This window comes from Lutra lutra, chromosome 15 (assembly GCF_902655055.1).
Source record: "Lutra lutra chromosome 15, mLutLut1.2, whole genome shotgun sequence".
In the NCBI taxonomy this organism is placed as follows: Eukaryota; Metazoa; Chordata; class Mammalia; order Carnivora; family Mustelidae; genus Lutra; species Lutra lutra.
The window spans coordinates 66,268,960-66,397,393 of record NC_062292.1 but is presented as its reverse complement, the minus strand read 5'-3'; the positions used below and the strand labels follow the sequence as shown (position 1 = coordinate 66,397,393).

Here is a 128,434-nt window from a genome sequence, read left to right as displayed (position 1 = left end):
TTATGGAGACAGGTTTCCTCCATATAGATATGTGTATATGGAAATCCAATTTTCCTAGCATGAGTTTTTGAAAAGTCTGTTGTTTTCTAAGCCATATTTATCATAAAGCCAACGCCTGCGTGTGTATGGGTCTTTGGGGGCTCTCTTCTCATCCTCTGTTGGCCTGTTTGTCACTTGGGCCAATTCCACATGGTAGCTGCATTAGTCTTGATATTTGGTAAAAAAAATAAATAAATAAAAATAAAATATATATATGTATATATGTATGTATTATACTATATATAATAAATATAAATTTATATAAGTAATATATAAATATACATTAAAAATAGAACCTTTATGAATATATAAATTTATTTAATATATTAAGTGTGTTTATGTATTTTATCAAATATATTTATATTTGTAAATAAATATGAATATATAAATAAAATATAAATACAAATCATATAAATATATGATAAATATAAATAAAAACATATTATAAAATATATATATATGACATATATATGTTATTCTTTAAGAATGTCTTGGCTATTTGTAAATCAATTTTAGCCCCCCTGTATAGCTTTCATACCCAGAAAAGGACACTCTGAGGATTTTCCCTGGGATTTCTTTGAAGCATAGGTTAGCATGGGGAGACGGACATCTGTACCACACCGAGTCTTCTAATCCGTGACATAGTATATCTCACCATTTACATATAGGTCTTTTAGTTTCCTGTGCAGAGGCCTTGCATGTCTTTTGTTAAATTTATTCCAAGGGCTTTGATATTTTCAAAGCTTCAAAATGTGATATATTTTTTAAAACCAGATTCTAAGTTTTGCTAATGATAGGGATGTAGCTGGTGCATTTATGTACTGAGTCCTCAGCCCTGTAATGATTGATCTGCAGATTATTTCCGGATTTTTCTAACATACGAAATTTTGTAATTCATGAGAAATGACCATTTTTCTTCCTTTATAATCCGTCTGCCTTTTGCTTCTTTCTCACTGCGCTGTCTGGAATGAGATCGCAGAGATGGGAGAAGCTGTTTTTGCTCATTCCTGGTTCAGCGTGTTTACCTGTGTCACCGCCCAGTGAGAAGCTGATTGCCGAGTCCCCATGCTGGACCCCTGAAACCAGTGTAACGTGTTGCGACTACACTCAGATACAAACGAAATTCGACAGCCTCATGAGTTTAAGGAACCTTCTTTTAATTCCTATTATGCTAACAGGTTTTATTCTTTCCCTGAGAGGATATTAAATTTTGCAAAAATTTTTTCTTCATCAGTTAATTAGATAATAATTACATAATTATATAATACATAATTAGTTAATTAATATCATTTATGTTGATAACATGCTAAATTATATTGATTGATTTCAAATGTGCCAATCTGTGTCTATGCTCCTGAGTGAGATTTCAAGATCTAGTTTCTACATCCTACTGGCCCAAAAGATGAGTTGGGGATTTTACTCTTTTCTCTCCCATGGGAGGTTTGGGGCAAGTTTGGCAAAACTTCCACTTTAAAATTTTGGCAGAATCTACTAGTAAATCTAACAAAGCAACCCAGAAGTTGGTTGGTTGGTTGGTTGGTTGGTCAGTCGGTTTTTTAATGTGGAATATATGAATTAAAATTCTATTTCTTGAGAATCAAATAGCTGTTCTCCCTATATCAGCTTTAATATGTGTTCTACAGGAACTTTCCCACTTCACAGAAGTTCTCAAATTTATGTTCATGAGGTCAGTCACAACATTCTCTGATGGTTTCTGTGGTGTGACCTGAGAAATGCTCCACCTCCATTCCCATCAGAGTTCATTCGTACATCCTGTCTTCATTGCTTCATCAGCCTCGCCAGAGAATAATAAGATTTATTGATATTTTCAATATTCCAACTTTTGACTTTTTGAGTCACTGTACTGTATACTTATTTAATTAATTTCTGCTCTCATTTATTCATTTTTTATTTATAATCTTTTGTGTTCATTTATTCTTTTCCCAAATTCTTGAGATGAATGCTCAAGTTACTGCTCTCCAGACTGTGAACTTTTTTAATATGCATTTTAAAGAGCCTCTGTTTCCATCTGAATACCAAAAAGCTATATCCCAAAAGCTTTGACTTGTAGTATTTCCATTTTCTCCAATTCAAATCATTTTTCTAGTATTCATAAATTTTTTAATTTGATTCATGATGCATTTAGAAATGTGTTTCTTGATTTTTAAACACACGGATAGTTTCCAGCTCCCAGTTACTTACTTATTTCTATGTCAACAATGAATATTAAATCGGTGACTAGTAGAGTCTGCCCCAGTTACTGTATCAGGTATATGCAAGCTAATCGGTCCAAATTCAAGTTCAGAAACTTGTGTCTAGGCTTCATCATGTTTTCTACACCCACCTTGAGTGAGTAAATTCTTAGCATCTATTCCCAAGATTTTATGGCTTCCCTCGATTGGATAATCCATTCTCGGGGTGGAACAGGAGTTGAGGAAACACTTGTCATTGAGGCAGTGACCGTGACTGAAGAGGGTACAGGCTCTGCCTGCACACACACCACAAGAATGGTCCCAAGGAAGAAAATAGAGTTGTGGCAAGAGGAAACTATAATCAGTGTGTGCTCGTAATATTTTTCATCTATTATCTCATTTATCTTTATAACATCCCTGTAAATAATGGAGTTCAGACCTTGTCCCTACACTTTTCATGTGTTCGATGTACATCAATCCTTAATACAAAGGTTATGTCCATCATGAGAAGGCACAGATCTGGTTAACCCCAGAACTGAGCAAAGGACTTAGAAAAGTCCCGAGGCTCGTGTGTTCAGATAGTCCATAAGATCCCTTGCTACTCCTGTGTGGTATAACCTCCACCGTGCTTCTAATTCTAAGTCTTCTGGGTGATATCAAGGTGTAATGCTGTGTTCATGTGGTTTCCTTCATTACACATTATATGTCTGCCAAAATAATTCCAGAATGCCTGCCACTGTGGGCCCCTTCAGTACCATGATGTGTGTGTGTGTGTGTGTGTGTGCGTGTGTGTGTATAACATTTGCTTTTGAATGTTGTCATCTTAAAGAAAATGGGGGTTATTTCCAGCCCTCATCCATTTCTCAGGACACGCAGGCTCTGCTGTCCTGTCTGCTTGACAGATCAATGTTCCAAGATATCCTGTATAGTCAGAAGTGAGCGTCTGTCAGTGGAAGGACACGGTCATGAACAGTGTTTTTAAAAACCTTCAGTAATCAAGGGTGCCTGGGTGGCTCAGTCGGTTAGGCATCCAACTCTTGATTCTGTCTCAGGTCATGATCTCAGGGTCATGGGATCGAGCCCTGAGTTGGGCTCTGTGCTCAGTTCGGAGTCCGCTTGGGATGCTCTCTCTTTCTCTCTCTACCACTCCCCTGCTTCATTCTCTCTCTCTCTCTCTCTCTCTCTCTCTCATAAATAAATAAAATGTTAAAAAAAATCCTTCAGTCATCAGTATGGCAGTGGACTTAACAAATAGAGGTATCAATCAGATATGCACAAGGAGACAGCTGATGATTTCTACATAGTGTGTCACCTACTAGAAATGGCTTATCTCCTGGGAGGCACCGTCCAGCGTCTCACAGTGTTTCCAAGAACAATTCCTCATCTGTTGTATCTTCACATATTTTTAAGCATCTCTTAGTGTTGTGGTCAAAAGGGTTGTTCTTCCCTTCTACAATCTTGCTTTTCCCCTTCCATCAGTGGAAGGCTGACTGGCAGTAGTCGAGGGTCTTTAGAAGCAGCCAGTAGAAGTACAAGTAGTTGAACAACTTTCTTAACAAACTAAGTAAATATCTGTGATGCTTAAGTTCCCACACTCAGTCTATGGATTCCTCCATGACAACTGGAAAAAGGCAATGGCACAGGCTTCTCCTGATGTCACAGGATAAATGCCTACTGACGTCAGGGGACAGTCACTCATGTAGCATTAATCCAAGATTATTTTTTCAAGCATCTCCTCTTTCCAAGCACCTTTCTTAAGGCATTCTTCATGTCCTTATTCCTGAGGCTGAAAATTATAGGACTGAGGAAAGGGGTAATGACCGTGAAAGGGACCGCCATGAGCGTGTCATCCCCTCCTGAAGCTTCTGGCTTCAGATAGACAATGGCTGCAAACCCAAAGTGGACAAGGACCACTGCGAGATGTGAGGCACAGGTAGAGAAGGCCTTCTGCTTGCCCTCGGCTGACGGGATCCTGAAGACAGTGGAAAGAATGAACACATAAGTGATGATGATGAGCAGGAATGTGCCCATCAAGCCAGACACGGAGATCGCTGTCACAACAGACCCCGTGAGGTCGCTGTCTAGACAGGACAGCCTCACCACTGCTCGCATGTGGCAGAAGAAGTGTCTGACAAGGTTGGGGCTGCAGAAGGAGCCCCTGAATATCAGCGCAGTCTCTATCAGAGAGATAAGGAAGCCTGCAGTCCAAGCAGAGGCCACAAGTCGTCCACACCCCACGTTGGTCATAAGCAGTGGATATCTGAGAGGGTTGCAGATGGCCAGAAAGCGATCATATCCCATCAAGGTCAGGATGACGCAATTGGTGCCACCGAGTCCCAAGAAGAAACACATCTGCAAGCCACACGCCGTGACTGAGATGCCTCTGTTCCCCGTCAGCAGATCTGCCAGCATCTTGGGGATGATGGTCAGTGTGTAGCAGGTCTCGGAGAAAGAGAGAGCACCAAGGAAGAGGTACATGGGGATGTGGAGAGATCTGTCCACCCAAGTGAGACCCATGATGGCCAGGTTACCTGTGAGGGTGAGAAGGTAGAGGCCAAGAAAGACCAGGAAGAGGAACATCTGCACGTGTGGGTACACGGAGAAGCCAACAAGAATGAATTCTCCCACGACTGTCTGGTTGACCTTCATTGTTTGCGTGTCTGAAATCTGAAAGAAAGAACAAATAAATACTCCGTTCTCCATGATTCTTTGAAAATTATGTTGTGAATAAGACAGATGATCAGTGTTATAATTATTAACTGATTTTGCATTTAGTTTAGCAAAATACTCTGTGTATATAGGTTATGTGTTTTCCTAATTTTTAACCCACTTGTCACATCTTAGTTCAGTGATCAATCCTTGATCACTTACTGGGTGACAGAAACACCTTCTGGCTTATTTTTAAAAAGGACTTTACTGGCTGGTAATATAATGAGGGGAAAAATATTCTGATTGATATCCAGATAAAGGAAATTCAGGTGCATTAGGTGAGCCAGATTTGATCAGATTCTTAATTAAAAAAAATAAAAACCCTACCAAGTAGTTAATTCACAGTCAGAATCTGACAAAGCAACTTCCACATATAACATTGTGAATATCTAATGAATGAAAGTTGATAATTGGTTTGTTAGGAAATTGGGGACCACTTTTGGCTTATAATTGTAAGGAAGCCCAAAGTCATTATCTCTTCTTGGAGAAGACATTTAGGTCCTGAAAGTGAAGAACACTTTCCCTCCCCTTGCTCTGAGGAGAGGGAAGATAGTGATACTGCAGGACCCTTCAGATTAAAAGTGACTAATAGAATACATGGATGGTATTGATAAACAGACCCTTTACACAAGCTCAGTGCAGGTAGCAGCTGAAAATTTGCCCACTTCTTCAATGCCAATCCTAGCATCTGAAAAAGATAAATTCTAGAGATTCTGTGAATTCATCAATAATTCTGCATCTGATTTAATCTCATCCTCCAACTTCTGCAACATGATGTCTTTCCTTATATTTAATGCTATACTGAGCTATTGTTTTTCCTTTCCTACACGTCAACATATTTAATAACTAGCATCGGTAGGGTCTGCATTTTGCCAAATTCCTTGTAATGTTTATTGGTTTATTCTTGACAATGAAAATCTGAAGCACATAGCACAGCTGTGACATGTGTATGGCAGCTGTGGTTTTTGTGTTTTACAAATAAGATAGTTATGTCTATGAAGTGGCATGTTTGTAGCTGGAATCCACCTGTTTTGAGTTTAATTGTGTATTTTTTCCATTTATCAATGTCTCTTCCTTGAGGAAAGAGGCTATCAGTCACAGATTTCTGTATTTCTCACAGCGCTAATACAAAATGTATTAAGAAAGTAATGATTCCCAATATGTGTTGTATGGACAGGTTAGTTATCAAAAAGAGTGTGGCATCTATTAACAGTTTCCCTTTTACTTTGTTGTTCAGCACTGCGGAGCATGAGGAGCGCACAGCTAGACAGACTTCCCACTCTTAATTAGATTTTGTTCAGGCAAAGGTTAAGTCTTCTGTCAGCAGCATCGATCCTGGTCACTGACAGTCAAAACAGGCAGTAAGGAAAATGGTCTAAGTTATAATTATACAACTTTAACAAGCACAAATAAATATAAATAAAATAAATATGTAATTATAAATTTTATTATTAAAGGCTACAAAAACAACTTGTGGCCCGATGGAGTCTCCTCAGAGATCTCCTTGCTTCTTCTGTCCTTTTAGACCTGATGAGGCTTGACTTCTTTCTTGGCCACATGAGAATCATGAGTCTAATCTTTCCCACCATGATTTCTCCTTTCCTGTTTCCCACTTTCTCTCACTGCATCCACACCTGCTATCTGTGGGTAACTATCTTCCCAAAAGGAGACTAGAGCATTTTTTATTTTTTGTCTTCCTGCCTTGGGCAATTATATTAGAAGGGGACAGTGTCTAAATGATCCGTGGGCTTCCTTCACATGAGGTATGTTAGGCAAGACTTAGGCCTCCTTAGCATCCAAATTTAGGATCTCCACACCCACACCTGAAGCTCGTTGTTCTATTTTCCCCGGCAAATGGCCTTCTCAAGCACTTCGGACTGTCTCAGATGACTTTGTCCTCTCCCAGAAGTACTAGGTCCTCTTCACCCTTCTGCCCATGGCTGAGACCTTGTGAACAATTCCTGCCTCAGGAGAGCATGGACGTCTCCCAGTTCTCTCGACTCTCCAAGGGAATTCTGAAGAACAGCAATCGGATTGTGGAATGAGAAGATGAATAACTAAGTATCCCAAAGTGGCGTGAGGGCAGAAGAGATGAGCAAAACAAGTTGTTTTTCGTCCCTGGCATCCTCAGTGCAGAACTCATGGCTCTTTTTTCCTTTCTTTTCTTTTCTTTTTTTCTTCTCTTTTCTTTCTTTCTTTTTTCTCTCTCTCTCTCTCTCTCTCTCTTTCTTTCCTTCTTTTTTTAAGATTGATTTATTTACTTGAAGAGAGAGAGAACAGGGTTGGGGGGAGCAGTGCAGGGAGAGACAGAGGGAGAGAGTCTTAAGCAGTCTCTGTGAGGAGCATGGAGCCTGATGTGGGGCTTGATCTCACAACCCTGAGATCATGACCCTGAGATCATGACCTGAGCCCAAACCAAGAGTCAGATGCTTAACTGACTATGCCACCCAGGTGTCCTTCAAACTCTTTTCTAACATACCGATTGCAGAACAGCCTGATTCCCATGATATGCAACATTCCCTCCTAAACAGCCTGAAGGGCTTGGGTTCAAATCCATCATTAAATTCAGGAGCATTTTGAAAATGCAAAGAATCAGCAATGCATGTCCCAAGACAGATGGTCCCTTACCTAGTTCTTACCTAATGGTGCGCTCAGTGCCTACTTGGTGAAGCTCCAGTGTTGGAGGGTGACTTTCAGAATCTCCCCTACTCTGACGTATTCTGAATGCCTGTGTGTGTAGGGGTGAGGGAATCATACACCCCACCCTCACCTGATCTGAGGTTATCCCTAAATCGACTGTGTCAAGTTTAGTTGGGAATATGGATCCACTGACAAAAGAAATACACACCCTTTCTGAAGTCCCAGAGACATGTAATTTGAAGAAAATGCAGGGACAATTAATTGTGGAGAAATCAGAGTCAAAGAGTCTCCTACCTTGTGTGCTTTATCAGGGCCCCAAGGCTAGCTCGGTGCTGGGCTTATCCTCTTCCACGATGGTCTTCATGTGGCTGGAAGACTGCTTTGTTCTTCACTCAGAAGAGACAGAGATCTGCTTCCTACAAAGATCATCAGTTGAACAATCTACATTTTTCACCTCGTCACTGTTAGTTTAGTGACCTTGGAAGTCCGTGAACCTTCTGGGTCTAAGTTTCCCTAGCTGGGGAGTGAGGAAAGGGCCCTGATTCTGTGCAAACTTTGGTGTCCTGTGGCCCAGAGCCTCTGACATGAGTTGTGAGGCTGGGCGGCATGACCTCTGCTCTGTGTCTACCACTCGCCAAATCCCAGTGGTTAAGAACCTTCTCTTCCACCAGTTTAGGATGTTGCCTGATCATCACGAGGACCCGAGGCTCCTCCGCTCTGGAGGTTTGGCTCTGGTTAGGAGACCCTCAGGGATTCCTCTCTCCTTTCATCAGAGGGAGCAAGAGAACTTTCTCACTCAACTTTGTAATTTTCTCTCATTAGTTACAGGGCTTTGTGGAACACGTGCTAGTAAAACTCTGCTGGGTGTCTCTGGGGATTTAAAACTTGCAGAGTTCATATTCTGTCCTTGTTAATTTGCAAGTTTTGTTTTGGCAGAGAGGGGAGGGAGGCCCATCCCTGATGTCTCCCCACACCGACGCTCTCACCCTATCATCACCAGCCCCCGTCCTGGGCATTTGGGAAGGGCTCCCAGTGTTTGAAGATGAGTCTGAGAAGGAATGGGCTCTTCTTACAAGGAATTTGTACCTTGATGGAGGCACAAATGGAGGCACACTGGAGTGTGCCGAGGGCTGAAAGTGCTCAGACAAGACAGGACATATTGGAGCACAGTGGTCCCAGGAGGGAAAGACCACAAAATAAGAAGCCTGGTATCATGTGTTGTTGTAGTCCAGCACTTGCAATTATGTAACGACACAAAATTGATTAAATAAATATATTTCAAAAGAATCATTTTGCATACATGTGTATTGTGTATAAATATAATGGCAATGAGATTTTTTAAAAAAAGCTTATTCATTTCAAGGCCCCTGCATGGCTCAGTGGGTTAAAGCCTCTGCCTTCGGCTCAGGTCATGATCCCAGGGTCCTGGGATCGAGCCCTGCATCAGCCTCTCTGGTCAGCAGGGGGCGGGGTCCCCCCACCCCGCCCCTCTGTCTCTCTGACTATTTGTGATCTGTCAAATAAATAAATAAATAAATAAATAACATCTTTTTTTAAAAAAGCTTATTAATTTCAGAGAGAGATATTGAACACAAGTGGGGAGGGGGGACAGAGGAAGAGGGAGAAGCAGACTCCCTGCTGAGCAGAGAGCCCTATGCGGGGCTCAATTCCAGGACTCTGGGATCGTGACCTGAATCGAAGGCAGATGCTTCACCAGCTGAGCCACCCAGGTGCCCGAGCAATGAGATCTTAAAAGCATTTGAAGAATATACACAGATGGGGCACCTGGGTGGCTCAGTGGGTTAAGCCTCTGCCTTCGGCTCAGGTCATGATCTCAGGGTCTCCGGATCGAGCCCCGCATTGGGCTCTCTGCTCAGCGGGGAGCCTGCTTCCTCCTCTCTCTCTGCCTGCCTCTCTGCCTACTTGTGATCTCTGTCTGTCAAATAAATATCTTTATAAAAAAAGGAAGAAGAAGAAGAAGATTAGCCATGTTAGTGTTGGTGAGGATTGGAAGAAGTGTAACACGTATGCTATTGTTGCAAATGTAAAAGCTAGAAAATAGTTCACAATTTTGGAAAGTAGTTTACAGATTCCTTAAAAGTTTGATCTATTCAAGTTCCAGGCAAACGGTCTATATTCACGTTTCTCAGCACTCCCCTCTAAATATACCTACAAAGCCTGGAAATAACAATTCTAAGCATGACTTGGAAAGATGAGGCAGAGACGACGGACTGGCCCAGCAAAGGCAAAATGAAAACATAAATAAATACATAAATAAATAAACAATAAACACAAGCTAAGGCTGTTCTCTCTGGCAAAGAACCAAGAAAGGGGAAGCCCAGCAGGGACTTAGTAGGGAGACCTAAAACCAGTGGCAGTGGGTGCCCTGATCTGCCTGCACCTGCAGTGTCAGCCCCTCTCCCCTCCCCCACACAATCCACCCACAGCAGCATTGCCAGCAGAGCCTGGGGGGTGACCTCCCGTCCACCTCACAACAGGAAAAGCCATATCCTGAGCCACAAGACAAACCACAAGAATTTTTTTAAGCGTTTCATTCCAGTTAGCTAGCATACGATATTCTACTAGTTTCAGGTGTCGACTGTGGTAATTGTACACTTCCAGACACTACCCGATGGTCACCACAAGGGCATGCCTTGATCCCCATCACCCCTTCGACTGACAGAAGTTTCAAGGGATGGGAATCCTACAGAAGAGATATGGTTCTCTCACCACAATGGAATCAAGTTAGAAGTCAAGGACAGAAAGATGGTAGGAAGGTCTATAAACACATGGAAGGTAAACAATATTAACCAATCCATCCGCGATTACAACATGCCCGTGTGTGGGATGTAGCTGAAGCATCTGAGAGGAGGAGAGTCTCCAATAGTGAATTAAATTCCTGTCTCGAGAACCCAGAAAAACATAACAAAATTCATCCCCAAGTTCATTTATAGGCTTGACGCAGTCCTTTCCAAATCCCAGAAAGATTTTATATATATATATATATATATATATATATATATATATATATATACATACATATATTTATGTATATACATATATTTATATACATATATATACATATATTTTATTTTTGAAGGACAGGACAAACATTTTAATTTATACGGAAAGTAACAAGTTCAGGAACACCTGTAACTCTCTTCAAAACGAAGAATCAAGTGGAAATCACTCCATCCAGCTGGTCTACCGTAGACCTGCGTTAATCAAGACGGCGTGATACGGGGCAGAAGCTTTGGAGGAGCCTGTCTCCGCTTTGTGGTTTTCTGCCAGCTGTGAAACCTTTCCACTCCTACCTCTTCCCCTCCTGGCACACAGCTGGGCAAGCTGATGAAGAACCTGCCGCTCTGTCCTGGGGCGCCTGCGGGAGGTGCAAACCAGGCCAGTTCTGTGTGGGGTCCTACACCAAGCATTCTCTCCCTAGCCCTCAGGGAGGTGACAAGCCAGTCTCCTTCCGCCCTTGCAGTCCGCCTGGTCAGTGCCCGTTGGGTTCAGAGCTGCCTCTCTGTTTCTTTATGTGGGGAGACAGACGGACACATATACCCACGTCTGTAAAATCTCCCTCTACATAAAATCCCATATTGCATGTATTGGTGGCCCCTATAGTTCAGGGTTTGAAGAGGTGGGGGGGTGGGAGGTTGGGGGAACCAGGTGGTGGGTATTAGAGAGGGCACGGATTGCATGGAGCACTGGGTGTGGTACAAAAACAATGAATACTGTTATGCTGAAAATAAATTTAAAAAATGATTAAAATAAAAAAAATGTACTCAGTGGAATTTAGATGCAACACTAATTTGCTATCTTAGATCTTCCATTTTAAAATATATTTTGTATTTTTCTCTATGAACTTCTTTGATATATGTGTACCTAAATATTTGTTTTTAAGTTTTTGATGGGTCACACTACCATACTTCTTGGTAACAAAAATGTTTATAGGTTGATTTTTTTTAATGTTTTTATCATCCATTCTGAATGACAGCCTTGCTGGATAAAGTAGGCTTGGCTGCATGTTCTTCTCATTGAATGCCTGAATATGTCTTGCGAGACTGTGGACTCTGGGAAACAAACCGAGGCTTTCAGAGGGGAGGGGCGTGGGGATTGGGTGAGCTCAGTGATGGGGATTCAGGAGGGCATGGACTGCTTGGAGCACTGGGTGTTATGCACAATGAATCACGGAGCCCTACGTCAAAAACTAATGATATGCTGGATGATGACTAATGTAATATAATTTTAAAAATCTTATTAAATGTGAAAATTAGAATTTTAATGTAAAATTATCTCTGAATAACAGTAGTGCTTTAAAAATTACCTTATATATCAATGAATAATATTTCTTTTTGCTAAAATGAGCTCAGGATCACCTTTATTCCAAAAAAAGTTTGCTTTTTTTGTTTGTTTGTTTGTTTTTAAGAAAAGCAGTGCTACTCAAGCTTTTAAAATTCCTTTTAAGTTATAGTTCATTAGTAGCAGAATGGTCTATCATCAAAAGGTATTTTTAATAATATAATGGAGAATGAATTTGTCAGTTCTTTTTTTCTACTTTCTCAAAAACAGTGAAACAGAATCTATTCCATGGAAAGGACTTGAAAAAATATTCTTTGTCTATCATGAGCATGCAATTTTTCAGTTTCTGAAAAGTTTACTGTAATAGGGTTTTCTAGTTGTCACAAAATGATTGTCAACTATGATCATTTATCTATTACTTATGAATACATTGCCTAAGTTTATATATTCAGAAGTATGGGGGAAATAAAAACACTCTGGATTTCAGTCACCTGGTCAGTAGATTTTCATTAAAATCCTCTTAGCCTCTTACATGCTTTGGCTGTCTATCTTTTTATCCCTCTATTTACCTAACTTTGAAAAGGTGGGAGTTACAGATCTCATTCCTTGGATTTACTTATTTTATTTAAATTCAGTTAGTTAACATATCATGCACCGTTAGTTTTAGAGGTAGAGCTCAATGACCCATCAGCTACAAATAACACCCAGTGTCACGACACCACTGCTCTCCTTAATGCCCATCCCCCAGTCACCCCATCCCCCCATCTCCCTTCCAGCCACCCTCAGTTTGTTTCCTACAGTTAGGAGTCTCTCATGGTTTGTCTCCCTCTCTGATTTCGTCATATTTTTTTCATTCATTCGATTTAGGAAACTTTGTGATACAACCTAGCTGACTATAGGACTTTCCAGATGCCAGAGTAGAAAGACCTTCCCGTGCCTCCTGCCTCCTACAACTGAAAACGCTGGGCATTATGCATAAAGCACACAGAATATCTGAACGCTGGGAAGGACAAGAATAACTACGACTTTGGGGCCCAAAGAATAGTATGGTGACCAGTTCTCTGGGTTTTCTTGTTGCCTTGCATTTCCAGTCCTGGAGCTGCTGAAGTGGACAGCCTGGAAACACCAACCAGACACCCCCACCCCAAAAAAGAAACAAACAAGCAACAAACACCCCTACTGCTGATTTTGTTGACCTATTGTTTTTCTAGTCTTTATTTGTTTCTGCTCCCATCTTTGTAATCTCCTTCTCCCTGCGCTCTTTGCGTTTTGCATGTTCTCCATCTTCTAGTTCTGTCGGGTGTGAAGTTAGGTCTTCTGTTCAAGATCTTTCTTTTCCCTTAGTTTGGGTTATTTATCATTATCAACTTTCCTCTTAGAAGTGCTTTTGCTACATCTCCTAAGTTTTGCCATGTCATTTGTGGCAAGATAGGTTTTTGTTTGTTTGTTTGTTTTTGTTTTCAGCATAACAGTATTCATTGTTTTTGCATCACATCCAGTGCTCCATGCAATCCGTGCCCTCTCCAATACCCACCAGCTGGTTCCCCCAACCTCCCACCACCCCCTTCAAAACCCTCAGATTGTTTTTCAGAGTCCATAGTCTCTCATGGTTCACCTCCCCCTCCAATTTCCCTCAACTCCCTTCTCCTCTCCATCTCCCCTTGTCCTCCATGTTATTTGTTATGCTCCACAAATAAGTGAAACCATATGATAATTGACTCTCTCTGCTTGACTTATTTCACTCAGCATAATCTCTTCCAGTCCCGTCCATGTTGATACAAAAGTTGGGTATTCATCCTTTCTGATGGAGGCATCATACTCCATAGTGTATATGGACCACATCTTCCTTATCCATTCGTCCGTTGAAGGGCATCTTGGTTCTTTCCACATTTTGGTGACCGTGGCCATTGCTGCTATAAACATTGGGGTACAGATGGCCCTTCTTTTCACTACATCTGTATCTCTGGGGTAAATACCCAGTAGTGTGCAATGGCAGGGTCATAGGGAAGTTCTATTTTTAATTTCTTGAGGAATCTCCACACTGTCCTCCAAAGTGGCTGCACCAACTTGCATTCCCACCAACAGTGTAAGAGGGTTCCCCTTTCTCCACATCCCCTCCAACACATGTTTTTCCTGTCTTGCTAATTTTGGCCATTCTAACTGGTATAAGGTGATATCTCAATGTGGTTTTAATTTGAATCTCCCTGATGGCTAGTGATGATGAACATTTTTTCATGTGTCTGATAGCCATTTGTATGTCTTCATTGGAGAAGTGTCTGTTCATATCTTCTGCCCATTTTTTGATATGATTATCTGTTTTCTGTGTGTTGAGTTTGAAGAGTTCTTTATAGATCCTGGATATCAACCTTTTGTCTGTACTGTCATTTGCAAATATCTTCTCCCATTCCGTGGGTTGCCTCTTTGTTTTCTTGACGGTTTCCTTTGCTGTGCAGAAGCTTTTGATTTTGATGAAGTCCCAAAAGTTTATTTTCGCTTTTATTTCCTTTGCCTTTGGAGACATATCTTGAAATAAGTTGCTGTGGCTGATATCAAAGAGGTTACAGCCTATGTTCTCCTCTAGGATTCTGATGGATTCTTGTCTCACGTTGAGGTCTTTTATCCATTTTGAGTTTATCTTTGTGTACGGTATAAGAGAATGGTCGAGTTTCATTCTACATATAGCTACCCAGTTTTCCCAGCACTGTTTATTGAAGAGACTTTTTTCCACTGTATATTTTTTCCTGTTTTGTCAAAGATTATTTGACCGTAGAGTTGAGGGTCCATATCTGGGCTCTCTACTCTGTTCCACTGGTCTATGTGTCTGTTTTTATGCCAGTACCTTGCTGTCTTGGTGATCAGAGCTTTGTAGTAAAGCTTGAAATCAGGTAACGTGATGCTGCCAGTTTTATTTTTGTTTTTCAACATTTCCTTAGTGATTCGGGGTCTCTTCTGGTTCCATACAAATTTCTGGATTATTTGCTCCAGCTCTTTGAAAAATACCCCAAAAATTGAAAAATCCAGAACACACCAGCTGTCTCTACACCTTAAAGAACTGGAGAATCAACAACAATTCAAACCAACTCCACACATAAGAAGGGAAATAATCAAGATTAGAGCTGAGATCAATGAGGTAGAAACCAGAGATACAGTAGAACGTATCAATGAAACTAGAAGCTGGTTTTTTGAAAGAATCAATAAGCTCAATAAACCATTGGTCACACTAATCCAAAAGAAAAGAGAGAAAGCCCAAATTAATAAAATTATGAATGAAAAGGGAGAGATCACAACTAACACCAAGGAAGTAGAAACAATCATCAGAAGTTATTATCAACAGCTATATGCCAATAAGCTAAGAAACCTAGATGAAATGGATGCATTCCTGGAAAACTATAAACTCCCAAAATTGAACCAGGAAGAAATCGACAACCTGAATAGATAGATAGATAGAATAGATATCTAGTAACGATAGATAGTGATCAAAAACCTCCCAAAAAACAAGAGCCCAGGACCTGATGGATTCCCTGGGGAATTCTACCAAACTTTCAAAGAAGAAATAACACCTATTCTCCTGAAGCTGTTTCAAAACATTGAAGCAGAAGGAAAACTTCCAGACTCTTTCTATGAAGCCAGCATTACCCTGATCCCCAAACCAGGCAAAGACCCTACCAAAAAGGAGAATTTCAGACCAATATCACTGATGAATATGGATGCTAAGATTCTCAACAAGATCTTAGCAAACAGGATCCAACAGCACATTAAAAAGATTATCCACCATGACCAGGTAGGATTCATTCCCGGGCTACAAGGATGGTTCAACATTCGCAAATCAATCAATGTGATAGAACAAATTAATATGAGAAGAGAGAAGAACCACATGGTCCTCTCAGTTGATGCAGAAAAAGCATTTGACAAAATCCAGCATCCGTTCCTGATTTAAACACTTCAAAGTATAGGGATAGAGGGAACATTCCTGAACTTCATCAAATCTATCTATGAAAGACCCACAGCAAATATCATCCGCAATGGGAAAAAGCTCACAGCCTTCCTGTTGAGATCAGGAACACGACAAGGATGCCCACTCTCACCACTCTTGTTTAACATAGTATTAGAAGTCCTAGCAAGAGCAATCGACAACAAAGAGAAATAAAAGGTATCCAAATTGGCAATAAAGAAGTCAAACTCTCTCTCTTTGCAGATGACATGATTCTTTATATGGAAAACCCAAAAGACTCCACCCCCAAACTACTAGAACTCATACAGCAATTCAGTAACGTGGCAGAATACAAAGTCAATGTACAGAAATCAGTGGCTTTCTTATACACTAACAATGAAAATACAGAAAGGGAAATTAGAGAATCGATTCCATTTACTATAGCACCAAGAACCATAAGATACCTGGGAATAAACCTAACCAAAGAGGTAAAGGATCTATACTCGAGGAACTACAGAACACTCATGAAAGAAATTAAAGAAGACACAAAAAGATGGAAGACCATTCCATGCTCTTGGATAGGAAGAATAAACATTGTTAAAATGTCTATACCGCCTAGAGCAATCTACACTAATGCCATTCCAATCAAAATTCCAACGGTATTCTTCAAAGAGCAAGATAGGTTTTTATTTCTCTTTTGAGTTCTTTTCTGACCACTTGGTTGTTCAGGAGTGTGTTTTAAATTTGTATTTCCATAATTAGTCAAGTCTGAATTCGAAACCTGAAACATTTCTATCATTTCAAGAAGGTCTTTCGTGCCCTTATCCAATCAGGGCCGAGGGGACCACGAGCGAGGTGATTTCCTCAAATGTTATAATACATTCTTGTTCTTTAAATTCATAAATGGGAACAAATTCTAAGAACTGTGTTGCTTGTGGCTTCTTTTACCCAAGGGAATGCTTTTGAGAATTTCCATGGGGTTACATGTTTATTTCTTTTTATTTCTGGATATTGTTTAGTATTCACATGTTCATGGTCATTGGGGCTGTTTCTAAGTTTTTCATAATTACAGGTTAAACAGCTAAAGCATTTATCCAAGTCTCCATGTGGCCATGTGGCTACTCGCTCTCTGTTTAGCTTTGTACAAATTGGCTTTTCTTTCAAAGTTGGTCTGCCTTTTCACTCTGCCATCTGCTCTTTGATAAGCAGATGTTTAATTTTTATGGTTTGATTGATCAATTTTTTATGCCTATGCGTTTTTTTTCTCCTGCCTAAAAAAATTTTTTTGCCTTCCCCAAGGTAATGAAGATATTTTCTGTGTATTCTTTTAGTTGTTTTGTCCTTTCAGACATTTAGGTCTACACCTCATCTGGGATAATTTATGTATATGGAATGAAGTGAGGACGACGTTTTGATTTTTGTTTTGCTCTTTTTTCTTACCCTGAAATTCAGTCATTACCATACCATCGGTTGGAAAGACTTTCCTTTCCTCATTGATTTGCAAGGCGACCTTATGGAAATTGATGGTACTGGATACAGATGTGACTGTTTCTGGAGTTTATATTTTTTATTGACCTATATACCTACCTTTTTGCGGTAGCATTTTTTTTTCATTATTGTTACTTTATAGTAATTTTGAGTTCAGGTGTTTAATTCACCCAAATCTCTCATATGATTGTTTAGATCTTTTCATGTCCTGATGATGTCTAGAATTAGCTTCCCAATTTCTACACACATCCTGTTGGAGTTTTTTTTATAAAGGTACATTGAATCTATAGATAAGTTTGGGAAATCAAATTACAATATTGAATCTTTTTATCCATGAAATTTAATGTATTAAATTTACTTAGATTTATTTTAATCTTATCTCTTAATGTTTAGAATTTTAAAGTATAGGGTACTTCCTCATCTTTTAAAAAATTTAATTTATTTTAAGCATCTGTTGATTTTAAGCATCTGTTTTGATACTATTAAAATAAAATGTAATTTCTTATTTTTTGCAACTAATATAAAGAAAAAGAATTAATTTGAGAACTTGCTAAATGTACTTATTAGGTTTGTAGACCTTCTGTAGATTTAGTAAGATTTTCTCAGTACTCCGTCATGTCATTTGCAAATGAAGAGTTTCATCATCCTTTTCAAATCATTAGATCTTTTATATATTTTTCTCACATTATTACACTGGTTTGGACCTCCAGTACTATGTTGTATAGAGTGGCCAGAGTGCTTATTCTAGGGAAAGAGTTCAATATTTCACAAAGAGGTATGATAGTGGCTTTAATTTTAAATAGAAACAGAGTTTTTAAAGAAAATCAATGGATATTGATTTTTACAAATAATTTTTACACAAATATTGAGATGAGTAGATTACATTTCTTCACTTATTTGACTAATTTGGTGAATTATGTTAATGTTTTCAAATAGTAAATTAGTTCTGCATTCTTGGAATAAATCCCTTTTGTTATGAAATATTATTATTATTTTTTACATATTGCTGGAATATAGATTTTTCATGAAATAGGCTCGAGAACATTTTGGAGATGATAGAAGAAAGGACTGATGACTTGGGAAATAAATCAATAGAAATAAGTTGATCTGAAGAAGAAAAAAAGTTAAAATGAATCAATTCTGTGAGATTTTCAAGACAATATCAAGTAGTCCAATGATTAGAATATCAGAAGGAAATGAAGAGATAAAAAGAAAGATAAAGATAAAGAAGAAAATATTTTAAGAAATAATATCTGGAAATTTCCCAGACATGGTGGAAGACAATAACATACAAAGTCAAGATGTTCAACAAATCACAAGTAAGAAACATACAAAAGCATGTGCAAACACCATTCTCAAACTGATGCAAGCCACAGTAACGAGAAAGCATTGAAACAGGAGGAATCTGACACGTTACGTGGAGTAAAATGGCGACGCCATTAATGGCAGCACGGGCATCAGAAACTAGGGAGGACAGAGACTCAGAAAGTGACATGAGGGAAGATGAAGAGACGTACCCTGTTGCCTAGGAATTTTTTTATTCAGGAAAACTAAATTCCACAAATAAAGGCAAAATTAAGAAATTTTCAGGTAAAGAAACATGAAGATAGTGGCTGGCAAGCATGTGCTTTAAGAAACACTAAGGGAAGGCTGACGGAAAACGAAACCCACGGGAACTTGGATGCACAGGAGGGAATGAAGAACACGGTGAGAACACAGAAGAGAATGAGCTGAACGTGGTGAGTGTGAGGTTAAATAGAAAAGAGTATATATACATACACAAATATTCTCTAAATTTCCCTAAAAAAGGCATATATGCTTGTCTGAAAATTATAACAACGTTGTTAGTGAACTTAAGTAAACGCAGCTCTGTCGTTGCAACTTTCCTACATTTTACTGGAAATAATTCAGTATTAAGTTGAAGTAGAGTGGGTGACGTTAACAAAGCATGCTGTGATCCTAGACCAACAGGTAAAACAGTGTGCAAGGGAAATCGCTAGGAAGCCAGTATCATGCTGCTCTGAGACTAACTTCTACATCTCCGCTCCTCTTCGGACTGACGTGGGTCCCCACGAACGGCATGGTAGTTCAGAGAAGCGGTCCTGAGTCCATGTCTTCTCTCCTTCTCCCTCTCCTGCCTGTGCTTGCTCTCTCTCTCCCCAAAATAAATAATCTTAAAAAAAAAATACAAAGATGCGTCTGAAAGAAGTGGAGTGGACAGACAAGGATGTGGGAAGAGGGTAGGGCTGAGGAAGGAGGGTGCTCTCGGGTTTGAACGTGAGTGCTTGTGTGCCTTTGAAACAGGGCGCACCCTGGAAAGGGTCATCTCTGCTCTTGAGACAAAAGCAGGGAAGGCGAATCCCTGTGTTCTTACTGTACATCTCACCGGGAGACTTTAAAAGCATGAATCTGAGTTCTGTGATTTGGGGTGGGTCACTTAAACTCTATGAGGCCCGGTTTCCTCTTCTATAAAATGCAATTGTTAACCCTTTTTTAACCAGGTTTTTTTTAAGTTTTCAAAGAGATTTAACGTGTGAAAATAGTGAATATAATATTTAGCACATAATGGGATTATTGTTTAAATCATGATCGCAGCATCTCTGTGTTCCCATTTCTTCTTCTGCTTTCCCCAAAGGAGTACTCACAGGTAATGACAGTTGGAAGTGCGTCCTGAAACAGCGCACCGGGGACTGGGGCCCCTCAGAGACAGAAGCTGTTTCACAGAAGCAGATGACTCACCTCCTGGGGCCACAGGTGCAGAGGCTGTCTTGGTATCACCTGGGAGCATCACCGTTTGCTCAGAGAAGCATCTGAGACGGGTCTCAGGGCTCTTCCCCTGCAGGCAGGGCGGCACCGAGGCATCTGGGGCATGGCTGCTGAGAAGCAGGGTTCTCCTCCTCGTGAGCCTTGTTGGGTGAGTGGAGAGCCTCCCCTTGCCCGGTCTCCCAGCCTCAGCACTGCCTCACAGTGGATCTGTGCGCCGAGCGCTCCACCACTTTCCCCAGTCTGATGCTTCCGTCCGCACTTGGCCTGGACTCACACGGAAGAGGCTCTGGGGAGGGCGGCAGAGATAAGGGACTGTGACAGAGCTCCATGTTCATGGGTACAGATGTCCCACGGTGTCAGAGGGTTGTCATTGTTTGGGGGCCCTAATGTTGGATTAGCAGTCAGGCACTTTTTCTCTGGTCCTGTCTCTGTCCCCTGACCTAGAAAATAATATCCGACAAGCTGCCCCGCGTCCTGTTCTAACAGGGTGCGTCTGTGCCCACGTGTGTATTCTCACATGGATGTCTGTAGGATGTCGGTGTGAACGGGAGTCCGGTGCGTCTTCTGCTAGTTGATGTGCTGTCCCGGAAGGCAGGTGTCTGTAACACGCCTGATGGACTTGTGGATGATGGACACGGTCATCGGGGCAAATACGGGTGCACAGAGTTTTGGACATGTGGACTGGGCGTGGTTGGGGATGAGTGCTTTACGTGTGGCATGCGTGTCTCTCTGTATAGTGTGGGGGGGCGTGTGTGTACACACTGTGTGTCCTCACACACGGGCACGTACCTGCATGCGAGTGAGAGCGGGTCCGTACGTCTATGTGTCGGGTGCTGTCGATCCCTTCCTGAGGTCTGGTTGCGGTCCCAATGAGAGGTTTCTTTCTGAGTTACAACAGGCACAAAGAAAGGGGAACCTGCCTCATCCTGCTGTCTAAGGAAGCAAGGCACCTGCCGGCCAGGCGGAAGGCGTTAGCACATCGATCGGGGTCCCTTCAGGATGGGCCAGGCCAATGCAACCGCCGGGAAGGGTTTTGTGTTCCTGGGCTTCTCCAGCTTTGGGGAGCTGCAGCTCCTGCTCTTTGCCCTCTTCCTGCTTCTGTATCTTGCTACCCTGACCGCCAGTGTCTTCATTATCGTGGTCATCAGGATGGACAGCCACCTGCACACCCCCATGTACCTCTTCCTCTCCTTCCTGTCTTTCTCCGAGACCTGCTACACATTGGGCATCATTCCTCGGATGCTGTCCAGCCTGGTCATGGGGGGCCAGGCCATCTCCTATGCGGGCTGTGCTGCCCAGATGTTCTTCTCTGCTTCCTGGGCCTGCACCGACTGCTTCCTTCTGGCTGTCATGGGCTTCGACAGGTATGTGGCCATCTGTGTCCCGCTGCACTATGCCAGCCGTATGAGCCCTGCCTTTTGCTCCCAGCTGGTCGGCACCTCCTTCCTCAGCGGGTACCTCTTCGGGCTGGGAATGACCCTCGTCATTTTCCACCTCCCATTCTGCGGCTCCCATGAGATCCAGCATTTTTTTTGTGACACACCTCCGGTGCTGAGCCTAGCCTGTGGGGACACGGGCCCGAGTGAACTGGGCATCCTTACCCTCAGTCTGCTGGTGCTCCTCATGTCTTTCTCCCTCATCACCGTCTCCTATGCCCACATTCTGATGGCAATCCTGAGGATCCCATCCGCAGAGGGCCAGAAGAAGGCCTTCTCCACCTGTGCCTCGCACCTCATGGTGGTCGTCGTCCACTACGGCTGCGCCTCCTTCATGTACTTGAGGCCCAAAGCCAGTTACTCCCTGGAGCGGGACCAGCTCATCGCGGTCACCTACACCGTGGTGACCCCCCTACTCAACCCCATTGTTTACAGTCTGAGGAATCGGGCCGTGCAGACGGCCCTGAGAAGTGCCTTCCGAGGGAGACTGCTTCGTAGAAGATGAAGGCTCCCCCAGGGGCACTGTCTCTTCTGCGCAGGCTGGACTGAGACCAGGAACCCAGGAAAACGGGCCAGATGCTCAGGGTCTCAGATCAAAGCTGTCCTCCCCCTGCAAACCCCTGGGAGAGCCCTGTCCTGCTGCCTGCACTTGCCCAGGGCTGCTGGGGAATATGGAGCAGGGTTCCCCCCTCAGTTCACTGTGTTTAACTTGCACTGAGCTCGGAATCTGAACTCCCACTTTCTCACCACCACTGCGGAAGTCCAGCTCCTTAAGAATTTCCCAGCTCTGTTGAACAAGCCGAGAGCAGTTTGGCCTGCTCGAGTTCAGAGCCGCTCTGGCTGGAGTCCGATCCGGGGGTACGGTACAGAGTTTTAAATTACTGCATAGTTAGACTACCCCACCTCTGATGCTCTTCCAAGATCTGAAACTCGGTGGGAATCCGTTTGAGTGGTCAGCTTGCATGCTCTGTTAAATGAAAAGGTGGGCTGTTTTCTCTGCTCCCTGAGGTCCTTTCCCCTTTATTATTATGTTTGTATCACTGTCCTCTGACTCATTGTCACTTTGTGCTCTTCCTTGTCATTGGCTTTCCCAGTTGGTAGATTGTATCTCAGAGAAGACATAGATCTCCTGTTTTCTTTGATACTCATCATTGCTCCGTGACGGCCTCATAATCTTGGGTGTTGAGGACCTCTTTGCTTGTCTCCCTCCCTAGCGTGGATACCGTCCTGTGGGATCTGCTGTGGACATGTTCTCCCGTGGAGTTCACTTCCCGCCTGCAGTATATGGTGCTTGGCCCTGGCACGCTTAGGGACCAATAGGGTAAAGAAGCCACACGGCTGTCAGGCCCTGTGACTTACTGTGTGATGCTAGGTCTTCATCTGTAGCCCCCATGTCCTCATCTGTAAAATGGTTGTAACCTTGCAGTTTTGCAATGATTACTGAACAGGACCATGCATGCAAAGAATTTAGCACCAGACCTGGATCATAATGATCTTCTAATAGGTGTGACCTGAGTTTACCATTAAGGTGCTACACAGAGTGATACTGGCTTTTAGTTTAGGGAGAGGTTAATTGCACGGAGAATCAGAGGTTTCGTGTCTAATGTTTCATACTCGAATGTGTTCCTGAAGGGTGGGTAAGTCTTGACTGCAATTAAGTGGGAAGAGAGTATATTCCGAAAGAGGGAACAGAGTAACTGAAGCTTTGTGGCAAGAGGCAGTCTAGGCCTGCTTCAGAGTGTGGGGAGCTGTCCAGAGGGACTGAACTGTGTCCCAAATGATGCTAAGTTATTTGGGTGAAGACTTCTTCGCAGACAGGAGGTTTAATACCTTGTCTCAGACTTGATCCCTTCATCAGGGAGAGTAAGCCTCTGAGCAGAGATTAGAGTGGCATCTGGGAACCGATTTCGGAAGATTAATCCAGCTGCAGAGAGGATGACAGAGCCCGGCAGAGAGGAAACAGAGGCAGGGATCAGTAAGGAATCCACTGCCGTCGTCCTAAGCAAAGACATGGGGATCAGAACATGGAGAGTGGGGCTGGAAGATGAAGAAAATGACAAACAGAAGAGATTTTGAAAATGCAGGATTCACATAATTCAGCAATGAGGGAGCAGTGGAGCATGATTTGAGAGAGAGAACTTACATTAAGGGGATATTTTTCTCAAATAGGAATCCATCTTTTTTCCATGCCCTCAGGGAAGAATCATAGCCTCTAGTTAGAACTTCATGGAAACTAAATTCGGGAGGAAGGAAGCCAGAGCCCAGAGAAGAGAACAGGCTGGAGAGAGGTAGGAGAGTCAGTCAGATGGCAGAAAGGGCCTGGGTCTCAAGCAGTAGGGATCACGAAAAAACTCAGGGATGGAGCTGTAGGGCGGGGGCTTAAACACAGGCTCTAATCTATAGGTTGTAAAGGAAAAGAATTAGTAAGAATAAGTCAGGGGTTTCAGTTTAAAGTAAGTGAACAAAAGGTCAAGGGAAGATGAGTACCAGGAGGAGCTTAATGGCAAATCACAAGGAACATTTGATAAAAGTGCTAATTGTTAGAAGTTGAATATTTATAGACCCAACCAAGTTATGTATGCTGCTTCTGCATTTCCATTTCTGCTTGCGTGCCTAGGTGGTCAGTATGTGACTTCAGAGGGAGCTGTATTTGACGCCAACGGTGTCATCTTCTTATCGCATTTCGTTGGTTCTTCAGACAAATATTATCTTCTCTGGCCTTTATACTATTCAATCTCTTTCATAAGATGTTAACAGCCCTTTGCCATAAAAGTATTTGCCATAAAAAGTATTTCTTCACCTATCACATGCTTAATAATCTGATTTAGGTCTTGCAGATACTTGGCGGGGGTTGGGAGGAGAACACAACCATATTCACCTTGCCTTGGTTATTACAAGCACAAATTTGTTGGAGTCCCCATACTTCTTGGTAAGTGTGATATCAATGACACTGATTTTTGATGTTTTTTTTTCAAATGCAACCATTCTTGGTAATTCATAACCAAGTGTTTAAAAAACACTTTCAATTGTCATGTTCAATAGGATCCAACTGTTCAAGCAAAAATCAGTAAAAGGCACTTATACATTATTAGCAACAGAGACAGCATTTTAGATTTAACCAAAATTCGTTTGAATGGTTTCTGAAAGAATTTGTCCCTGACTGAGGAAGGATTACTTTTTGTGCAAAGGATGAGATTGAGACAAAGTGGTAGTCAGGTGGTAATATTCATGGACTGGTGGTGAAGGCAGTGCAGGATACCAGTAGTCTCACACAAGGCAGAGATGTGATGGAAGGATTCTCACTGGCAAACAACACTGTCGACTTTTACAAATCCAGACAGAATGTCGGCATTGGCCTGAACACTCTTTGGAGACAGCACTCCCTTTTCTTGTTTGTTGTTTTTTTCTTAATTCCTCATTTTGTAAATCTAACTCTTAGTCTAATAGGAGGCAGAAGTCAATCAAAACCTCCTTTTCGTCACATTAAAATGTAAGCATGAATGTGGGGCCAGGGAGGGCAAAGGAAGCTCTGCCCAGCCACAGCCTCATCGTTCTGAGATTAATGGTGTCCTCTCTAATGGAGAAGTATAGAGAAGGGGCAGGTTGAGAAAAGCACAAGCGCTGGTCTTCTTCCTCTTCCATAGATAAAATACTGGGTTTCTCCAGATCGTCAAATATCTTCATTTTCAAATGTAAGAATTTATACGCATTCCAAACCTCAAGAGAAACCATTTGTGAGTTACAGATGTGAGTCCTGGACTTTATCCATTCCGCCATGACCCTTGTTTGTGGTGTGACTAGCTGTCTGCCTCTAGAGAACAATGTAGTTCTCAGAAATACAGACGCTCACGTGTGTCAGTAACATTTGACTTCACAGTGCCCTATTAAAAAGAAATACTTTAAAAAATGAACTTTTTCTTTTTAAAAGGAAATGTTTTATTTTAAAATCAAAACAAAACAAAGGAATACAGATGTGTAGAATCCAACAAAGAAAAAATGGAGAGCTTGTCCCCAGAGTCGTGACAGGTTGCACACAAAACGAGCCTGTGACGCTTCCTCTCCCCCAGCTCTGGGAATGCCTTCTATTCCCCCAAGCCTGAGACTTGTCCAGGTGTTCTAATAAGTGTAATAAACACACCCCCCCACACACAAGACTATCTCCCTCCTCCCCCATACCCGCTGTCTCCTTCCTCCCCCAGTACTTCCCACCACACCAAGATTTGCTATGATTCAGGAAAAGCTGCTTCTCCGTTTCCAAAGAAGGAATTGGTGAAACCCACATAGTCATAGCCGGCAAGATGGCTTTTGCCTCGTGGGTCCACATACTGCTGCATATGTGAGGCACAGAACTGCACTTGTTCTGGGGTTAGGGCCTGAAAAAAAACAAAAAGAGATACATCCATAGGGATTAAAAACAGCTGGCTCCTTGGGGCTGGCAACATGCCCGGAACCTTGGACCCAGGGGGCAGAGAGACGGGGGAGCAGCAGCCCACCCTGTTCCCATCACAGACCTTCTCAGAAGTCTGTAATTTCTAATGCGTACGTCCAGCTCGTCTTCTCAACTTAGCCCTTACCTGAGGAGTCCCATCTCACTTGGACTACACACTTCATCCCATTCCCTAAATTTAGGTTATTCAAGAAGTGGGGAAAGAAATAGCCTTAAAAATTGAGTTTCAGATTTGGAATTGACCCTTACGGTCATTAGAGAATGACTTTAATTTTCAAGCTGGGACAACGCAAAACGAAATGGTGAGTGAAGCAAGTGGTACTTATGTAGGACAATGTATGAGCAACAACAACAAAAAGATGTATGGGGGAGGGTAGTTGCCAACGGTGGGCTGCCAGGCCCAAGACAAGCTCAGTGACAGTGGACGCAACTGGAATCTGACCTGCTTCATGTCCTCTTTGGTAATATAGGCCTTGCCTTCTGCCAGGGCTTGGAAAGCATTCTCGATTTCATCACTGGACTTGATGTTCTCGGACTCCTTGTCGATCAGGAATGAGGTGTAGTCTTCCAGGGAGACATAGCCCTTCCTGTGGGAGAAATGGGCTCCCCACTCTGAGACTGTGGGCTGCGACCTCTACTTTGACCCCACTCCTCATGCCCTTGCAGGAAAGTAAATGCCACTTCCCAAGCCCCAGCCTCCGTGCCCACATGAGCCCTCTGGCTGGACTCTCTACACAGTCTGGGAGTCTTCATCAGTACCCGTTCCCAGGCACTTCAAGTTTTTCAAGATTCTGTCATCTTTGGCGTTAGAAAGAATTCATCCCTAACAGTGGTGGGATCTCTCCATGACTCTACTCTACCCCCACAGTCACACAACCCCACTCCTGTCAGTCGGCCTCCAAATCATGCAGGTCTCCTTACGACCTTACACACATGGAAGGATTCTTCTGTCAAGGTCCATTTTCAGAACAAGGTAAGATTCATAGATCAAGCAGAAAACAGGGACTGAAGAAATGACAGAGGCTGTGCTTGAGTTGGAGTCAGTGCCATGGACTTCTGAGCTAATCCTGCAAGGCACCAAAACCTGCCCAACTCATGTAGGATAGTCTGTGTCTTCCTATTCTCATGATGAGTTGGTACGGTGTTTCACGGATCATTTTACCCTCTGTGCTTGTTCCTCCAAACCCCATCCCCTATGATGGTCTGGCCCTTGGTCTTCTTCTTACCTCCCCGGATCGACGACATCCAAGAACTTCTCAAACTTGGGCTCAGGTTCATCCTCCTCCACCATGGGCAGGTAGTAATTGAGCCCTCTCAAGCAGGACCGGAAATCTTTGTGGCTCAGGCGCCCGGTCAGATTCTCATCAAAATGTCTGAAGAACAAAAACATTTTATCAAGTTCAATAATGAACCAGGTTAGAATAGAAAAAATAGTTCTTATCGGGTCAGCTGAGGCTTTAACTCATCACAGGTCATCGGAGAATGAAGTGGGGAGCTTGCCCCTGTTTCTGAATTATTTTTAACCCAGTGAATGGAGCAAAGACAGTAAAATGTTGAGCATGGGAGAAATGTATTTTCTGAAGTCCAGGAATCTCATTGAAAGCCATGACCTGAAGGTAATTAAGACCTCTAGGTTTTCATTTAAGATCCTACCAAACCAACACTGAGGAGAAAAAATTACTTATTTGGAGATTCATTCTGAATGGGTTGGAAAATAAAGAACTGACTAACTATGAAGTTATACTATGAAGTTATACTCACTTATATGTTGTGCTAAACTCCTTTAGTGTCTCCTCACTCACACCTATGGTGTCTCTGAAAGGAAAAACATGCATTAACCCAAGAAATAAAACAGAAAAGTAGCAAAAGACATGCCATGTGGAACAGAGAGGGATGCTAGTGGGTATTAGGCTACTCGGTCATCTAATTCAGGGGTTAGCAAACTATAGCCTATGGGCCAAATCTAGTCTGCCACTTGCTTTTGTACGGTTTAGTGAGCTATGAATGGGTTTTACCTCTTTACATGGTTGGAAATGATCAAAAGAGGAAGTGTTCCATTAAATATAAAAATTGCATGAAATTCAAATTTCAGTGTCCATAAATAGAATTTTACTGAAACATGGACATGCTCATGAATTTGTGGGCTGTCAATAGTCTGTTCTCTCTATGACAGTGAGTGAGTAGTCACAGCAGAGACCACAGGACTCACCACAGCTGGCACATTTATGATCAGTCAGTCTCTCTATAGGAAAAGCTCGCCAATCCCCAATCTAGACAATAACGCTGCCACTATTACCAAGACCTAAAGCTGCTTTGATGTAATTAATTTATTTAGAAAAAAAAAAAAAAACACGTGAATTCTGCTTTTCTGGCTCTACACCTTGAATATTTCTTGCATTCTAGACAATTGAGAGGGACTTTACAAAAGGGATGGTATCCTGAAGGGACTGCCTAAGATGGAGAAAGGACTCTGAGAACTGGGTGGTGAGTAGCTTCAGGGGGATGGGAACATGGTCTTCTGTTTTATAATAGACTCCCAAATAAAAATAAATAGTCATTCTGTGGGACAAAAAAGAGACAAAGAAAATTTTGATGCTGGAGATAGTACGTGTCCTATCTCTGAAGAAGCTCTTTCAACCAGCACCCTGATCTCTAGATCCTGGGGCTAAGTTCCAACACCTAATCCCACCCACACCCTGCAACCCCGGTCATGGGTCTGCAGTACTTGGCTTGGATCTGCTGTTCCAGGTTGTGCTGCATCCTCATCCCCAGCTGGTGGAGCTGGTCCCACTGCTGGGCCAGCCCGATGGTGCTGTACTTGATGTCCAGGACCAGTGCCTCCTCCAGGCTGTCTCCCAGATCCTCAATCTTGGTCAGCTGGCGCTTCATGGCCTGGATCTCCTTCTGCTTCCGCTAGAAAAGCCAAGAAGGAGAGACCAGTCATGCAGGGTACTGGCTTCAAACCAAGGGATGGTAGAGAAGAAACTAATGAGCTTGAGTTTCCTCTAATTGTTTTCTTTCCTTTCTTTCTTTCTTTCTTTCTTTCTTTCTTTCTTTCTTTCTTTCTTTCTTTCTTTCTTTCTTTCTTTGTAAATTATTCTCAAAACTCTTCCTGTCCTCTGTGAAAAATGAACCATTCAAGAAATCCACTTAAGCAATGGGGGAAGGTTAGGAGATGTGACCTCGGTCATTCTGGTCATGTGTAATATATAAATCTAAGGGTTAGTAGCTACATCTTGCAGCAGAGAGGAGGTGTACTCCCAGGACACCTGCATGGCTGGCTCCCAGCGATCTGCACCTCGAGTTATCTGCACTGGGGACTGGCTGAGCTCCAGCCAGCTCCCCTGCCACCACGTGGACAGACCTCCACAGGATGTACCTGTCCTCCAGGCACATCTGATGCCAACCGCCTGCATCCAGGCCATGCTTTCTCCTGAGCAGGGAAGAAGGGAACGGGTTCTGAGGATGAGGGAGGATGGAGATACTACATGGTGCAAAGGCTTGTGACCTTCCAGGGATCGGTCCTACCTGATGGCATCTTAGTCTTCATTATTCAAGGCCTTTCATATGGGAGTAATTAGGTTTAATTAATTAAATGTTCTCCTTGAGGTGGAGCAGAAATGAAAATAAGGTTAAGAAACACTCTTCTAGCCCGTTGCTTCACTCAGCTGTTGAGAGACCATCTGGATTTAATTATATTATCAAGTGATTGTCAATGATGACGGCTTCTGTACCTGTTTTCTTTCTTAATTATCAGAGTGACTGATGCCCGTATTATGAACTCCATTGTATAGACACAGAAGTAGAGGTTACTGAGGTAAACCGAAGGCCGTGCCCATGGAATGGCCGTGAGAGACACAAGCCGCTGGCAGTGCTGGGACTAGACCCTGAGGCCCTTGACCTTCTGCCTGGGGAGTTTACCTGAAAGTACTACGGGGGTTGTCTTTAAAGCGTTTCCCTTGCACTCCTCATAATTCTGGCCATATCTCAGCTAATAAGCAAATGTTACTTACTTTATTTGCTTCCAGCTGGGATTCCAGAGTTCCTGTTTCTTTGAGCAAAGACCTAGTTATGAACCAGAGGGAAATGTCGTTCATGATATCAGATCAGTATTTCACCCAGACAGACCTATTCCAACACCTATGTTCCTCTACTTCTGTGTCTATTATACGGCTCCTCTGAAATGAATTTTCACACCAGATTTTCAGGAAACTGAACTGTTCTGCCAACTGGTTAGCTGCTAGATGGATGAGAAAAGAAGGAAGATCTGCCCTTGTTCTTCCGTGTCTGCAGGAAGGCTTCCGTCCCTTCCTCCTGGCTCTTACTCGGAACATACCCTGAACCTAATGAGGTTAAGACGCCCCCTAGTGGGATGCAGACAGTCTGATACTCCGGGTTCTCCTCTTTCCGCCCCATCCTTTCAGTCAGGCACCCTCTCGGTCTGATGGTGACGGTGGTGATGATGAAGATGCCTGGGCGCTAAGTCCTCCTTATTATTAGTTTCACAGAATAGAACAAAACAAACATAATAACATAAGATACTGACCCGTCCAGAAAATAAGCCCTGGGCATGGAGGTCCGGACAGGAATCAAATGAGAGAAAAGAGAAATCACACATTAACACAAATTACTTCAATGATCTTCTTTCCCTAGATTAATGAAATGTTCTAAATCTAATAGGAACCTGTTTTGCACTGCTCCCAGAATCTCTCCATCTTGGAGGAACTCAGAGCCTCTGTGCAGCTGCTGTCTTAGGATGAAGAGCTCTGGTTTCAGGTGATGTGCTCAGTGCTGGGCACACGCTGCCAGGGGATGGATGAGGGACCAAACCAGAGGGAGAGGAGGATGAGCTGTGCTTCCTCTGCCTTCTGCCCCATGACTTTTAGCTGTGACACAGGTTTTCCTTTTGCCCACCATCTGGTTTTTCTTTGTTGGGTTCGTAGGAACAGTATATATCACAGGTTGTCTAAACCACCCCTTCAACTCTCAAAAGTCCCCATTTCTGACCCACCTACTGGATAGGGTCCACCAACTTTGACGTTTATTCTAATGTATTACAATCCTCCAAGTCTCTTCTTTTCCAGGTCATTTGCCCCGGAACATGTGACAAATGCTATTTTCGTGTAGAAGACATTCTGCCTCTCATAAAAGCAATTAGCGTACAGTATCTCACTGATTCTCACCAGGGCTTCGTGATCAGGCAGCATGATAGCTTCACAGCGGGTGCTCACAGTAGGCTCTGCCCTTGGTTGTGCCCATAAATACATACGTGACCTTGAGCAAGTCTATTTGTCTAGGGAACTTCTTCCCACACTTGGAGGCAGAGATAATCACATCTGCTCGATACAATTTTCAAGGTCGCAGGGAGAGTTAGGGAGGCCACGGGTATAGAAGCACTTTGTAAAGTGCAAACATAAGGGACTATGTTAATTCAGACTTAATCACAGGCAACAGGAATAAAAAATGAGAGCATCTAGGTGAGAATATGGACGTGTGGACAATGGGCAGTGGCATGACATTCTCGTTTCTTGGTTTTGCAAGGATTGCTTTAGAAAACCATCAGTTCCAGACTTGAGAAGCACTCACAGGATATGGTGAATTTAGGACCACCTAAGTGCTGTAGGACCCCCTCCCGCTCCCTTCAGCATGTATTTCATCCCCGCGGTGAGGCAGGGGTCACTGTGCACCTGGTCTCCAAGATCCACTGAAGGAAGGCGCTGGCATTCTGCTCAAACTCCTGACGCATCTCAAAGTTCTTGACCTGTCTCGCTTCTTCCCTTTGCAGCTCCTGCTCCCGTTCCTAAAACCCCGAATCACAAATAGTGGCCTGAACATTGAAGACCTTTCTTTGTAGTAAAATAGCCGGTTCCTACACGCTCCCCTTCCCCCAGTCTAACACGTCTTCCGGAAGCAGGTGCTACCTACGCGCTTGTATTTACTCCCGCCCACCTCTCCTTGCAAAGGGGCAGGAAGCTCCCCTCACACCCCAAAGTGGTTGCAGGTGTCAGTAAGACCAAGCCCAGTAACAAATAAGCTAGTAATGAAGGCAAATCGTCCTCTTCTCATTTTTTTTTCTAGGTGAAATCTTCATTTAAATGAACGTAAACACAGCCCTAAAGGGAAAAGTAGCAACAAACTGCTGCCCCCCAACCCCCGCTTGTGGTCTCTCTCTGACAAATAAATAAATAAAATATTAAAAAAAATAAAATAAAACTGGTGGTAGTTTGGTGACATTTTTCTTTGTGAAACTTTTTAATATTTTCCATAGTTTCTATGATGAATAATATTATACACATAAAAATTATACACAAACACATAAAAAAGGCACTTTGGAGGTAGGTATAAAATAAGGTTGTGGGGAATCTATAGACTGTGAACTTATACATGAACCTCATGAACTTTCATACCCCATGTTTAGAGCCACCTCCTGGAGCCCGTGTTTGCTTCCTTGAATCACTGCTCAACGCCCAGAGGCTTAAGAGTATCTGAATGCTGGGGCGTAGGGTTGTACCCACCATGAGCATACTTCTGACATTTCCTTAGACAGTTTCTATTCATGACTGCTGACCCAGCATCGTTATTAACTGTGTCCTTTCTTTCTCAAAAGATCCCTCCACAACTTATATAATACATTAGGTTGTCATGCTCACCACCCTGAAAGGCGGTGGTGTGCCTCTGTTGTGTGCCATTACCTTGATGATGTTAGACAGGTTCTTCCAGAACTTCTCTAGCACCTCCATCGTTAACCATGTGTAAGGGCTGGAGGGCACATTTAAGGCCTTAATCTGCTGGTCCAGCTCCAGCAGATTGTTGAAGTCAGATTGGGCCCCGGCCAAGGAGGCCAAGAAGGCCTCATGATCCTTCTGCAGCTGCCGGACTGCGTTCAGGGAGACACAGTGCACAGGCTCCGACAGGTCCTCCTCAGCATTCTCACACCAGTGGTTGAAAGCAGAAGCCTTTTGTGCAAATTCCATGAACAGCTCCTCAGCCTGCAGAGAAAAAAAGTCATCTCCATCTTTCCTGATAGAGGCCCTCAGCAAGAGAGAGGACAGAGGATTAACAAATAAAGACCATATTCAAATATTTTCAGGGTCAGCTCTCCAAGAGGACAGAACTGAAACCACCGAAGACATGAAATCAGTGGGCACATGGGTGCATTTGAGGCACTGCCCAGGTCCTGGTTCCCTGTGAAACTAGTCAAGTCTTCGTCATCTACAAATAGAGAGGCAGAAGGACTTCTAGAGTTGTTTTAGCGCCAAGAGTCCAAACGAAGCAAGGTCCATATCCAGTGATGAGATTTCATGGTTTCTTATTCTGCAGTGTGTGCCCTCGTTCTTCCTGGCACATGGAAAACATGCAAAAGTAGGCATTAAATGAATGAATGGGTGAATCATTCAATCCGAGATCACTGATGGGCTAGGCCAGTCTCTCCCACTCTGCTTCCTCTTTCTCTCTTCTGGAGACAATGCCTCTCTGGTGTCTTTTTGTCTGTACCAAGTCCTTTTCTTGCTTTCTTTCTGAAATTTATTCAGGGCTCAACCCAGTTCCTACCCTCTAAACTGTACCCTTAACCCTATGTTACGTTCTGGAGTTATCCAGATGTTCTGAATGACTGAACTGTCTGAATTTCTGAACAAGAGAAATAGTATGGATTGTTCCAAACAGTAGGTGATCAGAAATGGTTTTAGATTAAAATGTACCATAGACTTCGGGTCCGCAGTTTGTATTTTCCAAGAGATTTATCTAAGGCAAATGTGAAATGAGTTTTCATTCCCAAATATGGAGGTTAAGGAGGAGAAAATTGGTCCAAATGGAAGAGGTATGTCAAAGGTGTTAGACCATTACATCTTACCCTGTACTCACTTCAGCACTCTCTTTGTAAAATGGGCCCATACAGAGATAGTTGATATGGCCCCTACACGGGAAAGACGCAAAAACCTATAAGGTACCTCGTATCACTTCCGTAATATTATGGATCATCTCTGTATTTTACGAAGATTCTATAAGCAGGAAATCAAATGACAAACCTCTTTGCAAAGGTTGAAAGTTAAGCAAAAGAGAATAAAAATGTAAAACATCTTTCTATATAGAATGCATATATGTGTGTAAAGTTGCCCACAAATTGATTTAGTTTTTCACTTAGGACTTATTTCTGTAGGTACCAAGCCCTTCAATAATTAGTTAAGGGTCCAGACTGACTGATCTTTATCTGAGTGTTTGTTTCCTCATTCCCTTCCCCACCTACCCTGACTTACTGCCTGGACAAGACTTCTTACGGTCTAGGAATGCTCGGTAATTTCACTGAGCATCGTGATTTCCTTTTACTATTGATTATTTTTTATGATCGACATCGAACCTTAGCAGCCACCACTAGAGAGAACATTGTCATCACATAAGCCTATAGAGAGCTTAGTGCCTTGCACTGCGTTCTCAGGTCCATGATCTCTCTCAATGGTTGTAACACAGACCAGCAGGAGACAGTGGTAATACAGTTATATTTCATAACTGGAGGAATCAAGGCTCAGAGATGCAAAGTGACATATACAAGGTCTCCCAGCTCAGGGCAACACAAGATGAGAACTCAAGTTTCCCTTGTTGAGTGCTCCTTTCATTTGGTTAGAGGACAATGTAAGGAAAGCCTTGCCTCCTGCCTGCCAGCAGAGTTTTTCTGTATGCTAAGACCATCCACCTTTCTGTTCTTCTGCTACATGTGCCTGGCATCCATCTCAAGGCAGCTGGATAACTGACAAATGGTCTAAAAAAATCCCTGATTACTTCTTGTTCAATAAGAATGCCTTCCTGATCCTTTCCGTGCTCTCATTCAAATGTCTAGAGTTACTCCAAACAGGAGTTCCAGTAGAATCCATTTCTGGAATCCATGACTAATATACAGAATACTGAGGCCTAATTGGGGCTTTTTCTTTTCTTTACCTGCTGTAGGGGCAGCTGCTTCTCTAGCAACTTCTCTTTGTGGGCTGCAGAGGCTTCCAACAGCTGTTCCCAGCGCCTCAGCAGAGCATCATGGCGCTGCTCAATAGCTTTGGTCTGACTGTGCTGAGCAGCCACCAGTTGGTCCTTTAAGTCAGTTATCTCTGACAGTCTGTCTCGCTGGAAACTCTGCAGACTGGCATCCAGAGTGTCCTGGGAAAGACCCAAAGAGGAGCTGTGAACAGAGAAACAATGTAGGTTCCCAGGGACCATTCAAACCTGGGTTCCACCAGATGTTTTTCATGGACCAGAGAAGGTCTAGGAAAGAATTAGAGGGCCAAGAAAAGGAAACATAACTTAGAGACCTACATGAACATTTGTGGCTGGAGTTATGGCTAAGTTCTGGTGGATGCATGTTTTATAATCAGAGTTTAGGTTAGCTATATAATCAATAGTAAAGGAATGTTGGAGCATGATATGATCTTCATTTTTGGAGTCCAAACTAAATGCTCCCCACAGCTCACATCCTTCCTCAGTCTCTTACATCCCCTGTTAGATTTTGTGTTCTGAGTAGTAGCGGTGCACTGCTAGAGATCTTGGAAGTATGCACACTAACAACAGATCCCTTAAAGAGACCAGTTACACATTTAGTATGGTGTTGATATCAAAATCACAAAATTCTGGACACTACACTTCCAGCTTTAACACGGTGGCTTATATTTAAATAATTCTCCCTTTGAGAACAACTTTAATTGTTGGATAAAAGTACAACACATCAGCTGTTTGAATGAGATCGGTACACAACTCAGGTCACTAGACTTCAAGGAATCAAAACTCTAGGAAGGTGAAATAGTAAAATCAGAGTAATATTCTCTGTCACCCTTCCCTGTGACATGTGAGCTGCACAGGTCAAGAGACTGAGGGAAAGCAGCTGCTCAGAGCTCTTGATAATCTCATGGGACTAAAAAGACAGTTTCTGGGGAACCAGGTAGCCAGGATTGGAGCAGTGGTGGAAAAAATTTGGTTCAATATTCTGCCTGTTTCCCCCTCAAGGCATCTATGGGTTCCTAAACTCTATAGGATAGGAGTCCCAGAAGCCAAGCAGAAAACAGTCACAAAGAGTCAAGGATGCTAAGTAGAGTCCTCAATGGCGTCACAGCACTGAGCTGAGGACACAGAGGAGCAGCACCAATAAAAGGGATTTAATTGAACCCATAAAAGGCCCTAGAAGTAAGAGCTACCTGAAAAGGTCAAGTCCTAAGAAAAAGCAAAAAGTCTCTCTCTATAGATAGATAGATAGATAGATAGATAGATATCTTGAATCATTTCAGTCCCTGGCCAAAAAGTTGGGGGGGGGGGAGAGGGGGAGAGTACAAATGCTTTAAATCAAATTCACAAGTTACATGATTTTGAATGTAAATGGACTCACTATTCCAATAAAACGATCAAAGTAGATAAACAACGCTCAAATCTGAAATTTTAGGAAGCACATATAAAATATGAAGACACTCCATGTTTCTGTGTTTACTGCAACACCATTCACATTAGCCACGATATGGAAACAATCTGTGTGTCCATCAACAAATAAACAGAAGAAGATGTGTTGTGTGTGTGTTTGTGTATGTGTGAAATGGAATATTATTCTGCCATGAGATGGGAGGAAATCCTGCCATTTGTGACAATTTGCATGAAACTTGAGAGCATATGTTAAATGAAACAAGTCAGACAGAGAAGCACAACTGCTATTGATATCACTCACCAGTGGAATCTAGAAAGGTCAAATGTAGAGAAACAGTAGGCTGGTGGTTGCCAAGGGTTGGAAAGAGGGAGAAATGAAGAGATATTGGTCAAAGAATACAAACTTTCAACTAAAAGAATCACTAATTCTGGGAATCTAATGTACAACATGATGATTACAGCTCAGAGTCTTGTATTATATACTTGAAACTTGGTAAGAGAGTAGATCTGAAATGTTATAACAACAAAAAAGAAGTGGTAATTACATAGTGGGATAGAGGTGTCAGCTAATGCTACAGTGGCAATCATTTAGCAGTGTATAAATGTATCAAACCAACAACAAAAATATTAGATATAAAGACATAAATGTAAAGAAATAAAAGAAAACAACCGAAGGATGGAAATTGATATATACTTCAGAAACAAAATAAAACAAAACAAACAAACAAACAAATAAACAAAAAACTCCTGGTACTCTAGTATGTGAAGAAGAAGACTTTAAATCAAGAAATGTTATTAGAGGGGCACCTGGGTGGCTCAGTGGGTTAAAGCCTCTGCCTTCAGCTCAGGTCATGATCCCAGGGTCCTGGGATAGAGACTCGCATCAGGCTCTCTGCTTAGCAGGGAGCCTGCTTCCCACCCCTCTCTGCCTGCCTCTCTGCCTACTTGTGATATATGTCTGTCAAATAAATAAATAAAATCTTTTAAAAATATTAAAGAAAAGTTATTAGAAAGAATATTTCATAATTAAAAGTATCAATTCATTAAGATGCTTTATAATTTGAAATGTCAACACAACTTTGAAACTAGCTTCAAAATATATAAAAATAACAAAGTATTTAAACAACATGATTAACAACCAAAATCTGACAGGTAATATAAATCACTGTAAAACACACACATCATTTTCAACTATACAGAGACTATTCACAAACAGGCCATTTGCTGGATGTAACTCAAGCTTCCAGAACAATATAGAATGTGTTTTTAAAATAAAATGGAATTAAGTTAGCCATATATGTCAAAAAAGATGAGAAAATTCCCAAATGTTTGGAATTTCAGTGAAATAAACTGTGGGATAGCCAACGAGTTAAATAATCAATTAGTAACAACAGACATATCTAATCTGAGTGATTATAACAGAAGTAACATATGAAATTGTGAGGTGCAGCCAAAGCCCTGTTAGAGGGAAATTTATAACCTTACATCAAAATGCTAAAAAGGAGAAGGCCTACATATTTGATGTTCTAAATATTTACCTCAAAAAATGTTTTTAAAAAATAAGTTAATCTCAAAGAAAGTAAAATAAAATGATAAAAATGTAAAAATATATTAATGGAAAATAATAAAAAGATATAACAAAGAAAAATTTTTAAAAATTGGTTATTTAATAAAAATCATGTACTCTTAGCAACAGCAAGACTGGTAGAAGGGAGAGGGAGAAAAAAACTGCAAGTTACCAATATTGGGAAAGGAAAAAGTAATAATATCTCAGATCCTACAGACAAGAAAACCACAGACTTTGGGAACAGGATAATCCTAGTGTTTAACTTCCATGTATGTGGGCTATGGACGTGCTTGGCACCTGCCCAGGAGCAGCCCTGTTCTCACCTGCTTTGCCAGGAGAGTGAGGGAGGCAGCGAGGTCTGTCCCATTGCCATTGGTCTTCAGACTTGCTTCCTTCTCAGCTAGAGAGCAAAGATGATTGATTAGAGGGGAAAGGTAGCTGCTCTTGAATCAGCCTTGGTAAGGAGAAAAGAAATATTTACTCTATGTCACAAGAGAGCCCCCTAACTCAGGAACTCAGGAATGGATCATTTATTGGAAGATGGGAGTAGTCGGGGCTGATGGATGGGTTATTTGGACGTGTGCAACATAGAACTAACTGAACAGAGCTAGAGCCAAGGGAACTTCTGAGTATCTTGAAAAAAAAAAAAAAGGGAAAATTGCAGATTAAACATAAGTTGGGAGTAATCAAACACACTGCTTTTTTAAAGAATGTTTTGCCATGGCTCTACCCTTTTGAATATCACAGATGAAATCACCAATTTCCCGAAAATGTGTTTTCTGGAATTCTGGTCTGCAGTCAGATGTCAGCATGTTTCTAAGGTGTGTGTGTGCATACACAAGCACACAAATGTGAGTGTAATTATGTCCAGAAAGTGTAGGAGTCAGTGAGGAGGGAGTATCTCTCTTCCTATGGGAAGTGAAAACATCCCAGAACCTATCAGTGGAACCCACCAGCACTTCTCCTGTCCCTCACACATCATACCTATCCAGGCCTCCACCACGTCAGCCTTCCAGTTAAACTGCTGAAAGGCGTGATCGTCTTCCAGTTGCAACTTCCAAGCTTTTATGGCCATGGACAGAGAAGGGATCTTTTCTTTGAGAGACTCTATCTTGGCAGAAATCTTCTCCTTTTGCTGACTTTTCTCCTGGGACACCAAGGTGGAAGGGAGAAGGAGAGACAGATACATGGGTGGATGTCCAGAGCTAAAAGTAGGAATTCTTTACTATGGTAAAAGACGTGTCATTTCCCCCATTCCAAATATGTAACTACTCTCTCCTGGATCTAATGCATTTATTTTATTTTTCGTCCATGCCTGGGACGGTTATTTCCACTCTAGTATTTGGGAGAGCTTCGCGTGTTTGTCTACCTGAGTGTGGCCTTCTTAGCTGGAATGCCCTCTGTCTAAGGTTCTTTATGTAGCATTTAATTAGTGAGGATTTGTAAAAACAAGCAATTAAACAAAAGAATGATTTTCAAGTCACAAGGAGGTTTCAGTCTGGTCCTCCTCCCTAGTAGCGTACAAAGAAACCTCTTTATATTTTTACGATACTCTAGAACCAAATTGTGCCATGAGATCTTTATAAATGCCATGTTCTGCACACAGTGAGTAGGAGGGTCAACAAAGGACTTAAGGAAATCTGCAGGATATACTGATAAGAACATAAAAAAAGAATTTATTAAAAGCAGCAACCGAAGAGATAGTTATTTGCTCAGAACAAAAACAAGGTATCTAGGCAGAGAGTATTAAAATTTGATGTGTGAGTTTTAGCACTGCTCATGATTCTATATTTGAAGCAATCCCTTTTGGAAAATGAGCTTGGCCTGGAACCCCGAGTTGCTCACCTTATTCAAGATGTCTTCTCCTTGAGCACATATATCTTGCACTCGGGTCTCATGGACAGCAAAGTCATTTTCCAGGGTTTCGTGCTTCTTTAACAAGCTCTACATAAACGAGTCAGTGAGAATCAATACTTCCAAGCCTGGACAATCTAACCTACCCCCATTCTGACTCCCACTGACACTCCCCACAGGGACGACTGAGCTACAAGGGCAGAACAGGGGAGTGTCCACTTCTCCCATCGTGCCACTAAATACTTCTCCTGAAGCTCTTCACTTGCCAAAAGGGGCAATCTTACCAGAAAAGAAAGATATATTCTTTCTAACTTACTGTGTGAACTTCAGCTTTTCTGAACTTTGGGAATGAAAATGTGGGTCAAGGTAAAATGTAAGAATTCCACCATCTTGAAATTTATATAATTCCATGAAAAGTTGTATTAACATATAGATAATAAGTATCATCTTATACCTAGAACGGACCTAGGAGTGCCTGGGTGGCTCAGTGCCTGCATAACCTGCCTTTGGCTCAGGTTATGATCCCAAGGTCCTGGGATGGAGTCCCACACCAGGCTCCCTGTCCAGTGGGGAGTCTGAGTTTCCCTCTTCCCACTGCTCATGCTCTCTCTCCTGCTCACTCACTCTCTCCCTCTCCCTCTCTCTTTCTCTCAAATAAATAAATAAAATTAAAAAGAAAAAAAGAAAAAGAAAAACTGACCTAAAGGTAGCTAAAGAAACTCTGAGCTGTTTTGACCCTCAGCATTAAACTTCTCTATGTCTACCTGCTGCTGGAAGGATGGAGAATGGAGTTAGGACAAAGCTCAGGAACAGTGTGTCTCCTTCTCGGTATTCTTCTGAGTGTTATCCAGTCCAGCCTGCTCTGCCCACTGCTACTCCCATCCTGAAAGGCCTGGGCTGCCTCTGCTCCCTTTGCCTCGTCTTGTCACAAAGACACCTGTCCACATTTCCTTCTACATTGCATACTAACCCGGGCCAAAGGAAGAAACAGATTTCATGTGACTATCATACTTTTAACCACTACATTTTGAAAATAAAAGGATTTCTGTTATATGGTATTTTTAGGCATAAAATAAGATGGTTATTTCTTTAAATACAAGATGGGCTACATGATCTTGTATGATTGTATTATATGTCAACTTGATGCAGAAACCATACATAGAGACTGGACACATGATCCACTGTATAAAATAGACTGATTCAGCTAAGTTTTCACATACACATAATGCATGAAATAAAGTCTCTTCAATACGACCACCTTCTGTTTCCAGTGTCTTTTCTGTGCTTACCCTTGGACACCTCAGAAGCTCAGGTACCCCACATCAAACACAAATTTCCTTTAATTAAAATTGGATAGGTGTCCCTCTTTCAAACATATTCCTAGGTAGCCTCCTTAATATTGTGTTAAAAGTTGATAAAGCCAAAGCTTAAAACATATTTTAAATATATCTATTATGTGTCTCATGATTGCAAGAAGTTGATCAGAAACCTCTTCTCTTCTCCTGACATGTTAAACAAAAGGAGAAGATGAGATCCCTGGAAAGAAATTGAAATTCAACAGCAGGTAAACAACTCTCTTTTCTCTTATTAGCCAGTGCATATGAGCTCAGGAAACCAAACACTCAGAAGTTCAGTTTTTTTCTTTATGAAAGATGACATAGAAGGGCTAGGTAGACAGATATCTTAAGGTAATAGGAGGATTAGCAAAAAAGCTTCATATAATCTTTTCCTGGAATTCGTATGTTAGTGCAAAAACTTCTCACTAAAATGAGTTTCTGAATGTGATGGTATAAAAATTCCTATTGAAAGATCAGGATTGGCAGAATGGGTTCAAAAATCTGATCCAACCCTACGTTGTCTACAAAACCACGCATCATCTACAGTGGTGTGGGTAGTTGTGAAAGCAGCGTGTTGGCCGTAGGGGACACTGTGGAACAAAGCACTGGAGCCACTCGACGTTCTTGCGCAAAAAGATGAAGGGTGCCCTAGCTCTCATCTCAGACAACAGGGAGCTCTAAATGGATTGTTAACATTAAAATGCAAAGCTCTAGACTTTTGGAAGAAGACATAGGAAAAGATCTTCAAGATCCAGGACTAGGCAAAATTTTTTTTAGATTTGACACAAAGCATAGAAGGTCAACAGTTAGAGCAAACAATCATTTGGACCAGAAAATGGGCAACAGAGGAGAAGAGACATTCCGCTGAAGAAAATATAGAGATGGCAAATAAGCACATAAAAAATCTGCCATAGGGACGCCTGGGTGGCTCAGTTGGTTAAGCAGCTGCCTTCGGCTCAGGTCATGATTCCAGCGTCCTGGGATCGAGTCCCGCATCGGGCTCCTTGCTCAGCAGGAGCCTGCTTCTCCCTCTGCCTCTGCCTGCCATTCTGTCTGCCTGTGCTCGCTCTCTCTCCCTCTCTCTCTCTGACAAATAAATAAAATCTTTAAAAAAAAAATCTGCCATAAAGGAAATTCACATTCAAACCACAAAGAGCTGCCCTGCGCTCTTAGCAGACCGCCTAAGATAACGATGATGACAGACACAGATCCTGCAAGGGTGGGAAGGAAGCCAGCGTCACGCACACCCAGCCAGCCAGTGTACAACATGGTACAGCCTCTCCAGAAAGATTTTTACATATTTTTTAAATTTTTTGTATTTATTATGTATTTTTATGTATTTATTAACTGTTTTTACAAAACCAAACATGCTGCTAATCTATGACCCAGCTGTTGGACTCCTGGACATTTATTCCGGAGAAATGAAACCCATGTTTATGAGGAAGCCTCTGCATGAATATCAAAGGCAGCTCTACTCCTAACAGCCCAAACGGGGAAACCGATACCCTTCAACAGATGAGCAGATTTAACTGGTACGTCCATCCCATGAAATACTACCCAGCAGTCACGAGAAAGGTACTGAGGTTGCGCACAACTGAATCAATCAGCAGGCAATTATGCTGCGTGAGAAGCCGACCCTCCAAAGGGACATATCGTGTGAGCTCATTTACACCACGTTCTCGAGATGTCAAAAATTGTGGAGGCGTAGAACAGATTGGTGGTTGCCCAGGGCTAAGGATGGGGTGGGGGCTGGAGAGAGGGGGTGCTTTGTAAATGGGGAGATGATGATGTGCTGCATCCTGACTGCCTCAGGGTCAGTGTCCCAGCAGATGCTGCCATTGGAGGAACCTGGGTAAATGGTAGCATGGGACCTCCCTTTATTCTTACAACTGCATGTGTGTCCCCAATTCTCAAGACCAAAGGTTTCATTTAAAAAGGGGAAGCCTTTGGGAATATTTGAGGTGAAAACTTAAACCACTTAAATGTGTCTCATGGGTGCACATGTCCCAAAAGTCTTTTCAGAAGAAAGGGGTTGGTAGTGTGACTTGTACGCTATGTAGGTTTTAACCTTTCTCTTGCCAGTGTGAGCCTTTCCTTATGTCATCACATAAGAGCGAATTAATCCCCACAGAGAATTCTTGGTAAATCCCTAAGTTATAAGGCTAGTAGGCACAGATGTCAAGGTCCCAAAAACATTATTTTCTTATGACCACTCTCAGAAGCTTTAAAAATCCATATTAACTTGAGATCATGTGGACCATTTGTTCTCATCTTTATTGGAAACTCTACACTGTATTTATAAGGATGTCTCTAAATTGTGGAACTGGTGCACCTGCCAGGTGGCCCTGCTAAAACTGTATTTTCTAGAAACCACCACCAATGCCCCAGCATAAGAATCTCTCCTATTCAGTGTAATATTAGTATTTGAGGGAATCTTTAGGGAACCTACCCATACGAGGGGAGGTCTGTAACAACGATGACTTGAAGTCACAGAAAGACCCTAAGTCATGGGACTGAGCTTTGAGTCCTGCCTTCACACCTGACTGATTCCACCATCTTGGGCAAATTACTCACATCATTGGACCTTGATTTAGATATTTAAAACTGGCAGGAGTATCCATATTTCCATTGTCTTTTTCTCCCACCAGAGCATGATTCTTTTCATAGATGAAGTGTTGACTACTTAAGAAAAGATTCAAACAAAAGGAAGATACTGGCCGTTCAGCCCCCGGCTCACCTGGGTCATGGCCAGTGTGTCTCCAGAGCCCCCTCGGGTAACCATAGCTTCCTTCTCACTGATCCAAGCTTCCTCCTCCTCCGCATTCTGCAGGAATTCCAAGTACTCCAGGGATTCCTCCAGCCGACGCCCTCTGCAACAGGGCAGGGAGCCTCAGTGAGGACGAGAAGACAGCAGGACTCAGGGGAGCACCGTGATTAGCACAGCTGCACGAGGCAGCTGCAGTGGGCCTGAGCCTCACAACAGTCCAGCCTGAGCTCCTGTGAACGGGGGAGGCCCTGGCCCCAGAAGTTCTGTTTTGTGGCATCATCTGCTCTCTGGGAATCTTTGTTAGGGGAAGGAAAACTTGTCCAAACATGAGGGCCCCGTATCAGAGTTGGAAGACAGCATCAGTGAAGTACTGTCTCTTTCCACTCAGAGCACTGTAGTTCCTCTTACACGGTGAAGGCAGCTCACAGTGCTAGAAGTTTCCTTGTATTCCCCAGAAAGATGTGTCTTCCTGCCACCAGTAGGTATGGAATCCTAGACAGAAACTGTTCTGTTTGGCTTTGTGGCTTCAGGGTTCTCAATGGCTGTGTGGCTTTCCAGGAGAAAATATAGCCCCTTGGTCTTTCGTTCCGAGGGGCACACAGTGCTAAACTTGGGGCGGGGGAGTGTACAAAGTAAGACAGACCCAAGGGTGTGAGCTGGTGTGAAGGATTGGCACGTGAGGCCCATAATGATGAAGGACAACAGCAAGTAAGGGTGGGAGCAGACATGTGTTAGGACCACGGACACAGCAGCCTCCATGCCTCTCCCTGGGGTCGTGGGGGCAAGCTTTGTGACAGACTGGCATCCGAGCAGGGACTTTGATGATAAACAGAGAAGGGGAGCTGGGGAGAGCAGCCAACGCTAAGCCCAAAACCAGCAACCCAGGAAGACAGCTTGGCCTCCTATCCCCCACTCACCGAGCGGCGGCCAACTCTTTGAGCTCCTCCCAATGTTGAAAAAGTTGAGTCAGCCGCTCCTGGATCTCCTCTTGCCCCACAGCAGCCTTATCTCCCAGTCTGTCTGCTGCATCCAGCACACTCTGAAGGACACACACACCCACGTCACCTTACCCCGAAGACCTTCCCCATTTTGTTAGAGTGCCCTGGCAAGGTAGTCAGCCCCTCCTGGCCTCTATGTCATTCATAAACTCTATGGTACTTGGGGTGGTCATGAAAATCTTGGGAGAATGAAGACACCTGCTCTCAGGTTCACCATGCTAAATATCCCCTCGTTTAACTTCGGTGTCTGTACTACGCTACATTCCGTGACCTGCTTTCTGCATTATTCATGGTCACAGGGCAATGCAGAGCTGTCTTTTTCCCCTGTGGCTCAGCTCAAGTACAACTTTTCCAGATGTCCCAGCCTGCACCAGAGTCACCAACAACTGTGCCTGCAGTGTTGAAAGTGTCCCTTCCAGGGAAAAGCACGGACCCTGCGCAGAATCCTGCTCACAGGAGACAAGGTGCAGAGGTGGGGAGAATACCTGTGAGCTCTAAGCCTAGCTCCCTGTGGCCCTGCATGCCGCCTCCCCCTCGTGCAGCATCACCCTACGGATCCACAGACCTCAACCCTTCCTACCTGGATGGTGGGTTCGTGGGCAACCAGCTCCCCCTCGAGGCGCTTCTGCTTCTTCAGCAAGTTCTGAACCCCCTGAAGGTCCCTCCCATAGTCCTGGGAGCTCACACGTAACAACTTCTCCCTGAGACCAAGGAAGGCAATGGATAGCGCTTTAGACATGCGAGGTCATGCTAGAACATGGGTTTTCTAAGAGTGGGTGTGTGGCTAGGGGTGGGGAGGCAGTAAATTCTGGAACACTCAGGTGTCCGTAACCACAAAGATAATTAGCACCAGAGGTCTTCTGCAAAACTTCTGACAATACAAATGAAAATGATATACTGGTCCCCACGTCCCATCCGTTCCCTCACCTGTCTACCTGTGCATCTTGTCTTCTTTGCTCAAGAACATACACTAATGATTCCCTTTCCAAACGTGTGAAAATTATACACACACACATATAAACGACCCTATGTGCATATGTGGCCTTCATGGCCTTCATTATTTTTGTCTATTAATATCAATAATGAATTTAGGTAGAATGGGTATAAAAAGCTGATACGGTAGGAGCCACGGCTGTTGAGTAGGTTCCGAGTGTAAAATATTTGACCGCCACCACAAAGCACAGACAAGATTCTATCATCTCACTGTTTCTGAAGTTCCTGAGATGTCCTCCTTGCTGCCCTATGCACAAGGCTCCCCTCTAATTCATTGATTACCAGAAAGAATCATCAAGCTTGTAGAAGGGGAACACAATGAGGCAGGTTAAAAGTTGGGAAAATAATAGGATCTACTAAGATTTTCCCAGTCACACCTTTTACTACAAAAGCAAAATTAGTAATGAAACCGTGGCAGGTACTGGGTGATGTTGTCCTGTGTGCAGTTTGGTGGCCTCTCAGATTCCCAGGATGGAGCTAGACGGTATTGTGCTGAGCAAAATAAGTCAGAGAAAGGCAAACACCATATGATTTCGCTCAGATGTGGAATTTAAGAAACAAAACAGATCAACATGGCAGAAGGGGAAAAAAAGAAAAAAAGGGAGGCAAACTCTTAAAGACAAGACTCTTAAAGACAGAAAACACACTGAGGGTTGATGGAGGGAGGTGTGCGGGAGCTGGGCTAGGTGGGTGATGGAGATTAAGGAGGGTACCTGTTGTGATGAGCCCTGGGTATTATATGGAAGTCAAGAATCACTGAATTCCTGAAACCAGTGTTGCACTGTATTTTTTTTTTTGCATGTTAACCAACTAGAATTTCAACAATTTTTTTTTAATGACAAGGATCTCATCAGTTGAGTACGTTATAAAGGCCCAGCTGTTTCATTCAGACATTACACATTCTATGAACTGTTTAGAACAAGCAAGCATACACAGTTACTTAATTTTGTTCCCAGAGTGTATGTGAATTGCTCTCCACTTCTCTAAGCCTCTCTCCTTCTGCCTGCATACAGCAAGGTAATTTGAGAAGAATAAAACCAATGTTAACTTTAGGCTAAGGCAAGCATGGTTAGAGGTAATACCAACTGTAAGAAACTATTACATATTTCATTTCAGCACCAAATGGGAACGTGTTTGGCAGATCATCTGTTCTCTTTGGTTATTGGTGCAGTATGAGTCGGCCGTACATACTCTATCCATGATTCCTCATCATCTAGGTCCTGGAAGAACTGGAACAAGGCATAGGCCTCCTTGAGTTTCTCATGGTGTGCAGCTGCCAAATCCTGGACATTCAGGAAGCGCTCGTTGACATTATCCCTTTCCTCCACAATCTGGTCAACATTGAAAGTCCCACTGGAGAGCAGTTCAGCAGCCAACTCATTCAGATCCTTGAGTGCATCCTAGAAATTCCAGGTATGCTCAGTGAACAGAAGATGCAGGTATGAAACAGCCCCTGGACTTTAACCACACTGGTGCAGGTTCAAAGACTATGTCAAATAAACTCTTTTTGAATATAGTCAATTTGATGATATGCTCTTTTATCTCAGCTCGGATGGGGACAAGATCAGAGAGCATGACGAGTAACGTGACTATAATACTCAACCTGTCCATTCACCTTCTGACATTCCCCCTTGCTTTTTCCTCCTCTTCCCAACTAGAAAATGAGTGTAAGTGCGTGTCTCCAAACAGGACTGTGTTCCTCACAGTACTGAGTCTGGCACAGATTGATGGATAGAAGGATTCAAGAAGACCTACTCTACCATAACATTTCTAGGGTGGCCATGTCCAGAGCACACCCAGGCTCTTCTGTCTGTTTTTATTCTAAGTCTGCCCTTCTACTGTTGTCGTGGGGAATGTCATCAAGTCCTAAAGCTCTGGAACTTAGAAAGCCTTTGACTTCTTGTCCTTTCTGTGTCTACCTCTGCCACCAAGTAAAACTGATCATACAAAGTTCTCCAGGGTGAAATCAACACCTGCCAACATGTTTATCACTGCCCCCAAGACACTCTTCTGCTTGATGTTGGAAGGCAAATGGAATTCTCCAGCGAATGTCCAGAGTGTATATATAGTTCAACTTCATTGTACATGACATCACACTCTGATTTTTTTTGCTCTCTATAATTATGTAAAATAAACTTTCTTTCAAAGGCCAGATCAAATTTGAGCTTTGGAAGATGGTGAGTTTATATGAATGCATCACTAAGAGGTAGACAAGATAGCTTTAGGACCCCCTTCCTGGATCCTCTTCCTTAGAACTGTAGTTTCACGGTAGTGGTTAGCGGTGAAATGTCACAGCTCTGCAGCTCACAGATTTGATCTGGTTATAATGACTGCTGGCTAAGAATGCTAAGGTCAGTTTTGCAAGAAAGTATTTTCAAATGGCCTCCTAAGATGAGAGAGGGCAGTCGGAACCATTTCCATTCTGCCCAGAGGAGTGAGATTCCAACACTGCTTACCTTTCGGGCCAACATCTCTGTTTCCAACAGCTGATGTTTCTTGAGCAAGTTTCCTGCTGAAGCTAAGTCCCTGGCCTGATCTTTCATGGCCAGCAGTGTCTCCGCCTGCAAATAAAGGAGAATGCAATGAAGCTGTCTGATGAAAACTGCCTTTAAGGAGAACATTAGCGACCATGTCCCCCAACTTCTCCCAAGAAAGTCAAGGAAATTGTTCATGCATAATCCATTTACTGGCACGTATTTATTAAACTCACATCCCCCACCATTCCGAGTGCAATTACCTCTGAGAGCCAGAACTTAAAGTCTTGGATGCCCGTGTTGAACCTCTGTTGGCGACTCGCCTCTTCGAGCTTCTGTCCTTTGTCAGTTGTCTTCTCAAGCAGGTAGTTCCAGTGGTCTTCCAGCTCTTTCAGTTGACCCTAACCCAAAGAAATTGGGGGATCACTATGGTCTTTAGGATCCTGAGTCCTGTGACAACTTCAAAGGATACTGGAGGGGGCTAGGAGCCAGGGACTAGCCAAAATCCACCAACCCTTGAATGCTATACATTTTTAACCAGTTAGTTAGTTAGTTAATTAGTCTGGGAAACAATAGGAGGTGTTGGAAGAAAGTTTGAGGAAAGCGTCCTGGGCTTCTTAGAGAGACTGGTGCCTGCCTAAGTGCCAAAACTCCTGGCAGTAGGGATAGAAAACATCAAACAAGCATGACGACACTTAGGAATTAGGTCTAAAACTTTATCAGATTCTAACTACTGAGTTTGACAGAAGTGAAGAGGTCTGAGCATCATGGTTTCCTGCCTTCGTTACGTGGCAGCCAGAGGAAAGATCACTAACCAAAGAACACACTCCACATCCCCACCCACGGAAACGTTGAAGGAAGAAGAGGCTTCTCCTCACATGCCTTTAGCCCAAACCACCCTGAGCAGAATTCCCACCTTCATGGTCTCTTCACTGATGTCACATGCCTTCTGGTCAATCAGAGATTCCCCCAGTCTGAGGACTCCCTCTACCTCATCAGCTCGGCCCAGGACCTCTTTTTCAAAAGCCTGGTGCTTCAGGAATTTTCTCTGAAGGGAAAGCAGAAACTAAATTAGTCTGTAATCTAGGGAAGCAATATAGATAAATTCCATTTCAAAGAAAAAGTAATGTTCTGTCATAATGAACGGGGGCTTCCGAAGGACCCACCCCTTCACGTTCGACTCAGAAGCCCCTGAGGGCTAGCAGTGGTCTCAACAGTGAGCAAAAGTTTTGTGTAGGTAGGTGACCCTTAATCCAACAATCTGGATATGCTAGAGTTTTCCAAGATTCCTATTTCAAACTTGCCTGAATGTTGGTGGGATCTTTGTAGGATTCATCGCAGGCTATGGGTAGCATCTCACTGATCCATTCCTCCAGGTCCTCAAGGTCATGGTGGAATTTTTTGAGGTCAGCATAGGCACCAAGTTTTTTCAGCTCAGCAGTCAGCAGTTCTTTGAGAGCATTCCATCTGGAGGAAGAGACTAGATCGCTCTCTGCCCTCGACCCTTCCAGCTAGCTTTGATGCCATATCTGCAATCTTCTCATTTGCCAACCTGTCCCTTCTCTCGTTCTTTACAGATTTGCATGCTATATATAATGTAGCTATATATTATTTAGTTATATACTATATATTATAATATCACAGAGAGTGTACATATACATATTATATAACATATATTTTGCATCTAATATTACATATTATGCACATAGGTTTAGTTGGTGCATAGTCTCATTATTTTCAAATATAAAACACACCGGTTAAGTCAGTAATTTTTAAGTTGTATTCCATGCCTTTCATTCTGTGAGTCTAGATCAGGAATGTTTCCAAGTGTCAAGATAGTTTTAGGCATTTAGAAATGAAAAGAACTGAGAATGTGACCTCCATCCTCCATGCTAGCAAAAAGCCACTCTGCTACATCTTCCTTAGCTCACAGAACACCTGTTCAGGCCTGACCTGTCTTGCACCCGTTGGAACCGAGCAGCAATCTCCTCCTTGGCATAGTGGTCATCCTCTATGAGCCGCTCTACAACATGGTCTAGCTCAGTGATCTTGTTTTCCTAAATAGAGGAAAAGAAAAATGCCCAGATGTCTGGAGGTTAGGCCTTCAGTAGAATCCCAGACTCTTTCCTAGAAAAGGACAAAGACACCCTTTGTGGCTTCACAAAGAGGAACAAAACAAGGGCCTGAGAGTAAGTGACATGAAATTGTTTTTTAACTCAACATGAGTAGAAACATTAGTAGTGACTCTAAGATGGGCTCCTGTGGTATGTACTCTTCTGTTAGTGACTCCTACGATACTGAGCTCCTATGGTACTGAGTTCCTATGGTACTGACCTCCCTAAAGAACAGACTCCTCCCATGACCATGGCAGAGGGTGACTCCTGCATTGGGTGGGATGTTAGCATAAGCAATATATAAAGTCACTTCCAATTCTAAAAGTTAACTTGTAAAAGGCTGGGCTGGCGGTAAGTTGGTCCGAGACCATGAGTGACTTGAGTTAAGACTAAGCCACCATGTGAACTGCCCTGTCTACCTCAAAGTTTTCTCTAAGAAGCAAATGGGAATTAAGATACTTGTAAATCACAAAACCACATACATGTATAGAATCGTTGTTATCATTACTAATATTTGTTATTGGAACTCTTGCATTGGTCGTTATTACCTGGGAAGCGATTGCTTCGTCCAGATCATCCCGTTTCTTCTCCAAGGCCGCTAGAGTGTCTAAGGAACTATGGCCTTCTGACCTCAGGAAATTCTCGCGCGCCAGCATCCAGCTCTCAGCCTGATCACAGCTCCCGTGGAACAACTATGGGAAATGAAGGTAGAAGTTACATCCAATCCAGGGGACAGAGGGAATGATCTCTTTTTCTCCTACAACACTAATATAAGAGATCCCGTATGGGTTGCTTATGTTCTTCCAAGAAACATTCACACAGTTGATCTCAGTTATTTTGTACCTTTTACTCTTCCCTGAGAACACACTGCTTCTGTTTAAGCTACTCCATTCCCCTAGTGCATTTCCCATATGCTGCACCTAGCAGATGCTGGCTGGTTATTGCTTAGGACCATCATAACCACGACCCTCAGGGCCACCAGTAATCCGCTCATCTCTTCCATCACTGGCACTAATCGCTCAGACTTCTTTAGCCTCAAAATGCTCATCATTTGATGGGATTGGGAGGGAGACAAACCATAAGTGACTCTTAATCTCACAAAATAAACTGAGGGTTGATGGGGGGAGGGGGTTGGGAGAGGGGGTGGGGTTATGGATATCGGGGAGGGTATGTGCTATGGTGAGTGTTGTGAAGTGTGTAAACCTGGCGATTCGCAGACCTGTACCCCTGGGGATAAAAATATATGTTTATAAAGCTGTAAAAAAAAAAAAAAAAAAAAAAAAAAAAAAAAGAAAGAAAGGATGAATCCCCAAGTTTTGTAGCAACATGGACGGGACTGGAAGAGATTATGCTGAGTGAAATAAGTCAAGCAGAGAGAGTCAATTATCATATGGTTTCACTCATTTGTGGAGCATAACAAATAGCATGGAGGACAAGGGGAGATGGAGAGGAGAAGGGAGTTGGGGGAAATTGGAAGGGGAGGTGAACCATGAGAGACTATGGACTCTGAAAAACGATCTGAGAATTTTGAAGGGGTGGGGGGTGGGAGGTTGGGGGCACCAGGTGGTGGGTATTGTAGAGGGCACGGATTGCATGGAGCACTGGGTGTGGTGCAAAAATAATGAATACTGTTATGCTGAAAAAAAAATAAAAAAAATTATAAAAAAAAAACAAAAAAACAGAACAATAAATGCTTTTTCTCACTTTAAAAAAAAAAAATGCACCCAAATAAAAAATGCTCATCATTTTGTTTTATTAATAATCACTTTCTGTTCCTGAATGGTCTGTCTACACATCTAATTTCACTACTTCAGAAAAAGGATGTTATGTTACTAATCTTTGTGTTTCTAGGACTCCACACCCAGCAGGTTCTCAACAAGAATCAATCGACCAAACTCTCAATCAATAAATACATTATAATCACCCTCTCTTGTGCCAAAAGCAGATCCCCACTTTGGTCCTTCTAACAGGGATATGAGCAGAGAGCACCACGATGTTGAGAGCACAATGGTGGAGAGCCAAGAAACACTTTTGTGCCTCCAGGATGGCAAGCCCAGTGACATGAGCACCCGTAGGAACTGTGCAAACTTGCACAGAAGGAAGAAATGGAGCTTAATCCTTCTTAACGGGGTCAAGTGTGCTTTACCTGCAACTCCAGACACTGATCCAATATCCTCTTGCGTTGTTTCCAGGCTTTCTCCAAGTTGTCCTTCTTTAGCCTGACCACCTCAAGCTTTTCTTCAATTTCAGGACTGGAACGGTGCCCACTGCTTATAAGTTCTGCACCAAAGTCTTCTAAGGCCTGGAAGGTGGGCGCTTCAGCCTCCATGTCAGCACGATGCTCCTGTGTTGGAAAAGGGAAGAGGCTGGTGGCACCAGGGGCATCTCAACAATGTTGCAAAGTGAGGGAAGGGTGGGAGGTCATGTGATCAGTGGCTGTGGATTTTGTAGCCAGACCTGGTGTCGCTCCAGCAGGATCTCCGTGCCGATTAAATCTTCAGCCAGCTCCTCTGAGGACACCAAGCCACCAATGTTACTGATCCAGTTCTCCAGGTCCCTAGAGAAATAGACGTATTTAGATTGACAAGAAATCCGAGCAGCTTGCAACAAGGCTATCCGTCCTTGGCTTTTTCCTCCCTAGAAAATATTTCCGGATTCACACCTTCCATCTGGCTTTATATGCTTCACGGACCTTAGGTTTGTTGTTCACACTGGTTTTTGTTTGCTTGTTTTATTTTTTTTAAAGATTTTATTTATTTATTTGACAGACAGAGATCACAAGTAGGCAGAGAGGCAGGCAGAGAGAGAGAGGAGGAAGCAGGCTCCCCACCGAGCAGAGAGTCCAATGTGGGGTTCGATCCCAGGATCCTGGGATCACGACCCGAGCCGAAGGCAGAGGCTTTAACCCACTGAGCCACCCAGGTGCCCCAGTTTGCTTGTTTTAAAAAGCGAATTTATTATTGTAAATTCATTGCACATGAATCTTCTTGTGTATAAGGAATGAAAATAATCTTTAAAATGAAATAGATAAAAATATAAAATTATAGAGATAGAGATATATATCTATATATAAATCTATATATCTATATATATATAAATCTATTTATCTATATATAATATAGATATATTATATATAGTATATAAATATATATATAAAACTATTTATCTATATATAAATATAGAGATTATAGAGATACTTTCTCGAATTTGATAACAATGCCTAAGAAAAATTCCAAGTAAAAGGAAAATCAGGAAGAAGACAAGTGTAATAAAGATGATTTACTAGAAACCAATTGGAAATGTTTCCTTTTTTTTTTATTTTGACAAGCTTTTTTTTTTTCAAAGTTTTACATAAATTCTAGTTAGTTAATATTAGAAGGGGTGCCTGCACCCCAATGTTTTCAACAGCATTATCAACAATAGCCAAACTATGGAGACAGACCAAATGTCCATTGACTGACAAATGGATAAAGAAGATGTGGTGTTTATATACAATGGAATATTACTCAGCCATCAAAAAGAATGAAATCTTCCATTTGCAATGACATGACTGGGGCTAGAGTGTATTAGGTTAAGCAAATAAGTGAGAGAAAAACATATACCATATGATTTCACTCGTATGTGCAATTTAAGAAAGAAGACAGATGAGCATTGGGGGGGGAAAGAAAGAAAGAGGGAAGAAAACTGTAAAAGACTCACAACTATAAAGAACAAACTGAGGGTTGACGGAGGGAGATGGGTGGGGGTAGCTAGATGGAGGGTGGACAGTTGTGATGAGCACTGGGTGTTGTGTGTAAGTGATGAATCACTGAATTCTGTTGTTTACACTCTTTGACTTAATAATGGCAATCCCTTATGTTTGAAAATGTCTTCACATGTATTGTCTCTTTCCATTCTTGTAATAATCCAGTAGAGAATTCTGGGAACTCTTCCGTTTTCAGTTTGGAGATGAGGAGGTCAGCCTAGAGAGTGTAAGTGATTTGTCCACGTAATAGAAATAAAAACAGACGACTGGGAAGAACCCAGACACTCAAATCCTCGACCAATACATACTCCATTACTCTAAATGATTCTTGTACATAAGGAGTAAATTCTTGGGTTTAAGGATCCATTCTCTATGGAATCTCAGGAAGGTATGTCTTTATTCTTACTTTGATTCCCAGCATGCGTGCACACATACACACACACACATGCACACACACTCATACCTGTACACACACATTTATGTAAACCCTCTCTCTCTCTCCCTCTCTCTCTCTCTTTCTCTCTCTCTTTCTCCATGCTGTTGATGAGACCAGAGCCCACTTCTTACCATCAGCAGTCAAGGGGAATGACAAGGAGAGCTAAGGTCCATGACCCAGAGGATAAATATCAGGTAACAATGCACTCATTTGCAATTCTCTGTGATGCCCATATTAGCATCACATACAGAGACTCCTTCTTCTTGCTGAAGAAAAAACAAACATCTACTCTAGGGTAGAAGGGTCTTTTCTTTTATAAACTCATGTATTCACTTAAACAACTAAGTTTCCCTGGGTACTTACTAAGTACCAAACATTGCAGAAGAGGAATTCACACTTTAGAGTAAAGGAAAAAAAAAAAAAAGCAAACAAAACACAAGAGGCTAAAACCTATTGTTTCAAAAACAGCCTGGAAAGCAGAGGGTCATAAAGAGATAAAAGCCAGTGTCAGGGTTGCTCAGATGGAGGGAATATTACCGCTGCCTACTGAAGAGTAGAGTTCACAAAGGGAAGGAGGCAGCATCTGACTTGAGTCTGAAGTCAGAGCAGAATCTGTATGTCCAAAGAGCTGTGAGCAGGTATGATTTGGGGGTGGCTGTGGACGCTATTTATTTATATTGTATGAAAAACTACAGCGTCCCAGAGATGCCAAAGTGGGGAGGAGATTGCCAAGAGGAATTGCAATTATTTACCAAAAGTAAATAATTTTTTTTCCCCAAAAGTATAACATTGTGAGTACTTCTTGGATCCTTGATTCCAAATGCTCCTCCCAGCAGACGGTGGTGATGGGGCAGAACATGGAAGCTGTTCCACAGATAAAGTGTCTGTTTGCTCCACTGTGATAACGTCTAGGGTCTCTAGGAAGGCAACGGAAGCTTTCTGGATTTTATCTTAACATGTCTGAGCCTATGCCCCAACAGTTGTCTTGAGCCCTCTGATATGCAAACTTGTGCTCCGGCTGCCCCCACTTCCTGAACATACTATACCATTCTTAACCTCGTACCTTTCCATGCTAGTTCTGTGCATTGTTAGGATGCGCGTTTGGGCTGTATTGCATTCGACCGTGGGTATCTGTGCTCTTCTCTGTCTTTCCAGTAGGAAGAAAATGCCCGTCGTCTACACCACTCCACACAGCACCTATGTAGCATATGTGCTCTAGGCTGACTTGACTGGCCTCAGTGGTGTCACGTTCTTTCAAACTTAGGTACTCTATGGCTTGAACTACTGGGGCTATGCTTTCTGTGCCTCGACCAAGGTATGATCTGGATGTGGACATACCCTCCAAACTAGGAGTAAAGAGCACCTATAACCAGATTGCTCCTAGAAGGTCTGCACGGGGCCAAATGTGGGCATCGCCCACCCCACCTGGTGGAGCCTGCCTTTGGAGCTTTACCTGGCTCGCATAAGGAAGGTGTAGAATTTCTGGGCCTCATTTAAGTTCTCCTTCCGCTCCTCCGAGCCCTTCAGAAGGTTGTCCCACGCCTCCTTCAGCTCCGTTCCCTGCCTCCGCAGGTCATCAGCAGCATCTGGGTGGGACTCACTGAGCCGCTCTGCTGTCTCCACCAGCATGGTCACCTGAAGAGATACACGAGCTCTGAAAATCAGCAGTTAGAGCCATAGCTAATCTTAGTGAAATACCACTTCTGAGCCCTGGCAATGCTCACTCCTCAAGTAGACTTCAGGGAGGTAAGAGAACATTTTGCCACTTCATAAAATAGTGCCAACCCTTTCAGTACACATGGTAACTCCCGCAAGTAGTCAAACTCGACATTACCAAACTTCTTTTTAAGATGAGAGGGTGTTGGGCAGATGATTAAGTGAACCTGTTGATAAGTGGCAAGGTCAACTTTGTACCCAAGGGTCCTGACTTTTAATGTGAAGACCTTTTCAATATAGATATTTTCTGTGCCTTTTCTGCTCTGCAAGATAACGCCAGGATGCCCCTGATTTATCCCAGAGTACATCTGGCAAGTTCCAGAGCTTTCTTGTAGGTCAAGTAGGATTAAGTTCTGTCAGTTCCTTATGAAGAAAACTGCAACACGCCCAGCCGAGGCTATCCTGGGGGTGGCCAGTGCCTCCTGGTCTGAGGCTGAGGGCCTTCTATACGGTTTAGGCACTTGGAAGCCACTAAGAGGTGCTTGGACAGGTCATTTCAGAGGTCATTTCAGGATGTTTTCCCTCCATGTTCTGAGGTCCTGGCCATGTCCTTTGGGTGCCCTCATCTTAGGGACAGGTACAAGATCAAGTACAGAGTAAGACAAGGAGAAACATGAGAGGAGAGACTGGGGAATAGAAACACAGAGGAGGCCACACAGAGGTGTCAATGTGAAGAGGGATGTGTTGGAACAGCTTGGGAGTGAATGTCCCACCTTTTCTCCCAGAGGCATGAAGTCTCTCTCAAAGATCTCATGCTGCCGTTGAAGGGCCTGAACGCTGAACAGGTCTGAGCCGGGATCGGCCACCTGGAGGGCCTGGCGCTTCTTCTCAATCTGCTCCTTCATCTCATCTGCTTCTCTGGCTCATGAGAGTGAAGGATTGAGGGTGACAGTGTGTTCCACAGGCGGCCCAGCTGACTCCAGGGACATCCTTTCTACTCATCCCCACCCCCCTTCCTGATATACTAGAACACAGGCTCACTTCATCCTTCCAGCTATGACTTGAGGCATAGCTACTGTGACCACTTTCCACAGGCAAGACCAGAGCCTTAAGGAGGCTATCTGCTCAAGGTTAGACTGCTACTAACAGGTACAGCCTGTCCGGGCCAGAGGACCTGACTGTCCAGCCAAACTCTGCATCTGTTTTCCTGCTCCAAACACTCAAAACTACGTTTATACCTGGTGAGGGTGTCTGGTTACCATTTGCTCGCTCGCTTGCTTGCTGAGCTATGTGTGTGCAGACACAGATTTGGAATCAGACATAAAAAAAAGGTTTCAATCAACAGTTGAAACCAATGTGGTATCTGTGGCTGGCTGCTGTCTATGGCTAGTTCTGAAACAAATTACATAAACCTCTTATCTCTACTCTGAGTTTCATTACCTACCATGAAAACTGCTACTTACGCATCAGGATCCAAGACCAGGCACTAGAAAATTAGAGCTGGTTGTCTGGGAGGACCCCATCACCTGACCTCCACTGATCTAGTCTCTGCGTGTTCTAGTAATAGCGATGCCTCTCCTGCAGCAATCAGACTTGGGCTTTCGAGTGGGTTCTAGAGTAGCACTGCCTCTCAGGGTTACCATCTCACCTTTGAAACACCTGGACAGCGTGGGCACTGCCCAGCAGCTGGCGCTGCTCCTCCGCAAGGCTCTGCAAGGAGTTCCAGCGAGTATTCAACTCCTAGAAGAGGCAGACACAACGGGTGTTGGCTAGAAAGCTAACTCAGGTGGCTCAGTGTTGTTCAAAGACCCAATGATGTTTGAATGCTCGTTGTTGTTGTGTGATCTACTTCAGAAACTTCAATAGGTTTCTTTCCTCTCTGGAGTGCTTGGCCCTCATTCATGCAGTTGACAAAGGGATGTTTCCCTCCCCAAATGATGTTCCAGAATGGAAACCCAACCCTAGAGCAGCAACCGACATTGACTGCTACAGAGACTACATACCAACCTCCAGAAGGTGGGTATGGCATGTTGCCTGGGTAGCTAGCAGCTATTATATTTATGCATCCTGAATGGACCAAACCAAGCCACCACTTAGAGCTCAACTTTCCACAGAGAGCACATGCATTACTCCTACGCACATCTCTTCTCCCTCCTACTCCACCTCAACCACCTGAAAAGAGGCAGAGAACTCCTCTTCCCTGGTTTATGACAACCCAGAGAGCTGGACTAGACATCCCACTCATGCTCCTTCGATCTTCCATGTAACAAAGGGTCCCAGTCTAAATCAGGTCTAGAATATCCCACCTCTCCTCTGTACTGACCTGTGTTTTTCTTTTTTTTTTTTCATCACATTTTATCAGTGTCTGTCTCTTCTAGTCAGCTTTCCTGACCAGCCCCTTTCCACTGTTATAGATTCTTACCTACATTTTCTTTATATTTGTGTGTATGAGCATGAATTTTCTGTGTCTGTAAGTGAAGATGTGGGGAGGAGGGAGACATGTGTTGCAATTTATAGATTTCAGATCAGGTTAAGTACATACATGGGTGGATTGCTTGAGCTATCGTCTTTGACCTTTCCTGAAGCCGGCTTTCTATCTTCCGCCTGTCCTAGCTGATCTGTGGAACATGAAGTTGAGTGCATCAAAGTGCAATGTGGCCCCCGAGCTCAGTCGGGCAGTGAGGAAACCATAGCAGGAGTTCTACTTACCTGCCGTATTTGAGCTCCTTCTGGTGTTAGAAGCTTTTCGAATAGAAGATCATCGGCCACCTTGTTGATATCCCTCAGCCGAGGCTCATTGGCCTTCAAATCCTGGGTGGGAAAATTTGTCCAAAGCAGCATAAATCCCCTTCTCAGGAATCTTCATACCTGCCTGCCCCCCCCCTGCCCTAAATATTAATATCGTTAATCTCATATGCAATGCACAAGAAGCCACCCTCCAATCTGCCACTAAGAAGAGGAGTTTTAAACTCCCTGACCCCACTGGCTATTGAGAACTTGGCAAGAGAGCTGCCATTTTTCTGGAGTGTGGAGCACATCCAACTTCTGAGATTTCTGAACAATCTCTTCTGATTTACCTAAGCTGCAGCCTGTGCTTTCCTACCAACAGAAACTCCTCTGCCCTCTATAGAATTTCATGGACTAAGTTGTAATCTGCTTGTGTTAAGGTGTGTTATAAGAAATAGCTCTGAGGAGCTCATCACGATGCTTATGGGGTTGAGATCGTCCGTTACATTTTACAAAGGCCTCTAAATGAGCTTCCTCATGGGAGTGTCATTCCTGGTGTTCTTTCATAATTGTGTCATTGCTTCCCTTTATTTCACTTTCCTCTTTTCTTATATATTCTATATGCATATATAAAATCCCTATTTACCTATCTCTGTTCATCCATCCATCATCTATCTAAGTATCTATCATCTATCTATCCATCCATCCATCTGTCCATCCATCCATCTATCCATATATCAATCATCTATCATCTCTCTATCCGTTCATTTATCTATCTATCTATCTATCTATGTATCATCTACCCATGTGGGTCTTTGAATTCTATGTAGAAAACTTCATAAGGTAAAGAAAGGAAGGAAGAGGTTTATATTCACTGCTAGCTAACGTATGGGATGAGTCTGTGAGAATGGAGGATGGATGGTTTCAGGCGGGTAGAAACTTAGAAACTAGTTATAAGTTCTTCCCACCTTCCCATCTCACCTTCTGTCCCATAATTAAGAGCTTCTGAAGAGTCCCATAGCCTCCCACCTCAACCTAGGATCCCAGAATGAAGTATGGTGTGGGATGAGTGCTGAAGAGCTCAGGGAGACTAGAAGGGCCTGGGAGTGGCAGGGACTGTAGGCTGCAGAGCCAAGGCCACTAATCCCTCTGAATTTCCCTTTCACGTCTCATAGAGATCTGAAATGTGGGACTCTCAGCAGCTCTGGGAAAGATATTTAGCAGATGTGAAGTTGAGGAACCACTTAGGAGAACATGTGGGATAAACGGAAGCAAGGTCACTGTCTGAAGCCATCTGGAGGAGAAGGTTGCTCATTCTCACCGTTTGGAACTCATCGAACTTCTTCTGCAGCTCCCAGACATCCTCTAGCTCCACCCCAGTGTTCTCTTCCTTCTTCTCTTGGATCCACTCTAGCATGTCGCCCGCCTCGTAGGCCAGCAAAAACTCGTTGTAGCGTTGCAGCAGACGCCGCCTGCGCTCCTCTGCCCTATCAAGGAGGGAGCGGTACCTGTGTGCCGAAACAGAGAGACTGGGAATGGTGTTGTGAGACATGGAAGAAACGCTGAGGAGTGGAAGCAGGGAGAGTAAAAGGAACAAGAAGAAGAGAGAGGGAAAATCAAACAAAGAATGGAGGAGAGGAGGAAATAAAGCTGGGAGGAAACAGAGAGCAGAGAGACAAACACACGGGGTTCCATTAAAAATAATACAAATGTCAGTGTTCCAATAGTGTGACTGGCATCACACCTCCCCTATTCTATAAATGTGAGATGTTCACATGCCAGCCAACACCTGGTTGAGAAACTGGTGGAATAACTAAGTTCACGTGGAAGTCAGAAGACTTCGATGACCTCAGAGTGCTGGGCAGGCAACCAGGAGTGGCTCCATGAAGTGCCTGACCTCAGGCAATTGCCTTAATCATTCTCATACAAAAACTGAAGTTTTTCAAGAACCCAAAGTTGACTTTTAGCTCATAAAATCTGAGAATTTACAATGGCATCATTAATCTAACCACAGAGTCATGAGAAGTGTCTTTGCCAATAAGAAATATTCAGCCAAGTGCTGTCCAGTTCTCCTGCTTCTAAAACGTACTGGTTTTCAACGTGCTCCTGGCGCTGGGCAATGCTGCTTGGGTCTTCTCGTTGTCGCTGCGGGGGCAGGGGCAGTTCATCCTGGGCCAGTTTCCTGACATAGACAGCAGGCACAAAGCCTTGGTGGTCACCAGATTCCACCTTCCACCAGTCCTGGAGAGGGAGAAAGATCCCCACTCCTTTAGTTCTTGAAAAACCACAAATAGGAGAGGCTTCAACTCTTAGAACTAAGTCTGCAGGCACAGGCAGACTATGGTGGGTATGGGCCTCTCCTCCCCACCTCTCCCAGAGCACCTAAAAATTGTGCACGGCCTTAAAATTCGCTCGTGGATGTTTTGTGTTCCAGTATCACCCTGGGCCCCACCGAGCAATCTGGGGTGTTACCGAACTAACACTCCGGATTCAGTGTCCTTGGGGCATGATGTGATGACGGGGAGAAGGCTGAGCAGGGAGAAAATGGGACTGGCATGTAGCTTATTTGCTCATGGACCATCCATCCTGCCTCAGGATTCACTCGCCCCAGCACAACAATATCCTAGACTCTCTTCTTTTCTTCCCAATAATTTTTGGAAATTATTGCAATGAAAAAAAAATAATCTGAGCACTTATGAAAAAAGCCGATATTTTGTCCCTATTCTCACAGGCTCTTTCACAAAAAACTTCTCTTTTTTCCAGGTTCCTCCTCACCCTGGCCATTGTTGTTCCAGCACTGGGACTATTGGCATGAAGGAGGGACAAGCAGAGATGAGGAGAAAGGGATAAATAGGATCACAGAATTGCCATTCATAGTTTCTATGTCTTTGGGCAACTTACTTAGGCTTCTTGAGTCTTCATTTTTTTTCGCTATAATTAACAGTATAACCCCAAAGGATATACACAAGACCTTACAAAATACCTGAAGCAAAGATGCTACTTAATAAATTATGGTGATTTAAGAGAGACAGCCATAGAAAAATGTTCTTTGGGCAAAATATGGATATCTGGCAGGGCTGGGAGGGTTGACCATGGGGGAGCTGTCTTGCTGATGGGAAGAAGGTTAGAAGGAAAGGTCACCTTGTTGATGGAACTGAGCAGAGTTAAGACGTCGCCTTTCTTCATGGTGACTTCGCGGTTGCTGCGGGCCTGGAAGTCGTATAAAGCCACAACCCTCTGTTCTCGAGCGGCTCCCTCCACAGGGCGCGGCCTGCTGCTGCTGAACGAGAGCAGGAAGCAGATCCCATCAGTCACCGGCTTGAAACCTGTCTCTCTCCAGCCCCTCGGTGGGGAGCCATGCCCCGCTGACGGGAGAGGAGAGCCTCAGGCTGGGCCGTCCCACACAGCCGCCAGCCAGAGGGAGATTGTAATGAGCCGTTCTCAGACACACGGTGCCGCCCTGACCCTTGAGGGGACAGGCGGGCCAGGAAACATGAACACATAATGAGTCACTGAGTGTGTAGTTTGTCAGAAACATAGGGAGTGCTCTGAGCCTCCAGGGTGTAAAGCAGGTAATCAAGGTTTCTACGCCCAACATTTTAGAAGACTCTTCGAGAAAGTGAAAAACCCACTATCTCTCACGGCCTTCTGCCTTTCCCAGGCCTTCACTGACAACCCTTCCAACCCCTTCACCCTTAAATTATTACATCAGTGAAAAGTGGACTTTTTTTTTTTTTTACGAGATGGATGACCTAGAGCACAGGAAAGCCCACAGAATTATAAAAACCGACACCATAAACTGGGATCAGAGGTCTTGGACCTCTCTTTAGCAAGCAACCTGCTCTCCAAGGTGTAGCCTTCTCTGATTTGTACTTTATGCAAGTGTCAGACCTCTGAGAGAATGAACGGAGTACCACACGCCGTTTTAAGCCACGGCCCATGCCTGCTTCCCGTCAGAGTGGAAAATGTGCGCCTCCCTTACAGACCCCCTGATTTTATATCCTCGGAGCACCGTGTTTCCTCACCAAGCACAATGCACTCTGCCACCTGTTCCTGAGGAAGGCATGCACACAGCTCCGCGCGCGGTGGCGGACAAGTCCCACCCACGTCTGCTGTCTACTCCCAGAGTGTGAACCCAGAGCCTCTCTCTTTCCTTCCACGACCGCAAGGAGGCGCCCCCGTCACTCTGCGGGTCCCAGCCTCGCGGCGGTTCAGGACAAGCTCTGCGCCGCTCGCTCCTGACCGTCTTCACATTCTCCAGCACTCGCGGGACCATTTCCCAAACACGCCTGAGTATTCTGGGCTTTCGTGTCTTCGCGCTCATACACTATTGACTGGAAAAGCCCTCCTCATCTACACGCTAAACCATCTCTGAAAATAACCAGATAAACTGGTTCACCTCAGCCGTGAGGACCCTCCTACCGTCCAACAGTTTTATTTCTGCTGAGGGGAGCTCCTTGCCCTGAGACCCTTCCTCCTGTCCGTATGTCTGTCACGTGCTCTTATCTGCCGAACTTTCTGATCTCCTAATAGACCGGCGTCTTCCTGCCGTCGGGATTGTGCTTTCCTCAAGGTTGCGCACGGTCGCCATTGCATAAGCTGCGCCAACAACCCGGAAGGGGGCCGAGCGACCAGGAGGGACTGTGAGAAGGAGGCGCGTGCGTGGGGGCGGGCGGGGAACCGAAACACCCAAGCGAGGAAGGTGGAAAGCGAGAGCGCGTCGGCGGGCGTACGATCGCGTTCAGCGAGAGCCCGGCCAACTAGCTCTGCGACCGCTGCCGAGAGGCCACCGTTCCTGCCTAGAAGGCCCAGAGAACCTAGCGTTTCCTTTGCAGTTGCTTCCTGGGTTATTGGACGTACAAGCCAGTCAGAAAGAGAATCCTCTGTCGCCCGGCGGGCAGTGTGGCTCCTGGCAGCTCCACCTTCTCACCTGGCAAGCCGCTGCCTGGTCCCGCAGGGCTTGCATGCTGTTCCCGAAGGCACTCAGGTCCACCAGGAAGGCCTCGTGCTTCTTCAGAAGAGCCTGGATTTGTTGACGAGGGGCCATTAGAAGTGAGTACAGGAAGAGCCCTAAGCGTTCTTGGGAGCCATTCGGGTATTAATTGGATTGTATCACTTGTCCTAATTCCTGGTAAGAGACACTCTCCATCTATAATAAAGAGAGGTGTTTGTTTGTTTGTTTGTTTAACTCTAAATTTGCAAGTATTGGGAAACTAGGAATTAAATGATCGACATTTCAATATATTCACTTTTGCTTTAATGAAAATGAAGTCATAATTGCACAAGTGTTTTACTGACCCACACCACAGCTAGCAGAGGGTGCAGCTAATGACGTTAGTTTTTGGTATTAAATACTAGCATGACTTTAGATGCCCACCACAACTACTTCTAGTGCTGAAGGTTGGTTAAACACTAGGCCGGCTTATCATGAGGTAATGAACAAAACCAGAAGCAGACATAGACAGTGATTATGACCTTTGAGGTTCTTGTCCCAACATGTCTGCCTGATTTTATGTCAATAAAGTAATGAAACTGTATATATCTTAGAACCATGGTTGGTTTGTGAAAGCCCAAGCCTATTCTGGGAAATTTAGGATGGACCAAGACATGTGTAGATCTCTGGCCATGCCCTTTGGGGTTTAGATAATCTTTAAGGAATCTATAAACTTCTGTGGGATCAGGAAAATGTAGTGTACGTTTTAGGATTTGTGTCAACTCCGAGGTTATCCCAACCAAAGCAAGGCCAAAGATTATCACTCTGGAAACACCCAAATAATCTCACAGAACCGATAGCCATCCCACAATCTAATTCGGTACCATTTGGTGAGAACTAGGCAATGTCCACCTCCATGCCCCCTTACCCCAGCTGCTTCTTCATCAGCCCCATAGTTAGTGTTGTCTACAATAGGTTCCTTCTCTTGAATCCATGCTTCTGCTTCATTCAGGTCAGCCAGATACTGCTGGAACTGGACATTGGCCTCAAGATCATTCCGCCGTCTGCCAGCCCGAGCCTGGAGAGACTCCATATTGTCATTCAAACTCTTGACCCTAGAGGCCACATCTTCTGCAGCAAAGTGCCCTGTGGAGGAGTTAGAGAAAGGTTGAGTATTGCCCTCAGTAACATCACTTTCCTTTAGTCCCCTTGGTGACGTGGGAGAGAGAAAGGAAGGCATGAGGCTGCTGCTTTACGCTGTCAGTGTAGCAATTCACCTAAATTCCTGGGAGTTAGAGTGTTCCGAGACGGAACATCAGTAGGTGGTCAGGGAGGATGGGTGTGTCTGTGTGGTGGTGAAGGGTGTGGCATAGTCTGCGGTACTTAGACTTGAAAACAGAAGACTTCATGTGGCTCCTGCCCAGGGTTCCAAAAACATGTATTTTCTGGAATAAACAGAAAATCCAACAGATCGCCAATTCTGCCCAGAAGGGATTTATCACCACACGACCAGTTCTCTCACCCTAACAACGAGAAAACAAGAAAGAACGCAACATATGACGACGTCCAGACCACAGGCAGAAGACTGTGACTCTTCCGAGAAGGGAAGGAAATGAGATGTGCCCCCACGTGCAGGGCTGTTTCTGGGCTGTAGGGCCGGGGTGACGCCACACAAAACGAGCTGGCACACGGAGCTGAGCAGGCAGAGTGAGCCGGGACAGGCAAGACCACCCAAGCTCGAAGAGCAGGGGGCCCAGCAAGGACATCACACACAGACAGAGCCCTGGAGATGTACAGGGGGTCTCCTCGCATGTTTGAGACTTACACGCCATGTCAGGAGGCTCCTCTAGGTTAGGACAAGGGGGTGGAAAAGCAGGAGGCCCAAATCCCTAAGGCTCAACATAAGGCTACATGTAGTTAACATCAGCTCCCACCAAAGTGGACCAGAAAGACGACGCCTCAGTATTGGCCCCTTTGTTAAATCAGTTCCAGCTTAAGAGTGCTCCCTGGAGGATCCAAGAGCTTCAATGATCACAAGCTCAACAAACAAAGACAACCACATCAAGTTATACTGTAATCAAATTTCTGAAAGCCAGTGATAAAAAGCTTAAAAGAGTAACAGGGGAAAGAGGTATTTTACACAGGGAGGAGCAGAGATAGTAGTGAGAGCAGACTCCGTATCGGAAGCCCCACAAGTCGACAGACAAAGCAGCAGCCTCTTTAATTCCAGAAAGAAACTGTCAACCAAGAATTTGTGTCAGCTAAAAATGTGCTTCAAAATGAAGTCATTCAGACCAACAAAAGCTTAGAGGATGTAGGATTAGCAGACCTGCACTACAAGAGCTATTAGGGAAAGCTCTCCATGTAGAAGAAAAATTATGAGGTAAAAATATCAATGTAGTCAAAGGAACAAAGAACAAAATATGTGGATGTATGTGAATACATATAGAATAAATATAAAAGGGTTTTTTACTCCATTCTTACTCTTAAAGCTGATTGACTGGTAAGGCAAAATTAGCAACAATCTACAGTGGGATTTATAACATTTATAAAATTAAAATGTGTGACATCAATATACAAAGAAGAAAATAGGAGAAATGGAAACATACTGCTTACGGATCTTATTCTACACATGAAATAGTATGCTTTTATAAAGTTAGAATGTGATACATTAAAGATCTATATATTTAAATCCCAGAACAGTGGCTCTTAAATTTTTGCTCCTAGAATCCTCTTATATTTTTTTAAAATTCATTTCAAGCTTTTATTTAAATTCTAGTTAGTTAACATACATGGTAAAATTGGCTTCTAAAATTAGTTTCTTGTGTAGAATTTAGTGGTTCATCACTTATATATAACACCTAGGACTCATCACAAGTGCCCTCTTTAATCCCCATCATTCAACTAGCCCATCTCCTGTCCACTTCTCTCCAACAAGTCTTAGCTTGTTCCCTATAGTTAAGAATTCCCTTATAATTTCAAAAATTATTGAGGACCCCTAAGAGCTTTTGCTCATATGGTGATATCTATTAATAGTCACCATATCAGAAATTGAAACAAAAATTTTTAAAACAAAAGAATATCCAAGTATATATTCTATTAGCCACTGGAGCAAAGGCATTATCAAACATCATGTAGAAAATTTCACTGTGCACTTACAAAAGAATGAATATAAAAAAGGCAAATAATGTCTTAGCATTATCAAAACCATAATTGGAGAATCACTACTCCAGAATAAACACATATGCACACATCTCCCATAGACATGTACCTCACAGAACTATATGTAACAAATATAGAGATAAAATGGAATCGTAATAAATGCATCATTAATCCAAAGAAAGTGGAAACTGATGGACAAAGAAAAATGAATAGCAAGATGTTAGATTTAAGCTTAACCATATTAATAATTGCTTTAAAATTAAATGGTCTAAACAATCCCATAAAAGAGAGAGATTACCGGATTGCATAACATAAAAGTGAAGCCTAACTCTATGCTTTCTGTAAGAAATCTGCTTATAACATAAAGAAATAGACTACAACCAAAAAGATGGAGAAACATATATTGTGCAAACATGAATCAAAGACAGCTGGTGTGGCTGTACTGATGTAGCACCAAGTAGACTTCAGGGTATGACCAGGGATAAAGAGGGCTATCTATTGTAATGTGAAAGATTTTAATTCATTAAGAAGACACAACAAGCCTAAATATGTAGGCACACAAAAATATAGTTTCAAAATACATGAAACAAAAACTGATAGAACTGAATGAAATAGGTGAAATCCACAATTACAATTCAAGGAAAGGAATAAGATGAGTCACTATAGTAAAATAGGAACTGTAAATAAACATTTTAAGTTTGAATCCCTCAGTTGAGATCTGAATTTTTGGTCAACAATGTGAATTTCAAACTATACTTTTGATAGCTGGATGCTGGGTAGCAACACTTTCCTCTTCTCCTTCTTTTCCCCCTCCCCTCCTCTCCCCCTCCTTCTCCTTCTTCTTCTTCTTTTGTTGGCAATAAATTATTCTTGAATCAAAGGAGAGATGATCCAATGTAATCTATGTTGCTTATAGCACAGCCAGAACTTCATGTTTTGTGTTGTTGTTTTTTTTTCAAGTAGGCAGAGAAGCAGGCAGAGAGAGGAGGAAGGAGGCAGACAGAGGGGGGGATGCGGGGCTCCATCCCAGGACCCTGAGATCACGACCTGAGCCGAAGGCAGAGGATTCAACCACTGAGTCACCCAGGCGCCCCCAGAACTTGATGTTTTGATGCTCATTTTCAAACATCATCTTTAAGCAGTAGGGGGTTTTTAAAGACAAGAAGCCAGGAAAAGGAGAGCTACTGAGACTATGCAAATAAGGAATTTAAAGAAATGGTACTATTAACTATCCAGACTATAACTGCTTTAAATGTAAATGATCAAAATAAATAAATGCAAATGATCTGAGACAAGTCTTCACAGATCCAGAAATTCCCATGTGGGAAAAGGACCTGATTTGTTTTCTGGGGCTTTGTAACTTAAATTCTAAATTCTAAAACTTCTACAGAAGATCATATTGATTATTAGCATAAAAATATTTTATTTAATAATTTTGGCTAAACTGAAGAATACAAATGGTTGATTTATGAGGTAGGGAGTTTCCTGTTATTGGATTATATAAGCAATATTGTATCATCATTGTGTCTGTCAGAAATGCCCAAGGGGAATTTCTGCATTAAAAGGGAATGTGAATCAGATATCTTTAAATTCCCTTAAAGCCCTAAAATTGAACAAACTTTTTCCTTTAAGTTTAGCATGTGATTATTGACCAGTTCAACCTGAACCATACATACCTTCCTCTACCATTTTGTTTCCCTTCTCTGTTATCGCTTGGATGCTTGGCTCATGACTGGCAATGTTATCCTGGATGACTTGGTGTCTGTTCAGAAGCTTCTTGGAGACAATCAGGTCCTTGCCTACAGAGAAAAATAATTCTAAGTCCAGGTATTGTTCTAGTGTATGAAATAAGAAGAGGCTACTCTACTTTTTATAACTCTTGGACCTACAAGTTTTTCCCCTTGAGGCTGTAGTCTCTGTCTGGACTTCCTGAAATTTATATCATTTGTCCGAATTAACTCTGCTCACTGTTGTTCCCCTGTCTCTTTGTACTGAGAAAGTTCAACTCGTTATTTTACAAAAGATAATAAATGAGTCACTATATAGGCATAAAGGCAAGTAACTCTTCAACCAGAACTTTCAATAGCACGCAAACAATTTTGTTTCAGATTTTACAGTGTAAAAAGCAGAGTCTTCCACTTACTAATTCTTATGGGTGTCAGAAAGTTATCAAATGCTCGAACTTAGGTGTTTTTCACCATGAAAATGATGTGTTATATGTTTTAAAGTTTTCTTTGTAAAGATTAGAAATAACTTATAAAAATATGCCTCCCTTGCTGCTAGCATTAATAATGCTATACATTATTAATTTCCTCCAGCTTCTCAGCACCCCAGTTCCAGATGTCAACTACCTATCTTCTATCCACACATTCCCCCTCTTCCCTTCAAAATTCCCTTCCCTGTACTTCCCACTAAATGACTTTCCAGAAGTTCGCCATGCCTGTCCACCCTTCAGAAGGTCTTTTCTCTTCTAGAAGTTCTCCCAGGCTGGCCCCTCCACTGTCATCATCATCAGCTCCTCATAGATGCTCCCACTATTGGGTATGAAGTTTGCATTCCACTTGTACCCCAGCACTGGCAATGATGGACAGCTCCCAAAGGAAAGGAAGGTATGTACTTTCTCTGCTGTCCCACCACTTTTGTCTTTCCCATAGCTAAGATCTTCACAGAAGGGAGGCACTGACACTATGGACAAAATTATTTGGGACTTCGAGCACCAACCATGATGGCTCAGCCAAGGGCCTTGGCGGTAACTTAAGTTAGAGCAAGTAGCAAATGGTTGAGCCCTCCAGCTCTTCTCAGAGGCCTTCAATTCATGGCATTGTTCATGTTTACTTTAGGAGATAAACCGTTCAGTATGAATTTTAACAAAATCTTCTATGGAAGATGGAAAAATTGTTCCTGAGTGTGACAGGGAAGAGCTGAGAGCAAACACTGCATCCCCCACAACTGTGTCTCAGGTTGTCCCAGATCTCTCTGAGAGTCTGCAGACCTGGGTCTTCTATGGCTCAGCCCGTGCATGCTCAGGGACTAACCAAGGTAGGTGGAAGCCACTGAGGGCTCAGTCTCTTGGATCCAGGCTTCCTCATCCTCTGTGTCCCTGCAGATCTGGTGCAGGAGGAGATGGTCAATGAGCGTCTTTTTCCGGGTGCTCAGTGGTTCCTTCAGAGCTTCAAACCGGGACACTAGAGACTCCTGCCTTGCTTTTATGTCTCCTGCATCGGGATGGTCTATTTTTTCAAAATATACTGCCAGGTCTGTGAGGGTGTCCACCTGATCCTGAGGGAGAGACAGAATAGGTGTCAGGAAACGCCATCGTTTAGTAGAAAGGGGTGGGGGGTTTCAGCATGAGGAGGCTTTGGGGAGAATCAGCTTCCCCCAGTACTGTGTGATGACTTCTAACCAGATCCATGAAACAGAGTGACAGGGGATGCTGAACCGAGGGCCACATCATCACCCAAAAGCTATTTATAGGAAAGTAATTCTTAAACATTTCAGAAAAACAGAATATACAGAGAGTGTGCCAAGGAAATCAGGGAAACCACAGACACAGAGCCTTAACTATGAGGGGTATTAATAAACCACAAGTAACTGTCAGAGAGTGTTAATAAACCAAGGCCTGGAGGAAAACAGAGGGGCACTTTCTGTCCACTGCCCCTCCTACCCTCCTCCCTTGCAAATGAGCTGCAGGTGTGACTAACACGGAAACTTCCCAGGCTAAACTTTTTGGCATCCCAGGAACAATGCCCAGGAGATGAAATGGGGTATTTCCAAAAAGAATCTCACTGTTTTTTTACCTTGTTTCCACCCCCATCAAGCCATCCCTGGAGTTATCTAAGGGCCTTGGCTTGTTTTCCTGTTTCCTCTAGATTATTCTGTCTTTCCCATTTAACCCAAGGAGCAGACATCATAGAAGTGGATTTTAACAAGATAGATCAGGAGAGGAGGACTTTCTAGGGAACAACAGAGTCATCCTTAAGTACAAGCTAGGAGCCCTTGGATGAGAAAGTGAGTCAGCTGGAAGTGGGTTCTCCAGAAAATCACACAATCTCACAACTGACTAGATAAACTCAAGTGACAATCTGGTGGGATGTCGGGGGAATAACCTTGCACTCAGAGCCTACACATCCACATCCTAGTCCTTGCCCTGCTGCCAGTTCTCTCTGTGACCTCATGGTAGTCACTTCACAGCTATGGGCTTCAATGTTCTTAACCAAAAAATAAAGCAGTAGGATTAAAGATATTTGCAAGCTTTGACCCATGGAATGCCAGGACAGGAAGAGGCCATGTTGTCCAAACCTTGCGGTACAGATGAGCATATAGAGATGTGAGAAGGTGAAAAGATGCATCAAAGGTCATATCAGCAGCAGGTGATGAGCAGGAATACGAAGCCCAAGTTTCTGGAGTAAGAGTGAGAGCCCACAAAGCTCCCCTGGCCAAGGGGTTCCGACAACCGCACCCAGGACAATGGCTGCACCAGACAAGGTCTTAGGAAGGGCAGCTGACCAACTAAAATTCTGGAATTTTTGCCTTCAGTTCCTTGCTCTCTTTCTCTGTCAATAGTTACTTATTACGAGTATGCTCAGAGCATGGACAGGAGCTCGGTCTACCATGGCCAGAGAGCTGGCAACCGACCTGATGGACGCCCACAGCAGACTCCAGGAAGCCGTGTTTCCTGAGTAGGTTCTGTACATCAGACAGGCCTTTTCCGTAGTCCTCGGAGGCCACCTGCTGCTCCACGTCCCCCAGCCAGCGCTCCAGGTCTTCTGCAGTGTTCTTGAACTGCAGTTCCTGGTTGGCTTCATGCAGCTGGTTCCCTGGAGTGAGGCAGTAAGAATGCGACAGACACCGTGACCCTTCCTCACTACACAGTAATACACCTTCCATCAGACTTAAGGGGAAATACAATATTTTGATATCCGAATGAGAAAAAATATCCATTCCATATGTGATTATACAAAAAAAAATCTTAAATTTGTGCAATTTGGATGGTATTTCTTTTTAAATATAGTAACTTTCATTCCCAAAACAAAGATAAATAATCTGTTTATTCTCTGCTGAGGAGGTACAGTCCTATTGTGTTAGATCTGACCATCTTGGGTGTTTAATATGTCAACTGTTACTCTCTATCAAGACCTCCTTTTCAAAGGGATTCAAACCCAAACTCTGCATTTCCCAAGAGAAGTATAAAAATCAGGATGGATTTCCATTTGAAATTGTGAACTATCTTTTTATAAATGTCTTTCTCAGAACATTACCAGCCCTTCCTGGTACCTGTCCTTCATCAGGAGCGCTGCCTCATAATTTTCTCTTCCAGAAAATTTCTTGATTGTCCACACCATTCTCAGCTAAATTCTTTATTCTTTGAACGATCATTTACATTATTTCTGCTAAGTACTTGCTGTATCTCCTGATACTGGCGAGTAGCAGTACCATCTTATTGTTACTGTAAATTTGCTTTTTTTTTCCCCCTAAACCCCAAATTGAGTTGATATCTAAAGGAATCAGTGTGGTATATGTAGTCTATAACCAGGGCAAAGTTGTGTCTATAAATGGAGTCTCTGTCTCACAAGAAGAATATCGACAGGAAGACCTCATTATTTGTGTTAATTACTACAACTGACTGATTTTCTAGAGAAGGGAGGTTAAATGTAAGTAGAGGTTATTCAAGCAGACATGTGGGGATTTTTTTAAGAGCTTACAGCAGGGCCTGAACACTTTCAGATATGTGAAAAAAAGCATCATCAAACTCCATTTATAAAAATAAAATATTGTTTTTTTTAATGGGATTGGGAGGGAGGTAAACCATAAGAGACTCTTAATCTCACAAAACAAACTGAGGGTTGCTGGGGGTGGGGGGGCAGGGACGGGGTGGCTGGGTGATGGACATTGGGGAGGGTATGTGCTATGGTGAGTGCTGTGAAATGTGTAAGCCTGATGATTCACAGATCTGTACCCTTGGGGCAAATAATACATTTTTACATATATTTTAAATACATTTTATGTTAATAAAAATAATTTTTAAAAAGAATAAAATATTGTAAGAACATCACATGTGGTGCTGACAATCTTGTAATGTCTACTTTAATAACCTGGATCAAAATATCTTGTCTCATCTATAGAACCCAAGTAGGGAAAATCTAACATGAGAACACCAGGTGCATAGCATATGCACCAGGTGCATAGCCAATACTGGATTCATGGCTCTGGAATATTTGTTAAGGAGACAGAAAAAAAAAGGGGGGGGAGCAAAGAGAAGAAAACAGAAGTAATTTCACTAAAACCTATGTGCCTGAAGATAACATAAAGTTGTATGTATATAATGTGGTAAACTTATGTTAACTTATAAAAACTCTGTTCAATACAGGAAGAAATGAGTGGCCTCCCTTCTTATGGAGGTCACCAGGAAAATTCAAGGTGGTAGAGATTAAAATGCTAGGTTTCAGAACTTAGAAGGTAGACGTTCACCAAAACCTCTGCTTCTCACCTTTCTGCTCTGTAGCTGCCAGCAGCTCCTTCCAGAGACTGACCACCTCGTCTACACGCTCGGCCACCTTGTCTGAGGCGTAGTGATCAGCCTCAATCATCTCTTGGCCAGTTTTCTCCAGTGTATCGAGTAGGCGTTGATAATCTTCCAATTCATTTTTAAACTCCTCCTGCTTTTGAACGCGGCTCTTCAAGTTCTGTATGTCCTAAGTCCAAATGATAAAGGAAACTTATCTGAAGAATGGGAAGCAGAAATTTTGAGGATAGGGGTTACTTCTCACTATAAATACAACTGCATTAAGGAGAGGAAACAAGGGAACTGTCCTAGTTCAAATACTGAGCCAGAGAAAGTGAACAAACTCATGTGGCCAGCCCCTCCTAGCCACACATCACACATGGCTAATCGATTCGTGCAGCCTAGATATCTCCTAAAGATCATTTTGAATATGGCACCCCATGCACGAATTAATAATCAGACATGATCAACAGTAGCCAAACTATGGGGAGAACCCAATGTCTATCATCCGATGAATGGATAAGTAACAGGTGGTGTATATAAGCAATGGAATATTACTCAGCCATCAAAAAGAATGACTTCTTGCCATTTGCAATGACATGGATGGATCTAGAGTGTATTATGCTAAGAGAAATAAATCTGTCAGAGAAAGACAAGTACCATATGATCTCACTCATATATGTGGAATTTAAGAAACAAAAACAGATACACATAGGGGAGGGGGGCAGGAAGAAGAAGGCAAACCATAAGAGACCCTTTATGATAGAGAACAAACTGAGGGATGATGAAAGGAGGTGGGCAGGAGGATGGGCGAGATGGGGGATGGGGATAAAGGAGGGCACTTGCGATGAGCAGTAGGTGTTATATGAAAGTGATGAATCACTGCACTCTACTCCTGGAACCCCTTTTACCATATAGGTTCACTAATTAAAATTTAAATAAAAATTTGGAATTTAAAAAAAAGAAGGAAAAACAAAAACAGGGAGCTGTCATGAACAATGACAGATTTTTTTCCCATTTCTGTCCTGATGCATGGTCTCTTCCTCTAGAGAAGGTCTATATACCTTCTGTACTCAGGAACCACACCTCCTCCCAAGAACACAAACACATATTTCCAAGTTTAACAAGACGAAAGGTACAGATTAGGTGCCCATAGTTCTATAAAGATATGAAACAAAAGTAAATATTGTGAAAGGTATTGGCCTCGAAATTAGGAGACTCATTCTAGCCTCAACTAAGTGTGATAGTGTATGAGTATATATATGTGGGTATAATAGTTTGCAGTATATAACACTTGTGAATGAAAAAATTCATGTTTTACACAACCCCAAGGTAGAGAAATCTATGGCTTAGAGAGAAGTCAAGGGTTTCCCAAAGTCACACAAATAAGACAGAACTAAGAGAATTCGAGCCCAGGCTCACCTTCTCCAGAATTCATGCTCTAACACTTATGTTAAAATGCCTTCCAAATAACTGGGTAACTCTGGGCAAGTCACTTTCCAATTCAAATCCTTGGTTTCCTCATCAATAAAAGGAGGGGTTGTTCCCTTCTAGCTACAAAACTGTGTAACTCTGCTTTATGTCAACCCTTGAGATTACCTTTGGGTTCCTAGGAGCTTTGAGTAAATTTGAACCTACAACGGGATCAGACATAATGTTTCTATTACAAGGTGCAGAGGGAAGCGGCAGAGGTAGTGGAGGGACAAGAAACAGCTAAATAAGGCGCCGTGCCTCCCTTCCCCCACTCCGTTATGGGGCATTAGAAGTTGTGCTGGAGAAGGGTGCCTGGATGCATCAGTCAGTGAAGAGTCTGTCTTTGGTTTAGGTCCTGATCCCAGGGTCCTAGGATCGAGCTCCTGTGTCAGGCCCCTCCTCAGGGGGAGTTTGCTTCTCCTCTCCCACTGCCCATCCCCTTGTTCTCTCTCTCTCTCTCTTTTTCAAATAGATAAATAAATTTTTTTAAAAAGAAGAGAAAAGAAAGGAAAAAAAAAAGAAAAGAAGAGCAAATGAAGGAAAGGAAAGGAAAGGAAAGGAAAGGAAAGGAAAGGAAAGGAAAGGAAAGGAAAGGAAAGGAAAGGAAAGGGAAAAGAGAATTTGTGCCGAAGAAAAGAAATGAGAGGTGGTGGGACACAGGAAATCCAGAAACCAGATCTTTGCTTTTAACCAAGTATTGTGCCTTGAGGGACTCAGGGCAAGAGGTTCACCAGTCCTTTCAGCTCTAAGACTCTGGCCCCCTGAAACAGTCCTGATGGTTGTGCCCAGGGTCCAAAAACCCACTTACCTTGTAATCTTCATCGTCTGCCAACTTCTTCTTCTTATTGATCCAGTTCTTTAGGTCATCTGAATCTTCATAGAGTTTCTGCAGAAGCCGGGAATCCTCCAGGAGTTTGCGCCGAGTGGCCGCCTTCCCACGTAGAGCGTCCCGCCGGGCCAAGAGCTGCAAAAACAAAGATGAAACTCATGGTCATCAAAGCCAAGTGTGAACACGAGGTTCACTGCCCAGCTGGGTCCCTGGGCCCCACCTCCTCCCCGGGCCCCAGGGCACAGATGGGCAGACGCGCGGCTTCCGACATACGCTATCCCGCAGAGCAGCGATGTTCTCAGAGTCGTAATGGCCACCATTGATCAGCTTCGTTGCATTGTTGTCGACGGTCTGAAAAACAAAACAACAAAAACTGAGTGGTTTTCCCTCAGAGTCCCCTGAGTAAGTGGCCACCACTGGGTTAGCTGTTGAAAGAAAAAGCAATGTGGGAAGAGAACAACTCTCAGGGTCAGACATCTGGGACCTAGTTCTGATTTCTATTACAAATTCCATTTCAGAATGTATAGTTGATGAGTTAATTACTCTCTTTGATGCCATAATATTTTTAATATAGAGGTTATAGTAAATGAATTTTGATGTCACTTGAAGGTGAATATTTGATCTATTCTTAATTTTTTTAAGACTGTATTTATTTATTTATTAGAGAGAGTGAGAGAGAGTGAGCATGTGTTCAAGGTGGGGGAGAGAATCCCAAGCAGACTCCATGCTGAATGCAGAGCCCTGCTCAGGGCTTGATCTCACGACCAGGAGATCAAGTCCTGAGCTGAAACTTAGAGTCAAAGGCTTAACAGAGTGAGCCCCCCAGGTGCTCCTGTTCTTAAGTTTTCAAGAGGAAGCACTGTGGATATAGTCATGTCCAGTGGCCAGCCTCTCACTCTCACTCTCTCACTCTCTTGCTCTCCCTCCCTCCCTTTTCTGCCCGATTATATGTATTTATATCTCTAGCCTCATAGGAAGAAGGGTTAAAAATTTTTACTGATATTCATTCATGAACTCCTCAAATTGTTAGAACTCAGGGTGGATTAAGTGATAGAGAATGGGAAAATAACCTAAAACACATGATAGCTTTTTCTAAACAACAACTTATTTTATACTGTTAGTTAGTTTTTACCAATAAAAATCAACAGAGCAAGCATATGGAGGGTAAGGACCGTATTAATCCCCGTATTGACTTGGAATTCTATTGTTCTGGTTGCTGCTGTTGCCAGTGGTAAGATGTATGAGTTAAAAGCCAGAACCAGCCGAGGGGACCGCCAAAGACATACAGTACACTGGACCAATAAAATCCTCCCACACTTGTCTGAGCCCGGCTTATACATTGGCCAGTTTCTGGGGCATCGTAGTGTAGGGTTCACAGGAAAGCTGTGGTCACTTTGGAGAAGAAACACAAAGCTGAAGATGTACAGGCAAAGAGTAGATGTTGCTTAGACATCTAGATTTTACTAGAGAAAACCAAATGGAGACATTACTGGAGAGGAAAAAAAACTGAAAAAGTAAATAATACACTTCAAACTTCCAAGTCATGATTCTGTGTCAGATATGGATCCAATAATATCTGTTCATGCTGCAGAAGAAAATAAAACAATCATCACTTCACTGGGAAAACGTAAGTGGCTAAAAAAATTCCTCTTTAAAAATTTTCTAAATGCTTTGTGGAATAAAAGATGTGATGGTAAAAATGGGTATGATTACTTTTCTGAATGTTTTCTCTTTCGAAAAGAACCCTCATGTTACGTCTGAAAGTGATGAGTGGTTCTCTCTAAGGACGGGTGTTGTATGAAGTGACACAAACAAACACAGAGCAGGTGCCCATGCCAGAGCCCGTGTCTCACTGTGATCTTCTCCTCCTGGGCGGTGAAGGCCTCTTCAAAGTCATCATGCTTCTCAAGAAGGGCTTCCACACTGCCCAGGGAATTTCCCAAGTCCTCGTTCTCCAGGAAGGCCTGTAGAAGACAGAGACACATCTCAACTCTTCCTCACTGGTGAGAAACATTGCTTTTGGAGCATCTCTGAGACAAGGACTAAGGATGGAGAGGAGATGGTGGGAGAGCAAGGTGGGATATGGTGGGATGGTGGGTAGGGACCAACCTTGAACAGCAGGAACTTCAGACTCCTCCCCAATCCTCTCACACAACTTGATCACCTTTGTTTCTGGTTCTGTCCACATAGAGTTGTCCTGGCCAATCCCTGCTCCATTCTGACTTCCCAACACTGCCTCAAGAGGACCAGTCACCTCCTCCAGGAAATCTCTGGTTGACCTTCCCTGACTCGTCACAACTTTCTATTCCTGACCCCTCAGCAATGTGATATTCATCTGGCCTTATGTTCAGTGGAGGTTAACGCTCCTCTGCTGTGTATTTAGGTATTCTTCTAGTTGTCTGTTCATGAGGGAATTCTAAGAGCCTCAAAGAAGGGGCCAATCTCATCTTCTTCTTGTAGCTCACCCTCTATTTCCTAAGACAATCTCCAGCTCACAGAAGTGGTTGTGAGGGTGCCGACGACAGTCATGGGATAAATGAGGGGTGGGGGAAATGGCTTCTGGACACTCGCTTGGCCCCCCTCCCCCCATTACCTCTTGTCTGCTCATCCAGCTGTCCACCTGCTCGCTGTCACGATAGAAGAGGTGCAGGTACAGGCACTGCAGGTACTGAAGCTGCCGCTGGTCCCACAGCCCCAACAGGGCCGCCCAGCTGTTGGCAAGTGCTGTCATCTTTGGAAAGGAAGAGACAAAGTGAGCATCTAGTAAGTGCGAGGCCTTTGGAAGGGTGCACACATGGACAAGAAGTGGGCTTTTCTCTCGTGACTTCAAGGTGTGAGTGGGTAGCATGCTTCATATTATGATGAGATTAAGTGGGGCTAAATATGTATCAAAATTCCACCCACTGTTCAACTGGGTTACCTTTTCCCGAACTTCATCGGAGGCTTCATGACCAGCATCTAGCAGAGCCTGACCAGTCTCATCGACAGATTGGAATCGCTCATCATAAGAGTCAATCTCATGCTGTGGCCACAAGACAAAATGTCTTAAAATGCAGCAAGAAACCTTCTGGCACTCCTGGCCCCTCCCTTTTCCTCCCCCTGGGTGGCGGGGGGCTCTTCCTGTCTACCTTGTGTTGTCGATGCCTGTCCAGCAAGGCCTCCCCACTAGCCACGTCTGTGGGCAGCTCATCAGCACTGATCAGAGCAGACTTCTCCTTCATCCAGCCTGAGAGCTCCTCATAGTCAGATAAGAACCTCTGGTACCTGCAGGAAAGGTAAGGTAAAGGACAGGAAGGAGAAACCAGGTGTAAGTGAACTCTGAGTCAAGAGCTAGGGTTGGGTTGAGCTGAGATATGCAGTCCTAATCCTACCCCTTTCCTCCCCCTGATGGGCTTCCTGTTCCTTTAGTGGGGCATGTTGGGCAGGTTGTCCTTCACTCCAGGTTGCTGACTCCCGGGATGGGTGTGTCATTGTGTAATGAGGCATCTGCGTCTTGCTTCTCCAACATCACAAGGTCACACCACCCCAGAGGCCCATGAAGTGAAATAAAGTCCTTCCAATGAGGCCAATAAATAAGACATGACACATGAGTAACACTGGGCACCTGGCAGGAAAGGGAACCAAGGTTAAGGTCAGGAGCCCTCGCGGGCCTTAGCTCACCCTTAACCCTATGACTAAAAACAAGACACTAAAACGTTTACCTATTCAAATAATTAAATGCTCACCAATTAATTTGGAATTGTAAAAGTAAGATAAACACTGCTTTCTGGTGTTTTAATGACTAACTATAAACATAGTTTACAGGTAGTCATTAAAACTACTAAAATGATACCCAACATTTTGGCAAGCTAACCCACATTCAGGAAATAATTCTAGATTTATTTTTACACTGTTCAGCTTGGAAATTTACTTCAGTTCCTGAGCTAGGGCTGGGGATTTTGATGCTTCTTCAGCTGCTTCTCCAGGTGCATGGGCCATTTGATAGAACTCTACAGTTTCTAAGTAGAGGAAGACCAATGGGGTACGGAGCGGGGAGGAGTCGTGCTGGGTGCTATGTCCGCCAGCAGAGGGCTTCCCTTAACCAATAAAGCTTCCTTTGCCTCCACCACCAGCAGGCAGGAGGGCTGGGTCCCTCATTATTCCATTCTTTTCACTCTTTATTTCTGCTTTTGTGTCATATCTGAACCCTGTAGAGATAGTCAGAGCAACAGAGAGGAGGGATTTCTGACCCATAAGAAGCCTCCAGCTTCGCATATCTGTTGGTAGCCAAGGCTCGAATATGCCCCCAGTTGGAGACTAGGTCCTCTTTCATCTGCTGGATCTGAGATGCCTCTGGAGGATGGGAAAACATCAGCTTGTCTGCTCTGGCACATAACTCCTTCACCTTTGGGATGAAAAAGAAACCTAATGGGAAATCCAAGCACTCTGGTTCATCCTGACAAAGTCTTATGGGAGGGATCTGACAAAACAACTAATAACTATTGATAACAGTAACATACTTATTAAATTAAAATAAATAAATATATTAAATAAAATGCATAATAAATATAAAAATAACAAATAGTGAATTAAAATGTTAAAATAATTTTTTTTTATTGTGTTATGTTAGTCACCATGAAATACATCATTAGTTTTTGATGCGGTGTTCCAAGATTCGTTGTTTAGGCACCACACCCAGTGCTCCATGCAATACCTGCCCTCCTTAATACCCACCACCAGGCTCACCCAATCCCCCAACCCCCTCCCCTCCAAAATCCTGTTCGTTTCTCAGAGTCCATAGTCCCTTGTGTTTCATCTCCCCCTCCAATTTTGCCCAATTCGCTTTTCCTTTCCTTCTCCTAATGTCCTCCATGTTATTCCTTATGCTCCCCAAGTAAGTGAAACCATATGATAATTGACTCTCTCTGCCTGACTTATTTCACTCAGCATAATCTCCTCCAGTCCCGTCCATGTTGCTACAAAAGTTGGGTATTCATCCTTTCTGATGGAGGCATCATACTCCATAGTGTATATGGACCACATCTTCCTTATGCATTTGTCTGATGAAGGGCATCTTGGTTCTTTCTACTGTTTGGTGACTGTGGCCATTGCTGCTATGAACATTGGGGCTTTCTTTTCACTACATCTGTATCTTTGGAGTAAATACCCAATAGTGCAATTGCAGGGCCATAGGGAAGCTCTATTTTTAATTTTTTGAGCACTCTCCACACTGTTTTCCAAAGGTAATTTTGTATTAATATGCTAACATACTATATCAGCAATAATAATGTTCTGACCACTTTTGTCTCTTATTGAGTGCTTACTGCTCAGCACTGAACATGCACTGACTTATTATCTTTTTAAAATAACACTCAGAAGCAGAAACTATTTTTATTTCCTCCTTCACATGAAAACTGAGAGGTAAAGTATTTTATTTGGTCAAGGTCATTCAGCTACTAAGTGTCAGAAGCAAGGCTGGACCTCAGACTGTCCTTCACCACACTCTATACTGTCTCATAAATACTGTTGTGAGAATCAGAGAGACACTCTTGCCCAGGAGAATTTCTGCCAAGAATTCTAGCAATACCAGACCATTCTGAACAATTCCTAAGGAGCAAGGTTCAAAAATGTGGGTATGGGTGACTTTCCCACATGTTACCATTAGTGCTTACATTATATTTAACTACAATCAGGTGTTGTCTAGGATTTAAAATTTCATTTATCATTATGTATCAAATCATGGGATTTTATTATTCATTATTAGGGGGAAAAGTCAAAATACAAAAATGGAGCAAGAATGAAAGAAGTAGAATAATGGGATAGTTTTCGGAAACTGGTTCTAGAGACAAAGCTATGGTCAGGGGCAGCACGTGGGGACCTTCAGGGCTGACTCCACTGTACACACTCTGGAGGAGTTGGTTGAGGTTATGGGTAATGTCGTAAGGGGAAGAAGCAAGGATGGGAGCCTATCACGGGTAGGGGCTTACTCCAAGTTCGAACCTGCCTCTGTCTCTTCCTCTAGAGATAGGGACTAGGGTCTTCCAGCTTTCAGAAGAGAACCGAAAAGTGGATCTAGTAACATGCTCTAGGTGTCTCTGAGTTTATTTGAAGGGAGAAGATAAGAAAGAAGAAGGAAGGAAGGAAAGAAGGAAGGAAGGAAGGAAGGAAGGAAGGAAGGAAGGAAGGAAGGAAGGAAGGAAGGGGCAGGGGATGGGGAGGAGGAGGAGGAGGGTGAGAAGGTGAAGAAGAAGGATAAATTTCTTCCCTTATCTACTGAGAGAAGGACAAAAAGAAGCAGGATTCAGCTGGAACTGACAGAAATGTGGTTTTACAAAAGGAAAGATTTTCTGACTGCAGGTCCTGAATAAGATTAGGAAACCATTCCTGGAGGTAGCTTTTTTGTTTTTAAATCATGAAGTACCTTACAAAACACACACACACACACACACACACACACACACACGAGTATATAAAACATGTACATATATTTAAATAAAACTCCATGGAAAAGTTATGAACTAGAACAAGGAAGTGTATTCAGGGATAAGGAATTTCTCCTTTATCAAAATAGTGAATTTACTGTGTCCTCTGGAGGCAAGGTATCCACCAAACGCCTCTCCCAGGCCAAGAGACCAGCCAGGCTTCCAACAGTGGCTTACCTTGTCCTCCATGACTGCAAGGTTCCTCTCAAGGCCCTTGTGACTATGAAACAGGGCCTCAGAGGTAACAAGGTCTTTGCCATAGTCCTCAGAGGTGACTTGAGGCTCCTTCTCCTTGATCCACTGAATGGCTTCAGTCACATCCCTGCCAGAGAGCCACATAAGTCCCAACAAAGACAATCGCAGGCATTCCAGGGCAAACAATGTACACAGCAAGGACCACCCTGGTTCACTCAGTTAGCAATTACCTTGAGTTCCTACTCACTAGCAAAAAGTAATGTAAGAGTTCCTGCTTGTGATAGTTTCCTTTGAGATGTAGAAGCCTGAGCGTTATCTGGTCCTTGGGCCTCTAGATATACCTCCCATATCTGGGTCAGCTCTTACTGTCTTTTTTCTTCCCACTCAACCTTCCACTCCCATCCAGGTCCTGATACACGTTCCTTATCTCGCAGCACTTCCATTACTAATTCACCTGTGTCAGATTCATTGCTCTGGGATCCAGTCACCACACACTTGGCTGTGTGGTGGGTCACAGTTGCCTTAACTACACTCTCCCTTGCTGCCTCAGGTGCAAGCACATGATTTACTCTGGTTTGAGATACTGGCCACTAATTGCTAACCGTAGCCAGAAGCTAGCACAAGCACAAACACGGTGCTGTTGCCGAGGTTCCCATAACGTGTTGGCCAGATTCATACCTTCTGAACCGCTGGAGGTCTGCGGCACTGGACAGCGTTTCCTGCCGCTGCAGAGCCAGATTGAGGAGACGTTCCCAGGCTTCATTCACCTCATCCTGCTTCAGCTTGATCAAGGGCAGCTCAGGATGGTTCTCCTGGAAGGAAACCAGGGCTGAGGATAGGCAAAGGTGAGCCTATTCCAAAAATAATTGAACACTTCTCATTTCACACTGGTTCCTACTTTGCCAGGCATAGAGAAAGATCATCTAGCCAGATGTCAATCTTCACCATATCCCTGTGCCCTAGTTTTACCAAGATCCAGAAGCCAACCCACTGGATACTCTATCTTTTGCTCACGGCCCTGGGAAAGACTATTAACGGAATGCCCGGCCATGAAGTTATTTTCAGAATTCCACCCTGTTGATGCCTGCCAAGTCCCGGGAAAACCCAGGAAGAAAAAATTCCCTCTGTGAACTAAGACTTTATTTTCCAAAACTCTACTACTGTGGTTCTTAACTCCTTTGGGGTCCCGACACCTTTGAGAATCTAATGAGAGATGTTTCCCTCTTCCCAGAATTACATGCGCACACATTTAATTTTGCAGAAAATCTCATACTTCGTTGCAAACCATCTGAAGCATGAGATGTATGTATACTAGATCAAGGTAATGGTATCAGCCTATTTGGACACTTGGCAATCTCGAGCAGTTCCTATGCATCCAAGTCTTCCTGCTCCTTCTGTCCCTGTCTCTTGGAATTTCCATCCCCATTCTGAATCCTCTCCAGATGGAATTTTCTACATTCCCCTTCCTGAATGTACAGCCTTTGTATTTGTAGCTGTGTGCGGGTCCCACTCCCCAAGAGCAGAGGCCACGCTCTGTAAGAATCGATCCGTCCTATGGTCGATTAGACAACACGGCCGTGTTATTTTGCCATGAAGCCCTCTTTGCAAGAAGGGAAGTCCATTTCCTCAGGCCTTGGGTCTGGGTTGGCCTAGGCCTGGGTTACCATAGAATGTGACTTGAATGATCCGAGCTCCTGCCCTTTGGTCTCAAGGGGCATTTCAGCTTCTGTTCTTACCTTTGGGCCACTGACACATACACAAAGCATGCACTCCTGGAAAGTGAGAACCAAGGCCCCAGACATGGGGGCAAGGCCATTTTAGACCCTCCACCCCAACTGTAGCCCTTAAGGTGGGATCAGGAGACTTGCCTAGCCAGGAAGCTGAATCACCAAATCGGGGAAAAAGAACATGTTTGTTGTTTGAAGTTTGGGGACAGTGTGTTAGATAGCACGGAATAACCGAGAAACTTCCACAATGAGACAAAGGTGGTGGAGAGAATTTAGAGATTGTTGGAAACATGGCCTGAAAAAAAAAAATTGAGATGCAGTTTACTTCCTGTACTCCAATACCCGTTCAGCCTGAAGTCTCTGCTCTGTTACTACAGAAGGAGTGTCCCTGTACGAGAGCTGAGGCAATGAAGAAACCAAAGGGACGGGCACAGCAGCCGATGGTCAGAGTTTCTAGTTCCCTCATGGCACATGAAATCAGACGGGCTCCCCAGTCTTCCCGCATATCCTAATATTATTTATTCCCACACCAAATTGTTTGCTCAGATGCTGAAAATCTGTTTAAACACTGTCTTGAGTGAATGAAGGTTAAACTACCCCCGTCTTACCCTCTCACAAAAACATCATGTATAATGACATCATATACATTAGGAGAGCGCTCTGGTATTTTATATCCTTTGCTACTTCATTCTCATTCTTCTTCATGAGGAAAGGGTACAGCATGAACATGGGTGATGGGCGTTCTGCCCAGGAGTTACCACGCTGTGGTCTAGGACCTCCACACACATGCGTGTGCACACACAAACACTGGGTCACCCGCTCACGCCTCTATTTCCGTGGACAGGCAAGAGATGGACCCAGACAGGAGAGGAAATTGCCCCAGGCATGTTGCCACAGGGTCATGCATCCCTGTTTTCTCACAACGTCCCACGTCCTTCTTAGCCCATCTACTGATGGCTGGAAGGTTTTGGATACCAGAACCTTTCCCCCGCGCTGACCCTTTGCTCCCCACCGCACCTCAGCGGACTCTCTGGCATACTGGTTTATTCCTTCCACTTTCTCCCGTCGAGCTTCCAGGTCTGCTTGGAACTCCTCAAACTTCTTATGCAGAACCTCGGTGCGCTCCCAGTCCTCACCCAGCTCCACGGACGTCACTATTGTCTCCTGTGGGTAAGGGCAGTCTGTTGAGTCACTAGCAAGTAATTTTTGCAGTTCAGATGCCCAAAACCATTGCGCACCCTCCCAGGAGAGCTCAGAAGGAGTGGCTGGTGGAGCCTGGGAGAGGCCTTCAGGAGAGAGCCGGAGGCAGGAGTATATTTCCTGAGGGAGTATCCGGGTCCCAGGGACATTGCTCTTTGGGGTAATCCTTCGGAAAGATCAGGAACATGGTTGGTCAAGGCTCCTGGAAGTGCCCTTGTGTGTTCTGGAACATGAAAAATAAATTCATCCTGATTCTACTCATTTCAACCCACTGGTGTCTGCGACAGCCCTGGACTGAGCCCTCACGTGGGGGCCTCTTCAGTCCTCCCTACGGCCTCTCCATCAGACACTCCGAAAATAGAGACCTCCTTAGTTATAGGTACTGAGAGGCAGCCGTTAGGAGAGGAGCCAGCAACACCCTCAGCCTGAACCTAGAGTAAGAGCAAAAACTTAGGAGGAGGAGTGAAGGATGGTGGGAGGGAGACAGGGACAAGCCGAGGGCACTTTTCCCCACATACAAGGTCACTAATCTCTGGGATACCCCTACATCTTTGCCAGAATGGCTTCTTTCAAGGAACAAAATCCAGAAACAGACACCCAGACTGCTTTCCCAGCAGCCTGGATTAGATTGCCAGGGGTGTGCCTGGGACAGGGAGGGAAAGCCCTGCTTGTGTCCTGTGGGTCCCGTACCTTGTCTCCGATCCACTCCAGGATGTCAGCGCACTCCTGCAGGTACTGCTGAAGCTTCAGGGCCCGCAGCAGCAAGACGCCCCTCTCCTGAGTCAGCTCCAGCAGCAGGTCCCATAGTCTGTGCAGCTCTTCCAGATGGGCCTTTGGGCGGAGACACAAAACTGATCAGGCACCGTACCTGCTGAGGAGTGGCAGGACTTGGAGATACGTGCAGAGAGGGCCCTGGATAAAAATTGCATTCTCTCGTGCATTAATTGCTCAACAGATATTTAAAGGAGGAAATTGATGTGCCTCGGAGTAGATGTTAAATCAAGCCACACGTGATCTGCACGTGAGAAAAAAATGTAAAAATGCTTTGAGATTTTAGAGGATGAAAGGATCATAAATAATGAGACAGGATGGAATAAGCATTCACATAACAGTGCTCGATTTGAATTGAAGCTTGAGGAACAGATAGGATTTTCATAGGTAGGGGACAGGCACAGGATGTTCTAAGTACTGGCAAGTCATGGAAGAAATTTAGCATGAGCTGTTTGCCAGGAAGAGTAAGAGCTACAATGTTGCTAATTTATAGTGGAAATTACTGGCACCAAAGCAGTAAGAGAATTTAAGACTATGTAATTGCAGGCTTTGATGCCAGGTTAGCTTAGAAGATCACAGATTATATAATTTTTGAAATTCAAGGTACTGTCTATGTCATGTCCTCAGAAATCTGGAATTTTTCAACTACACCATTGTTTACGGTAGCCGGGAGATCACATTTCTCCCTGAATTCTCCAGTGCTGTGGTCTGATGGAGCTCAGTGAGTCTGATAGTTGTGAAGATGTCTCAAACATGTCTTAACTATTTTAATTAATGTAGGTTATTAGTGGCACACAAAACTGTAATACAGGAAAAAAATCTATTTTACATCAATACATAATTTTTGAGATTTTTCTTGTTATGGACTATTCTTTTCAATAAGGTTCTCTTCTGTTAAAGTCCGTGTTCTCCGACCATATTTTGTTGACAGTAAAATGGACTAGAATTTGTATGAAGTGTAGAAAGACCGTGTCACATAAATTCGGCGTGACAATTTCAAACAAACTGCAACAGTAAAAACAAACTAATCCACTCGTGCAGGAGAGCTCCTGGATTGACTCTATCAACACAAATGTGTTGGAAGAGAGTGTGAATTGTCAGGAAAGAATTGATACATTAGTAATGAATTCCAAAGTAATGGTGGTCTTCAGTCCTCAGGGTTTAGGGAAGATTTTCTGAAGAGAAGGGATTTTAGAAGTTTTTCAAAATGAGAAGAGTGGAGTTCGAGAACTATAGTATTAGTCACAGCATGTGGGCTGTGAAGAGAGGGAGGTATCACAGACAAGGGAGAGATATTTCAGAGAAGACTCACATGACACTGCACCCCTTGTTTGGAGAGTGTGAGGGACAAGGACTCTGAGGTCAGAAGAAATCATTAGAAATGGCATTTGGGAAAGCCAGTTCATCAGAGACACATGCAACCGGGTTAAAGAGGGCTTGATCTTAAGCGAAGTTGTCTTCCGGTGGCCAAGGAGGAATGCGATGCCATCCCAGGATCTGTTTTGTATCATTGCTCTCTTCTTCCTGCCCCAGGGGACATGAAGACGTCCACCATCTTTCCTGCCCCACCCCACTGGAAGATAAGAGGCAGGAACCTTGGTTCCAAACCCCCTATATCAAGCTTTAGACCTGGCATAGTAACTTAAAACTCTGCTGACATAATCAACAATTGGAAACGTCTCTTACAGAGCCCTACCATACATTTACCTTGGTGTCCTCGTGGGCAAAATGCCCCTCAGCAAATCGGGTTTGCCTGATTTCTTCCAGTTCAGGAATGACCCTTGATTTTGCTTGTACTTCTGCCTCGAAGGACTCATGCTTCAGATACTTGGCCTGAAGTTTAGAAATCAGAAGTTAAGCCTAATGAACCCTAGTATGCCTAGAGCATAAAGTTCCTTTTCTTACTTTTGGGCAGAACTACTTGTTTCACAACCTAGATAAAGAGATAACACATGACCAGAGCTGGAGAAGTCACATCCTAAAAGAAATGACCACTTCAGGCCAATCCAGGCACAAGGTTAGGGGACCCAGGAAAATGTTTTGTCCTGTCCCCCATGACTCTGGGGAGTTTCCAGTAATTATATCACCCTGTTATTTTTAAGTCTCACTTGCCTTCGGTGAGAATGAAAAGATGTCCCATATTTGTTCCTCTTCAGAATAGAGGAAGTAAGTGCTATGGAGAGCTGAACACAATGATGAAAATGATCATTAATATAATGGCCTTTTTTTTAAATTGAGAGGTTTCTGCTTATTAGTTAATACTCCTGTTGTCATACGTGTATCAATCTTTTTAATAGATATCACTCTGTTCTTGATCCAAATGCTTCCTCTCCGATATCAACTACCCCTTTTAGGTAGGTAACCCTTTCTTCTGGTCATGACTCTGTCACATGCTGTGATAGAAGGAAGGAGAGGAGCCTCCTCCTGACACCTGTCACATGGACTGAGCAAGGGCATGGATAACCCCTTGGGAGAAACCTGGGAAAAATCTCCCAGAGTGGAAGCCCTGACATTTCATAACCTTGAAATATTAAAGTTTCCTGATAGGTCATAACTTCTTCGAACTCTCAGTCACTGTTATGCCCATAGCAGAACTTCAGACCAGAATTACTTTCATAGGGTGAGTTTCCTCTGTACATAAGACATGGGCTTAAGAAGTTAAGGACACAGGCCATTTAGTGACAGAATTATGGTCCCTAACAGGAAGTCTGAACTTTCTATGATATCATGCTCTTATAGTTAAATACACACTTACATTACAAGAATGTTTCCCTCCCTGGAGATCTTAGAGCCTGCTCTGGGGAAGTCACAGGAATGGAGTACCTGTATGTTAGTCGGATCTTCATAGCTCTTATCATCTGCAATCTTGAGTTTCTCCAAGATCCACTTCTCTAGGTCATCTGCATCCCGTCTGAAAACCTGGTAGTGATAGGAATCTTCAAGCTTCTGACCCCTCTCAGCAACCAGCTCCTTGAACCTTCTGTAGCGAGTTAACACCTCTTGACGCCTTTCCTGGATCTGCTCTGCTGTTTCCAGCACCTTCGGTCCACCGCTCTCCATTGCCTGAAAGTTAAAAAATTTTCTATCTCTTGCTGGTTTTCAAATCTCTGTGATGTCTCTTTCTGTGTTCCAAGGTGTTTTCACAGGTTGAACTTATATTCAGATGTCTTGAAGCCTGTAAAAACCTGTTGTCACAAGACACTAGGATATTTACATAATTTCAACCATATGCAGCTACCCTTTAGGATAGTAATTCTTTATCAGTGATTACGTTTTCCCAACTTTTCACATAAATATGTGCCATCATTTATTAAGTCCTATAAATAGAATTAATTTGGATTAATGATGGAAACAAGTTTAAATTAGCAAAATCAGGGGCGCCTGGGTGGCTCAGTGGGTTAAGCCGCTGCCTCTGGATCAGGTCATGATCTCAGAGTCCTGGGATCGAGCCCCGCATCGAGCTCTCTGCTCAGCGGGGAGCCTGCTTCCTCCTCTCTCTGCCTGCCTCTCTGCCTGCTTGTGATCTCTCTGTCAAATAAATAAATAAAATCTTTAAAAAAAATTAGCAAAATCACACATCTCAGAGGGATGAAAAAGAATTGTAATTTTATTTTCTTTACAGAGGCTAGAAAGTGTTGACTTGTACTGATCATTCTGAATTTAATCTAATGTATAATTAAACATGGTTTGCAATAAACTTGATGAATGACGTACACATTTGGAAATGTTTGTTTTTTCACATAAAGCATAGCTCATATAGCAAAAATAATGAATACTGTTATGCTGAAAAAATAAAAAATTAAAAGTGAAAAAAAAAGTATAGCTCATATATGTTTATCTTTTTTTTATTTGCTTTATTCACAAACACTACAGATAAAAAGTTCAGCACATCCTTTAGCAATTATCATAAATTTCAAGTTATTAACCTCTCGGTAATTGGCTTTTGCAATGTAAAATGTTATACTGTTAAACAACATAAGTGGCATCCAACCTATTTGAGACAATAGCCGGCAAAATCTCCGTAGGGTTTACCTTCTTTCATCTGAGTATGGGCACAGTTTTCCCTAGCTTACCTCAGCCAGAACATTGAACACCAATTTCAAATTTTTAATCTTCTTCCTCCCAAAATATAATTGCTACTTTGTGGATGTCCTTTAGTAGTTTGGCTACAGAATCAAATGATTCTATGAGACTTCAATCTTTCTTGTGTATTATTTTGCTCCAAGTTACCTACTTGTTTTCTCTATGACCCCATGTAATCAGGTCATTGCTAGATTTTGATACTATGTAGCTACAAGCTCAAGATCATTGTTTAAAGTGAGATATTCACAGAAAGAGTTAAAATTAAGCTTCTCTACTTCTTAAAAGCCAGGAAACAATTCTTAGATTCTATCAAACACAGTGCAGAAAGTTCAAAAGAGACAGCTTTCCTGATTATATTGGTGACAAATTGTACTACGAATAATTCTGTACTCACGGTTTCCTTTGGAAAGTGTTTCACTTTTCTGGAAGGTCAAGAACCTGGCAAGATAAAATGTATCTGAAAGAGAGAGGAAGAAGAAAAAGAGAGAGAAAGACAATTCTCAAAAAATTGTCTAGTCTTCTTCAGATAAAGATGAAAGAAACGTTACATATGTGGAAGAGTAAAAGAAAAAAAAAAAAAAAAAAAAAAGCAACCCTGGGCCCCGAATCCCGCCAGCTATAGTCCACGTTATCTTCAGGAGACAGGTTCAGCTGAGGGAGCTGCTAACTTGCGCAGATGCTGGGTGACTCAGCGCTTTAGAGAGACTGTGGCTCCAGAAGTTTCTCAGTAGGACTTTGTAAAACATAAATGTTTTATGAACATAAAAGTCAGGTTTCTAAGTGAAAAATTAAAAAGAAAAAAACAGTTAATAGATGTAAGATAAAAAGGTTGTGTTAAAATTTTGTTGTGGGGTGCCTGAGTGGCTCAGTGGGTTAGGGCCTCTGCCTTCAGCTCAGGTCTTGATCCCAGGGTCCTGGGATTGAGCCCCGCATCGGGCTCTCTGCTCCGCAGGGAGCCTGCTTCCTCCTCTCTCTCTGCCTGCCTCTCTGCCTAGTTGTGATTTCTCTCTGTCAAATAAATAAAATATTAAAAATAAAATAAAATAAAATAAAATAAAATAAAATTTTGTTGTGTTTCTTTGATTAGTCTTAGATTCCATGTAAGTCAGGATGGAATTCTGGACCATCCAATCTTTGGACTCCAGAATGACAGGAACTCAGGACATACATAGTTTTTTTGTTTGTTTGTTTTATTTTTTGTTTTTTATGTTTTTTGTTTTTTGTTTTTTCCCCAACGTATCTCTAGGAAATACAACTCAACAACTTCATGAAAACTCAGGTGCAGATTTCTAACAGTCTTGAAATTAAAAAGATAGCCTAATTCTCTCTATAGAGTCTTTGTCAAAAAAGAAAATTTTATCCCTAGCTTCATAGATTGTGTTTTTAAAAATCTGATTTAGCTGTACTCTTAGTCATTTAAATGGAAGGGCTGAAGGAAGCGAGATGTATGTGTGTTTACTTTTATTTCATGAAGCAAAAATTAGGATACCTCATTGAACAAACTAACGAAATCACAATTTTTTTAAATGGGTTGTAGTTCTAAAATGCAGGATAAAAGTCAACCTGTATTTTTGGCGGAGAGAAAGAGAAACAGAAATTCTTCTCCAAAGGCATACTTCTTTTTGGCAACTTTACAAAAATGAAACAAACAAAAAGAAAATGGTAGAATGGCTTAAGACCTTTCTACAAAGCAGGGAACTCCCTGAGCTAGATATACTGCCCACACTTCATTCTAGTGTGATTCCAACCTAAATATCCTAGCTTCATGTTCTACTGGAGTAGAGCTAGGTTCTACACTTCCAGTTTCCCCTCTTCCCTCTCCTTCAACTGAGAGAGCTTAAAATTATCTTCTTGAAAGTCTAGTATTGTTTTACTTTTCCATATCATTTCATTATATTCAAATATATAACAGTATTAAAGGCAGAAACACAACTCAGGCAATGAATTATATCACACACTCCAAGCAACCTCTGATGGAGTTGGGGTGGGGAGAAAACACTCTAAAATCTTTATCTAGGAGAGGGGCACCTGGGTTGCCCAGTTAGTTGAGCATCTGCCTTCGGCTCTGGTCATGATCCCAGAGTCCTGGGGTCAAGCTCTCTTTTCAGCAGGGAGCCTACTTCTCCCTCTCCCTCTCCCTCTGCCCCTCTCCCTACTTATGCGCTCTCGCTCTCTCTCTCTCTCTCAAATAAATAAATAAAGACCTTGAAAAAATCTTTAAGATTTTTAAGATTTTTAATCTTTAAGAGATAAGAACCACATCAATTATCTTAATGTACATATAAATTATATGTTGACATGATTAATTCACATTACTTTCTGATCTTTAGACAATTCTGTGAAGCAGGTATTACCATCCTATTTTTATCTGAGAACAGAAGTAGTGTCTGAGAGGTGTCCTATCCAATGGCTTTTGGTTGTACATATGCAGAGTCAAGTCCCTGTGAGTGTTGCCGTCATGCCACCCTGCTCTTCATCTGTTGTAGCTAAGCTTCTCTTAATCCATCAACATTTCTGGTTGTCCTATTCCAGAAACTCCTCACCAATGGTGCCAACCCTGGGATAAGCTTATGACCCAAGAAATAACAGGGTAGGATTGGTTACTATGAAATAATAAAATAAAAGGGGGTAAGAGCAATAGTCTTGGGGCACCTTGGGGCTCAGTGTGTGAAGCTTCTGCCTTTGACTCAGGTCATGATCTCAGGGTCCTGTGATGGAGTCCCGCATCGGGCTCCCTGCTCAGCGGGGAGTCTGCTTCTTTTTCTCTCTCTCAAGTAAATAAATTTAAAAAGTCTTTTAAAAATATGATTATTAAAAAAAAAGAACTCTTTAGAGCAGGGAGCAATGTGGAAGTGCACAAGACTCGGGGACGAGGTTTCATGCGTCATAACCCAGCGTTCTTTGGGTTTTCAGCCTTTGCAGCCAGGAGAGGCTCATGGGACAAGCTTCTCTTACTGCTCTGGTCCCCGCCTGCAAGGCTCAGCCCTGCCCCATCTTCTCAGTCCATCTAGACTGACCAAGTCGCTGCAGTCCCCTGAGCACCACCATTGTTGGGGCGAGGATCAGGGTGGCTTGAGGATTAATGGAGGGACAGGATGAGAACATCTTAAATCCTGGTGGTTTAACACTTGGACCCCTGATTGTCTTGCTACTTTTACAGTTTTCTGAGAATGCTCATTGGCTCTGAGACCCTCGAGACTGAGTAGAACACAGTGGAGGTTTGGAGCCCTGCGCTGTTTTTCGGATGGCATGTCACTCTCAGGTGAGTGAATGCCAGTGACTGTGAAGGAGGCTGGAGTGCATCCCAGACAGCTTCATGAGAGAGGAGTCTTACCTTCCATTTTGCAAGGGCAAGAGTAATTTGCGGGTTCTTGTATGGGTCAAGGTTATCGGCACTAGGCAGATCTGTGCTTCCCATACCCATTTAATCAGCTCTGTCCAGCTTGCCTGTGGCCTCCCCTCAGTTATCAGATCTTTTCCTGGGCCCAGAAGCTCCAAGAGATGCTCTCTACCTCGAATTCTGGAGTACCCCCAACTTGCAGCACTAACATTCATATCACACTTACTGGGCATATTCTGGAGTCCCACTTTCTTGGCTCATATAACAACAAGGGAAACAATGTTAATTTTAACATAAAACCATTTCTTTCCCATGGGATAAAGGTCATAATTATTTTATTATTTTAAAATTTTTAATTTTTGCTTTTCCAGAATTAGTTCTTGTTTTACAATATCTCCAATTTTTGTCTCTTAAGTGGGTTAGAATATTACGTAATATAATTCAAAAACATGAAGTGATCTTTTTACAGTTAAATATATTGATGTTAATTCTTAACACTGAAGGTCCTTTAAAGTTATTTGTGCCTTAACTCTATTCAGAATATATATTATTCAAGTTTGCAATCCTATCATTAAAAAATACAGCTCTTTTGCTCCCTACTGTAATCTTCTCTCAGTCTTTTATTTTTTTAAATTTTTTAATAATTTTTAAATATTTTTTTATTTAGTATCAATGTACTGAATAAGAAAAAGCAAGACCCATGATATTTGCTTTATACAATGAACCAAGTGATTGAGGTGGAAGGAGAGGCAGGGATAATGGCAAGTACACTGGACCATCAGTTTAAAGGCTTGATTCCTCCATTTAACAACCACATGAGCATTAGAAATTTGCTTTAATTTTGTTAAGTACATAATGGGGGTAGTAATGATCTAACTATTTCATAGAATTGTTATATGGCTCATTTTATATTTTAGTTACAAGCCATACATTTTATTCTGAATCATTAATTTTGAAAATCAGAATGAAAAGGTCTGGGATCTGCTTTGGAATAATTCCTCATAGAGCTAAGGTTGTATTTTTTTAAAGAATTATTTGCAATGTAACATTTAAAAATCTCACATAAAATTGCTTGATGTTCCCATCCACTAATATTTTTCTTTGAGTACAGCAGTGCTGAAGGAAACTATATAAGCCTAAGTCCTCATAAACCTTATAAAAATAGCAAGTTTGGTGTCATGGCCCCACTTAGGGAAAAAAGAGTTCAACTAAAAAATATTATTTCTCATTAAAATAAAGGAAAGGAGGAGTCAAGGGCCAGGACTGAACATATTATCTCCTTTGTGGCCATGATTAAACTATGAAGTTTTGGGGCGCCTGGGTGGCTCAGTGGGTTAAGCGCTGCCTTCGGCTCAGGTCATGATCCCAGGTCATGGGTTCGAGCCCCACATCAGGCTTTCTGCTCAGCGGGGAGCCTGTTTCCTCCTCTCTCTCTGCCTGCCTCTCTGCCTACTTGTGATTTCTCTCTGTCAAATAAATAAATAAAATCTTTAAAAAAAAAAACTATGAAGTTTAGTTCTTATATTTAAGAGACTAGAGTCCCACAATGTTAATGAAAGTTCTATTTAACATCTATGCCAGTCATAGAAATTTACGTGGATTATCTGTGACATGGCTTCATTCCACTGTTACAACGGGCTGTATGTGCAACTGCAAACAGACCAGATATCATGCCTTTCCCATTATCTCCCTCCCCTGTCCTTCTCTGGAGATGTGGGGAAAGTCTGAGTTTTTCTACAACTTAAATTTTTATCACTTGTAATTTGTCAAGAAACATAGACTACCACTATTCTAAAACTTTATTCTTCCAGAAAACTATTACTGAGCATTTCTAGGGACAAAGAATTCTCACAGACATTGGGAACATAGAGGTGAACAAAGCAAGATGCCTGCTCTCGAGGAGTTTACAAAATAGAGGGCCCACTTTTCATATTACATATATAATAAGAATATGCTAATGGTCCCTGTGCTTACAGTTGGCTCCATGCAAAATGTCTATATGTATGTATCTGTATACATTTATACACATATATATGCACCAAGCAAACTGACATCAGGAACATTTGATTTTTCTCATGAAAACAATAGTTTCTAACAAAAAGGTGGAGTGATGGTTTGTTATTTGCAAATATAAGCCCCTTGAACCAGCACATTTGTAAATCAGTCACTAAAAAACGAGACATTTTCAAGTCTACATCAAAAGTTCCATTATACCATCTTCTCTGCTTTCCAGAAACAATAAAAGGCCACACTGCACTTTGATGAATTAGTGTTGTAGGATTCAGAGGAATATCAGTGAAGAGAATCCCAGCTCTATTTTTGAGGTGACTTTGAAGAAAATTAGTACCGCTTTATGGTCTTTCAAAAACTGTCCAGAGATGAGACTTCTCACTGTAAATGTCATGTGGGTGTACACAAGAGTGAGTGACCTGGGGCATTAGGAGAAAGGTGAGAGGAGACGAAACATGAGAATGTGGCCTCTGAGAAACAAACTGAGGGTTTTGGAGGGGAGGGGGATGAGTGGATGGGTGAGCCTGGTGGTGGGTGTTATGAAGGGTACATATTGCATGGAGCACTGGGTGTGGTGCAGAAACAATGAATACTGTTACGCTGAAAAAAAAAATTAAAAATTTTAAAAAAATGAATGAATGAGCAAAAATAACGTTAAATGTCAAAAGTTTAATTGCAAACAATTTTTTTTAAAGCTCATTTACCTCAAATTACTTTCTGAATGTGTCAGCTCTTGGTTTTACTTGGAATAAATACCTCCACTACATACGAAGAAGCTTTTGGTCCTCCCAGCAAAAATTCTATCTCGCCATTATCAAGGATGAAAGAGTAAGGTATTCCTTAAAAGCGGTCTACTGCCTGTCCTTAGTTTGTGTCAAGAAATCTCCTAAATTAAATTGGGGTGGAGATCTATGGGTAAACAACCAATGCAAAGAAACAGTAAAGGTTCTTCATGTCTCAGAAGAAATAAATTTCTCTTTGAAGTTTTTCTTGACTCACCAAGAATAGATACTAAGTCTGCTATGATTTTATGAGCTTTGTTATTACTTTTTGTATTGTACTTTCATAGGTTTCTCTCCAGTTCTCCAGTGGAAACTCTTTTCCAGAACCTGTCAGTGCCTGATACATAGAAATTATTGGGCCACAATGTGGCAGGTTGGTTCATAATTGTGGAAGAAAAATCCACAGGTCCACAGAAGAAGCAGCCACATAATGGAACTATGAAGCCATGAACGTTGCCCAGGATGGGGGACATGGCCTTCATGCCCAGTGTGGCCTATTCTGAGATTCCAAGTATTTGGGGAAAAAACGCATTTTCAGGATAAATTCTACAGCATCCTTTTGTTGGTTTACAAGCTCTTCTGAGGTTTTCCAGGTGTAATCTGAAACTAGTCTCCATATTTGGAGGGCAGTGAGAGACCCAAAAAAGGCAGGCCACTCCAGATTGGTAGATGGCAGGTTTAGTAAGCAAAGGGAACTTGCATACAAGGTTGTCTTGGGTGACCACAGGATGCGTGGGTCCTCACACCCAATCACCAGAGTCTTAAAAGATTATATAGGGGCATTAATGGGGTTCAGTCATGTATACTGCCCAGATTCTGTGAGCACCTCATCAACACATCAAGACTCTGTCCTTGGAGCAGCCCCTGAAAGGGGAAAGACAAGCAGAACAAGGACAACGGCAGGGGTGTAGACCTCCCATCACCCGGATCCAGCTCATGGGCCAACTGATGTCAACTCTGGTCCCAGACTGTGAGTTTCTGCACATCAGAGAATGGGCCTTATACCACTATCATTCCAACACCTAGCACTTTCCTCTGTATATAGTGATACATTTTTAAAGTTTCTTAAAGAAATAGCTGAGCTATTTCAATAGAATTAACAAGAACCTCAGGAATGGCCTATGCTATAGCCTCTGAGAAGAGAGTCCTCCTCACCTCTTTGTTTTCTCAAGAATATCAGCACAATGTTAGGATGTAGCATGGTGGTTAAGTGCAAGGCTTTTGGAGTAAAAGCGGATGGAGTTCGAATCACAGCCCAGCCTCTTCCTAAATGCATGGCCTCAGACAACTCATTTAACGCTTAGAAGTCACAGTTTTCAGGACGCCTGGGTGGCTCAGTTGGTTAAGCCACTGCCTTCGGCTCAGGTCATGATCCCAGCGTCCTGGGATCGAGTCCCACATCAGGCTCCTTGTTCTGTGGGGAGCCTGCTTCTCCCTCTGCCTCTGCCTGCCACTCTGTCTGCCTGTGCTTGCTCTCTCTCTCTCTCTCTGACAAATAAATAAATAAAATCTTTAAAAAAAAAAAGAAGTCACAGTTTTCTCAATTATACAATAAGAATGATAATAATATCTATTTCTTAGGATTGTTATCAAATAACATATATACAGGAGACATTTATTACAATATCTTATATACAGTCCATACCCAATAAGGAAAAAAATTGTATTTTTGTTATCAATAAATATAATTGCAGTTCTGAATATAAAAATGTTATTTTATTACAAGAAGCAAAATTATGATTAATAAATGCAGCAAAGTTGTTGATAAAATACATCTAAAATTAAGAAGAATGAGTTAGGTGCTCCTGTGCTCACCAAGTCAGAGGCCACACATTTCCTTAATCCTATGCATCTACTAAGGGCATAGTAAGAAAGTCATGTATGGATGTCAATACACCACGAACTTTCTTTTCTGTTTCCATTGCTTTTGTTTTTCTTCAGCTTGGAATTGTTTTTGCTCAACACACACACACATTATCTAGTAAAATTCCATTCACAGAGTAGGGTGAGTTTAATCATAGGTTTTTAAGCAAAGTAACAAAGTGATCAGATCTAAGTTTTAAGAAATAATTCAGCCTCAGTTGGGAAAACGCTTGAAGGTGGAAATGTATGTATGTAAGAGAGATAGTTTTAGCTATATGAAGTTCTAGGGACACTGATAATTTCTAGGAAAGGATTATGTAATACAGAAAGTGGAGAGAAGAGATAAGAAAAGTATGAGCCCTTTCCCCTTCTGGAGGTTCATGCATATCAATTCTCTAACGATATTACCCTTGGGGAAAGTACAGTTAAAATAACTAGTCAGTCAATCAGTGAAGTAATTCCGTTCCTCATTTCTCTGGAAGAACATGAGACATTGCCGCACTACTCAAACCCAGGAACACTACTGGTCTCCCTTTTCCTCTCTTCCCTCATTTTCCCTTATTTTCTTCTACCAAGTATATGCTGAATACTTTCTTTGTTAGGACATCTCCACCCACAACCTATGGGTTTTCTCTCATTTACCTTCCCTTCTCTATCTAAGATTTTTATTAGATCATATTAGCTTCTTCTTATCAGCCTTTCCCCCTTACTCCTGCCTTTCCATCTGGTATCATAAGATTTAGGAGTGAGGATGAGGGCATGGCTGTGGCACAGTCATGGGAAAATGAGGCTGACAATCACAGGACTTGTGTGGGTGGGCTAGGGAGGAGGGAAAATCTCCTAGCATTTACATTGTAGTAAATGTAAATTTACCCTTTATCACATCTTAATTGGGGTGTGAGCCCTGGAGAAAATCACCCTTTATGAAGCACATATAAGACGACTCAACAAGAGAAAGAGCCCTCAGGCAAAATAGGACAAGGAGAGTCCAGCATTTTCAAAGCCAAGGGAAAAGGGAAGAGTCATTCAGTACTGTTGGATGCTGGCTGGAACGTTCAGAACGCAGCATGGCTGTGCTGGTTTACTCATTCAGTGGGGATTTATTGATGTTGTCACTTAATTCACAATATCTTTAATTGCATTGAACACAAAGTTTAAGTTTTTCAACTCATTATGAAAAAAAAAAAAGCACTGATTCATTGATGGTTATATTGCTTTATTTTTTTTAAGACCAAGTTTTAAATTTTGTTTTTTGGTTTATAGTATTATTCAGTGATCTTCTTGACCTAAGATTCTTTGCCATAGTCTTTAACTACCTCACAATTGCAGCCAATGGCCTTGTCAGGCTTCCTCCCCTGTCAGTATTACAGAGGACTACCCATGGTCCTAGCTTCTTATGGTCACCAGTCATAATGAAGTTGATTGACTCTTGAGCAAAACGGCCTCCACTCACTTCACACATTATAGTTGTGATGGCCTTGGCTCATTTCTGATCCAGACATGGGACTCATGTTGTACAGTACTGCTAAGGTGCGAATGGAACAGGTGAGCCGTAGGAGAACCTGCTGAAACATGTCTATACAGATATTCGTCAATAATAAATACTGGGTGTTATTCACAACCGATAAGTTATTGAACACTACCTCTGAAACTAAGTATGTACTATATGCCGGCTAATTGAATTTAAATTAAAAAAACAGTGAATACTTAATTTAAGAATTAGGGTTATTTTTCAACTATATCCATTAGTGGTACCACAGAGGGAACTTTGTTTGTGAAGATGAGTTTTCAATTACCATATCTGATAAACATTTTGACTATGTTAAAATTAAATATTGACCCAGATCATTTCCATAATATGAATTTATCTTGATTGAATTGAGTGGCAGGAAGCTGATTTAACAAAGCAGATCCAACCATATGCAGGTTGGATAAAGAGTGAAAGAAACTATTACATTTAGTTTTTAGTGAATTTTGTTCTTGGTGACCTCTGGAAGACTAGTTTCAGTAAAAGCTGGTGGGAAAAGATCACAGAGAGCTGCGAATGAGAAGTCACCAACAACTATGTAGACTTCCAATAATTAGATCTTACTTGAGGTCCTTGGTCTTATGAAAAAAGATTTTAGCTTGACCCCAGTGTTTTTTTATTGCTTCCTTTATTTCTTTATTCCTCAGACTATAGATTATGGGGTTAAAGAAGGGGGACAAAACTGCAAAGGCCAGAGCAATGACTGTATCCCAGAATAAGGAGTAGGTGGCAGAGAAGCGTAGGTACATGAGGGCCACACTGCCAAAGAAGAGCAGAAAGACAGTGAGGTGGGAAACACACGTGGAAAATGCCTTGCGTTGGCCATCAGCTGACCGAATGCGTAGAATTACAGTCACAATACCAACATAGGACAGGAAAATGAGCATCACGGCTATAATAATCTCCACTGCATGGACAATATCCACTACCTGAATCATGACGATGGCTTGTGGGTCTGTGCAAGCCAAGCGCAGCACAGGGAGGAAGTCACAGAAGATATGCTCAAGGTGATTAGAGCCACAAAACGGCAGTGTGGAGATCCAGGCAATCTCAGGGAGAGGTGTGATAAAGCCACAAACACAGCAACTCAAAGTCAGTTGGACACACACCCTGGGGGTCATGATAGTGGGATAATGAAGAGGGCTACAGATGGCCAAGTAGCGGTCAAAAGCCATAGCTGTCAAGAGACAAACCTCACTGATGCCAGTGGAGTGGAAGAAATACATCTGCAGGAGACAGCCATTCAAGGAAATGCTCTTCTTCTCACTCAGCAGGCTGGTGAGCATCTTTGGTATGGTCAATGTGGTGTACCAGATCTCCAGGAAAGAAAGGGTGCTGATGAAGAAGTACATGGGGGTGTGGAGGTGAGCGTTCAGCTGGACCACTGTGATGATGACCAGGTTTCCAAAGACAATAAAAGTGTAAATGAAGAGCAGTGGAACGAAACAGATGACAGAACCTTCCCAGGAATAAGGGAAGGCAGAGAAGATGAATTCCTGATTGGTGCTTTGGTTGGGGCTCTCCATTTTTCTAGTTGAAAACAAGGACTTCCCACTCCCGGTGCACTCAACCTTGTAGGAGATGTCTACTGTTGGTCAGAGAGTAAATATGCTTACCAAATGCCAGCTCTGTGTAGATCCCTGTACTGGGGATGTGGAGGAAGACAAAGGAAGAAGGAAATAGTCCATACCCCATAGATGTTCACAACTAAAGTTATAGTATGCGACAATCTCCAGTCACAAAGCACAGTCAATATTTTAAACCAATGATTCCCTAATTTTCACATCTTCAGAACCATATGGAGGCATTGTTAAAACTCAAATTGCTGGTCCCTATCCTGAGAGTTTCTAATTCAGTAGATCTGGGGTAAGGCCAAACAATTTGCATGCCTAACACATTTCTAGACGATTCTAATCCTACTGGTTAAGGGAACCCCATTTTAAAACCATGTGTTTAGACAAAGAAAGAACTGGACAAGGCAGTGAAGGAAGAGTAGGTGAGTTTTTCCCCCTCATTCAGGTCTTACTGATTCCCTAACGATCTCTCCACAATGATTTCAGAATTCTTTCCTCAGGCTTCCAGTTCCTCATCTGATTCTTGGCATGTGATTTAATTGAATATTTTAATGGCAAAAACAAACCATCACTGGCGAATTTCACCCTCTTCCTTCCCTGTCTCTGACATATCCTCTATCTCCATACATACATATAATATACATAATGTGTATAAGCAATAATTATTCAGAGAATGTTCAGAGGAGACCAATGATAGCAATGTTTATGTGTTATTTTTCTTAAAAAAAAAAAAAAAAAAAGATGGGCCATTCTAACTTCTCCAGTTCCTTCTCTCCTCCCTCTTCTAGGAAAATGGATCTCAAATATGTTTTGTGCCAAAAGGCTTTGGTCAAATGCCATAATTAATAGGAAGTTATTATGTGGAGCCATAAATGCAGAGCTGCTCTAGTGGGAGCTGGGGTGGAGAGAGAGGCTATAGGCTCCATGGAATGCAGTGGAAACATCACATTGCAGGATATGGTCCTATTAATTTATTTCCTTTTCAGAATCATTTATTTGATTCTTTCTTTTCTGTTATCAAATGTGCACAAATCTTATCTTAAGAGAGAAGTACTGTCTCTAAACAGATGATTTCTCTCCTCTGTACCAACTTCATTTTTCCCTAATGTGTGAATATGTACTTATTGTCTTCATTCCCTCCTGAATCCCTTTGAATCAATGATCTGCTCTCAATGCTCCATATGACTTTTCTTTATATCAGTGGCTTTCTGTTACAATTTCAATGGCCTCCCTCTGTCCTCATTGCCGCTAACCTCCAAAGCTCAATCACCTGATCCTTGAAAGTCCTTCCCTTTCTGCCTTTTGACACCACAGTACCCTGGTTCCCCTCATTGGCTATTCTGTATTCCACCTCCCAAATTTCTTTCTTTGTTCTTTGTTTCTAACTCCATATTTTTTTTTTACGAAAAGATCTTATTTATTCAAGACTGTTTATCAGCTTCTATAGGACTCCTACTCTCATTAACTAATGTGACTCCAGAATTCTTATTTTGCATCTCTTTCTTGAGCCCCACATTTTCTTCAGAACCCTCCCACTTAGAGGTCCCACCTTCACCCAAACGTGCTGTCTCCACCTGTTACAAGCTGAATTCTGTCCTCCCAAAGTTCACATGTTGAAGTTCTAACCCCTGGAACCTCAGAATGTGACTCTGCTTGGAGAGAGGGTCCTTAAGGAGATAATGAAATCAAAATGAGGATACTACCCTGGGGATAAAAATATATTATATGTTTATAAAAAATAAAATTAATTTAAAAAATGAGGACACTAGGGTAGTCCTTAATTAGATATGACCAGTGGACGTCTAAGGAGAGGAAATGTGGACACAGCTTCAGAGGGAGGACCTTAGGAAGACTCAGGGAGAAGGCAGTCACATATAAACCATGGAGAAAGGCCTCAGAAGAAAGCAATTCTGTCCAAATGTGGATCGCAGACACATAGCTCCTAGAATCAAAAGAAAATAAATTCCTGTCATTGAAGCTGAAGACTCAGGCAGTGATACTTTTTTATTGTGCCCCCATCCTCATCCACAGCATGCCACCAGAGCCCCTTAGTGAATTTCTTACTTTTGTTCATCTAGACACCAGCATTAGTCATTTTATATCCATCGTGGCCTCACTTCTCAAACCCAATTGACCATCCGGTTATGCTTAACTTACCTTTTTTCTTGCTCTGTCATCAGTATCTTTTATCCTCATTGCCTTCACCGAATTTGATGCCTACTCATAAGCCTTACACCACTGTAAAAGTTTCCAGAGGTCTTACTTTTTGATACAAGCTTCCATTCCCTCAAAGTCTGTCTTGCTAGATCATCAGTTTACACATGTGACCTCCTTCCATCCTCTACGTGAGTTTCACATTCTCTCCATTCTCTTCTTCTGAGGTGTCTCTGCTTTAAAAAGGGAACATCTCAAGTCCTCTAGGATGACACTCTCTTAATCACTGGAACAGGAAATCGTAAACCCCTTTTGTTGTCTGTCATTCATTAGGTTCTAGCCTTGTGTATGAATTAGAAAAGGGCATTTTATTACAGTTTCTTACTTATACTAGCTACAGATGGGTTTGTCCACTGATTATGTAATTAAGACCCATCAAATTCCTACACCATCTACTACATCATCTTCCTTTAATGTACAGAATTTTTTTGTTATTTATACAAAAAAAACCCTTATCTCCTGTTGTTATGGCAAATTATTAATCACCAATCCCCAGTTCAGTAAGCCTGGAATTATTCCAAACACGTCAGTTTCATTTTCTGGTCTCTGAACATTACCTTAAAGTAAGTCTCTCCTACGTGAAATACCCTCATCTTCCTTCAAACCTCTAACTTTTTTTTAAACCTCACTAATTCCTACGTGTGTCTTTTCTAGTTTCAACAAGTTAATCCCACATGTCTTGAATCACTCTCTTCCTATTCCCTGTGAGCTAGATCTACCTATCATCTACCATCTATCTATCCATTTATTATCTATAACTATGTCTAACTATCTACCTAGTATCTATTTATTTCTCTCTATTCATGACTACTGATCATCTATTGATCATCTATATCTACCATATATATGCCTATTCCTTTTAAAACATTTTTTTTAGGTTCTCTTGATTTTTCATATACATATCTGATCTTTCCCATAAGTCTTGATCTCCCCAGTGATAGTCACCACATCTCCTAACTACGGCTCTCAGGGAAGGGTTTTACAAATTGAACCAAGCTACTAGTTGAAGAAGGTGCCTCCCAGCAGACCCAGACCTGATTCCCTAAACTCCTGAAGAGATTCAGTCAGGTCAAAAAAGGGATAAGGAAGATCTGAACCTGAAAGAAGAACCATTAGACTTTTCCCACTGAACTCTCCTCTTTCTACACTTAGTAATTGTGAATCTAGTGCAAACATTAGTGATGTTTATGTCAAACAGCTAACTGGAAATCTCACTTGATTCCTGAAACACTGATTCCTAAAACATTTCAGAAATCACTTACAAGGCTCATTTGTGGCTTTAAAGCAATCATTTGAGCCCTGGCCCCATTTCCTGGAAAACTGTAATATTTAAAACATTTATGCTTTGTACTAACTTGTCCTACAGTATTATTTTTCCTAACTCCTCTTTGTTCAGAATCTTATCAACAGTTATTCATGGTATCTGCATGAACACTGGGCTATCTACTCTTATGCAGGTGGATCGTTCTTCCTTCAGATATCTCCAGTTCCCCAAAATTAGTTAATTCACTGACCTTGCTGCTGTTGGCTTCCAAAGTTGGACAAATCTAGATGAACACTCTAACTTTCCCTACCCTGATGTGGCTAACCATCAGCTTCCTTCGCTCTTGTGCTATGTCCCTACCCTGAGTCCTCCATCTAAACTTTATCTCCTTCATCAGGCAATGAAATATGGATCTGACGCTCCCTGTAGAGCTCTCTCCCTCCCTCTTATATGTGTGTATCTTTTTCTGAGCATAACTTGAATAGGAAGATAGACTGTCTTGGGAATTTTACATAAACTAATTAAGACAAGAAAACAGTCATTCCCGTAATGGCTCTAATTAGGAAAAACAGTTCAGCCTGGCAATTAGGAGAACTCCAGTTCTGGGGAACTTGAATCCAGGACCAATGAGACAGTCTGGGAGCCTGAGGCATTAGAATAAATTATTTTTATAAACTTCCTTTTTCTGTGGTACTTCTGGTGAGATTGGCTTTTAATAGAATCAAAATGCTGAAAATCTAAGACTCAGATTTGAAGGAAGCTGACACAACAAAGGGGAAGAGATTGGTGGAAAACAAAAAGTCAGATCTGAACTTACATCCTGATCACTTATTTCCAGGACAGTAAGCCAAATTTAGGAAAACGCAACCTTGCTTTTAGGCCTTAAGATATTGCATTCTCTCTTTGAATTTCTCCTTCTCTGTTTTATGGAATAAGCAGCTCTTCTTTAAAAAGTTCTAGTTTTGGGGCACCTGGGTGGCTCCATGGATTAAAGACTCTGTCTTTGGCTCGGGTCATGATCCCAGGGTCCTGGGATCGAGCCCCACATCAGCCTCTCTGCTCAGCAGGGAGCCTGCTTCCCTTCCTCCCTCTCTGCCTGCTTCTCTGCCTACTTGTGATCTCTGTCTGTCAAACAAATAAATAAAATCTTTAAAAAAATAAAAAGTTCTAGTTTTGTTATTGTAAATAGCTATTAGAAACCCAAATCAGAATTTTTAGGAAATTACATTTTTTTGTTTTAGTATATTTTACATGGGAATTGTTATTTTCCTAAAAATTGCATGGTCACATTGACAAGTTCAACTTGATGCTAACATTGTACTTCAAAAGATGACTGCTCATTGAGTCTTATTTCATAATTAACTAATAACTTATATTTGTTATCAGTTAGGAATGTTCCTTTCTTATTTGATCCCAAATTGACAAGTCATTCTCTTGGACTTTTCCTTATGGTTGCAAGTAGATCTCTAAGTACCAGGCATCCTTTGTCCTGCATCAGGGCAGAAAATTGTGGCCTGAGAGCCCATCAGCAAAAGCTATCCCAGAAATCTTAGCAAACTGTTGCCAATATCTCTATGGTGAGACCCCCCTTATCAGAGGTGGGCGAAGAATAATAGGTTTCGCACAATTGACCCAACAGTATTTCTTCTGACTTCAAAATATTACTCTGAAAATTAATTTGGAATTTAAAATCCTATGTGATTTTAAGCATTGCATTTATTTTATGAGACTCCATGAAAGACATTGACTATTACATAGAAACACATTTACTTAGAAACCCACAATGACTTTTAATTCTGTACCATCATTCTAAATTCAGATAATGGTTGCCTTCAGATAGTATATGAAACCATATCTAAAAAACTTATATAGTTCCAGCCATCTTAGATTTACTGAAAAAAAAACCCACTGTTTTCATAAATTATTTGAAATTGTAATATGAAAGTTTTTTAAATTTTCTAAAACAAAAGTCTCAATAGAAAAATGTCAACACATAGTAAATATGAATTAAGGAGGCAACAGAAAAGAGCTGCTCTGCTTATTAAATATTAATAAATTATTATAATTTATAATTTATATTTATATATTTATAATTATAAATAATATATAAATTATTCTGGTGACTTTCAAATAAATGTATGTCTTCATTTATTTTGTTTTGTTTTGTCTCTTTACGTTGGCAAAGAATATAACAAATAATATACATTGCATGGGGTAATGTGTTGAAATATAAGCCCTCAGTGTTGCAGGTTATATAGATTTTTACAGTATTTAGGATGGTGATTTGGCATTTTCTATTTCATTTTTAAATCCTGAATACTATTGAATATTACAGTTATATTTCCAGAATTAATCTTACAACAATATTGCAATGTGCAAACTTATATGTGGTTTCATACTATGGCCTTGTTTATGATTAAAAGTGATTAAAATAAACTAAAATTTACAGCAATAGGGATTAAATGAGTAACAGAAGGGACAATCATGATACAAATTATTATGTTGTAGTTATTTTATGTGGAAATCATAGATCTCTGTGCTGTGACTTGGAGAGACATAAACAAATGTATTGTTAACTCAGAAAACTTAACTCAGAAAATGTAACACTAATGGATGTGATCCATTTTGTTAAAAAAAAGGATTACATCTAAATGTATATTGAAATTTATTTTATTTGTTTTCCTTTATTTTCATTCTTCTTCTTATTTTCCTCCCTATACAGCTATTTTTATTTATTTTAACTTTAATTTTAAGATGTCTTCTGTATGTATGTTTTCTTACAAAAGACGCATTTGTGTTTTACCTACATGTACTTTCCGTTTACATCAATTGTATTCAATTGATTTCATTGCATTTTTTTTTTCAGTCAGCATTATTTTTCAGTTATCTATGTTTCTTTGTGTTCATTAAGTTTATGGTATCTAACACCTCTATGACCCTCTGAAGTATTCATTCATCATATTTTAGGTATCCATTTTAGCCATAATAGATCACAGATTGCTTCCAACTTTCCAATACCCAAACAACATCTTCACACGTGTGGGTTTATTAACAAGTGTGGAATGTCTTTGGGACATGTTCCTAGGAGGAGGATTACTAAGACAGGATACACTTCAGTGTAACTTAAGTTCTACCAGATTTTTCTGCAGAATGTCTACACCGGTTTATATTCGCAGCCGAGTGTGTGTGTTTCTTTGTGTCCACACCCCCTCCCACCCAGAGACTTAATAAAGAGCTCAAGCATCTCTTTATGTAATTATGAGCCTTACAATATGAGCCCTATCTTCTCTTAAATTACTGACCTAGATCAGTTGTTGCTGTTTTCTTTTTTCTTTTTTTTTTTAAAGAGGTCTTTTCCCTTAAGTATAATGATTTTCTCGCCCAAAATAAGCAACAAGGAATGGTATTATGGCTTCAGACGAAGACACACTGATTTACTTACACAGCAGTTTCTAGCTAGAGACTATCACAGAGAATTCGTATGAATTTTATGCTATGTTTGGACTAACACAGAGCATTGTGCTTCTGTGCACCCAGCAAGCAATAAGAATAAAGAAGGAGAATGTCTACAATGTTTCACTATGTTGCACATTTCTTATTTTCACATAAGATTTTGTACTGAACTTTTATTCTACCTTAAAAGATTTTTAACGCTATGACTTTAATTTCTTTTCATTTGCTGTTCAAGTGCAGGATGACTATAAGCCACAAAAATGATGAAGACAATGGTATAGGAAAGATGATGTAACTTCCAAAGAGCGACTCTCCTAAATCTCTTTACCCCACCCCCTGCCTTCACAGGTTCAGGTCTGTTTCTAAGTGATCAAAAATCCTTTTAATGTGTAAAATTTCTTTCAAACACACACACACGCACACACACAACCAGGCACCATGGTTAAGTAACTACACATTTGATGCAAGTAATCGTTCTGAAAATAATAGAATCATTTTTTTAAATTAGCAATACAATTCTAAAATACTTATGACCTAAAAGAACATCTTAAGATTCGATAATAAGCACTAGTTATTAAATTTCTGCCATCCCAGGCTGGTGCTATGTCAGACAAAGCCCATGCATAGCAGATAGTAAAATAATAATCATTTAGCCTCACACTTGTCTGTTCATCAGCTCCAACAAGGGGAGTTAGGCTGGACTCCTGACTCTGGGCTTAGGTTCTGGGCTCCAGACACCAGGCTTGGGCAGGTTGGGTTCAGGTCAGCTCCATATATCTCAGCTGGACTCCTGGCTCTGGGCTCTGGTTCTGGGCTCCAGACGCCAGGCTTGGGCAGGTTGGGTTCAGGTCAGCTCCACGTGTCTCACATTCTCTGAACCAGGGATTCTCAGGCACATGGACTCATGGGTCCAACGCTGCAAGGGAAACAGCTGCTGGGAGCAAATCTAACTGCAAGGGCACAGATATGATCTCAGGAATGCCCACGGACATCCCAGTCATCAAATAATTAAAAAGGCTTATCCAAAGTTGAGGGGCAGGGAAGTATAGACCACCCACCATGAATCCACTCATTGCAAATTTGTGGAGTTATTCTTCTGTTTCAGGGATGTGAAGAACCAGGACTAACAATTCAATTTACCACTGAAATCTATCACTCTATTATAGTCCTCCTGCAATTTCAACTTGTCAGTGATAGAAAGGACAGCTCCACAGAATAACCAGACTTCTTCTTTAATCATATCAGTTGTATTAAAGTTATACTAGAAGTATCACATTCATGCATTACTAATGCAACCTTTGCAAGAACAGTACCTTTACCCACAGCTATAAACATATCTGCACATTTTACTTTAATAGGTCAGTTTCTTAAAATCCATCTTGAAACAGAAGTTTTTTTTTAAATGGAGAGAATTTTATGCAAAAAAGTGATATTTGCCACATTTATAAGAATGGTGATAGTGAGGAAACAATATAGAGGTTCAAAATAGAGAAATAATTTTTATACCCAATCCATGAAATATTTTGCCATATTGAAACTGAATTGGTATAAGTACTTTGTGGAAACATCAGTAGATTTTAGCATATAATTTTGAGTTCTAAAATATTTGTTACCAAGTCACATAGTATCATATTAATACTGCTACACGTGTTATATGTCTTAGCACTGATATGGTAGGGAAATATGGTAGGGAAAATAGACAATTTCTTAGAGAGGTTAATTAAATCATCAATAAATGTCATTGGCTATAAATGTAAATGTAGGCATTTATTATGTCTTAACATTCTCACAGTGATCCTACATAAGGTGGTAAGTTCTCCTGGGCAGGCGTCTGATTTACTCAACTTCTCTCTATAGTAGTTAACATAATACCAAATACAGTCTGTGATGCCTGGGTTCATGACATCATCACATGCTGAGAACGCCAGCACATAGATCTCAACATACTAGCAAGACTGACTTGAGAGGAAAAAAGATAGGGGATAGGTCTATGCTCTGGATACCAGGAACTCTTGCTTCTTCTTAATGTCCAGTGACTTCTTGAAAGAAGTAGGACTAATCACCTTAGCGTCTTGCAGAGTGAGCCACATGGGTTCCGTCAGGTCACTGGGAGCTTGGTAAAGAGATAGTATCGTAAAAGTCAAGATCTGTATTATCAATATTTATATAATCAATCATTTTAAAGTAAAAGAGTAAATTAAAATCAAACAAACATGGGGTGCCCCAAGCGGTTCAGTCAGTTAAGTGTCTGACTCTTGGTTTCAGATGGGGCCATGATCTTGGGGTGGTGGGATCGAGCCCAGCATGGGGCTCCGCACTCCTCAGGGAGTCTGCTCCTCTCCCTCTCTGCCCCCTCTGTTCTTCCTCCTGTGCTCTCTTTTTCTCTTAAAAAAAAAAAAAAATTAAATCAAACAAAATGGGAGATACAGGAAAGAAAACAGTCTGCTGATCCTAAAAAACAAGGAGTGGAATTGGTATGTTGACCTTCTCTGTAAGGCCTCGGAGAACATCATTAGTCTACTCATCGGCACGTGGAGAGGAAATTGGGACGAACTGCATAATTATTTTAAGTTTTAGCGTTTGTGGGGCTCTATATCTTGTGAGGAAGCTCCATGTATACAGGGCACTCCTGCCTAAATCACCGACCAAGGAAATTAAACATCTTGTGAGGGCAGAGGAGTTTCTTAATAGCATCATTCATATCCTTATTCCTCAGGCTGTATATTATGGGATTGAAAAAGGGAGCAAGGACAGAGAAGGTCAGAGCGATGGCAGCATCCCAGAATGGCGTATACACAGCAGAGAATCTAAGATACATGAGGCCCACACTGCCAAAAACCAGCAGGAAGACAGCAATATGGGCAGCACAGGTGGAGAAGGCCTTTTTATGGCCCTCCCCTGAAGGGATCCCCAGGATCACAACCACAATTCTGATGTAAGAAAGAGAAATAATCAGGCCTGTTATCAGAATGGCCAGAGCATGAATCACATCTTGCACTGAGATCACCGAGGCATCCGTACAGGCTAAATGTAATAATGGTGTGAAATCACAGAAGATCTGGTGGATTTGGTTGGGGCCACAGAAAGGCAGGGTAGAAATCCACACAATCTCAGGCAGAAGGATGAGGAAGCCAAAGACACAGGAGCCCGCAGAGAGCTGTGCGCACAGTCGGGGGGTCATGATGGTCCGGTAGTGCAGGGGGCTGCAGATGGCGATGTACCTGTCAGTGGCCATAACAGTCAGCAAGCCTCCCTCAGTGTTTCCCAGTGAGTGGAAGAAATACATCTGCAAGAGGCAACCGATAAAAGAGATGGTCTTCTGATGGCTGACCAGGTTGGACAGCATCTTAGGGATGGTGGCTGTGGTGTACCAGATCTCTAGAAACGAGAAGATGCTGATGAAACTATACATGGGATTGTGCAGACGGGTGTCCAGCCTCACAGCAAAGATGATCAATAGGTTCCCAGTGACAATAAAGGTGTAGATGAAAAGTAGAGGAAAAAAGTACAGAAGGCCACCATCTTGGAGCTGGGAGAACCCAGTGAAGATAAATTCGGTCACTGTGGATAGATTTGCACTCTCCATATGCCCAGAAGAGCTACCTGTGAATGAGGGAGAGGTTATACCCAACCAACGGAGAAGGAAATCAAGGCAGTATGAACATAAATATTATTTTGTTCCTTGGTATTTTGTGTATTGACATTTCCCAGGTTCAAAATAACAAGTGACTTGCCTGTATCTGTAATCTTTTTATTTGGGAGACAGTATAGCATTAATATTAATAGCATGGGTTCCGATCAAACATACTGAACCTGAATTCTCATCCTGCCACCTATTGTTTGGAGGATAATGGGCTTGTTCCGTAATATCTCTGAGACTCAGCAACTTCTTCTATAGTTGAAAATATGTCAGTGTGATCAGAGTTGTGAGTCTTAAGTGAATTAATGTCTCAAAGTCCCTGGCATCCCTCACTATCCGTTATCATTTCTTTCCTAGATCAGCTTTCCAAGAGTAATATTAACATCTTGTTCAGATCTGGTTCACTCCTCAACTATTTGCTGTGTGAATCCTTTCTTTACTGCCATGTAAAGAAACCATTCTGTCCTACGTGTCAGTGACATGATAATTGCAAAACAATGGAAAGTTTCAGTTGTTCTATTATGACCATACTTTTGCAACAGAAACTCCTGATCACTACTACTTGAAGATTTTCTCCCTTGGCTTTCCTGAAAACCCACTCCAGGTTTGCCTGTTCCTATATGGAAGCTTCCTCCCAGGTGTGTGTTATATCATTATTTCCTTATTTTACACGTTATGGACCCATCTTCTCTACCTGGTACATGGCTACATAGAGAAAGTTCCTGTGGTGGTTGCTAACATCATGTCCTTCTGCACTGTCTGTTGATGAGCAACGCATAGTCATCAAACATCTGTCTCCAGCATAGGTGTGTTTCCTGGAATTTAGACCCGAAGACCCGGAATCCCCGCCTGCTGCTCTCTCCTGCTGCACTATGGCAGTTTTCAGGGCTCACCACCATTCCCCTGGGATGGCTTGGTGAATATCGACCCATGTCTTGGAAGGCCTTTGGACTCCCTCCCTTCGCTGGAATACTCCCGGGCTTCCTTCAGGTTTCAGCTCAGCCACTTCATTTTCTCAGAAGCCTCACGAAGTTGCTGTGTTCTCATCTCCTTCCCAACATTCACGCATATGTGCACGTGCACACACACAACACGCATACATGTCCACACACAAGCACACACACATCTCAGTTATTCTCATCCATGAGTTCTCCACAGGTCCTTTGATCAGGGCAGGATCATCTTTTTGTCTTTCCAACCCCCTGGCATGTCTTAAACACTTAAAGTAGCTTCTTTTATAATGAATAGCTTTGGAGCAGACTTGCAAACATCATTAAAGCCAGAAAAATCCAGAAGCAAGGAAGGTGGGAAGGAAAGTATAAGCATTCATAATGTAGACCATCATGTGGTCTAGATGATTGGGTATAATATCTGATTGAAAAAATGCAGAGCCCAGGAGGAGGAGTCAAGATGGCGGAGAAGTAGCAGGCTGAGACTACTTCGGGTAGCGGGAGATCAGCTAAATAGCTTATCTAAAGATTGCAAACACCTACAAATCCAACGGGAGATTGAAGAGAAGAAGAACAGCAATTCCAGAAACAGAAAATCAACCACTTTCTGCAAGGTAGGACTGGCGGAGAAGTGAATCCAAAGCGACGGGAAGATAGACCGCGGGGGGAGGGGCCGGCTCCCGGCGAGCGGCAGAGCAACGGAGCAAAATCAGGACTTTTAAAAGTCTGTTCCGCTGAGGGACATCGCTCCAGAGGCTTAACTGGAAGCCCAGGCAGGGTCAGCGCGGCCTCAGGTCCCGCAGGGTCGCAGAAGGATTGGGGGTGTCTGAGTGTCGCAGAGCTTACCGGTATTAGAACGGGGAAGCCGGCTGCAGAGACAGAGCCGAGGAGTGACTCTCAGCTCAGGGTTGCCTTGAACCGGTCTCAGGCTCGGTCAGCTCGGAGCGCGGCCGGAGGCCAGGGTGGCGGGAGTCATTGGGAGCTGTTCTCTGAGGGCGCACTGAGGAGTGGGGCCCCGGGCTCTCGGCTCCTCCGGGCCGGACACCGGGAGGCCGCCATCTTCATTCCCGTCCTCCGGACTCTACGGAAAGCGCTCAGGGAACAAAAGCTCCCGAAAGCGAACCCGAGCGGATGACTCAGCGCGGCCCCGGGTAAGGGCGGTGCAACTCCGCCTGGGGCAAAGACGCTTGAGAATCACTACAACAGGCCCCTCCCCCAGAAGATCAACGGGAAACCCAGCCAGGACCAAGTTCACCTACCAAGGAGAGCGGCGGAATTCCAGAGGAGAAGAAAGCAAAGCATGGAACTCATGGCTTTCTCCCCATGATTTTTTAGCCTTGCAGTTAATTTAATTTTTTTTTTCTTTTTCAATTTTTTTTTTCTTTTTCTCTTCTTCTGCTGAATTTTTTTTAACTTTTACCGTTTTCTTTTTTTAACGTTTTTTAAATAATTTATCTAATATATATATTTTTTTCCTCTTTTTATATTTTTTCTTTATCGGCTTTCTTTTTTTTAATAGTTTCTTTTTTTTTTTTTTTTCTTTCTTTCTGAACCCCTTTTTTCCCCTTTCTCCCCCCTCACAATTCGGGATCTCTTCTGATTTCGCTAAAGCATATTTTCCTGGGGTTGTTGCCACCCTTTTAGTATTTTACTTGCTCCTTCATAAACTCTTATCTGGACAAAATGACAAGGCGGAAAAATTCACAACAAAAAAAAGAACAAGAGGCAGTACCAAAGGCTAGGGACCTAATCAATACAGACATTGGTAATATGTCAGATATAGAGTTCAGAATGACGATTCTCAAGGTTCTAGCCGGGCTTGAAAAAGGCATGGAAGATATTAAAGCAACCCTCTCAGGAGATATAAAAGCCCTTTCTGGAGAAATAAAAGAACTAAAATCGAACCAAGTTGAAATAAAAAAAGCTATTAATGAGGTGCAATCAAAAATGGAGGCTCTCACTGCTAGGATAAATGAGGCAGAAGAAAGAATTAGCGATATAGAAGACCAAATGACAGAGAATAAAGAAGCTGAGCAAAAGAGGGACAAACAGCTACTGGACCACGAGGGCAGAATTCGAGAGATAAGTGACACCATAAGACGAAACAACATTAGAATAATTGGGATTCCAGAAGAAGAGGAAACAGAGAGGGGAGCAGAAGGTATATTGGAGAGAATTATTAGAGAGAATTTCCCCAATATGGCAAAGGGAACAAGCATCCAAATTCAGGAGGTTCAGAGAACCCCCCTCAAAATCAATACGAATAGGTCCACACCCCGTCACCTAATAGTAAAATTGACAAGTCTTAGTGACAAAGAAAAGATCCTGAAAGCAGCCCGGGAAAAGAAGTCTGTAACGTACAATGGTAAAAATATTAGATTGGCAGCAGACTTATCTACAGAGACCTGGCAGGCCAGAAAGAGCTGGCATGATATATTCAGAGTACTAAATGAGAAAAACATGCAGCCAAGAATACTATATCCAGCTAGGCTATCATTGAAAATAGAAGGAGAGATTAAAAGCTTCCAGGACAAACAAAAACTGAAAGAATTTGCAAATACCAAACCAGCTCTACAGGAAATATTGAAAGGGGTCCTCTAAGCAAAGAGAGACCCTCAAAGTAGTAGATCAGAAAGAAACAGAGACAATATACAATAACAGTCACCTTACAGGCAATACAATGGCACTAAATTCATATCTCTCAATACTTACCCTGAATGTTAATGGGCTAAATGCCCCAATCAAAAGACACAGGGTATCAGAATGGATAAAAAAACAAAAACCATCTATATGTTGCCTACAAGAAACTCATCTTAAACCCGAAGACACCTCCAGGTTTAAAGTGAGGGGGTGGAAAAGAATTTACCATGCTAATGGACATCAGAAGAAAGCAGGAGTGGCAATCCTTATAGCAGATCAATTAGATTTTAAGCCAAAGACTATAATAAGAGATGAGGAAGGACACTATATCATACTCAAAGGAACTGTCCAACAAGAAGATCTAACAATTTTAAATATCTATGCCCCTAACGTGGGAGCAGCCAACTATATAAACCAATTAATAACAAAATCAAAGAAACACATCGACAAGAATACAATAATAGTAGGGGATTTTAACACTCCCCTCACTGAAATGGACAGATCATCCAAGCAAAAGATCAACAAGGAAATCAAGGCCTTAAATGACACACTGGACCAGATGGACATCACAGATATATTCAGAACATTTCATCCCAAAGCAACAGAATACACATTCTTCTCTAGTGCACATGGAACATTCTCCAGAATAGATCACATTCTTGGTCCTAAATCAAGTCTCAACCGGTATCAAAAGATTGGGATCATTCCCTGCATATTTTCAGACCACAATGCTCTAAAGCTAGAACTCAATCACAAGAGGAAATTTGGAAAGAACCCAAATACATGGAGACTAAACAGCATCCTTCTAAAGAATGAATGGGTCAACCAGAAAATTAAAGAAGAATTGAAAAAATTTATGGAAACAAATGATAATGAAAACACAACGGTTCAAAATCTGTGGGACACAACAAAGGCAGTCCTGAGAGGAAAATATATAGCGGTACAAGCCTTTCTCAAGAAACAAGAAAGATCTCAGGTACACAACCTAACCCTACACCTAAAGGAGTTGGAGAAAGAACAAGAAAGAAACCCTAAACCCAGCAGGAGAAGAGAAATCATAAAGATCAGAGCAGAAATCAATGAAATAGAAACCAAAAAAACAATAGAACAAATCAACGAAACGAGGAGCTGGTTCTTTGAAAGAATTAATAAGATTGATAAACCCCTGGCCAGACTTATCAAAAAGAAAAGAGAAAGGACCCAAATAAATAAAATCATGAATGAAAGAGGAGAGATCACAACGAACACCAAAGAAATACAGACGATAATAAGAACATACTATGAGCAACTCTACGCCAACAAATTTGACAATCTGGAAGAAATGGATGCATTCCTAGAGACATATAAACTACCACAACTGAACCAGGAAGAAATAGAAAGCCTGAACAGACCCATAAGCAGTAAGGAGATTGAAACAGTCATCAAAAATCTCCAAACAAACAAAAGCCCAGGGCCAGACGGCTTCCCGGGGGAATTCTACCAAACATTTAAAGAAGAACTAATTCCTATTCTCCTGAAACTGTTCCACAAAATAGAAATAGAAGGAAAACTTCCAAACTCATTTTATGAGGCCAGCATCACCTTGATCCCAAAACCAGACAAGGATCCCAACAAAAAAGAGAACTACAGACCAATATCCTTGATGAACACAGATGCAAAAATTCTCGCCAAAATACTAGCCAATAGGATTCAACAGTACATTAAAAGGATTATTCACCACGACCAAGTGGGATTTATTCCAGGGCTGCAAGGCTGGTTCAACATCCGCAAATCAATCAATGTGATACAACACATTAATAAAAGAAAGAACAAGAACCATATGATACTCTCCATAGATGCTGAAAAAGCATTTGACAAAGTACAGCATCCCTTCCTGATCAAAACTCTTCAAAGTGTAGGGATAGACGGCACATACCTCAATATTATCAAAGCCATCTATGAAAAACCCACCGCAAATATCATTCTCAATGGAGAAAAACTGAAAGCTTTTCCGCTAAGGTCAGGAACACGGCAGGGATTATCACCACTGCTATTCAACATAGTACTAGAAGTCCTAGCCTCAGCAATCAGACAACAAAAGGAAATTAAAGGCATCCAAATCGGCAAAGAAGAAGTCAAACTATCACTCTTCGCAGATGATATGATACTCTATGTGGAAAACCCAAAAGACTCCACTCCAAAACTGCTAGAACTTGTTCAGGAATTCAGTAAAGTGTCAGGATATAAAATCAATGCACAGAAATCAGTTGCATTTCTCTACACCAACAACAAGACAGAAGAAAGAGAAATTAAGGAGTCCATCCCATTTTCAATTGCACCCAAAACTATAAGATACCTAGGAATAAACCTAACCAAAGAGACTAAGAATCTATACTCAGAAAACTATAAAGTACTCATGAAAGAAATTGAGGAAGACACAAAGAAATGGAAAAATGTTCCATGCTCCTGGATTGGAAGAATAAATATTGTGAAAATGTCTATACTACCTAAAGCAATCTACACATTTAATGCAATTCCTATCAAAGTAACATCCATTTTTTTCAAAGAAATGGAACAAATAATCCTAAAATTTATATGGAACCAGAAAAGACCTCGAATAGCCAAAGGAATATTGAAAAAGAAAGCCAAAGTTGGTGGCATCACAATTCCGGACTTCAAGCTCTATTACAAAGCTGTCATCATCAAGACAGCATGGTACTGGCACAAAAACAGACACATAGATCAATGGAACAGAATAGAGAGCCCAGAAATGGACCCTCAACTCTATGGTCAACTCATCTTCGACAAAGCAGGAAAGAATGTCCAATGGAACAAAGACAGCCTCTTCAATAAATGGTGTTGGGAAAATTGGACAGCCACATGCAGAAAAATGAAATTGGATCATTTCCTTACACCACACACGAAAATAGACTCAAAATGGATGAAGGATCTCAATGTGAGAAAGGAATCCATCAAAATCCTCAAGGAGAACACAGGCAGCAACCTCTTCGACCTCAGCCGCAGCAACATCTTCCTAGGAACATCACCAAAGGCAAGGGAAGCAAGGGCAAAAATGAACTTTTGGGATTTTATCAAGATCAAAAGCTTTTGCACAGCAAAGGAAACAGTGAACAAAACCAAAAGACAACTGACAGAATGGGAGAAGATATTTGCAAATGACATATCAGATAAAGGGCTAGTGTCCAAAATCTATAAAGAACTTAGCAAACTCAACACCCAAAGAACAAATAATCCAATCAAGAAATGGGCAGAGGACATGAACAGACATTTCTGCAAAGAAGACATCCAGATGGCCAACAGACACATGAAAAAGTGCTCCATATCACTCGGCATCAGGGAAATACAAATCAAAACCACCATGAGATATCACCTCACACCAGTCAGAATGGCTAAAATTAACAAGTCAGGAAATGACAGATGCTGGCGAGGATGCGGAGAAAGGGGAACCCTCCTACACTGTTGGTGGGAATGCAAGCTGGTGCAACCACTCTGGAAAACAGCATGGAGGTTCCTCAAAATGTTGAAAATAGAACTACCCTATGACCCTGCAATTGCACTGCTGGGTATTTACCCTAAAGATACAAACATAGTGATCCGAAGGGGCACATGCACCCGAATGTTTATAGCAGCAATGTCTACAATAGCCAAACTATGGAAAGAACCTAGATGTCCATCTACAGACGAATGGATAAAGAAGATGTGGTATATATACACAATGGAATACTATGCAGCCATCAAAAGAAATGAAATCTTGCCATTTGCGACGACGTGGATGGAACTAGAGGGTATCATGCTTAGCGAAATAAGTCAATCGGAGAAAGACAACTATCATATGATCTCCCTGATATGAGGGAGAGGAGATGCAACATGGGGGGTTGAGGGGGTAGGAGAAGAGTAAATGAAACAAGATGGTATTGGGAGGGAGAGAAACCATAAGTGACTCTTAATCTCACAAAACAAACTGAGGGTTGATGGGGGGAGGGGGTTGGGAGAGGGCGTGGGGTTATGGATATTGGGGAGGGTATGTGCTATGGTTGTGAAGTGTGTAAACCTGGCGATTCGCATACCTGTACCCCTGGGGATAAAAATATATGTTTATAAAGCTGTAAAAAAAAAAAAAAAAGAAAGAAAGAAAGAAAGGATGAATACCCAAGTTTTGTAGCAACATGGACGGGACTGGAAGAGATTATGCTGAGTGAAATAAGTGAAGCAGAGAGAGTTAATTATCATATGGTTTCACTTATTTGTGGAGCATAACAAATAGCATGGAGGACAAGGGGAGATGGAGAGGGGAGTTGAGGGAAATTGGAAGGGGAGGTGAACCATGAGAGACTATGGACTCTGAAAAACGATCTGGGAATTTTGAAGGGGTGGGGGGTGGGAGGTTGGGGCACCAGGTGGTGGGTATTGTGGAGGGCACAGATTGCATGGAGCACTGGGTGTGGTGCAAAAATAATGAATACTGTTATGCTGAAAAAATAAAAAAATTTAAAAAAAAAAAAAAATGCAGAGCCCAGAGCTCCAAAGATGGAAGTTTCTCAGAAGCCCTAGGGCAGTGCCCAAATTCAAGCCTCCCCAAATCTTCACTGAGTCTTTACGTTGTGTTTCATCCCACATGTAGGAAATGGATGCTTTCTGCCCAGACCTCAGTGACCATAAACTCACCTCTGCCAAATGCGGAAGGACTCTTCCTTTTCCCTGGATCTCTGCATTTCCAAATGTCCTTTCACCCTCCCAGGTCGGGTTATTATAGGCATCCTACAGAACACAGTAGAGGGGAAATGAGCTCCAGGGAGGCTTTATCCCCTGCTAATAAGTAGGAAGCAATCTTTTTCCTCATGAGGTCAATTATCAGAGCCCCTCTGCACTCTCTTTTCATTAGATCTCCAGGTCAAAGGGAAGTCAGTACTACAAGGAAGACTCATGGATTCTGGTGATGATTGTCACTGCCTTGTCCTTTTATCATTATGATTCAACCAGTCTCCATCTTGGTATGGAATTGGGAGGGTTCCATACAAAGAACATCTTGGTAGGACCCCATCCTTACAAAAAAACACAAGAAATAAAACAGTGTTGAAGGTCTTTTTTTTGGTATGTTAAGTATTGTGAATAAATGAATGAAAACAAAATAGAACAATTTCTGTGAAAACACCTCACTTGGAAAAATGAACCAGCACTAAAGAAGACGATGAAAGAACATCCACTTTTTCCTTCCAACAACATACATGGTTCTTCAAATCATTCCCATTGATTCTGATGAACTCTTCAAATTTCTTATTTTTCTCCACAAAATCTATGATCAATTGGTCTATAATTCTTGTATACCATTATATTTACAGTGTGTTACAAACATTGTAAAATAAAACATTTATATTAACTTTTTCTCCTCATCATTCTTATAGAAAATATCTTAGAAGGTTTTTGATACAATAACATAACAATAGGGTTGCATCCTTCGTGTGAAAGTGATTAGTGAGAGTGGCTCAAGGGTGTGCAGTGTTAGGAAGAAGGAAGTTAGTGACTTAGAATACTTTATAAAAATAAATTCATATTAACTGCCATTGCATAAGATACATTTATTCTTAACCACTGAAAAGAATCAGGGAAGATCTTTTTCCTTCATGTTTCTCTCTCAAGTGTAGTACTACTACAGAAATTTACTGCTAAGAAATATTATATATGCTCCTTTGAATATGCAATTTCATCTAGATTATCTACTAAAAACTAATCTGTTTTTAGTATCAGCAACATTTGGCAAATTTACTCTTCAGATATAATCTGTGGTTCATCTGTTCACTGTTTCTAGAAATAAAATTATTTCTATGAGAAAATGCATAAATTAACAAAAAAAGAGAGTGACTTAATTTGCTTTAGGAAAAGAAGTGCTTCCTTAATATGTATTTGTCCCCATCCAGGTGTTGGGAAATCTAGAGTTTGAAAGGGTTGAATGACAATAGTGCCACCTCTTTAACCTAGCAGCTGTTCCCCCACCCCCGTAACTCTAGGGAGTGTCTGATTGGCAGATGGGTACCCGTGGCAGCAATATAGAAGGACATACTTGCACAGGCTCTTTATTCTCTAATCCCAGTAAGTTTGTTGCTTTCAGAAACAAGAAAAAATGTCTTCTCTTCACTCTTGTTTTAAAAGCACCACAAGAAAAGTATAAACAGTTGAGCTATATTAAACCTTTCTTGACACTTGGAGAAATCAGTACCCTTTTAGATTAACAAAATCATTTCTAAATCTTTTGGTTTGTTTTCCTTCAGTGTGAGAAGGTACATAATACTTAACTGACAATAGCGAGTGTTTGTATGGGGGAGCATAGCTCGAATGCATTATGCGTATACCACGGTCTTCCTGTGGATTCTCCTGCTCCCCTGGTGCATTTGTCTTTCTAACACCTGCTGCTGCAGACTTAAGAATGCTGACATTTTGGGACTTCATCCAAATCAAAAGCTTCTGCACAGCAAAGGAAACAGTCAAGAAAACAAAGAGGCAACCCAAGGAATGGGAGAAGATATTTGCAAATGACAGTACAGACAAAAGATTGATATCCAGGATCTATAAAGAGCTCCTCAAACTCAACACACACAAAACAGACAATCGTATCAAAAAATGGGCAGAAGATATGAACAGACACTTCTCCAATGAAGACATACAAATGGCTATCAGACACATGAAAAAATGTTCATCATCACTAGCCATCGGGGAGATTCAAATTAAAACCACATTGAGATATCACCTTACACCAGTTAGAATGGCCAAAATTAGCAAGACAGGAAACAACATGTGTTGGAGGGGATGTGGAGAAAGGGGAACCCTCTGACACTGTTGGTGGGAATGCAAGTTGGTGCAGCCTCTTTGGAGAACAGTGTGGAGATTCCTCAAGAAATTAAAAATAGAGCTTCCCTATGACCCTGCAATTGCACTACTGGGTATTTACCCCAAAGATACAGATGTAGTGAAAAGAAGGGCCATCTGTACCCCAATGTTCATAGCAGCAATGGCCACGGTCACCAAACTGTGGAAAGAACCAAGATGCCCTTCAATGTACGAATGGATAAGGAAGATGTGGTCCATAGACACTATGGAGTATTATGCCTCCATCAGAAAGGATGAATACCCAACTTTTGTAGCAACATGGACGGGACTGGAAGAGATGATGCTGAGTGAAATAAGTCAAGCAGAGAGAGTCAATTATCATATGGTTTCACTTATTTGTGGAGCATAACAAATAACATGGAGGACATGGGGAGTTAAGAGAAGGGAGTTGGGGGAAATTGGAAGGAGAGGTGAACCATGAGAGACTATGGACTCTGAAAAAATAATCTGAAGGGTTTGAAGAGGTGGGGGGGGTGGGAGGTTGGGGGAACCAGGTGGTGAGTATTAGAGAGGGCACGGATTGCATGGAGCACTGGGTGTGGTACAAAAACAATGAATACTGTTATGCTGAAAATAAATTTTAAAAAATGATTTAAAAAAAAAAAAAGAATGCTGACATAACCATGAGAATTCTGGTTGCCCATGGAGCAAGAACCCACATTTTCTTTCTTTTTTTAAAAAATATTGTATTTGTTTATTTGACAGACAGAGATCACAAGTAGGCAGAGAGGCAGGCAGGGGAGGGGAGGGGGAAGCAGGCTCCCCACCGAGCAGAGAGCCTGATGCGGGGCTCAATCCCAGAACCCTGGGATCATGACCTGAGCCGAAGGCAGAGGCTTTAACCCACTGAGCCACCCAGGCGCCCCAAGAATCCACATTTTCTGATGAGGGTACCATGAAGCCTTGAGAGTGGTGCCAGACTTAGTCAGTTAGAGGTTTTGTTGGATAATTTTTTGTTTCCTTATCTACTTTTGTTTGTTTTCTTTATTTTTGATGACTATTATTCATGTTCAAAATCACTGGGTAGAGCTTGGGATGCTGTGTAGGACCAAAGTTTGTTCCTTGTATCCAAAGCCTCCTCTCCACGCCCAGGGGCCTGTTACAGTGGCCCTTTCATTTTAATGGTTTCCTTGGCAGGACTCAGAACTCTAATTCTTATGGCAGATGTAGCTGTAGACCAAAATCTTTTACAGTTAGTCACTAATGGGCCCTTTTCTTTGTTGACTGTGGCATCCTAAACTCAGACTTTTGAGGCAAAGATGTCCCAACTTTACTTAACATGCCATCCACTGAAGAACAGGGTCAAGGTTTTAAACCCACCATTTGATGAAGAGAAACATCGATACCCATTAATAAACCTGTATCTACAGGCTCCAACTTATATCTATCAAAATCCAAGTTCTGTTTGGAATTTCCAACACTTTTATCAGAAAGACTACTTCAAAATATTTCCCAGCTAAGCCCTTCTCTTGCCTGTATTGAACTCCCTTAAATTTTGTTTCATATATAGTATGACTTTACATTTTGTCTATTGAAGTCGCCTTTCCTTGTTTCCACCAATTTTTGTTTGTTTATTTGTTTGTTTGTTTGTTTGGTTGGTTGGTTTGGTTTGTTCTGTTTTTTGAGATATGAGTGTGATGTCTGCTGGGAAGTATGGTTTTGTGTTCTGTGTGTCTTTTGGGTTTAGGGTATCTAAAGAAATTAGTATGAACTTGGTTTTCATCATTTTGTTGGACAGTTGAGGAAGAAAATTTAAACATGGAGGATATATTACTATTTTCATACCAAAAGTTTTACTTGCATTTTATAAAGATAATTAAAATGATTGTGCATAAATGATGATAGAAACTTAAGGCAATAGTATTGGATATAACAAGGAAAGTTTTCAGAGCTTTCTATTAAGAAGTCAAATGAATCATATTTTAATTAAAGCTTCCATTTTATGGATGCACAGAAGACTTTTCTGCTAAAGAAAATAAAGATGCTTACCCCTGGGAGGCAAGCAATGACTAAGATCCTTATCTGTGTGTATCTGTGTGCACTGAAGTGTGTTGATGTAAATAGTGCCCCACACTGTGCTTTCTTTATGAAGTGGTCTGGCAACAGTAATAATTTACTCTTACTAAATGTATATACTTATTATTCTAATGAAGATCAAAATAATTACTAAAAATAAAAATATAATTTATCTCCTTAAGTATCATTTTTGCTTTTTTTTAAGATATCTGCTTCTGACAAATCTTATCACATAATCCTGATCTGTAATGAAATAGAAAAGTTCCCTGAGATCTATTACCTGAAGCACACGGCCAGCTTCTGAAGTGGTGAGTGAGTTTGCCTTTAATTACAACACTTCAGAAGAAAATAAGCAAAGTTTTCAACCCCATAATAAAAAAATCTTGACCGTATATACATCAGGTGTTATAGCTATGACAGAGTACAAATGTGTTTTCCTAGATAGAAGGGAAAGTAATCAGGAGAACAGACAGAAAGTTCAGTGACAAAGAAATAGGCATAGAGTAGTTTTATTCTTCAATCTGTTAGAGACACAGAGAACCGTGGAAGGGGACCTGCAGCTCAGAATTAAGCTCCAGATGTGCTCAAGGTTTTCCAAAGATGGGAGAGTCTTCAAATTGCATTCTTCATGTTCTTGTTTCTCAGACTGTAAGTGATGGGATTGAAAAATGGGGGAAGAAGAATAGACATCAGTGTGATGGCTTTGTCCAAGCTGGGGGTTGGGTGCTGTTGAAGCTCAAGTACAGGAGGGACACGGTGCCAAAGAAAATCAGGAAGACAGCGAGATGGCCCACATAGGTCGAAAAGACCTTTTGCCGACCCTCAGCAGAGGGTATCCTCAAGATCACAGCGATGGTTCTGATACAGGACAGGACGATGATTAGGACGGTGGTGATGATGGCCACAGCATAGATCATATCCTCAACCAGAACCATGGACGTGTCAGTATAAGCCAGCCTCAGCATGGGGACCAGGTCGAGAAGGTTTGACAGATCTGGTTGGGCAGTGTGGAGGAAGGGCAGTGTGGAAACCCACACGATCTCAGGAAGTAGGATGAGGGAGCTGAAGATGCAGGAGCTTGCCGAGAGCTGGGCACAGAGCCAGGGGGTCATGATCACCTGGTAAGAGAGGGTTGCAGATGGCAATGTACCTCTCAATGGCCATTGTGATCAACAAAATTCCCTCCAAATTTCCAAATGAATGGAAGAAGTACATCTGCAAGAGGCAGCCAGTAATGGAGATGGTCTTCTTCTCATTGATGGTGGCTGTGGTGCACCAGACCTTCCAGAAGGAGAAAATGCTGATGAGATTGTACATGGGATCATGGAGATGGGTGTCCAGCCTCACAGCAAAGAAGATCAGTAGATTCCCAAAGACAATAAAGGTATAGATGAAGAGTAAGGGAAAGGAGAACAGGAGGCCATCATCCTGGAGCTGGGGGAAGCCAGTGAAGATAAATTCTGCCTCTGCTGACAGGTTTGTGCTCTCCATATCCGAAGCAGAGCTCCTTGTGAGTGAAGGAGAGGGCACACACCAGCTCCCGGGGAGGTGCAGAAGAAAGGGGGGTGTACAGCTAGATAACTCCAATGAATAACAAGAAATTACTTGAAGGTTTTATTTTCTCCTAATGTCACACTCTTGTGCATTTGTGTTTGACATGCTTTCTCACTTCTTCAGAGGCGCAATCACGGAAACAGGTGTCTTCAATTGCGTTTAATGGTGCATTTATGTTCAGCTTAACCGGTAATACAACTAATTTGCATCTATAAGCTGCACACATTTACTATATTATTATCGAATAATTCAGATGTAATAATTCAGATCGAATAATTATATATATATATATATATATATATATATATATATATATAATTTTAGAAGTAAGGGGCACAAAAAAAAAAACAAAAAAAATACTAGAAGTTGTATTATGTATTACTTGTTTTTCTTTCCATCCCATTGGATCATCTTGCATATTCCTCTGTGGAGATTTCTGTTCTAGGGGATTAGAACATAGGCCCAGGGTCTGCTCTGAAACCCTGACTGAATCTCTTACTATCTACATGTCTTTTGGCAAATTACTTAATCTTTCAGGCTCAAGTACTCATTTGCAAAAATGAGGTTAAAAATAGTACCTATCTAAGAGGGATCCTGAAGATTAAGTAAATATCTACACAGGACATAAGCAACTTATTGAAAGAGTGGTAAAACCCAGCTCCCCGCACCTCTCATGTTCCCACAACACTGCTGGGAGCTTCTGCCCTGAAGGTCTTCCCTCCAAGCTTAGTGATGCCCTGTCTGCCTGTGGTAATGGGGACTCTGCAGTCCTCTAGCCCTGGCACCGCCCATCACTGCTACCCGAGGCTTTCCTCCTCCACTGCTGTGATTCCATCCCTAAGAGTAAGGGGCATGCATAAAAATAAATGTTACAGGGGCTGCAGTACACATGCCCAGTGGCTCTCAGAGGTGGTTCTGGCCTGGGCCTTTTCTTTTGTTCCATTAGTTATATTCGTTCTGTCATCCTTACCCTTACTTCTGCTCATCTCTCGCCTATTAATACGGCCGCTTTTCTTAAACTCTTCCTCAGGTGCCCATTTGCCTCCCGTTCTCTGCTCTCCATAATTGCGTTTGCTCCTGCGGTGATCTCGTCCACGTACAAGATCTCAACTATTACTACTTCAGGTGTTTTTCCGCAGTGGGTCCATGAGTTCCAAACCCACACATCTGACTCAGAACTCACCTCAGCTTCTCCTGCTAGCATCCCAGTGTTCTTCCCTCATGCACACCGCTTTGCAGGATCACCACAGTCTCCTGAGTCTATCATGTCCTCTGACTGTGAGGTACCCGCCGCTCCACCACTCCTCACCCTGCCCCTCTCCTGGCACAAAAGCAATGCATAATACCGGTCAAAAGTCTGCATATTGGAAATAGGTTCTCTCCACTGCTGACAACCCCCGACCTATCTCAAGTCATTTAGCCTTTCTATGCCTTTAATTCTTCTTCTGTAGGATGCAGAAAATACTAATACTGGCACACAAGGCTTCGGGAATAGGTAGACACTTTTAATAGCAGTAAGAGTACTGCGTAGTGTGGTGGGGTATGGAGTCACATTCTGTGGCAAGCACTGCCCCAAGCACAAGCTGTATTTCTTACTGAGTCTCTAGTGAAGTAAGATAATCCTCATTTTACAGAAGAAACACTGCCCAGAGAGTCTCAGCCGAAGTCAGAATACAAACCCATGCACTCATTCTCCAGTGACTTCAGCCCAGACACTTGACTGCCCCCACCAATACGTGTAAACATAATTTCAGTGCTTTAGAGTAGTGCCAGGAATATAGTCAGCACTCCAGAATGTTGGGCACTAGTACTCTGGGGTTTCTGTAGTGTATGTGTCATGTGTCATAATAATCATCAACGGCTTGTTTTTCCTTCTCTAGACCAGGCTCCTCCTTCAGGGCAGTAAACTAGAACAGGGTTGACATGTAAAAAATGGCCGGTATCAAATAAATTAACTTGGAGCCAAGAGACTGGGTAAAATTATAATTTAACCCACGAGATAGCTGTGGGGACACGTGAACAAAGATAATTAGGGACTGTCTGAAAAGGAAGTGTGACAATTTACTTTGAGTGACAATCCTAATCAAGTCTGGAAAAAATGACCTCTTGAAAGATGGCATCATAATGGAGTATCTGGTTTCATATATACCTGTGCCCAGCACAGGCTCCCCCTACACTTGTCACTGCCCTCCACCAACAGTCGAAGCTTCTGAGTCTTCAGGTTATGATGTTCTTATTCTTATGCATGCTAAGTGAATTCTTTCTCAAGACATCCATCTGTACTCACCTCTACCAAAGACCACAGGGACTGCTCTGTCTGTCTGGGTCTCTGGATCCTTGATATTCCTCCAGATGTTGTATATATTATACAAATAATATAATTA

The 128,434-nt window shown here is 42.2% G+C and overlaps 5 protein-coding genes and 1 pseudogene across 5 annotated transcripts; 1 reads left to right on the top strand and 5 right to left on the bottom strand.

The window, feature by feature from the left end:
* Positions 1 to 3,947: 3,947 nt before the first annotated feature.
* Positions 3,948 to 4,934, bottom strand: LOC125085513 (olfactory receptor 10X1). Its single transcript, XM_047703949.1, has one exon. It carries the CDS (start codon positions 4,932 to 4,934, stop codon positions 3,948 to 3,950), a length of 987 nt encoding a protein of 328 aa, XP_047559905.1.
* A 16,132-nt stretch (positions 4,935 to 21,066) lies between these two features.
* LOC125085612 (olfactory receptor 10Z1) lies at positions 21,067 to 22,008 on the top strand. The gene has a single exon (XM_047704074.1). The coding sequence runs from the start codon at positions 21,067 to 21,069 to the stop codon at positions 22,006 to 22,008; it is 942 nt and encodes a 313-aa protein (XP_047560030.1).
* Positions 22,009 to 25,605: 3,597 nt separating this feature from the next.
* Positions 25,606 to 90,807, bottom strand: SPTA1 (spectrin alpha, erythrocytic 1). Its single transcript, XM_047705649.1, has 52 exons — positions 90,735 to 90,807; positions 89,081 to 89,320; positions 87,965 to 88,090; positions 86,177 to 86,317; positions 85,304 to 85,450; positions 83,238 to 83,371; positions 82,542 to 82,686; positions 80,133 to 80,287; positions 79,032 to 79,167; positions 78,824 to 78,925; positions 78,497 to 78,634; positions 77,757 to 77,867; positions 76,177 to 76,254; positions 75,883 to 76,038; positions 73,587 to 73,791; positions 71,735 to 71,916; positions 70,135 to 70,378; positions 68,776 to 68,898; positions 64,866 to 65,083; positions 63,927 to 64,027; positions 62,146 to 62,275; positions 61,094 to 61,245; positions 60,326 to 60,512; positions 58,987 to 59,088; positions 57,926 to 58,017; positions 57,051 to 57,195; positions 56,075 to 56,256; positions 52,898 to 52,997; positions 52,587 to 52,784; positions 50,989 to 51,132; positions 50,280 to 50,383; positions 49,631 to 49,793; positions 49,243 to 49,374; positions 48,590 to 48,727; positions 48,309 to 48,413; positions 47,044 to 47,252; positions 45,440 to 45,560; positions 44,779 to 44,900; positions 43,832 to 43,964; positions 39,749 to 39,847; positions 38,888 to 39,050; positions 38,227 to 38,303; positions 34,882 to 35,091; positions 32,643 to 32,939; positions 31,638 to 31,750; positions 30,497 to 30,514; positions 29,964 to 30,015; positions 28,676 to 28,863; positions 27,712 to 27,765; positions 27,177 to 27,323; positions 26,393 to 26,537; positions 25,606 to 25,876 (listed from the first exon to the last, which is right to left on the bottom strand). Exons 2-52 carry the CDS (start codon positions 89,315 to 89,317, stop codon positions 25,727 to 25,729), a joined length of 7,251 nt encoding a protein of 2,416 aa, XP_047561605.1. The 5' UTR covers positions 89,318 to 89,320; positions 90,735 to 90,807; the 3' UTR covers positions 25,606 to 25,726.
* A 9,616-nt stretch (positions 90,808 to 100,423) lies between these two features.
* LOC125086309 (olfactory receptor 6K2-like) lies at positions 100,424 to 101,395 on the bottom strand. Its single transcript, XM_047705538.1, has one exon. It carries the CDS (start codon positions 101,387 to 101,389, stop codon positions 100,424 to 100,426), a length of 966 nt encoding a protein of 321 aa, XP_047561494.1. The 5' UTR covers positions 101,390 to 101,395.
* A 9,611-nt stretch (positions 101,396 to 111,006) lies between these two features.
* LOC125086166 (olfactory receptor 6K3-like) lies at positions 111,007 to 111,978 on the bottom strand. Its single transcript, XM_047705343.1, has one exon. It carries the CDS (start codon positions 111,952 to 111,954, stop codon positions 111,007 to 111,009), a length of 948 nt encoding a protein of 315 aa, XP_047561299.1. The 5' UTR covers positions 111,955 to 111,978.
* Positions 111,979 to 125,063: 13,085 nt separating this feature from the next.
* On the bottom strand, positions 125,064 to 125,987 carry LOC125085611 (olfactory receptor 6K3-like; annotated as a pseudogene).
* Positions 125,988 to 128,434: the final 2,447 nt, after the last annotated feature.

Bases quoted from the DNA above. Each gene is read 5' to 3' on its own strand.
- LOC125085513 (XM_047703949.1), bottom strand. From the start codon at position 4,934: ATGGAGAACGGAGTATTTATTTGTTCTTTCTTTCAGATTTCAGACACG.
- LOC125085612 (XM_047704074.1), top strand. From the start codon at position 21,067: ATGGGCCAGGCCAATGCAACCGCCGGGAAGGGTTTTGTGTTCCTGGGC.
- SPTA1 (XM_047705649.1), bottom strand. From the start codon at position 89,317: ATGGAGAGCGGTGGACCGAAGGTGCTGGAAACAGCAGAGCAGATCCAG. The intron at 65,084-68,775 runs GTATGTATGGTT...ACTCCTCCACAG, and splicing joins AAACAAAATGGTAGAGGAAG to GGCACTTTGCTGCAGAAGAT. The intron at 59,089-60,325 runs GTGAGAATGAGC...TTTCCCACCCAG, and splicing joins AGTTCGATGAGTTCCAAACG to GATTTGAAGGCCAATGAGCC.
- LOC125086309 (XM_047705538.1), bottom strand. From the start codon at position 101,389: ATGGAGAGCCCCAACCAAAGCACCAATCAGGAATTCATCTTCTCTGCC.
- LOC125086166 (XM_047705343.1), bottom strand. From the start codon at position 111,954: ATGGAGAGTGCAAATCTATCCACAGTGACCGAATTTATCTTCACTGGG.